General features: G+C 45.1%; 3 protein-coding genes across 4 annotated transcripts; 2 read left to right on the forward strand and 1 right to left on the reverse strand.

The window, feature by feature from the left end:
- Positions 1-16,632: 16,632 nt before the first annotated feature.
- On the forward strand, positions 16,633-28,060 carry LOC308382308 (uncharacterized protein). Of its 2 annotated transcripts, XM_080860024.1 has the most exons (10): positions 16,633-16,732; positions 17,607-17,713; positions 17,929-18,013; positions 18,886-19,081; positions 19,244-19,312; positions 20,594-21,774; positions 23,711-24,353; positions 24,656-24,872; positions 25,756-25,947; positions 26,360-28,060. In XM_080860024.1, the coding sequence occupies exons 1-10, from the start codon at positions 16,641-16,643 to the stop codon at positions 26,605-26,607; spliced, it is 3,030 nt and encodes a 1,009-aa protein (XP_080716150.1). In that variant the 5' UTR covers positions 16,633-16,640; the 3' UTR covers positions 26,608-28,060. The 2 variants fall into 2 exon arrangements, with proteins under 2 accessions (XP_080716150.1, XP_080716151.1); XM_080860025.1 differs by lacking the exon at positions 19,244-19,312.
- Positions 28,061-73,786: 45,726 nt separating this feature from the next.
- On the forward strand, positions 73,787-117,694 carry LOC308382392 (uncharacterized protein; the record flags this gene model as incomplete). The annotated part of the gene is made up of 9 exons (XM_080860112.1): positions 73,787-73,811; positions 75,010-75,202; positions 75,991-76,211; positions 79,213-79,359; positions 80,128-80,175; positions 81,736-82,323; positions 110,815-110,918; positions 111,147-111,270; positions 117,585-117,694. 9 exons carry the CDS (start codon positions 73,787-73,789, stop codon positions 117,692-117,694), a joined length of 1,560 nt encoding a protein of 519 aa, XP_080716238.1.
- Positions 117,695-123,689: 5,995 nt separating this feature from the next.
- On the reverse strand, positions 123,690-131,176 carry LOC308382253 (butyrophilin subfamily 1 member A1-like; the record flags this gene model as incomplete). Its single annotated transcript, XM_080859950.1, has 8 exons — positions 123,690-124,979; positions 125,219-125,260; positions 125,840-125,863; positions 127,387-127,413; positions 127,550-127,660; positions 127,851-128,153; positions 128,395-128,754; positions 131,116-131,176. The coding sequence occupies 8 exons, from the start codon at positions 131,174-131,176 to the stop codon at positions 124,405-124,407; spliced, it is 1,503 nt and encodes a 500-aa protein (XP_080716076.1). The 3' UTR covers positions 123,690-124,404.
- Between the last annotated feature and the right edge of the window lie 3,383 nt (positions 131,177-134,559).

Genomic DNA, 134,559 nt, shown 5'->3' on the forward strand with positions numbered 1-134,559 from the left:
CCCACTGATGCAGTATAAGGAAGGTGATTTGCCTGTCCATTATACAACATTACATTGTCAAGTATAGTTCATTACACTGGTAGTAAAAACTGAGAGAGTTTAAAAAAAAATATATATATATATACAACTGCAAAATGCAAGAGTGTGTGATTACTAGTGATTGATTCACCCTCCTGAACCTTGCGTGTTTTGAAAATCAAATTGTCTGAAAACCATGATGTGTCTGACAATCAAAAGTAGTAGATTTTCTGTTCATTGCCACTGAGGACGGGATGGAGGCTTGGGAGGGCGCAGCTCAGCTTGTCCTGAAGCCTCATGGAGAATGAAAGCTGACTGTATAAAATTTGGGCCATGCAATTCTTAGGGTTAGGGTTTTTGGGGTCAGTAAAAATATCATGATCATATTCTACAGGGCAACAATTGAGTCCATTCTCCGATACGGTATTACCAGCTGGTTTGGGAACCTAACTGTCAAGTCAAAAACACAGATTTTCAACCTAGTTAAGACAGTAGGCAAAATCATTGGAACACCAGTACCTCTCAACCCACAGGAGCTCTTTGAACAAACCACAATAAGACAGGCTCAGACTATCCTATCTGACAGCTCCCATCCTCTGCACTCTGAATATACACTGTTAAACTCAGGTAGGAGGTACAGGGTTTCTCTGTGCAAACACAACAGGTACAAACACGCATTCATCCCTCTCTCAGTCAAGCTCATCCATGTAAAACGGAAAAAATGAATGTATGACAACATGTGAGAAGCAATGTCTTTTTGACAGTTGAATGTATGTTATGAGATGGAGTAATGTATAGGTAGCTAGGACTATATGGGGAGTGGGGGGAGGGAAAACTGTATGCACAGGGAACAAGATCTGGTAGATGAGTATGCAAGGATGAATGAATGAGACCAGAATTAATGTTGATCGTATGCCTGGTTGGATTGCTATTGCTATTGTTGCACAGGTATGGATGTATGAATGGAGGAGCAGTTTTGGTCAGGATCTATGCTGAGTGTTTGGTGTGATTGCTATTTGCACAGGAGTGTGGGAATTTACAGATTGCTATTTTTGCACATGAATGCTTGTTTGCACAATACTATGTACAACAGTTTTGAGCCTGTTTGTCCAATAGTTTTTACTGATCGTTTTCGTATCTGTGATTTGCCAATACTATGTACAACAATTTTGCACTTGCCCATGTGATGAACTGATTGTGTGTTGTATGTTGTATGTTGTTTCGTACTGATGTGATGCAGCTATTGCCCAGATCCAAACAAATTTCTCCCCTGGGAGACAAAATAAATTGACTTTGACTTTGAATTCATTTAAGGTAAAAAAAAAAGAAATCACCATATTCTTGTGGTTATGTTCACAAATAGCATGACCAATAATTTCAACACACTCTTATTTTACCAATTGTAACCTTAAACACAGGTGACTTATTAAGCCTTGCAAAATGATTGCAAAGGGTAACACAATTACACATTCGGTACACTTGGGTACTGTGGACCCACTTGTACATCATTCGCCACTCTATCTGATGGCAAACACTTGTGTCTGAGTGTCGTGACCAGATACACTTGAGAAACTGACGAAGGGTGGTGCCCTTTTTTTTGTTACTTACTTTTCAGGAATGATCGATGGCTACAGCAGATATGACCGATAAGATCGAAATGTCCCAAAATGTCTTCCACCTCCTAGGTATCAAACATTCCCATTTGCCAATCCCACTGAAGACATATAGATATCCATATATCGTGTTTATTTTACGTCCTGATTTACTTTACGTCCAAAAATGAGGCAGGTAAGTCGAACATTTCCTGCTTTGTCAACAGGAAGAAGGCAAACGACAAACCTGCTTGGCAACAATCCTTCACTATTTTTAGCTCCTCATAATTTTATTTGCATGAAACCAGTTCTGTTCTTCACATGTATTCAATATGAATTGAGGTTCAGACTATATACAAATGTGAAACCACCATATATTTGTGAAAAATGTGAGAATAAACTTATGTCATGACGTACGTTGCCAGCCTAGAATCACTGTGCTCCCTGTGTCAAGGTAGCAGACTCATTTCCCTTGTACCTTGTATCATGAGCTAACAGATATTCATGGATCGTGAGTTTTCATGTGCTCACCGACACAACAGCTATCTTTTGCTATCTTAACAGCTATCTTTTGTCAGGAAAAACACATTCCTTAATTTCTACCTAGTTGTCATTGCTGGTAATTGGCCTTCTGGGAGTTATTGCTTTGTTTCAGGTCACAACTCAAAGTAAAATAAACACTGAGTGACCACTACTGTGATGTCACCTCACTATTAAAAGCTGTTGTGGTAGTTGCAGCGGCTATTGTGGTAGTTTCTGGAGATGTTGTGGTAGTTTGGGAAGCTGTTGTGGAGATAATAAACACTATGGAGTCTATGATGTCGCCTACCTCTCAGTTTCGCTTATCAAGAAGGCAATGTTACCCGGATGTGTTATTAAAATAACTTACTAGGACATTGACGTCATTCCTCAATTCCTCATGGGCTGAATGTGAAAATAAATCACATCACGTTGACATTGTGACACAAAAGACATGACAGATTAACCAACAGGATAGGTGCGGCAGTTGTTTGTTATTCATTCCATTCAAGAGAAGATGGGGAAATAAGCAGCCTATGATGAAACAAAAATACTAATATTATAGGATAAAAAACAATGCTTGCCCTTTATAATCAACATATCTTGTGTAAGATTGTCATCAGCTTCAAGAAAGAACCCACTGAACTGCACTTTTAACCCCAGATTGTAGGCATTTTCAACTCACACAGTTAGAAAGATGTCAACATCTGAAGCTGAATCTGCCAATTCATTTAAAATATGTTTATTTTAGTTGATTGGACTACATTTTTGCATTCATGTGTCAAGAGTATGGTTATCAACGGTAAAAGAGGCATTGTTTACGATGTATCCCTCATCTTTGTTTCTTTAGTTCTCAGACCCTCTTTGGACTCCACTCTTCTGGCCTACAGGGTCGTACGCTTGAAGCAACAGGCCGCAGCCTCTCACTAGTGGTGCACCTGGAACTGACTTCTCTGAACCACCCTGCAAAAGTGGATGGAGAGCAGAATCAGCTGCAGCCATTATGAGCCCTCAGGAGGATTGTCCATCAGCAACTGTTGTAGTAGTTCCTGGAGATGTTGTGGTAGTTTTCGAAGCTGTTGTGGGGGCTGTTGGGGTAGTTTGGGAAGCTGTTGTGGTGGCCGTTGCGGTTGTTTAGGAAGCTGTTGTGGGGGTTGTTGTGGAGATAATAATGTCTGTGATGTCGCCTACCTCTCAGTTTCGCTTATCAAGAAGACAATGTTACCCCACTGTGTTGCTATTAAAATAACTTACTAGGACAATGACATCTTCCTCATTTCCTCATGGGCTGAATGTAAAAATAAATCACATCACGTTGACGTTGTGACGCAAAAGACTTGGCAGACTGACCGTCAATGACATGTGTGGCGGGTTTTTGTTGTTCATTCCATTCCAGAGAAGATGGGGAAATAAGATAGGTAAGGGATAATGTATAGAACGCAGGTCCTTATCGGAAAATAAGTCCCGACAGGGTGAACCGGACACCGACGCGAAGCGGAGGTGTCTTGCTTCGCCCTGAAGGGACTTATTTTCCGATAAGGACCTGCGTTCTATACATTATCCCGCTTATTATACGGTTACTTGCCACAACAAAACAAAAACACAAATACACTTAACACAGTGTGTCTTTTTACAATGTATTTGTTACTATACGTAGTGTTAAAAAGCAGAGAAATAGTTCGCCAAAGACGTTGAACTTCAAAGACGTTGAACATTCTTTAGAACACAGCTGCTCAACCGTCTGCTGAAACTCCATTGATAAGTTAGTGTGGAATACTTGGGGAATGATACGAAAGACCTATATCAGAGGCACAAAACCCGTTGCCATCACAGCGGTCATTATATGCAGGTCATTATATGAAAATAAGTACCTGCGAACGTTGGGGATGGCCCATTCAAATCAACGGGGCTTTTTGGAACGTTCTGAAGAGCCGTATAATAAATAACAATATCAAAGGGCAAAAAAACATGCTTGTCCTTTATAGTTAACATATCTTGTGTAAGATTGACATCAGCTTCAAAAAAGAACCCACTGAACTGCACTTTTAACACTAGTTTGTAGGCATTTGCAACTCACACAGTTAGAAAGATGTCAACATCAAGCTGAATCTGCCAATTCATTTAAAATATGGTTAATTTATGTTGATTGGACTACATTTTTGCATTCATGTGTCAAAAGTATGGTTATCAACGGTAAAAGAGGCATTTGCGTTTACGATTCATCCCTCATCTTTGTTTCTTTAGTTCTCAGACCCTCTTTGGACTCCAGATCTCCTCTCTCCTGGCCTACAGGGTCATACGCTCGAAGCAACAGACCGCAGCCTCTCACTAGCGGTGCACCTGGAACTGACTTCTCTGAAACACCCTGCAAAAGTGGATGGAGATCGTAATCAGCCGCAATGGGCCCTCAGGAGGTTCCACCCACACATCTGATAGCTCGGCTGCCATCCAACTCCTTTTGCATGTGTAATCCACGTTCAGGAAATGAAAGTCTGTGTGCGTTTCCATCAGCTCAGGAGGAGTTGCGGTTCAAAAACTTGAGATTGTCAAGAACAACTTTAGCACAAACATTTAATAAAATCACAGCAAACCTCATATTCTCTGCCCAGTATACATATTTTGTAACAGTGCATCGCATCACTGTTCATGTTGTAAGATATAGCATCATTTATGCTGTAATACTTACTTTTCCTGCACTGTAAACAATACTATATTTTACACTTCCGGTTCGATGATAACTCAAGCGTCTTTGAGTATTTAGAAAAGCGCTATAGAAAATTGAATTATTATTATTATTATTATTATTATTATAACTGCATTTCATTGGCTTTGCACCCTTACTACGCACAATGACAATAAAGTTGAATTTAATCTGATCTAGTTTATACAAATAAAACTGTTACCACCCATGAGCATTGTTAGTTGATCCACCCCCTTTCAGCACATGATTCTTTGATATGATGTAAGCTTTTCCACTGAGGGCCTTCCTATTTCAGTTATTATTGTTAACTAACGCTCAAAATTCACGTACAAAATTGGATGGACGCCCAGCTTTTAATTTAAGAGTAAGTTAAAGTGTATTGAGTGTCTGGCTTAATAGCGCCAGGGTGGGGATGTGGCCTTCCTGTAGTTGATGGTGCCGTCAAGGATACGTATTTCCACTGGGATTGGTATTAAAACACCGGAAGTGAGTACGTAAAACTTGTCATCTGACCGGAACTATCATACATATCTTGAGAAAAGCCTGAGAGTGCAAAAACAAGATACAGACTATCAAATACATTTTTACAAATGTAAATAATTATAAAGATTACGTATCAGTGCTATTTAGTACACCACATACCGCAGCAAATTACAAATGCATACATTAAATGGAATTAAGTACTCACTTCCGGTTTTAATACCCATCCCACCGGAAATACGGATCCTTGGCCGACAGATACAACTGCTGTGGAAAAGAGTTTGTTAAGCACGCTACTCTTCTGACTTCACTTCTTACAGACCACATATCCCATTATGCTTAGAGTGGGGTAGACAGTCTTGGATCTGATGACGTGTGAAATTGACCATGCAAAATCTCCAACAACAACAACAAAAACAACTAAATGTATGAGGTATAGGTATGGATCCCATGGATACCGTGCTCTATCTGTAATGTTTCACAGAAGAGGGAAGGCAACCATTCAGTTCAAGTGCTGTAGTCTAGTTTTCTGTGGTGGGTATACTGTCTGTGATGGGTCGGTGCCACAGCTCCCCCCTGGCCTAGGTTTTAGTGGAGACATTGGTTTTAGTGGATATACGCAAACCCACGAACGTTTTAAGTGGTAATACGGCGTATACCTGCGTATCATGTAGACTACAGATCTGCGGCCTTCTAATCCATAACCTTTACATAGAATAGCATAGAATAGAAATCCTTTATTGTTATTGTATAGCCTTTGCATACAACCACATTTGGAGCACTGCTTCTCCTACATTGCGGGTACTTTTCCGTTGTAAACTGAGCTACAAGAATAGCTGTTACGGTATCATGTTATTCTTATGACAACAAGTCACATTGTCAGGGCATAGTTTGATCATGGTGTGAATGTCACTGCGTGGTCCTTCCGCATTTTCACATGTGATGATGTCAGCCTTGCCAAAGTTGATTTTAAACCACCTGAGCCAAGAGAACAAAGGTGCCATTATGTTTTGTGGCAGCTTTGCCTTTGTAGGTATTATAGGTATCATGAGTGTAGACTTAATGCCAAAAGAGCTTCTCAGAAATTAAGTCTAGTCTTGTCTGTTCGGGCGGTAAGTGGTAACCGCCATTTAAATTAAAGTAACACAGAGGAGAAAACTGTCCCCCAACTCTTCCTACTAAGAAGGAGTTTTTTGGGGGCTATTCCAAGTACGTGGTTTAGTGACAAACCTGGGTGAGTTAACTCAGAGTGAATGGTTAACCTCCTCATAGAAGGGCCCTAAACCTTTTGGAAGGTTTTTGGGGGGCTATTCCACGTAAGTGCTATAGAGCTCGTTTGTGAGGTTTAAACACCATGTACTTATTCCCCCTGGTCTAAAACTAGCGACCTAAAAGCCATGCAAAAACAGACCTAGCAAGCCCCCAACAACAGCACAGTAGGCACTGATAAGAGCTTGCTAGCATGCTACCTGATTGGCAACATGGTTGTCATGCTAAGAATGCTATTCTAACATTTCCCTGAGGTCCCCAACAAAAGAAACAAATAGTGCTTAGCCTGAGGGGCTAGTGGGAAGGATAAGAATTTGTATCTGTCCTTCCATACGAGACTTTATGGACTAGTTGCCTATAACAAAACATGCCACGAAAGTTGCCTACTGTTGCTTTAAACTAGATAATAATCATGTCAAGATGTTATCCAGTTACGGTAACACGCAATCACTCTCTGGGAACAAAAGCCTTTTGACACACCCAGCTTTGTCTGAATTATAAGAAACGACACTGAGAAAGAGGAAGTGACAAAAAAGATAAACTCTGTCTGGGCTTTAAAAATGCCCCAGGCAGAGTCACCTGTAGAGTGCACTGGTACGGTTGGCATTTTAAGATGTTTAGGTTTTTGTGTTGATTGGTATAAACAATAAGAAGAACTTCAGCAGATGTGAGTGTTTGTGTCTACACATTGTAAAGCATAGGACTACACCAGCATTTCTCAAAGTGTGGGGCGCAGAGACGTGACTGTTGGGGCACGAATGGACTCGACGAACGGGAGATTGTCCTGTTGAAATGCCTTCCTTTTAGACCATAACAACCATACAGCCCGATTGCACTAAACAACCACACTCAAACAAAGACATATTGTATTAATTAGCCAATTAAGTATTGTATTGTAGGTATTAATTAGCCAGTTGTTAACCTTTCCTGCTAGTCGTAGTCAGAGATTACAGGGTAGACTTTTGTTTACTGCTCCAGGGCCGATGGGTTCTAGGCTATAGGACTATTCTACACTCCGGGGTTATCTCCTTTTCCCTTCGGTCTGTGGTTGACTAGCAAATGAATGGCAACTTGATTTGGCCATAGGATTTATTCTCCTCACTGGTTGTACAAAGTTCAACCTTATGGCAACACAATTTTGCTCTGGTCGCTACATCTGATCTATCCGTGTGCATCACCGGCTCTCTCGCTCTCTCTCTCTCTCTCTCTCTCGCTCTCTCCCCCTCTCGCTCTACCACACCCACCCTGTAGCCTGCATGCGTGTTGCTCCATTATCCATTATACATTACAGGAGAGCACCATTATGTATTTACATCAGATGGGGGACCAGGATGAAATTGTGACCTGGAACCATAGTGCGGAATTTTGATTGACGTCGGCGTATTAATAGCAGCAGAACAATGAAAAAGCATGATCATGTAGTTGGGTGGATAGACTGATATTTACGTTATGGATACATTTGTGATACGAAATAGAAAGGTTGCCGATTCAGTACCAGTGGCGAAAGGGCCAGCTGAATTAACAAAAAAATCAACTTAAAGGAAAATTGGAAATTTCAATATTTGACAATTTTACAATACATATTTATCCAAAGGGGGATATTTTAAGCTTGGCCTACCATTGACAACACAATTGCATTGTAGGCCCTTTTTCTTTATTTTTGGAAGGATTGACACTATTGCACTTTTATTTTCTCTATTTCTGAACTGATGTTATTTGTTATTGATTTTCTGTATGTTTTAACTGATTTGTTATTGATTAAGATTTAGAACGTATCGTTATTTCAATATATTTTAACATTTTAAGGTTGGCATACCATTTTATCCGAGCGATGAGGGACAGGTGTGCCTTGAAAAGGCCCCCTTGTTCAAAGTGGGGAATTACAGAGAAAGTTTGAGAACCACTTGACTACACTGACCTCTATGGCCAGCTAAAGGCTATAGCAGCATTGCAATAAAAAAAAACGAAGTTTTGAGGAGCTCTATAAATTCATTTCTCATAAATCTGTAACTGTGACTGTGTGTGCGCTGAAACATGCTGCACATTTAAAATCAACTTTTTCATTGCAAGAACATTTTCAAATGAGACTGAGTTTTTAAAAATGCATATATTGTAAATCAAGTTTTTAATTTATGATTGCCTACAAACACGTCTACATTCATATTACTCATGCAGAGATAGAGACTGGGACCTGTTGTGTTTTTGCTGACTAAATGTTAAGAAGATGTTATAAATAAAGCAAAAAAGGTGCTTCAAAACTGGCTTCTCTCTTTTTTAGAAGCTCAAGTTCATTATCTAAAAGCGCCATCCTGTGGCTCATTAACTGTTACAGTTAACGGTGTTATTCTCACAGTGCTGCCAGATTTGTCAAGGTGAGAGTGGGCTCGCTGAAGCAGGTAGATGATGGCCAGCCTCAAGGCAGTAGACATACTAGAGCATATGTGTCAAACTCAAATACACAGAGGGCCGAAATAAAAATGGGTGTAAATCGAGGGCCGGACAGTGGGGCAAGCGCTCCCTAAATTGACGTATGCTACCAACGCGGGGACAGTGCACTGTGGGACTTGCAGTATTTGTGGTGCGTTCCACACACCAGCGGCCGCGGCAGACAAGCTCTGATAGATAAATGGATACTTTATTAATCCTGAGGGAAAATTAGGCAAACCAAATAAAATTTCACCGATGCTCATTCAAATCAATGGAACTTTTTGCAACATTCTGAGGAGCTGGCGGCCCAGATTAAATGGCTTGTCGGGCCTGATCAGGCCCCTGGGCCTTGAGTTTGACACATGTGCTGTAGAGGATCTAGACAGGTCAGAGATGAGCCAATGTCTCTCAACAAAAAATATAATCATATGTTGTTTTTGTTTCATGAAGTAAAAATAATAGATATTGTAGTTTATCCATTCTCACATAAAGCTTATTTATCTCTTCATGAATTATATATGGTCATTGAATATCTATTGCCATAGTCATGCAAAATCCATAAATTACTGCCTAATGAATTGGCTTATTTCCTAATACAAACTTCAGCTCAGTAAAAATAGTTGACTGTTTCATGTGGCACTAATGTTTGTTCAGTATAATGTGATCGTGAGATAATTCACAGCCCTTCTACACAGCTCAGGACATCTTACACTTTGGTTTTCCACTTCATGGCATTGCACCCATTTCCCATGTCAGGCTGTGGAATGTCATACTAGAATTCACGAGAACTGAAAAAAAAATACATCTTACAGTAATCAGGTTTCCGTCCTAATTAAACCAAATATGGCCTGAATGCGTTTGCTTGTAAGTAACAGACCTACTGTTTATTTATTTTTGTGTGGATTGTTCTTACATCTACTTTAATTCTTCCTTAAATATCTTATTTGCTATTCTCTTTTACGTTACATGTAAGCCTTTGAGATCGTTTTTTCTTTTCCTTATCTCCAGTTCAGTATGAAACTCGCAGGATTGTATTTTTAGTTCCTATGTCAACTGCTTGCTGGCGGAGTTGTTAACATAGGCTTGTCTGAGAGAAACCTTTAACGACAAATCCCAGTGATAATAGATGGAAGGTTTGGTTGTAGATCATAGGACCCTTCTCTGTGGGCTATTTGCACGTATGTGGGAATAATCACTTCTTCTCGAGACACGAATTCGTCGCTTGCTTGATATACCAGACGTTTAAAAGTCCGTGAGTCCTGGCAGGTTCGGACAGAGATGTGACTATGTGAGCAACTCGGTAGTTACGCAGACAACGGGGGGCCCCTCCTTATTCAGTGTCTGGATCGTTTCCGATTTTTGCCCATCCTGCTTCTCTTGTCTGCCTTGCCAGAGCAGTCTTCACAGCTGCTGCTTATACTTGACGAGCAAATTAGAAAACAAATCTAAGACGGGCCTGACTGGACCAATCAATTAGCAACACAGTGAGAATGACTCACAGACGCACGTACAATAACTACACAAATGGGACACTTAGCGCATTTGAGGTTACAGACAAACTAGCCAAAAGAAAATACCATATTTATAGACAAAAAAATGCTGTGGTATTAAGCCTAACATAGAGCTAACAGTGCATCTGTATACATGAGTGGGCGCGTGTGTTAGTGCCAATCATGGTGACGTTATGGGCAAGTTGTGATCTTCCTAGTAGTCCCACCCCCAGAAACGCCCCGGTTGTCCCATGCAGCCTTCTTGCCTGTCCCCCAGCCCTCCTGTGGTCTGCCTGTCTACTCTCCAAACAAACCCTCATCGTGACCGCTAAACCCGTTACTATATGATTAAACTTAAGCAATTTAAGCATCTAGTCGAGGAAAAAAAAAATAATTAAAGAACGGCATCCGGAAAAAGACATCTTGTTGTGAATTAACCGAGTCGTGTCGTTGAGCGAAAACATAGCCTCGGTGCGTTAATCCTGTGTTGTCGCTGCCATGGAGGGGCTAGAGGACTCACAACCGACCGGTCCAGACAGTTCAGCAACGCGGAGAGCAGTGGATCTGGCCCGTTTGATTAACGATGACTGCAACCGACTTTTGGAGCTGTATGTGAGTGGCTATTATTCTCAAGTTATGTGAAGCTTAACTGTTGCGCGCACCGTTATAGTAGCCTACAGTGCTACCTACCTGCCATTTCACGGTCTGCACATGGTAGCCTATACATTATCAATTCAACGACAGACCGAGAAGGCATTTGACATAGGTATACTATTTACTATACTATGAAAACAATGGATTTAACATTTCAATGTTAACTTTGTACTATTTGCTACAGATGACACCAAACGCCCACAGAGCCTAACATACCTTATTGCAAAAATGTGTGTGAATCATTTATGAGCACACCATTAAAATATCACCATGTGTGTTGTTCAATCAATAACTTTTTAATCGATCAAGCACTTCCTCAAGACTCCATTTAGACGCAGTGCAGGCGGGCTTAACCTGTGGGGATGCTTAAGTGTGTGCATGCCAGCGATGCCAGCTAAAGTGGTGCAGTCTGGTAAAATAAATTGCACTCAAAATTCCAACCATACCATGAAGATGCAGCTGTCTGTTTAAGGGAAGCTGTCTCGTTCACAGATGTGAAATGTGTTTTTTGAGCTGTAAACTGAATTATTTTACTGTACTGTGATGATAATGTGTTAATATTAACATATTAATTACTGGTCTAAATCAGCCCTGAACCTTGCCAGGCCAATGCTGTCATAGTCGACCATGTGGTACATTCACATCAAGACATTTATATGTAAACGCCCCCCTGGAGGCGAAGTTACACTTTAATGATTTATGCACAACTAGCCTGTGTTGCTGTGATGATGATGTAAACAGGATGGTTACCCTACCCATTTTGGCAAGCAGAGCAGAATTTACTCACAGTGATGAGTAAGAGGCTAATTAGGCTCTTCTTCTGTGGATTAAGGGAGTAGAACCCATTTCTGTTGTTAAATAATAGGTATCTGGACCAGCAATAATACAACTGAAGACAACTCTGAGTTAAAACAGCTATTCACAATGTTAGTAGGCGTCTGTATTTATCTGTTTCAGGTATTCATTGATCCTATAAATCTTCAGCAGATGGGAAAACATCTGCCAAAAATAAATAAAAGATGCATTGTGTAGCACAGGAATGTCTTAAATAATCTTCTTTTTACTGTCACTTCACATTTACATTATTATTGTTTGTCTAGAAGCATTGTTATTTTTGGACAACAAAACATACACACTCAACCTTCAGTGTCCCCTGTCTTTTGCTTTTCCACCCTTCCTGACCCTAAATCAAAGCTGAGTGCCTTCTCCTCTTCTCCTCCGCCTAGAAATCGAATTACACTGAAACGCTTTTATTGTACCATCCATCTTTGAGTTTGTGTGTGTGTGTTACCTACATTTAATCAAATCGCTTGTGCTCTTTCTCTTCCCCCCCGCCTCCTTCTGTTGACCCAACCCCTTTTATCTCCCCAGAGGGAGAGAGAGAGCCTCCCGGCCGACAAATCCTCGGAGTGTGGGCCACACCTGGTGTCCGTGGCAGGGTCCACCGACGATGGCGACTCGCTGACCACAGGGGAGAAGGTGTGGCACCACCACTGCGCCCTGAGGCGCTGCCTGGCCCTGCTGGAGCGGCAGATTGGCTGGGAGGAGGAGGAGATGGGAGTGGATGGGGACGGGGAGGGCGATTACGAGGTGGTGAGGCAGGCTGTGAAGGCGCGGCTTGGACACCTGCTACACAGCACCAAGGCTCTGATGGAGGGCGGCCAAGGGTCAGAGCACCTAGGCCCGGATCATGACTGCATCCAGGTATAGCTGGACGTGGGGGGGGAAGGGGTTGGGTGAGGGAGGGAGAGCTGTTCACTGCCAGCAGCTTGCTAGCTTAGTAAAATGATATACTGACGTATCTTGGTGACGTTTATGTTTATATAATGAGGTTCTGACATTAAAGTAGAATTCCGGCTCAATTGCTTATCGCTTACGGCTAAAACTAACAAAATCTCTTGAAATGAGCTGACTTTAACATTATAATAATAATAAATAATAATTCATTTTATTTTTAACGCACTTTTCATTCAAAAGAATCTCAGAGTGCCTTATGACAAGCTATTTAGTCAACAACTGTCCTAACACAGTTAAACATCAAGCAAGTGCAACACAAGACAAAGCAAGACGGCAAATAAGCTTCTTACTAGTTTGGCAGACAGTAAAAAGCTGGGCGGCTTCAGGCAATCCCACATTTAGCAGTAATATGCCTATGGACCCTGGTACGGCAATGGCACGGTGGCGATTCTCCATATTAAAAGTCATTGTAGTGCCCCAATTTTTTCAAGCTGTTATTTAAAGGTAAAACTGCTTATACTAACCCTAATCCTGAAGTACAATTGTTGCATAATGCTTCTTTAAGCCACGGGTCACTGTTCCGTGATCTTACATTTACATTTAGCAGATGCTTTTGTCCAAAGTGACATACAAGGGAGAGAACCGTCAAGCTAAGAGCAATAAATACTGCTTTTTTTTTTTTTTTTCAAGAAATAGAAAACGATATAGAAAGAAAGAAGTGCGGGACTGTCACTGCTTAAGTGCAAGTTAAGCCAAGGTGCTTCAAGACCTTCTTGAAGGTAGAGAGGGACGCCCCTGCTCTGGTAGTGTAAGGCAGCTCGTTCCACCAACGTGGAACTACAACTGAGAATAGTCTGGATTGCCGTGCTTGCACAGTAGATGAGCGCAGCGTCCTGGGTGTAACATTTGCCCTTACAAGAGCATTTAGGTAGGTGGGAGCAGAACCTGCAAGCACTCTGTAAGCAAGCATAAGTGACTTGAACTTAATGCGAGCAGCTACCGGCAACCAGTGGAGCTCAATGAGTAGCGGGGTGACATGTGCCCTCTTTGGTTGGTTGAACACTAGAAGCGCCGCCGCGTTCTGGATCATCTGTAGTGGTTTCACCACGCAGGCCGTCAAGCCTGTAAGGAGGGCGTTGCAGTAGTCAAGGCTGGAACTTACCAAGGTTTGCACCAGCAGCTGGGTGGCATATTGGGTTAGGTACGGCCTGATCTTAGTGTAAATGATAATTTAAGCTTATTAATACATTTAATTTAATTCGCTAAATGCACATGTGTGGATAAAGGAACAGGAAGTCAATGTTGCGTAGTTGCTAGTTTCAGTGTAAAAGTGTAAAGGGAGCAAGTCACTTCAAACTCAAAAGCACACATAGGTAATATGGGTCTCATACATCGAAGGCCTTTTATCCTTGAACAATTTTAGAAAAATTATTCTAGAATTTTAGAATAACTACTGAACCGATGGATCATCTGAGTGTTTGTACCCATGAAGTTATTGCATGAATGCCTTTGTCTCTTCCTACAAGCTCTACAATTACACAATATTGGTATCTTTTTTCCCTCATAATTTCAAATTTTAATCACCAGCAGCACAAAAAGAAAGAAAATCCTTGACAATGTTGTTGTGCTGTTGTAGTCAGGAGAGGTCTTAGACCCAGCACATTTGTACGTGCATTGTAAGTTCTATTTATGTTTTGTGTTGTGTTTTGGCTGAAAGAACTTTAAGCAGTTTTCTTCTCATGCAGTGTTTTCAGTAGCCTCTCAAATTATCCACTGATGTTCCACTGAGGTTTATCACAAGAACATTAGCCATGTCACTTGCTTGACCTCTGCCATGTAAACACAGCAGTAAATAAGTGCATGCTCCTGTCAAACAGTGATTAACCCAAGGAGTCACCTCTGTTTGACCATGGCATTCCCCATCCTGACCTTGTCTTATTTTTCCCTTCTTCCCCCTCTTTCTCCTTTCTCTCTCTCTTTCTCTTTCTATCGGTCTTTATCACGACAGGGAACAGATGAGGTTGACAGCTCCAATAATTATGCCATGAAGATCTGGACCCACCATCTTCTGCAGGATCTGATCCACTGGACCGACTCAGCGAGGAAGACTCTGCACGTTCTCCACATAGAGAGAAGGGGTCAGCAAGAACAACAAGAACTGTAGAACCAAAAAAAAGAAGAAAAAAACAAAGAGTGACCAATAGCCTCGTGCTCAAGTTCATTTTACAATATTGTGAAGCCTCACGTTCGCTGTGAATGTTTGGCCTTATCCAGTGTTGACCATCTATAGAGCTTCACGTAACAAAACATATACACTCCGACATGTATCACTGTATATGGTTAAGCCCCTTTTGTGGATTAATAACTTAAGGAACAATAACTTTATATATGTAGATATTTCTTTTTAATCAGCCACGCCATGACTGACCCAATAAGTGCCCTTTACTGTAAGTATTCCCAGTGCCTGAGCGCATTTCTGGTCAAGCGACTTAGGGTGATTATTTCAGATGGGGGCTGTGCAGATTCATTTGAGTTAACACTAAGTGCTTGTGTTCAATGGCTCTAAGGGCTTAGCTGTGAGAGTTTTAAAGAACTTATACCATGCAGACAACACAGACAACACATTCATTTCGTCCGTGGACATAATTTATTTTTGAATGGGATTATTAACAGTATGATTACACGCCAGTAGTATTGTTTCTTGAGCATTGTCTACCGACAGTGATTTTTAAATATTTGTTTTACTTTGCCATAATTTCAGTCAAAACACACTTCATTCAAGACAAAGGGGGTCTAATCATAAAACAGAGCTTAACAAGGTATGGTATCATCTTAGTGTGACTAACACTGTAGCCTACAATGCACTAACTGCTTAGATGTAGCAAAGTTAACTGTGAAAGTACCAAATAGTGGCGGTGCTGCATATGACATCAGTGTACAATTACTGTGACCTAACAGCAACCCATAATCAGCAAGGTCTGACAAACTGAGATCAATTTTTTCCCTTTTTATCATTTAGACAATATAGACTACAAGCCAACAATACTGTTGCTTATGTGAAGTAAAACACTGTGATGATTGTTTCTGCACTAAATGTGATAGCTAATCGGGTCCGATCTTTACTGACTGAACTGAATGAGCAATGCGATGTTACCAAAACTGATGACTGTTACACTGTGTATTTCATGAGTGAGTCTGCATGTGGTGGTGAACACATGTGGCATTCACAGAATGGCAAAATAAGGAATTATTCATATGTAATCGGGAGTATGACTGCATGTGAAGAAGAAAAACACTCGAAATAGCTGCTTTGAGAATGTATAGATTTGTTAGGGTTTTCAGTGCTTTGGTTGTGTAAATTATTCTGGATCTGTAGACTTACACTAAAATAAAACTAGTGTGCACCTGAGTGTTTTCCTTGTCTTTGTCTTAGACCTCGACATAAAACCACTCACACCAATGACCACAACAGCCCTCTACTACCACTGACACACTGGCAGTTGCTGGTCAGCAAACCAGCTGTAGGCCACTACGAAAATGGTGTGCTTGTCAACCCTAAGGTCAACCTTTCTGTAGCAGTCTTAGAATACAATTTTGATTCTTGAAATGGATCAAGTAGTTTTTCTCTCGAGGATGGTACTATTTCTGATATTGACTTCTTTACCCCCATTTTACTAACCAGAAACCTTATCAAACCCGCACATGCGCACTTAGCTCTCTACCGGAGCGGTAGGTACTGTGGAAGCAGCCCTAATGGCGGAGAACGTACGGTCGCCTTTCGACTACCGGGAGCCCCCGACCCTCGACAGCGACGGAGATGGCAGTAAGCCGCCGCCGCCCAGAGGGTGAGAGAAACCACATTATTCGACCATCTAAGAATCATAGTTTCGGTGTTTAAGTGCCATTGCTCGCAGAGCGACTGTATGTTTTATAGGCTAATGTAACAGCCCATTTTTTTGCGTCCGCGTGCATGTTGGACTGAATAAAAAGAGTGGCCATGGGTAAATGTTTATTTTTTCCCGTAACGAATCTTTGACCGTCGTCTTTACATTCTTTACCCCCCGACTAATTCGAATGGGGCATATTTTCTAGCTGGGTGTGGGATGTATCATTGGTTATCTGGCTAGCTGTGTTTTGCTCTATAACCCAGTAGCTCCCTGTTTGTTTACGTAGCTAACAAGTTAGCTAGCAATGTCTGATGAGCAGCTAACGCTACCGCTAGCTTGGTGCGAAGCTACATCACTAGCCAATTAGCTAGCCTGCTAACTTGTAGGCTAGTTATCAAGTCCGATCAGTCAATTACCCGTATTTAACCCATCCAAGAGCCCTTAATATAAGTGTTATTTCAATGGGGGAAAAAGAACTGTTTGATATATTCGACATTCTGCATTATGTCGAAGTAAATTCATAACCTGCTTAGCTTTTTAGCTTACTTTAGCCTGATCGCTAGCCATCCATGGATTGTTTGTTTTTGTTTGTCTGGATGGTGCTATGTTTTCAACTTCGCGCCTGTAATTAACAATCCCTACATCTCAGTGCTATGGCGTGAACTGCGTGTGAACCGTTCATAATTTAACAGGATTGCTGAATGTCAGTATCTGAGGAAGAACGGCAACATAATTAGCTGATATGAAATGTACGATCTCCACGTCAATCAATACTTATTTTGAAGGATGGGTAACGGTATGTCTAGGTAATGACAACTGCATGTGTTTGCAGGCGGGTATGTGGCAGGAAGAGGAAGGGTACGCCGGTGAAAGTATGTGACCGAGCTTACGTCACGGAGGACGAGGAGGAAAGCATGTCGGAACACAGTTACAGTCCAGGTAATTTGCAGGCCCATTCCCACCCGATCTCGGCCATGAAGGCAGCACCCAGCATCAGTGAAGCACAATGATTTCTTCCTTTACAAATACAATTGTCAGGTTCCCCCTGTGTTTTCTTTTTTTCCTCATCCTGACATACACACCAGAGCCCAGACACAGTGACGTGACATTCATAACAGTGCAGTGTTCATCAGCTTCATCTCCATTCCCTGCAGGTGATGGACAGTATCCAGAAGGAGCGGAAGACCGGTTGCCCCCGCCTGGAAGCCCATACTACCTCGCCGACCCCTCACAGCTATGGTAAGGAGGTAGAGCAGTTGGGGGTGCTTCTTAATGGACTTTTAAAATCGGACCCTAGACCTTATGGTTAACACTGTGATAAACATAGTAGAAAAACAGTTCCCCCCTCACCATTTTGAAAATCATAGCGTGCACATTCAAAGGGCTATGGTATGTCACTTGTGCTTGTGTGCTCATAAACACAAATGCATGCTCCTTCAGTTATTTATGTGTGGATTTGTTGCATTGAGCCTCGTTGCAGAATTCTGCGTTAAGCTGCAGCTCCATTTTTTTTAAAGTTATTTTCTGCTGACCAAGTCTCTCTTCCTCTCTCTCCCTCTCTCACTTTTTCTTTCTCTTTCTCTCTCTATCTCTCTTTCTTTCTCTGTTTCTCTCTCTCTTTCTTTCTCACTCTGTCTTTCTTACTCTCACTCTCTCTCACACTCTCTCTCTCTGTCTTCTCTCTCTCTCTTTGTCTCTCTCTCTCTCCGCTCTCTATTTCTCACTCTCTGTCTCCTCTCTCTCTCTCACACTCTCTCTCTTTCTCACTCTCTGTCTCCTCTCTCTCTCTCACACTCTCTCTCTTTCTCACTCTCTGTCTCCTCTCTCTCTCACACACTCTCTCTCTCTCTCCGCTCTCTCTCTCACTCTCTGTCTCCTCTCTCTCACACTCTCTCTTTCTCTCGCTCCTCCCTCTCTTTCTTTCGCTCTGTCTCCTCTCTCTCTCTGTCTTCTCTCTCTCTCTATGTCTCTCTCTGCTCTCTCTTTTTCTCACTCTCTGTCTCCTCTCTCTCTCATGCTCTCTGTCTCCTCTCTCACATCTCTCTTTCTCTCGCTCCTCTCGCTCTCTCTTTCTTTCTCTGTGTCTCTCTCTCTCTCTCTCTCTCTCGCAGTGTTCCGGAGCTGGGAGAGGAGGGGGCAGGCGGGGTGAGGGGGCCAGTGCTCTTCCACCCCCCACCCAACTGCAGGATCAGAGAGGTGCATTGTGGGAGCCAAGTGCGCCTGGTTGTCATAGCAATCCGAGACATAGCCAAAGGCGAGGAGATCACAGTGGACTACAGTTTAACCGACTGGGGAGACAACACAATGGTGAGTCAGAGTCGCTGCATGTGGCTCTCAGCTCATAGTTAATCTGAGAAGACTTTCTCTGAAAAGGGATTATTTATGAATTGCTTAGGCTCTAATGGTGAAGGATGTGCACTGTGACCCCATGTTGAGATGAATCAAATGTCTTTGTTCTGAATGGTCCAGAGTTTCCATAGTTCGGTGTCTCCAAGAGGATTTGAATGCAGCTTCAACCCTGAAAACAATATCAAGAAGGTACTGAGGAGCCGTGTGCTTCTACTCTTAAGACCTCTCATCTGTATCTACTTTTAGGGATGCTTTGGGTAATTACGGTTATCGGCCAGCAAAACTAAACGTGCAGAATGGTGGATGATTAAGCCTTATGATATGAGTGAGAGTGAGGTTGGTAAAAGATATCCCCACAGCAATTTATCGGTTGTAGGTTATCACAGCTGCGGGGATATCCTTTTTGAAGCACACAAACAATATATTGTTTGACCGGAACTAACTGTTTGACTCATGGTAAGCTAGGCTCGCAGTGTCTTTTTGAGGTAAATGGAGGAATCCGTTTAATTTTAAGAGTACACCAAGTTGCTTATTTCCTACACATACACATACTTGCACAACTTTTGTTTTGAATGATTGAACCTGATCGCTCAGAAGTATCAACGCATGACTTATTAATCTTATTAAACTTTAAAACTGCAAAACACATCAGTATGCGGAGGGTAGCATTTAAAGCTGTGGTAAGGAGATCCACTTTAGCAAAAGTTTACTTATGTTACTGTTCCTAACACTGGACAGATACTATTTCTGAGACCTGACTGGGCCCGCTAATTGGTACCAAATATTTCACATTGTTGCTTAAGTATTAAATAATTAGGAATCTTCCTAAAAAGATGATCGTCTTGACCAGCAAAAGCAGGTGGTCATTCTCATAGATTTGATCAAATCAAACCAAGTACAAAGTGACAGATTTATTTGGCCACATCAGATTGGGCAATATAAAAGATGATGATGATGATATTATTATTATTAGTATTATTTATAATAATAATACAATTTTCTGTCACAAAGCCATTTTCTACTACTGGCTTTACAGGTTAGTGTGTGCTACCATCCTCTGGCGGTGTGGTTTGCTATCACTATTTCTGGGGATTGTGTGTCAAGAATGTTTGTGAGCCGCCTGGCTGTTTACTTAAATATCTCTCCTCCAGTGTTGACTGGTTGTAGTGAGCGGCATCTTCAAAGCTGGGCACTGGTGTAAACTAAGACACCTGTCTACACTTTTCAGGGTTGAACGTGACTATCCAACCGATACACATTACGTCTGCTCCAGCCCTCTGAAGCTGTACATGTATACACAACACAAAAGGTCTTCATCGTGAATGTTGATTTTAGTAATCAAACTTTATGACGGGGGGGGGGGGGGGGGGGTCCTCTCTCTCCCTAAGTAATGGTGAAGAGCGTCAACATCATCCTTATTAACATGGCAAGAAGCAGTTGCAGTCATGTGATTCTCTCTGTGTTCCACAGGAGGAGGAGTCTGGTCCGATGCCCCTCTCTCTGACTGTCTCAGACTACCTCACCCCGTCATGGTCACTCTCACCCTCCTCCTCCCCGCTCTCCCACTCGGAGGCCAGCGACTCAGACCGTGAGGATGAGGAGGATGAGGAAGAGGAGGACGAAGACGAAGATGAGGAAGAAGAAGACGACCTGGAAGAGATGCGGGGGCGCATGATGCGTCGCCGCAAGAAGCGCAAGACATCTGCGTCCGTAGCAACCGCTGCTTCCACTGCTACCACCGCGGCCGCCGCGGCCGCTTCAACCTCCTCCTCCCCGGTGCCCAAAAAGAAGGCATCTGCCGGCCGGCCGCCTGCCCCCCACCGGGGCCCCTCCCTCTCCTTCTCTCGCTCCGCCTCTAGCTCCGCCTCCCCCTCCAAGGCATCCACCAAGGCCTTCCAGGCCCCCTTGGCACCACCCCCCACCACCAACATCAACAACAACATAAACATCAACATCGGGCACCGCGGCAGTCTCGGCAGCGCCCCCCGCAGGCAGCACTGTGTCTACTGCGGCCGCAACTTCCGCTCGTTGGCACGCCACCTGGAGAAATACCACGCCCAGCAGCCAGAAGTGCGTGCAGCCATGGAGCTGGCCCACATGCGCTCCCAGAGCACCACCGCCACCGGCGGACCGCACTCTTCCTCCGCCGCGCCGTCCTCTTCGGCCGCCACGCACTCCACCTTCGCCTCCCCGCAGCCCTCGTCCTCCTCTTCTGCTCCGGCCTCGCTGTTTTCCCGAGAGAACGCTCAAGGTCCTGGAGCGGTGTCGTTCTCCCTCTCTCTGTCACAGCCCTCACGAAAGACCCCTGCGCCCACCCTGGCGCAGAACCGCAAGGGCACCGTCACCATGGCGCCGCTGAACACTCAGCCTGGCAAGAGCGCTCCTGTTGCTGCAGCCTCGACCTCTGCCACTGCTGCAGTGCGGCCGCCTGCCAAGAGGGGGCGCCGGCCGAAGAAGGAAAAGGAGGAGCAGCTGAAGCAGGAAGAGCTGGAGCGTGCGAAAGAGGAGGCGCCGCCCACACCCGGCCGAGAAGAGGCGGAAGAGGAGGAGGAAGCACACCATGAAGAGGAAGAGGAGGGAGACGGAGAGGCGGAGCTCAGCGACGGACGGGAAGAGGAGAGTCTGGACGGGAAGAATGGAGAGATGACCAGGTGAGGAACACACCACATAAGTGGTAACAGAACACATTAAGTAATGTTGAGGAGTATAGGTTGCTGTAGAGCAGGGGTTTTCAATAGGGGGTCAGTGGCCCCCTGGTGGTCTGCGGCGGAATTGCAAGGGGTCCATGGCATGAGCCTATGTTCACCATCAAATTTTTTTTATACATTCTCTTTGATATTTCAAAACATTTCGTGATAACTCTAAAATATCGAAGAAGTTACACTGACGAGTGCTACAGGCAGAATATGTGCGCAGGGGGAGGGGGCGTGGCGGGTAGCGATGTACCCTGATCATTTCACATATTTAAGTGTTATAGGTGCAGGCACATCAGTGGGCCGCATAACACTTTCTAGCCAGAATGGTGGTCCCTGGGACAAAACCAGTTGTAAATCCTTGCTCTAGAGGCATACTGTCGACATTAATTATGCCACAAAGACATGCCAGTGTGTGAATTTTGTGATCTATGATGCTGTAATGCTGTACCACATTTCAATGACAAAACTGGCAGGGACACAATTATTGTTTCATATGGTCCTGGGAAAAACTTGATCAAGTAATCAAGGCTTGGGGTAGTAAGCATCCTATTCGATGAGGAAGGGGGAAATGCTTATAGACGTTAATGTAGAGGTTTTTTTTTCCCTTTTATAATTTTTTTGTTTTAAGTATTAGGGCCTTATCAAAACATGCTCCGGAGGTGTATCTAAAAGTGAGATGGCTATTGAAGGGTTGTGGTGCCAAACTACAGTGTATCTTGATCACCGGTGCTGTCACGTCTGTAGTATCGAACAATAAGCCAAACATTTGATACCAGTGCTTTAACAGAACCCGTCATAGAAAAACATCCTGGTCACATTTCACATTGATCAGGTAACACATGAACAGCTAGTAAACATAAAAATATGTTAAAAATATATACATTTTTTCCCCCAATATAATAAAAACCGGTGTAGTAATACGTGTCCCTCAGATAGAATGAAGCCCTGTAGGTGTTTTGTCTTAGTGTAAAACTGCTACCTTTTTTTTGTGTGTGCACACCGGCATTCTGACATTACTGGTTTACAAGTCTTAGTAGGATTCCCTGTAATATATGTGAAGAAAGCCTGTTGTGTTCTTTGCATTGGTGTTTACTGGTATTGTTAATGTCCTTTTGCTACTGCTGTGCATTATAGGCACGGGTGTCTACTGATGCCTCAGTGAGTGTGAACCGTGTTGGTATAGGGTTTCATCTCGCTGCTCAAAGGCACACAAGGAGCATTTGACCCCAGGGGTCAACAACAATTCCTGGAAAGTGTGTGACAATTAACTCAGAACCAATTTCCTCAATACTCCATTTCACCAATAGGTGGCACTAGTGACTCAATCATGACTCATGTTTATATGCAGGTTTTTAATTTTTTTTCAACTCAGTTAGTTGCAAACCTCTATTGGTCATGCAGTCAGGTGCCTAGGGACAGCAGTGCACACATGAAGGGCAAGCGTCTGGACGGTTTGTGACTGATGCTTTTAGGCAGTGATCACCTTTCCTGCTGTCAGCCGTACCCACGGCTATTCCTGGACTTCCTGGCCTACGTAGATGGTTTCGGTTTACACTTTTTATTGACGAGTTCATTGACCAAGTAAAAGCCTCAGATTGGCATTTCAGTGCCATCATGGACTAAGTTTAGTGATCGGCCAGTAAAAGTATCAACTTTAAGCAACATCTGCATCCATTTTAAATATTTTTCCTGTGTCTCTCTTTCTCTCCAACCCCCTCCATTGGGCTCTTTCTATCCCTCCCTCTAACCTCTTTGTTCCCTCTTTCTTCACATTCTGTCTATTTATCTGTCCCCCCCCCCTACCCTCGTCATTTTATCTTCCATCCCTGCCTTTTCTGTCTCCCCTCTGCTTCCATCTCCTACCCTTTCTGCCCCCTCCCCCCCACCACAGGTCTCACCGAACCCACATGCCCCCGCTGCTCTCGTCCCTGTCCTGCCTGGTGTTGTACCTGCGTCGGCAGCAGCACTCGGCCTTCCTGTCGCTGTCGCGCTCGCCCGGCTCGGCCGAGGCGTGGCGCCTGCTGTGCCACTCCAGCCTGGCGCTGCTCATCCTCTACAACCGTCACCGTGAGTGCGAGGTGGCGAAGCTCACCATCCAGGAGTACCGCAACCGCTTCACCCCGCCGCCACCCCCCATGACCTCGTCCGCCTCGGGCTCATCTGCCACCAACGGCGCCAGCAGCAATGGTACCGGTGGCAGCGCGTCTTCTGGGCCGGCAGCGGCACACCCTCTGGAGGTGTCACTGTCTCCGTTCGAGCGGCACGTGTTGTGCCACCTGCCGCGGGCAGGCGTGGTGGGTAAGCGGGGCCGCATGCAGCCGCTCATCTTGCCTCCGCACTCCGAGGCCTGCCTGGAGCTGCTGCTCAGCACCTGCGCCCAGGTGGGTGTCGACCCGCAGAGCCCCTACGTCTTCTCGCGGCCTTACCACTCGCCCGCCACCCCACTGCGCGGCACCGACCTGCTGCGAGGCCTCGCACGCTCCAGCGGCGCCAAGAACCCGGCCGCCCTGACCGCGCCGCGCGCTCGACGACAGGTGGGCATATATGGATTTCTGTCTGGAGTTTCAATGTTGTTATTAACCTGGATTTGATTTTGATGGAACGTTTTGTGCATATGTATACATCATCAGAAATATTTAAATATTCTACTTCAAAATCTAAGTAGTTTCCACTTGTTGGAAGGACTTATCCATTTATTGTGTGTATTATAGCTGTAACAGGGTTAAAGACGCCAATTATGATTACTTTTTTTTTATTTATTATTATTGTATGCTTAATATGAATCACATCTGTATTGAGTCACTGAGTAATTATATTCAATAATAATATTCGACAGGTGGCCATCCTAACCCAGCTGCTACTGCTGGAAGAGGGCGAGAGGAAGAGGCTTGAGGACTTCCTGCAGCGCGAGTACCATGTGACACAGAGCTGTGCTCGGATTGGCCAGGACCCGGGGCTGATGGGCCGTGTGGGTCGCGTGGTGCTGTACGGGGAGAGAGACGGAGTCCTCTTCAGGGGGATGAGCCTCCAACAGATCTGCCTCGAACTTGATGGTAAAGGGGGGGGACAGTAGAGAGACAGAGGGGGGAGAAGGGGGGATGGATAACAGTTTTGTGAGATGGAGAAAAGTGGGAGATGATAAGAAAATGAATGAGAAGCCTACAGAGGAGGAAAGACATAGAACCTCCTAACAGTGGGATCTTGTGGACAGGGAAAGATAAAACAGAAAGCCAAAGGAATGGTTAAAGGAGGGGCAAAGGGAGTGATGGCATACTGTATACAGGATGGAGGAAACTAATAGAAGAATGGAGGGGGAAAGGGTTGGTGTAGACTTCAGGAAGTTAGGCCTCCAACAGGTCTTCCTGGAACCTGACCAAAGACCAAAGGGGATCAGCCTATAAGGAATAAGCTGATGCCTTGCTGCTCTGCAGGAGACTAGTTGGAGAACTGAAATTAGCCTCCCAACCTGTCGGCTTGCAGTCAGAGGATGGAAATAGTGAGGCAAATTGAGAGATTGACAGGAAAGGAAGGCAGAAGTGACATGTTCAGCTAGAGAGAAAAGGGGAAGAAGGGGAAAGAAAAGTAGCAGGAGATCAAACACTGAAGAGGTTGGGCAAGATAATAAAAAAGGGTCAGGAAGAGGTGTGCCAAAGCGGTACGATTAAGATGTGATGCAATTAAAGTAGAGTATGAAGTGGAGTTGACAGGTTATATTAATTTGCAAGAGGATGGAGGAAAGACTTGATGAATTAGGTCAAACTGATTGGTTTGACAGCATGGTGAGGGAAATGTGAGGGCAGAAAAGACAACAAACAGGGTCATCATAAAAAGATGACAGACGTGAACTTGGTGCTTGGTACAGGATTAATATGGATGTACAGGAAACCTCTGAAATGTATTTATCTCTCTCTCTCTCTCTCTCTCTCGCGCGCTCAGTGATGTCGGGGAACTCTGCCGACTCGTTCTCGGACGACTCAGACGTGGACGCAGAGAAGGGCAAGGAGCTGCCGGCGGAGGCCAAGAAGGGACGGGGCAGTGCCGCCGCCAAGAAGAAAGGGGGCAGCCCACACCCCTCTGCTGCAGTCACCCCCGCGGGGCACAAGAGGAGGAGCGCCCAGCCCAAATCAGGTGAGGAACAGATCTGTCTTCCTGTGGGTTTTTCTTGTTGTCTGAGGAAAGTAGCATTAAAACATTAATATTTACCATCAAATAATGTGCGGTCACAAGTCACAAACAGTGTTTGTCCATAATGGTGAGATATGGTAGGTGAAGCACACTTGCTTGTCTTAGGGCTTATAGTGGTATGAAGTGTTATTTGGCAATTTCGCTGACATTCCTCTGTCCTTTTGGAATTGTATTTCTTATGCCAAGACTGTTGCAACTCTACTCATCAGAAGGCGAAAGTATATTGCATTGAGGATTTTTTAATGTGCTTAAACCTAAATGTCTCCTTTATACGTCTGTGTGTGTGTGTGTGTGTGTGTGTGTGTGTGTGTGTGTGTGTGTGTGTGTTTGTGTGTGTGTGGTATGTTCCTTCTAGGCAAGCGCGGCGTGCTGAAGCGGCCGTGGTCGGAGGCAGAGCGCGTGGCTGTGGAGACGCACCTGAAGCGCAACATCATGGAGCTGCGGGTGCCGGCGAAGGCGGACTGCGAGCGCTGCCTTCAGCTCTGCCCCCTGCTGGTGACCAACCAGCGCGACTGGCGCGCCATCAAGTTCTACTGCCACAACCGCATCCAGCTGCTTAAGAAGCAGGGCCGCCGCGAGTCCAACGGAGCCGCTGTCTGCTAGCTCGCTACCACCACACACACACACACACACACACACACACACACACACACAGTGTGTATTCTTACACTCTGATGGAGACCTATACATACACATCCACACACCGAGCCCTATACATCCATGCAAACATACATAAACATGCTCATGTTGTACACATACACCCAGTTACGAAAGAGTATATATAATATATAGATGTTCATTCTCTCTCACTCTCTTTCTCTCTCTCTCTCAACCACACACATTCACAAATACAAATGTACACAAGTGTGTGTGCATACATGTTTGTATACCTACACACACACACACACACACACACACACGCATACTGAAAGACTATGGCCCTTGTTCCACCACCTGTCTGAGTTCTAGTGTGTTCCATGTGGATGTGTTGGTGTTGGGCAGCATGCTGACATGAGCAACAGCGTATTTTAAGATATGTTAGGAAGGGTCCACATGGAGTCAGACAAATTTAACGTGTCTACACAACCCATCCCACCCACCTCCGCCCACACACACACACACACGCGCACACATGCATATATATACCAAGTCATATCCACAAAGAGACTTCTGATACACCAACACACACTCCCATGCGTGGAGTGTGAGGGTCCATGAACTGACGTGTACAGAGACATTCCTGAGTGTGAACAGACTTTCTAGAAGGAGACGAGTGATTCGGGAGAGTGGGCACAGGACAACGTGGGGGACATAGGTGGACATCTTTGACGTGTCGTGTCCCTTCACCCTGTATCAAAGCATGGGGTCACTACTGGGACATGTTGGAGGAAAAAAAACATGGGCATGGATGACCAGATGTTCTGTTTTTTTTTATTATTATTATTATTATTGATGTTATTGGTATCTTTTTTTTTTTTTTTTTTTTTTTAAGAAACGCAAAACAAGTTATTTCTTTATGAACAGCATTATCTGTCCTGTGACGTAGTGCCTGTAGGAGTGTGAGCTAAACTGAATCGTTTCCCATCGAGTTGTGGACTGTAACTAGCAGTATTTTAAAAGTTCGGGATCATCCCGTTGACTAGGCCTCGAGCTTTCCCTATCCTTTTGGGCCTTTTTCTGTCCGTACATTATGGTCTGTTAGAACGAAACGAGGCACGCATACTTGAATTCATTTCATGCATCTATCCTACTTTTCTGTTATGACTCTGCAGCATTGGACAGTCTTGTTTAGTCATAGTGTAAATTTAATACCTTACTGGCAGATAAAAGTTAGACATAGTAGTCGTACAGGTGTCTCTCTGTTGTGCTATGGTGTACATACTGTAAATATGGACTTATAAAAAGTACTACGTTTTGAAGACTTTGTTTAATTATATGGCATCAGACAGTTCTATCTGGTTTTACACAGTGTTGTTGAAAGACACATTTGAGACATTTTCATTCTGATTTTATTTGTCTTTTCTGGTTAGGGACAATACAAATCCACTATTATGAACATGTTGTCTTACATGGTTTTATTGTGTCTTGAGAAGAAAGGTCACTTTTCACATCACTTTAATACACACAAAAGGTTGTATAAAAAAATACAGAAAAGGTAAAACATTAGGTGAGTTGTAGTTTTTTCCCCCCACAAACCAAACGAGCCACTTTGCATCTACCATGATACTGATTTAATGACAAGATAATTCATTGCATAGCAACAACAAGTAAAGGAACTGCAGCACAACACAAAACATTTACAAATACACGTGTACACTGTCAATTATGGGGTCTCAAAGCATGATTGGCATTTCCGACAGCGGTGTAAAAGTGAGCTACAATCCACAACTTCAGGGGGTAGCTCAGTAGACAAATGTCAATTCTGGGCAGAGTCGCGGTCATGTTGAATGCTCTCCATTTGTACATTATTTATCTTACAGTGGATGGATGATCTTTTGAAGATGGTCTTATAGCTTTCCCCAGACTGATGGGCTGTCAGTACCGTCTTCCTGATGTCCTCAGATATCTCCTTTCCTCTTGGCATTGTTGATATGTGTGGGTACACCTTGGCACTACAGTAGTTTGGTTGGTTTCCTCTCTCTTAATCTGTGTTGCCCAACCCTTTTCCTATGGATGTCTCATTTGAATGGTTTGCTTAATTGACTAATTAAGCACCCAAATATGTTTCGCAGAATCTGTTACCAGCTTGACTTTACCAATGCAGCTGGTGTTCACTTACTTTTGCACATACACTAATACCATGTTTCATGTAGTTTTTTGGCTACTCACACAATTACTTCTAAACAAGTACATGCAATTGATAAACATAAACCTGACATTTCATCTATGGAAAACAGGTGATGAAAAAAATGTAAAAATCATGGTAAAACATAGGGATTCACATACTTTCAAGCGCCACTGTATACTCATTGACGCATGTATAAGGGGCTAGTGTCTACTTCACTTGGCAAGGGTCTACATTTGTTTTAAGGTGTATTAATTTAAATCAGGTTGCGCAGACAGTGTGAGAAGATGAGAGGAAAACACTCATCGGGCCATGCTTAATGTCAAACTCTGCTCTTAAGGGCGTCCAGTTCATAGAAAGCTATTTGTAGTTCACATCTGGAATCAAGGTAAGGGTTCTGTCACTGTCTTTTTCGACAAAGTCATTGAGATTAACACAATTCTATCTGTACGAATCATTAACATGTAGTCAGACACTTATAAATACCCAATAAGCATGTCATTGGCTATCATGATTACAGTTTTACAATGATTGACAAAATTATACAAACAGAAAGTTTATTTTGGTGTGGCGAGTCGAATCAGGCGTTGTTTCACACATGGATTTAGTTGTATTTAGCAGATACACAGTTTCAATGAAGCTTGACTTTAGGGTGACAAGCTGTTGGCCCAATTTTGTATCGTAGAAGGACAGACGGCCCTCGTCTTAATCCAGGAAGCTGCCTAGTACCTCAGGTCTTGGTGCCCTAGAAAGCAGGGAGAAGAGCCTGATTTGGTATGAACTCCACTCTTGTCATCTGAGTAAAGGCACCACAGGCTACTAGTTGGTGTGGATTTCTGTTCCCTCATCATCTTCACTGCTGAGTTTGTATCCAAGCCAGCCCACCAAACTTCTTGACTCTAACGTTTGGCATTTTTAACCCCACCTCGCAATATTGTTTTCCATTTAAGAAACCTGTGTTTCCCAAAGTGCACAGCTCACAGTCAGATTCAAGGGCTTCACCATTGTCCCGCAAGAGTTTACCATTTGGAGCAACTTTCCAACAAGCTGGAGCTTTATCTGCTTCAATGGTGATGTCCACTGTTGAGAAAATGTGGAATAACAATATTACATCATTTTTATGTTCACTGAAATCATAAAAAGATGTGTTGCTGCAAATATGGTTGTTTATGGCAATGCATCCATGGTGGCTTCAAGGTCAAGTAATATCAATGCAGAGTCACATTTCTTTCTTGATTGACAGGTGCACATTTAATAGTCGTATTACAGAAGTTGACTGGAGCTTCAATCCAGTTCACTTACTTCACTGTGACATTCTGAGTCATTCTATTAATTTCCTCAGGGCATTGTGGTTTGCCATTTTTGCATTAGATTACTAACACCTACTGAGATGCATGTCAGGCATACTGTGTATTATGTTTTATCCGCCTGTACGAAGGTTGATTGTCAGGTCCACAAAGGGTGCCTTGGCACGCAAGTCACTGAGTGGCTTGATCTTCCTGTGGGAAGATTGTCAAGAAGAAGAGTTTGCAAATCTCAGCCACATTCATGTGGGTCACACTGTTTGTTTGACCTCTGAGATGAACAATAGAGGCAAAGAATGCAGACAAAACATGATACGCTGTCATGAATGACAGCGGGTATAATAAGTATTGAACACGTCACCATTTTTTTCATTAAATATTTTTTCCAAAGGTGCTATTGAAATTTTCACCAGATGTATGTAACAACTCAGGTAATCCATACAAACCAAAACAAAACAAACAGAAATGAATTCATGTGTAATAATGTGAAATGACACAGGGAGAAAGTATTGAACACGCTTACTGATATTTATTTAATACTTTGTACAAAAGCCTTTGTTGGTAATGACAGCTTCAAGACGCCTCCTATGCATTGCTCAGGTGTGATTTTGACCCATTCTCCCACACAAACAGTCTTCAAATCTTGAAGGTTCCGTGGGCCTCTTCTATCAACTCTGATGCTTGAAAATATTTTCAAATGAATTTCCATGGTATATGTTGGTATATTATTCCCATGCTCATGGGAAGGACAGATAAACACACAGGTAATTCCAACTGGCCAATCAGGCTTTGTATTTAACAGTTCTGCGAAAATGTAAATAAATCTTTCACAGCACAACATCGCCAATGACATCACTAAAAGACATTGTTTAGCATCCAAGCAAGACTTTTATCAGTTCCAACTGTGCTGCTGTTGGTGTCAGAAGTGGTGTAGTGGTCCCTGGAGAAGTGGGTATACTCTTAATTATTTTTTAAGCAGCCCATACACCACAGGATAAACGCCCTGTTTTGAGAAGTGGGTATACTCAATGCTGACAGAAAAATAAGTGGGTATACTCCGTACACCTGCGTATACCCTGGACTACACCACTGGGTGTCAGTGAAGGGTTGGCATGCCTTGTCAGTAGTTGCTAGTTAATTTTGCTAGTTGCTACTGCTTGTTTGTGACCAAAACGTCATACTGCTGCTCTAAGTGAACTTGGCATGAATTCTGCGGAAAAATTAAGGGGTTGGCTATACCATACCATCAAACCACAGGATAAATTAGCCAGATAGGGGGGTTCCTTATGACATGAGGGGTGATCATAACTGAGCATTTGAATCTGGAATTTGGAAGAACTTTATGTTTTCCTTCCCAGTGTACATCAAACATCACCATGTTGCTGATTCATGTTCAATGTCCTCCTCATTAATGTGATGTCTAAATGACAATGCTTTTTGTTTTTTTAGAGACCAACCCATGGCTAGAAATCCCAACAGAACTTCCTTGTTAGTTGTACTCACACAAGGGTTTTTCTTTCTGTGACGTATGACTTTGACAGCCAAAGGTAGGCCACACCTTGATTAACACACTCAGATCGTGTCTCCATGCTTGAATAAACTCTAGAAATCCTAACTACGTCTTCTGGTCCGTTATTTTAGTCTCCAGTGCTCATTAGATTCTATGATTAACAAGAATGGGAGCATTCAGAGAATGCAAACCTCCGCCTTGTGACCTTGACCTTTGACCTTGACATCTGAAAATCGAATCAGTTCTTGCCATTATATGACCCAATCTCCCCACAAAGTTTGATGGAAATCGGTCCATGCGTTTCTGCGTAATCCTGCTGACAAACAGACAAACAAACAAACAAACAAACAAACATACAGGGGCGAAAACATAACCTCCTTGGCGGAGGTAATAAACAAATATGTGAAGGAATGCTGAATACAAGGCTGGGTGGATGACCAGGCAAGAGAAGATAAGGAAGCACCTGCGTAATACTGTATGTCTGATGACAGACCAAACAACCACAATAGAAAATATCAGACGTCAGATAAATAGGAGGGGGAGGTTGGCAACATTCTTATCAACAGTATTAATAACCAGCATCCTCTCATCTTCACTCAGACTCACTCAGGAGAGAGGACAGCAGGGTCACATATAATCAGGATTCACAAAAAGGCTTTTTGCTGAGGACATCACTGAGGTAAGCTTTTAGTTACACATAGAGAACTTGTGTAGAAGACTTTTAGAGTGTAAGACTACATTATTGTCCAATTATCAATATATAATTTGTGTTGAAATGGGGAGAAAATACTTATATAATTATATTTCAGTCATACGGTTTACTCAACTACTGTGACTTAATCAAACATTTGTAGAATGGCACTATAACTCAAATTTGTCAATATTGGAATTTCCTCTTTTTGCCAGAAAAAGCAGTCATAGTGATGCTGGCACCTTCATTTATCATTGTAATGTATATTATATTAATATAGTTAACCAATTGTTATGTTATGTTATGTTATATCCATCTCTTTCTCATTTAAGATAAACTGAAAATCATGTCCATTCATCTGCTGTCCACAGGTCAGTGATATTTATTGATATTTAGCATCAGGGAAGAATCTATTTTCATTCTTTTTATTTTTAAGAAATTGTTTCCTGTTCCTAAAAGAATAAAACTACCTCAGTGTGACAATTCTGATCTTACTTTTTATTTTTAAGAAATTGTTTCCTGTTCCTAAAAGAATAAAGCTACCTCAGTGTGACATCTCTATTCGTGGAAACACAAACATCACTCTCCACATTGCAGCATTAACTTCTAAACCATTTGGTCGATCTTGCTTACATTTTTTTCTCCATTTTTCTACCTTTTAACTTCCACTTTTTAACTCATTGACCCATTTTTTGCCAAATGGTATGTTATGTCTAAAAGAGTGGTGTTAATATCGACTAAAGGGGCAGAGAAATGCACAAGGTTTTTTTCCTTTAAAGGTGAAATTCAATTAAATTCAATTCAATTGTATTTATATAGCGCCATAACAATACTATTGTTTCAAGGCGATTTACAAAGCCCAAAGCCTGGACCCCCTTAGTGCAAGCACAATGGCATAAGGGGCAAGAATTGGGTGCGGGTCTGCCCTGTTCGTGTAGACGAAAGGTCGATCCAGAGGCATTTCTCTCCGAATTCAGGCAAACTAGGCTCCGTGTAAACGACGCCTTAAGCAGAACTACGCCACATGGGGAACCATCAGCTTGAGGGCGGCCGGGTGGAGATAGGAAGGGGGGGATAGGGGAGGGTTGTGTGGCAGAAGGGGAAGGAAAACAAAAAGTGTTGTACACAGCATGCATTTGGTAGATGTACACAATATATATTCAGGTGGTTTATGATACATACAAAACCAGCTAAGTGGGTATACACAAGGCTCATGGGGTTACTGTTACAGGGGTAAGGAGAGTAGGAACAGAAAAACAAATCAGTGGTGGCACTACTATTGTTTATAAATGGTAGCATACGGTATGGGGTAGAGTAAGGCTACATGTGGATGTGGGGATTTGAGTCATAAGCTTTGTAAGGGTGCCCAATTGGCTTGTGACAGCCACAACGCTGTATGCTGTACCCGGGATCAGTAAAGCACACTCCTTCACGGTACAACATACGTTGTCTGTTGCCCAGTTTTTTTGATTTGGGGGTTTTGCATGTGGTTAGATATGTTTAGTTATGCTGGCGGGCTGTCTGGCCCAACAGGTGATTGGTTTTTTTGACGCAATTACTTGTGGCTATAGGATGCGCTAAAGAGGAATGTCTTTAGTCTCGATTTGAATATAGCAAGGGTGTCTGCATCTCGGATGGAGGCAGGGAGATTGTTCTAGAGGAGGGGGCACGGTAGCTGAAGGCTCTGCCTCCTGTTGTGATTCTTTATATTCTTGGAACTACAAGGAGGCCTGCACTCTGGGAACAGAGCGGTCTTGGAGGGCAAAAGGGGACAGCTAATTCCTTAAGGTAGTTTGGAGCCAGGTCGTTTAGAGCTTTGTATTAGCAGGAGTACTTTAAAATCAATTCTAGTTTTGACAGGGAGCCAATGCAGAGAGGCAAGTACAGGTGAAATATGTTCATATGTGTTAGTTCTTGTGAGTGTACATGCAGTAGCATTCTGTATAAGTTGGAGGCTGTTCATTGAGTTGTTGCTGCATCCGGACAGGAGAGCATTTCAGTAATCTAGTCGCGACGTAATAAATGCGTGGATTCGTTTTTCTGCATCTTGGAGGGATAGGACTTTTCTTATTTTGGCAATATTGCATTAATGAAAAAAATGATGTCTTTGAGATCTGTTTTATGTCTGAGTCAAGTAGGAGGTCTTGGTTGGTTGGTTTGATCACTGCTATTTTGAAAATAGTGAATTATTCATTACATTAAGTAATGTCTCACTTAACTTGTGGGGATAGGGTGAAGTAGGCACATTAATGACTTAGATGAGAGGATCAGGGAGAGTATTGCAGGGAAGGATTCAAGGAGAGCACCAGGCTGTGGGGGTGTTGCCATAGCGAATTTTGGAAGTGAGTAGTGTCATAGAGGAGGAGGAGACTGTACATTTGTTTTCTTTTTGTTTTCTTTTTGTTATTTAAAAAGGGCATGAAATAGTTACTGCTAAAGATTTATAGGAACAGACTGTTTGATTGTATTGTCGTTTTGTGAGCCTAGAAATGGTGTTAAATAGGAACCTTTGGTTGTTTAAGACATTATTGGTTATGGCTCTGCTCCATCTCTCGTGGTGTTCAGTCAATGACAAACATGCCAAAGTAGATTTCGCAAATCTAGCATAGCATTGAGCTTCCACAGCGTTTTTACAGTGTGACAAAACCACTTGATTGGGTCGACTATGTGGGTTTTGCAATGCTGTGGGCAACATGGATAGCTGAAAGACCAAATCTTATAGGTTTGAACAAGGATAATGTCATCGGAATGGTTTTGGAGTCATGGCCCATTTAATTGCCAATGGTTTAGGTTCTAACTGTCAAAGATTTAAGTTTTGAGACATATAACTGTACGTGGAAGTACACACTATTGGTCTTAAATTAATTCTGTGTACAGGGATTCATTGCCCCCAAAGGCCATATAAGTGCCAGGCGTTTTCTGTATGTCTTCTGTACAAATAGAAAAGTGATATTTGTGACAGTTTTTCTAGTTGTGAATAGCATAATAAAAATGTGTGTGACAGTGTTGACACTGGGTATCTGTCTAGTGTTGCAGTGCTGGGCAAATCTTGTGTTTTGATGTATCAAATGTGGTCAATGTGTTCAGTGTTTGAGGTTTTACTGTTCTGGCTAGAAGCATCTGAACAAACAAGAAAAAAAACAAAGAAAAGATCAAGGAATCAGGTGATTAAAACTTGGCTCTGCCCAATCTAAAAGTAATATTCCAACCAATTGCTTCTTCCCATTGCCTCTCTCCTGCACAGGTATTCTTCCTCTGCTATTGTGCGTTTCCACCAAGGGTTTCCCAAGACAAGTCGATGACATTGAGTTCTACAGCGACCTAGAGAGGTCGCAACTCCTGCTGAAGGAAAGCAACTCTCAGACCAGTTTTGACTCCAAGGCCAATGCCCAAGCAGATAATGGCCTGTTTGAAGAGAATCCTGAATTCATGTCGATTAATCCAAAGGACAATTCTGGCACCAAACATGGATTGCCTGCCCCTCCCAAGGATGTATCTGTCAAGAAGAAGACTGAAGCTTTAAGAGGGCCTGCACTGAAACGAGCTCGACGGGAAACCAACACAACAGCTGCAGAAACTACCACAACTGCTCCTGCAACTACAACAACGGAAGCCACAACAGAACCCACAACATCTGCCACCACTACCACAAAGGCCCCAACAAGAGCTGCTAAAACTTCCAAAACAGCACCCACAACAGGTTTCCAAACCACCACAACATATGCTGCAGCAATAACCACAACAACTCCCACCACTACCACAACAGCACCCACAACAGCTCCAGAAACTACCACAACAGCTGCTCCAACAACCACAACAGCTGCAGCACCTTCTACAACAGCACCGTCAACAGCTCTCACCACTACCACAACAGCACCCACAACAGCTCCCGAAACTACCACAACAGCTCTAGCAACTACCGCAACAGCCGCTGCAATCACCACAACAGCTCCAGCAATTACCACAACAGCTCCCACCACTACCATAACAGCTCCAAAAACTACCACAACAGCTGAAGCACCTTCCACAACAGCTCTAGCAACTATCACAACAGCTGCCACCACTACCACAACAGCTCCAGAAACTACCACAACAGCTGCTGCAACAACCACAACAGCTGCTGCAACCACAACAACAGCTCCAGCAACCACCACAACAGCACCTACAACAGCTCCAGAAACTACCACAACAGCTCCAGCAGCTACCACAACAGCTCCCACCACTACCACAGCAGAACCCATAACAGCTCCAGAAACCACCACAACAGCACCCATAACAGCTGCAGCAAGTACCACAATAGCTCCCACCACTACCACAATAGCACCCGCAACAGCTCCAGAATCTACCACAATAGCTCCAGCAGCTACCACAAGAGCTGCTGCAACCAACACAACAGCTCCAGCATCTACCACAACAGCTCCCACCACTACCACAACAGCACCCACAACAGCTCCCGAAACTACCAAAACAGCTGCTGTAACCACCACAACAGGTTACCAAACCACCACAACAGATGCTGCAGCAACTACGACAACAGCAGCTGGAACCACCACAAAAGTTCCAGCATTTACCACAACAGCTCCCACAACAGCTCCCATCACTACCACAGCAGCACCCACACCAGCTCCAGTAACTACCACAACAGCTGCTGCAATCACCACAACAGCTCCAGAAACTACCACAACTGCTGCTGCAACCACCACAACAGCACCCACAACCACTCTAGCATCTACCACAAGAGCACCCACAACAACAGCGGCTGCAACTATCACAACAGCTGCTGCAACCACCACATTAGCTGCTGCAACCACGACAACAGCAGCCACAACAGAACCCACAACATCTGCCACCACTACCGCAACAGCCCCCATAACAGCTGCTGCAACCACCACAACAGCCCCCATAACAGCTGCTGCAACCACCAGAACAGCTGCTGCAACTACCACAACAGCTGCGGAACCTTCCACAACAGCACCCACAACAGCTCCCACCACTACCACAACAGCTCCAGCAACCACCACAACAGCAACTGCACCTTCAACAACAGCTGCTGCAACCACAACAACGGAAGCCACCACTGCCACAGAGGCCCCCTTAAGAGCTGCTGCATCTTCCACAACAGGTTCCCAATCCCACACAACAGATGCTGCTGCAACCACCACAACAACACCCGTACCAGCTGTAGTAATTATTCCAACAGCTCCCACCACTACCACAACAGCACCCACAACAGCTGCGGCAACCGCAACAACAGCTCCAGCAACTACAAAAACAGCGGCTTCAACTATCACAACAGCTGCTGCTGGAAACACCACAATAGCTATTGCAAGTACCACAACAGCCACTGCAACCAACACAACAGCACCCACAGCAGCTCCCATCACTACCACAACAGCTGCTGCAACTACAAACACTACCACAAAGGCCCCCACAACAGATGCTGCAACCACCACAACAGCCCCCATAACAGCTGCATCAATTAACACAACAACTACAACCTCCACCACAACAGCACCCATAACAGCTCCAGGAACTACCACAACAGCTGCTGCAACCACCACAACAGCCCCCATAACAATTGCAGCAATTAACACAACAGCTACCACCCCTACCCCAACAGCACCCACAAAAACTCCAGACAATAACACAACAGCTGCTGCAACCACCACAACAGCTGCTGCAACTACCAAAACAGCTGCAACACCGTCCACAACAGCACCTACAACAGCTGCTCAAACTACCACAACAGCTGCTGAAACGATAACAACAGCTCAAGCAACCACCATGACAGTGGCTGCAATTACCCCAGCGTCTGCTGCAGCCACCACAATAGCTATTGCAAGTACCACAACAGCTGCAGCAACTACCACAACAGCTCCCATCACTACCACAATAGCTCCTGCAATTACAACAACGGCAGCCACAACTGAACCCATAACATCTGCCACCACTACCACAACAGCACCCACAACAGCTCCAGAAACTACCACAACAGCTGCTCAAACAACCACAACAGCTGCAGCACGTTCTACAACAGCACCGTCAACAGCTCTCACCACTACCACAACAGCTCCAGAAACTACCACAACAGCTCTAGCAACTACCGCAACAGCCGCTGCAATCACCACAACAGCTCCAGCAATTACCACAACAGCTCCCACCACTACCACAACAGCTCCAAAAACTACCACAACAGCTGAAGCACCTTCCACAACAGCTCTAGCAACTATCACAACAGCTGCCACCACTACCACAACAGCTCCAGAAACTACCACAACAGCTGCTGCAACAACCACAACAGCTGCTGCAACCACAACAACAGCTCCAGCAACCACCACAACAGCACCTACAACAGCTCCAGAAACTACCACAACAGCTCCAGCAGCTACCACAACAGCTCCCACCACTACCACAGCAGAACCCATAACAGCTCCAGAAACCACCACAACAGCACCCATAACAGCTGCAGCAAGTACCACAATAGCTCCCACCACTACCACAATAGCACCCGCAACAGCTCCAGAATCTACCACAATAGCTCCAGCAGCTACCACAAGAGCTGCTGCAACCAACACAACAGCTCCAGCATCTACCACAACAGCTCCCACCACTACCACAACAGCACCCATAACAGCTCCAGGAACTACCACAACAGCTGCTGTAACCACCACAACAGCCCCCATAACAATTGCAGCAATTAACACAACAGCTACCACCCCTACCCCAACAGCACCCACAAAAACTCCAGACAATACCACAGCAGCTGCTGCAACCACCACAACAGCTGCTGCAACTACCACAACAGCTGCAACACCGTCCACAACAGCACCTACAACAGCTGCTCAAACTACCACAACAGCTGCTGAAACGATAACAACAGCTCAAGCAACCACCATGACAGTGGCTGCAATTACCCCAACGTCTGCTGCAGCCACCACAATAACTATTGCAAGTACCACAACAGCTGCAGCAACTACCACAACAGCTCCCATCACTACCACAATAGCTCCTGCAATTACAACAACGGCAGCCACAACTGAACCCATAACATCTGCCACCACTACCACAACAGCACCCACAACAGCTCCAGAAACTACCACAACAGCTGCTCCAACAACCACAACAGCTGCAGCACGTTCTACAACAGCACCATCAACAGCTCTCACCACTACCACAACAGCACCCACAACAGCTCCAGAAACTACCACAACAGCTCTAGCAACTACCACAACAGCTCCAAAAACTACCACAACAGCTGAAGCACCTTCCACAACAGCTCTAGCCACTATCACAACAGCTGCCACCACTACCACAACAGCTCTAGAAACTACCACAACAGCTGCTGCAACAACCACAACAGCTGCTGCAACCACAACAACAGCTCCAGCAACCACCACAACAGCACCTACAACAGCTCCAGAAACTACCACAACAGCTCCAGCAGCTACCACAACAGCTCCCACCACTACCACAGCAGAACCCATAACAGCTCCAGAAACCACCACAACAGCACCCATAACAGCTGCAGCAAGTACCACAATAGCTCCCACCACTACCACAATAGCACCCGCAACAGCTCCAGAATCTACCACAATAGCTCCAGCAGCTACCACAAGAGCTGCTGCAACCAACACAACAGCTCCAGCATCTACCACAACAGCTCCCACCACTACCACAACAGCACCCACAACAGCTCCCGAAACTACCAAAACAGCTGCTGTAACCACCACAACAGCCCCCACAACAGGTTACCAAACCACCACAACAGATGCTGCAGCAACTACGACAACAGCAGCTGCAACCACCACAAAAGTTCCAGCATTTACCACAACAGCTCCCACAACAGCTCTCATCACTACCACAGCAGCACCCACACCAGCTCCGGTAACTACCACAACAGCTGCTGCAACCTCCACAACAGCTCCAGAAACTACCACAACTGCTGCTGCAACCACCACAACAGCACCCACAACCACTCTAGCATCTACCACAAGAGCACCCACAACAACTCCAGCAAAAACCACAACAGCGGCTGCAACTATCACAACAGCTGCTGTAACCACCACATTAGCTGCTGCAACCATGACAACATCAGCCACAACAGAACCCACAACATCTGCCACCACTACCGCAACAGCCCCCATAACAGCTGCTGCAACCAGCACAACAGCCACCATAACAGCTGCTGCAACCACCAGAACAGCTGCTGCAACTACCACAACAGCTGCGGAACCTTCCACAACAGCACCCACAACAGCTCCCACCACTACCACAACAGCTCCAGCAACCACCACAACAGCAACTGCACCTTCAACAACAGCTGCTGCAACCACAGCAACGGAAGCCACCACTGCCACAAAGTCCCCCTTAAGAGCTGCTGCATCTTCCACAACACGTTCCCAATCCCCCACAACAGATGCTGCTGCAACCACCACAACAACACCCATACCAGCTGTAGTAATTATCACAACAGCCCCCACCACTACCACAACAGCACCCACAACAGCTGCTGCAACCGCAACAACAGCTCCAGCAACTACCAAAACAGCGGCTTCAACTATCACAACAGCTGCTGCTGGAAACACCACAATAGCTATTGCAAGTACCACAACAGCCACTGCAACCAACACAACAGCACCCACAGCACCTCCTATCACTACCACAACAGCTGCTGCAACTACAACAATGGCAGCCTCAACAGAACCCACAACATCTACCAACACTACCACAAAGGCCCCCACAACAGATGCTGCAGCCACCACAACAGCCCCCATAACAACTGCATCAATTAACACAACAACTACAACCTCCACCACAACAGCACCCATAACAGCTCCAGGAACTACCAAAACAGCTGCTGCAACCACCACAACAGCCCCCATAACAATTGCAGCAATTAACACAACAGCTACCACCCCTACCCCAACAGCACCCACAAAAACTCCAGACAATACCACAACAGCTGCTGCAACCACCACAACAGCTGCTGCAACTACCACAACAGCTGCAACACCGTCCACAACAGCACCCACAACAGCTCCAGAAACTACCACAACAGCTGCTCAAACTACCACAACAGCTGCTGAAACGATAACAACAGCTCAAGCAACCACCATAACAGTGGCTGCAATTACCCCAACGGCTGCTGCAGCCACCACAATAGCTATTGCAAGTACCACAACAGCTGCAGCAACTACCACAACAGTTCCCATCACTACCACAACAGCCCCCACAACAACCACCACAACCACCACGGCCACCACAACAACCACCATGACCACCACAACAACCCCAACAACAACTACCATGACCACCACAACAACAACGGATGGCGCAGGTGAGTCAAAGACACTTCTATCTAGTGACTTTTTCTTAGCAACTATCTAGATCTCCTCAGTGACAGCTATCTACTTATCCCCTTAAAGTGAAGGCTATCCACATATCATTGGTGACTACTCAGTGACTTCTATCTAGATTTCCTAAGTGACAACACTTCTCCTTAGTGAAACAACACTAACTTGCAGTGTGATCTTAATCTTTAACTTGTGCACCAGTGTGTTACATCAATCTTCAACTTATGCACCAACATTGCCCTGCCTAAAAAGTTAATGGGCGTTGTCAGGTCTTGGTTTAACCTGTTTTGATATGTGTGCTTGAAGAATAATGTTTTGACTTTTTGAGGGTGTCACTCACCTCTGTTGTCTCTCTCTCTTGTCCCACAGCCATCAACGCCAGCAACTCTGGTGACGTCAGCAGCAGGATCAGCCTCTTCACCACCTTTAGCCTCACCCTCCTCTCCGTGCTCATCACACGGCCGTGGTAGCCGTGGTAGCCGTGGTAGCCGTGGTAGCCGTGGTAGCCGTGGTAACCGCTCCACCGTCCTCCACAGATACATGAAGGAAATATGTCCTTCTCGATGTATCTTCAATTTGCGCACCCCTGACGCACTTAAGGCCTGATATATCAAAGGGTTGGACTGGACCCATTTTATAATTACAATAATTTCTTGAAGGAAGTTATAATATGTCAGTGATATATGAGTAATCCAAGTACATGTAATCTAGTTATACCCTTATTTTTCTATATATTAGCCGTATCAAATAACTTTGAGGGGTGTGTGTGGAGGGGTGTGTGTGTGTGGGTTTTTAACTAAAATCACAAAGGTAATCCATATGATATCTATGTTATGAGTAATTTAAAGGAGAATATTTCACAGGATGGATAATTCTGTACTTTTAGTTGTTGCACTTTAACCCGGGACTGGAGTTCACATGTCTCCTAGAGTTTTATTGTGGTGGTTTCAGAAAAAGATGCCTGGAGCAGTCTTAGCCTGTATGCCTCTGAGACAACAGTAATATTTATATGATAAATTAAAGAATTTCGATCAGTCATCCGGTGCTTGTCCCTTTGTATCTTTACCCTGATCTCTCACCTGTGATATTATTTCTCTCACGTCATTTTTTTAACTTATTTATTTAACTAAATCAAAACACATCAATACTTGTCGTTTACACTCATGTCGTTCATTAGAGTGTAAAGTAATAGAATTGTTGAGTGCATTAAAGGTGTTGTCTTAATATCACACCCCTGTCTGTATTCTACCTGAAGGAATGGTAAACAACCTCAAATCAGATAAAGTTTCCCTCTGGATTAATACAAAACCCCAAAATTGCACTGCAAATGACAAAATAAAGAAATAAAGAATTTCTGTCATGCTGTGACCCATTCTATTACATCATAAAAATTCCCCCTGAAGTGCCTCAAAGTCAAAAAAGTGCTTTAAGATAAGGGTCTTTGGTTTCACTCACAAAAGAGCTGGGATCCCAGGAGCTTCTTTCTGGATGTGCTCCAAACAAATAGAAGACAGACATGGTTCCAGGCATAGACATACATATGTAAGGGATAACGGCCGACGAGCTGTGCAGTTCTACAAAGTTAATGGACGCTGCGGGGCAAAGAACTCCACGACGCGCAGCGGAGTGGTGTTGCTCCGCGAAGTCCATTAACTTTGTAGAACTGCACAGCTCGGAGGCCGTTATCCCGCTTCTCTCCCGTTTACAACATCCAAAAATGTTTTTATTATTATTATTATTATTTAGAATTCCCTTATCTTTAGGAAACTTAATATGCATAATAACCTGATGAATTCTTAATTTGAAGCCTAGTGCTCCCGTTGGAGAAAGTAGTGAGAAAGTAGTGCGTGGAACAAACTCTCCCCCCTTCCTGTTAATTTAGCTGTCTTATCATATGACCTTTAGTTTCCCCGGGCATTGCTGCAAAGTGACACTCATGAGCTCTCCTCTGTAAAACGGACACACGGACAAAGGTGTTGTTCATAAGGTTTTACTATTTAAAGTTGAACTCCACGTTTCCGTTGATGGTGAAGTTGGACAGAGCAACAGGGAGGTCAAGTTTGGTGATTTTGGTCGAAGGCTCACAATCGAGCGAGCTAGCCGTGTGAGCTACTATCTGTTTGAATGGGTTTTTGATCTACGCGTTAGCAGCCGCCTACAAATAACATTCGAGACTTTCAGTTAAGACTTACAATACTCTGCAACATTCGTGTAGCACATAAACAACTAACCGAGTCAATTTAGACCTTTAAAAAGTCGTGTAGATAGCTTAATTCACATAAAACATTTCCCACTAACTTCTCCCAACACGCCGCCATCTTTGTTCGAATTATCCTAGCTGTCAAAAAATAAACGTTACGTTGGTTGTCAATGGTAACCATTCAAGAGCATTGATATGGAACGGCGATTTAACTTTTCTTCTGGGACTACGTCCAAGGTGTGCGGTTCCACAAACTTAATGTACACCCCATTAGCCAATCAGAAAACAGTATTTCGTTCCAGAGGGAGATAAGGTAGATATAATTCTGTTTACAATTTGTTCCCATGGCTACACTACATTCTAAAGACAAACACTAACAGTGATATCATAATGAATTACTACGTGACATGCGTTGGAATCTGTACAGCCCACAGTAAATCAGTGACATCTTGTGGTTGTAAGGATGAACAGAAAAACGTCCTCATTCATCATTTTGATTGAAGACGTTTGGAGATAAGGGCAAGATGTTCTTCACTTGCACATTTCTTTGCAAGTAAATGTTTCATTTCAGATTTGACAAATGTGCATATAACAAATCTTACAACAGAATAAGTGCAGTTTGACTCAGGCATCAGATTCAACGACCAAACCTACTGACTGTCAAACCACAGGACTTTGCAACAGAGGACCGTCACTCTGTCACACTCTGATAGGCAGAGGCAAGGACAGCAGGGGGCGCCAAAGACCAAACAAACTGCCTCTGGGGAAGAGCTCTGTCATGTCAACCTCATTTGATATCCATCACTGTTAAACACATGTACTTTCTTTTTTCTTACAAATGTATTGAAAATATATATAATTTTACTCAATACGAATATATGTATTTAACATGACTTTTTATTGGCACTGTGCTTTTGACTCTTTATGAAATACTTTACAAGACCAACTATCATTGGTTGGAGTATTTATACACGTTTGCTCCACATGTTGGTCAGTGTGTAAGAGCAAAAAACGATGCCTAAATGAGACCTGGTATCCTTATTTTAGGTTAAACTAATTTGCTTCTCTCTACGTGGGGTTGCTTGTAAGGAACATATTTCTCCCAGTAATCTCTAGAAGATGCCCTACAGCTACTTACCATCCTGAACTTAGATTTCAAACCTCTAACAAATTAGTGAAGACTTCTGTGAAAAGGCCAAAAAGACATAAACCCTCTCCAACCCTAACAATCAGTTATCAATCTGCTAAATAGTGTTTCGTACCTGGGATATTTCTATTAATTTCCTCAGGGCATTTCGGTTTGCCATATTTGCATTCGATTACTAACACCTACTGAGATGCATACCAGGCATACTGTGGTGACTTTTGGTATGCTGTTTCATCAGGTTTATTGTCAGGTCTACAAAGGGTGCTTTGAGAGGCTCGACCTTCCTGTTGGAAGATTCTCAGCCACATTCACTGTTTGTTTGACCTTTGACATGAACAATAGAGGCAAAGAATGCAGACAAAACATGACACATTGTCATAAATCACAGCGGGTATAATACGTATTGAACACGTCACTTTTTTTCACAGGAATGATATTTCCAAAGGTGCTACTGACATGAAATGTATACTCGATGTATGTTACAACCAAGGTAATCAATAAGGTTATGCGTAATAATGTGAGAATGAAACAGGGAAAAAGTATTGAACACACTCACTGATATTTATTTAATACTTTGTACAAAAGCCTTTGTTGGTAATGACAGCTTCAAGACGCCTCCGGTATGGAGAAACTAGTGGTATGCATTGCTCAGGTGTGATTTGACCTATTCTTCCACACAAACAGTCTTCAAATCTTGAAGGTTCCGTTAGCCTCTTCTATGAACTCTGCTTTTCAGTTCTTTCCATAGATTTTCAATTGGATCCAAAAAGGGGGCGGGCACTGCATGAACTGTGGGATTTACGACAGTCGCCGACTGTGTGTATTGCCGTGGTAGCCCAAATCGGTGTGAAAGCCCCCCCCCCCCCCCCCAAGCCTCAGATGACCTAATGGCTGTATGTTCAGATAAATGGATGCTCCTGTGACTGGCAGAGCTAAACTGAGCGAGCTAGGTGCTAACAAAACCAAGTTCATGGGTTTAATACCCAGGGAGCACGTATACTGATGAAATGTATATCTGTACAGTACAGTGAGTGTAGTGCGTACTGTGGATGAAAGCATCTGCTAGCTAAATGGATGTATGGGCATGCACACCACTGTGAAGTGAACACCACTTCATCTGGATATGAAGACCCAGTGTCGGCTGTGTGTGTGTGTGTGTGTGTGTGTGTGTGTGTTGCTGTCTGTGTCTGTGTGTGTGTGTTCGTGCATGCCTGCGTGCAAGCCTGTGTGAGTGTGTGTTTGAACACTTTTTGAGGTATGGTTTTATAGGCAGGTAGCTTTGGTACCATACAGTATGTATGTTCACAATGAGTTTGTATCACAATGATACGTGCAATGTTGCATGTTGTGTTTGAGACAAGTGAGGAAATTAAAATGGTAACATGGTACATTTTAATTGGCTCATAAAATTAGAACTAGAAAGATGCACAAACTCTGCTTTGGTCTGGCTGGTTATTTTCTGTCTTCACTAATTCATGCTAACTGATGCCTTTTTCATTCAGATGGCAACTTTTCGTCCACATTCCTTTCCCACCTACTCTTTCTAGGTCAGCGGCTTTCCTATGTGGTTATGAATATTTTCCCTCTTACACAGACCCACGTTTTGTGCTGTATGTGCGAATTTTCATATCTTTTGAAACAAGTTGATGTTACTGTTCCTCCTGCTGAATAAAAAAAAAGAGAAATGACGCACACCCAAAAGATAGTGGTGCCGGATAGAATCGTGAATATGTGTAAAACATTTTTTTTTTTAAATAAATAAAAAAAGTGAATAGCCACACACTCCTATAACTGGTGAACTTCGGTTGTTGCTCCTGCCATCATTACTAACATGCCTTCTATAATGAGCTTTGTGGTCTCCATTTCTCTCTCAAAGGTTATACAATGATCTGTAGATCACCCCACTCTCCCAAACAGACAGTGGGCAGGGTTCTCCTGCTGGCAATCCGTCAGACCCTCGGACACTTCCAGAAGGGGGAACTCCTCAAGTAACGAAATCTCTTCACATGGACCTGAAGACTGGCTCTGCCTCAAAAGAGGGTCCGGCTCAAATAGACAGTTCCACTTCTAGAACTTCCAGAGAACGTTCCAAACAGTCTGTCGGTTCCAGAGAGCAGGCTTGAGAAACACAAGGAGATCCCACGTTTCCTAGTACTGCTGCCTTGTAGCCCACTACATGTGATGCATGAACCATAACATGTCTAAGCCACTCTTTGCCCTGACGTATACAGTATATCCTACATATGAGCTGAATGCCAGAATTGTGTAACATGTGATCAATCATATATGCATGAGTTACACAACTTCTGTTGCATGCATTTTTGCATAATGCTTCACAGTGCTTCCTTATATAATATATACATATACATACACTACTGTTCAAAAGTTTGGGGTCACTTAGAAATGTCCTTATTTTTCAAAAGAAGATGACATTAAATTAATCAGAAATACACTCTATACATTATTAATGTGGTAAATTACTATTCTAGGCGGAAATATCTGGTTTTTAATTAAATATCTACAAAGGTGTATAGAGGCCCATTTCCAGCAACTATCACTCCGGCGTTCTAATGGTACATTGTGTTTGCTAATCGCCTAAGAAGACTCATGGATGACTAGAAAACCCTTGAAAACCCTTGTGCAATTATGTTAGCACAGCTGAAAACTCTTTTGCTGGTGAGAGAAGCTATAAAACTGGCCTTCATTTGAGAACACACAGAACTTCATTTGAGAAACTGAACTTTTCCTACAACGGTGTGTATTAATCCCTTCAGAGAACAGCACAAACGGGCTCTAACCAGAGAAGAAAGAAAAGTGGGAGGCCCCGGTGCACAACTCAGCAAGAAGACAAGTTTATTAGAGTGTCTAGTTTAGGAAATAGACCCCTCACAGGTCCTCAACTGGCAGCTTTATAAATGGTACCCGCAAAACGCCAGTGTCACCTTCTACAGTGAAGAGGCGACTCTGGGATGCTGGCCTTATAGGCAGAGTGGCAAAGAAAAAGCCATATCTGAGACTGGCCAATAAAAAGAAAAGATTGATATGGGCAAAAGAACACAGACATTGGACAGAAGAAGATTGGAAAAAAGTGTTCTGGACGAATTTGAAGTTTCAGGTGTCATACAGAAGAACATTTGTGAGACGCAGAACAGGTGAAAAGATGCTGGAAGCCATCTGTCAAGCATGGTGGAGGTAATGTGATGGTCTGGGGCTGCTTTGGTGATGGTAAAGTGAGAGATTTGTACAAGGTAAAAGGGATTTTAAATAGGGAAGGCTATCACTCCATTTTGCAACGCCATGCCATACCCTGTGTTGAGCGCTTGATTGGAGCCAATTTCCTCCTATAACAGGACAATGACCCAAAGCACACCTCCAAATTATGCAAGAACTATATAGGGAAGAAGCAGGCAGCTGGTATGCTGTCTGTAATGGAGTGGCCAGCGCAGTCACCAGATCTCAACCCCATTGAGCTGTTGTGGGAGCAGCTTGACCGTATGGTGCGCAAGAAGTGCCCATCAACCCAATCCAACTTGTGGGAGGTGCTTCAGGAAGCGTGGGGTGACATTTCTACAGATTACCTCAACAAATTAACAGCTAGAATTAAGGTCTCCAATGCTGTAATTGCTGCAAATTGACCATTTTTTGACGAAAGCAAGAACAAAGAACAAATTAATATTTCAAATAAAAATCATTATTTCCAACCTTGTCAATGTCTTACCTATATTTCTATTAATTTGGCAACTCATTTGATAAATACAAGTGTGAGTTTTAATGGAAAACATGAAATTGTCTGGGTGACCCCAAACTTTTGAACGGTAGTGTACATATATGTGTGTGTATATACAGTGGTGGCCAAAATTATTAGAACACTAGGCATATTTAAGAGGTTTCAGTTGTTTTTGTTGAATTGGCCATTAAAATACCCTTAAAACTAATGAAAAACCTACAAAGTCATTATTATGCTCTATAAACCATAGAATAGAGCTATCATAAGTAGATTTAGGTCATCAATTTCCGTACAAAAACAAACTAGGCCTATTTCACTGTCAATGTCATACAATCATGTTCCTTCACAGAAGAAGCCAATTACTTGTTTAATCATTGTCAGGTCTGGTCGTGGTTAAATTGATGGTGATGCAAGAGTCTCAGGACACAGCTCCGTGATTCTTTTGAATGTACAAGGCCTATCTTCCGCATTAAGTTATTGGTAACATAAGGCAGGTTTTGTCACTGAGGCCACACCACCAATTGGTATAGATTCAAAGCCTCTAGAGGCAGTGTTGAAGCACATGTTGCTCTTTGAACATGGCTAAGGTGAAGAATGAGCTAATGAGTGAGCAACAGGTTTGAATAAAGGCACTTTTTAATGCCGGCTGTAGTTACCGCCGCATAGCCAAGAACTTGACATGCAGTCCAAGCACTGTAAAATACAATTTAGACCGCCATGCCACCAGAACCGAAAGGGGAGAGGCTAAAAAAATGTGAAGTATCTCAGAATTCTCAGTCTTAAGGAGTGAAGAAAGACTTCATGAGAATTGGTGATGAGATCAACACCATGGTTCAATAGTGTTCCCAAGAACTGTGTGTCGGAAGCTGTGAGAAAAAAAAGTTGGAAAAAAACTGAAGAGATCTATTGTACATTCAAAGGAAAGCCTTTGGCTTGAGTTGCAAAAGGCATCGGATAACATTAGTGTTGAAGTTCTCAAGAAATACGTTGACTCTATGCCAGAGAGATGTGCTGCTGTAATTGCTGCCAAAGGTGGGCGTACCAAATATTAGAGTTAAAAGTGGATAAAAACAGTAGGAATCACTTCATCTGATATTTGTTGTGCTCAGAACAACCATCTGCATGTTTCATTTACATTATGAAATTAAATAATGTTTTGGAGACAAAAAAAAGGTCAATATTCTCAGATCTGTAAGGTGTTCTAATAATTTTGGCCACCACTGTACATATGTGTGTGTGTGTGTGTGTGTGTGTGTGTGTGTGTGTGTGTGTGTGTGTGTGTGTGTGTGTGTGTGTGTGTGTGTGTGTGTGTGTGTGCATGATTTTGACAATGAGAATGTAGTCTCGCTGTAACTGTGTGTCACTGTACCACAGTGATGCTCAAGTGAGTCACCCGTGAAAAATTTAGAATTTAGAATACAATCACTTGGAATAAAGCACAGTGACGACAGAAAGGTGGGTTGTAATTCCTGATTCATTTACATAAACCCTGGTGGAAGACTGCCGTGCACAGTTTAGCGTTTAGTAGGGTGTTAAATTAGTATGGGATTTGCCAGACTTGACTGATAAGTTGATATGATACAAGATGACCTGAATGTTGTGACAGTTGGAGATAATTTTAGTATTGTCTCGTTCAAAATAAAAACGTCCTTGGAAACAAAACAAAAAAAGAAATTATTTTCAAATGAATTTCCACGGTAAAAGATCGTTTATTATTCCCATTGTCATGTGAAGGACAGATAAACACACAGGTAATTCAAACTGGCCAATCAGGCTCTGCACTAGACAGGTCTGCGAAAATGTAAAAAAAAAACACATTGCCAATGACATCACTTAAAGACATTGTTTAGCATCCAAGCAAGCCTTTTTTCAGAGCCAACTGTGCTGCTGTTGGTGTCTGTGAGGGGTTGGCATGCCTTGTCAGTAGTTGCTAGTTACTTTTACTAGTTGCTGCGTGTTTTTAACTAAAACGCCGTACTTCTGCTGTAAGTGAATTTAGGCATGAATGGGGTTGGCTATACCATACCAATAAACCACAAAATAATTTAGCCAGATTTTTTAAAGATCAACCCATGGCTAGAAATCCCAACAGAACATCCTTGTTATTTGTACTCACACAAGGTTTGTTTTTCTTTCTGTGACGTATGACTTTGACAGCCATTCTTTGGTCTGTTATTATAGTTTCCCTTCCGCATTAGAATCTATGATTAATAAACACATGATGTGAATGAATGCTGAATACTAGTCTGGGTGGATGACCAGGCGAGAGGAGATAAGGAATCACCTGCGTAATACTGTGCGTTTCATGACAGACAGAACAACCAGAATAGAGAATGTCAGACGTCAGATGAACAGGAGTGGCAGGTTGGCAGCATTCTTATCAACAGTATTAATAACCAGCATCCTCTCATCTTCACTCAGACTCACTCAGGAGAGAGGACAGAAGTGTCAAATATAATCAGGATTCACAAAAAGGCTCTTCACCGAGGACATCACACTTTAGATGTAAGCTATTAGTTGTGGCTTCTTAGAGACACATACAGGACTTTTGTAGAAGACTTTAAGACTGTAATACTTTACATTATTGTCCAATTATCAATATACAATGTGTATTGAAATATGGAAAAAATACTTACATATAATTACATTAATTACATAATTATATTTCAGTCATATGGTTTACTCAACTACTGTGTATTAATTATACATTTGTAGAAAATGTCATGGCACTAAAACTCAAATTGGCCAATTCTGGAACTTCTGCCAGAAAAAGCAGTCATAGTGGTGGTGGCACCTTAATTTACCATTGTAACGTATATAATATTAATACAGTAAACCGATTGTTATGTTATGCTATGTTATGCTATGTAATATCCATCTCTTTCTCATTTCAGATAAACTGATAAGCATGTCCATTCATCTGCTGCCCACAGGTTAGTGATATTTTTTCATATTTAGCATCAGGGAAGAATCTATTCTCATTCTGATCTTAGTTTTTTTTTTTAAAGAAATTGTTTCCTGTTCTAAAGAATAAAACTGCCTCAGTGTGAAATCTCTATTCAATGAAACACAAACATCACCCCCCACATTGCAGCATTAACTTCTAAACCATTTGGTCGAATGTGTCTTGTATTATTACTTTTTTTAAATTTTTCTACCTTTTAACTTCAACTTTTTAACTAATTGACCCATTTTTTGCCAATTGGCATGTTATGTCTAAAAGACTGGTGTTAATATCGACTCAAGGGGCAAAGAAATGCACAAGATTTTTTTCATAATTTTTTCCTCCCATGAAGTTAAAGTTTTAATTAAATTAAATTAAATTTTATTTATATAGTGCCATAACAATGAAATTGTCTTAAGTCGTTTACTAGGGTATGGGGTAGAGTAAGTGTACGGCAGTAAGGTGGCGGTGGGTGCAGTGGGCTGAGGGTTTCTACAGGTAGATCGGCAGGAGAGACTACAGCAGCGTCCCGTGGTGAAGATAGTCTAGATTAAGAGAGAAAGAAAAAAGGTGAGGAGCAATTTTCCACATCCATCAGCAATTGGATCATGCTTTAAGGGACAGAGAAGATTTTTGTTAGTAGACATCAATTTGGGAAACTTATAAGGACATACTTTCAGGTAGTTAATTAACAGTAGGCAATATTGCCTTAGTTTAGGGAAGTATTCAAGGAAAGCACCGGGCTATGGGGGTGTTGCCATAGCGCATTTTGGGAGGGATGTAGGGTCATAGAGGGGGAGGAGACTGTGAATTTGTTCTCTTATTGTTAGAATTTTGTTATTTACAAAAAAATCGCGAAATTATTACTTCTAAAGATTATAGGAACAGACTGTTCAATTGTATTGTGTTTTTTTGTTAGCCTAGAAATGGTGTTAAATAGGAACCTAGGGTTGTTTAAGACATTGGATATGGTTGTACTTCATCTCTTGTGGTGATCAGTTAATGACAAACTCGCCAAAGTAGATTTTGCTAATCTAATTGCCAACAGTTCAGGTTTTAACGGTCAAAGATTTAGGTTTGACACATATAACTGTGTGTTGAGTATTAACTTGAGAAGTACACACTGTTGGTCTTAAATTAATTCTGTGTACATGGGTTCATTGCTTGTTATGTTCCCTCACAGGCCATAGAAGTGCTAAGCGATTTCTGTATGTCTTCTTTACAAATAGAAAAGTGATATTTGTGAGAGTGATAGAGAGAGATAGTTTTGATGAGCATAATAAGAAATGTGTGTGTCAGTGTTGACACTGGGTATATGTCTAGTGTTGCAGTGCTCTGCAAATCTTGGGTTTTGATGTATCAAATGTGGTCAGTGTGTTCACTGTTTGATGTTTTACTGTTCTGGCCAGAAGCATCTGAACAAAAAAACAACAAAGAAAGGCTCAAGTAATCAGCTGATTACAACTGGGCTCTACCCAATCTAGAACTCTTGCATCACCCCCAGGGGAAAGGGCACCATTTGATCCTTATTCAAAATAATGTAGTTGCTTGGTCTCATTATCACTTTTTAAATGAGCAATATTCCAACCAATTGCTTCTTCCCATTGCCTCTCTCCTGCACAGGTCTTCTTGCGCTGCTATTGTGCCTTTCCACCAAAGGTTTCCCAAGACAAGTCGATGGCATTGAGTTCTACAGAGACCTAGAGAGGTCGCAACTCCTGCTGAAGGAAATCAACTCTCAGACCAGTTATGACTCCAAGGCCAATGCCCAAGCAGATAATGGCCTGTTTGAAGAGAATCCTGAATTCATGTTGCTTGATCCAAAGGACAATTCTGGCACCAAACATGGATTGCCTGCCCCTCCAAAGGAGGTATCTGTCAAGAAGAAGACTGAAGCTTTTAGAGGGCCTGCACTGAAACGAGCTCGACGGGAAACCAACACAACAGCTGCAACCACCACAACAGCACCCATAACATCTGCATCAAGTACCACAACAATTCCCACCACTACCACTACAGCTCCAGAAACTACCACAACAGCTGCTGCAACCACCACAACAGCTGCTCCTACTGCCACAACAGCTCCAGAAAGTACCACAACAGCTGCTGCAACCACCACAACAGCTGCTCCTACTGCCACAACAGCTCCAGAAAGTACCACAACAGATGCTGCAACATCTGCCACCACAACCACAGCAGCTCCCACAACAACCACCACGACCGCCACAGCAGCCCCCACAACAACACGTGAGTCAATGAGACTGCTATCTAGCGGTGACAGCTATCTACTTATCTCCTTAGTAAAGGCTATCCACATATCATTGGTGACTACTTAGTCAGTGCGTTCACATGATGGCAGTACTCCGATTTCGGCCAAGTATATGTCTATGGGCAGGATCTCAAGCATGTGCAAAAGTTGATGTTGTCCTGTTGAAATCTAGATTCGAGAGTCACATGCGTGCGTTGTCCTATTTCCAGCGTAATCCGATCACTTATCTGGGGGTGTACATCGGATTTCAGTAGGACACAGGAAATCTAGATTTGGGGAGTTACATGAATTGGATCTTCGATTGAAATCGGACTACGCCCGGAACTGGACACATGTGTCCGCACTGAGTGACTCCTATCTAGATGTCCTAAATCATAAATCAAATCCTAAGTGACAGCACTTTGTCTTAGTGAAACAACACTACCTTGCAGTCAATGAAACGGTGCAATGTGTGAACTAAATCTTCTACTTATGCACCAGTGTGTGACGTAAATCTTCAACTTATGCACCAACATTGCCCTGCTTATAAAGTTAATGGGTGTTGCCAGGTCTTGGTTTTTACCTATTTTGATACGTGTGCTCGAAGAATAGTTTTGACTTTTTGAGGGAGTCACTCACCTCTGTTGTGTCTCTCTTTTGTCCCGCAGCCATCATCAACACCAACTCTGGTGACGTCAGCAGCAGGATCAGCCTCTTCACCACCTTCGGCCTCACCCTCCTCTCCGTTCTCATCACACGGCGTGGGCAGCCGTGGTAACCGCTCCACCATCCTCCACAGATACATGAAGGGAATATATCCTTCTCGATGTGCATTCAATTTGCACACCCCTGATGCACTTAAGGCTGACATACAAAAGCACATGTGTCAAACTCAAGGCCCTGATCAGGCCCGACAAGCCATTTTATCTGGCCCGCCAGCTCCTCAGAATGTTGCAAAAAGTTCCATTGATTTGAATGAGCAACGGTGAAATTTCATTTGGCTCTCCTAATTTTCCCTCAGGATTAATAAAGTATCCATCTATCTCCTATTAATCTATCTATCAGAGCTCGCCTGCCGCGGCCGCTGGTATGTCGAACGCACCACAAATACTGCGAGTCGCACAATGCACTGTCCCCGCGTTGGTAGCATACGTCAATTAGGCCCGCAAGCGCGAGTGCTTGCCCCACTGTCCGGCCCTCGAATTCGAAAAATTTTCGGCCCTCTGTGTATTTGAGTTTGACACCCCTGTACTAATGGGTTGGACTGGACCCATTTTAAAATTGCAATGCTTGTTATAACGTGTCAGTGATCCATGAGTAATCTACATATGTAATCTATTTATACCCTTCATTTTCTATATATTGGCTGTTTTAAATAACTTGTGAGTTTACATGTCTCCTAGAGTCTTATTGTGGTGGTTTAAGAAAAGATGCCTGGAGCAGTCTGAGCCTGTATGCCTCTGAGACGTCAGCAATATGACAAATTAAAGAATACTGTTCAGTCATCCAGTGCTTGTCCCTTTTTCTCTCTACACAGATATCTCACCTGTGATATTATTTCTCACACATATGTGATTTATTTTACTCCATGTGTCACTAGGAACTCAAAACAAGAACAATCAACTATGCAAAGATATGCAAACAGCAACTAATTCAAAACACAACAATACTCACCTGAACACATCAAGTTAACAAAGGTGACTAAAATCACCTTGTCTATCTATCTATTTCCCTGAATTGGTAGAGTACATAAATGGACAAAGACACACTCATGTCGTTCATTAGAGTTTAAAGTAATAGTATTTTGAGTGCATTAAGGGTGTTGTCTTAATATCACAGCCCTGTATTCTACCTGAAGGAACGGTGTACAACCCCAAATCAGAAAATGTTGTAACAAACGTCTGCTTACACTATGCCTAAACAATGAAAGGTAAAGGTCTCACAGTGAAGACATCTTGCTATGTTGCTTTAGCCTGCACCATTTAAGATGAGATAGACTAGCATTATTATAGCCAAAACCGTCTATCAAATATTCTTGTGTAGGGTACATGTCTATTTTTCTACACCTACTAATGATAATTACTGCGGCCACTGCATAGTGAGATCTATTTCAAAATGTTCAGCACATTCAGGCTCACAAGGAAACAAAAAAAAATACATACCAGCCATTTAGGCAAACAAGGAAACAAAAACAAATTCCTTGTTTGCCTGAATGTGCTGAACATTCAAAAATAGATCTCACTATGCAGTGACCGCAATATTATCATTCGTATAGGTGTAGAGAGTTAGACTGTTTCTTTTCTGACCACGTGGGCCTGGAATACAACCTTTATCAAACGCACTTTTATGAACACAGTGAGGCTGTGGTTGTGTCACACGCAGAAAGCTTTGGGGTGCGGGAGCAGGAAAAACAAGCCAAAGTTTAAGAATGCTCTTGATCAATTTAATATGAGTCCCACACTAACCAGTTGAAGTGGAGCAGGCAGGTGCACAGATAGACCCCTAATGGTGCTCAAGCACCAGCCCTTGTGCCCTGGTTGGAAAAAAGTGCCAAATAGAGTTCATTCATCAATATAATTAGAATACAAATTAGTCTCTCTGTCATCAAATGTGTTTTGATATCTGAGGGGGCATTTATTTGAGTTCTTGTGAGAATTTCGCCCTGACATGCATAGACATAGAATACATATTCTATGCCTATGCTCCGCGGTGCACACAAGCCCCCGCTGCGCCCCTCCCTCCTCATACCCCACATCAGTGCTGAGCACCAGGCCAAACCGGTGCAGCCTACTTCTTCACTGACCTGCAGCATCAGACAAACAGGTAATGACGGTGTTTGTGCAATCGCCCAACCTTGTTTGTTATAAATTAACAAGGTAACACTTAATAATGAGTGCCACAATGACTTAACTAGTTTTTAAAGGTATTATGAATGTTCTTATAGTGCTTCATATATGCAGGCTTCATAGGATTCATGATTACCCACACAAACCTATGATCACATATTTATAATGCATCATTTTATCTTAGATTATAACCATTTATAATTAACTGACATAACGTTTCAGAGCAGCGGATATGAGTCATTGTGGAGATGCTAAACATAGTTATAAAGAGTGCTACAATGACTTATAGCTACTTTTAAACGTCATCATTAATGTCCTTATAGGACCTTATAAAGGCAGGCTTCATAGCAAGTGTTACCCGACAGTCACATATTTCTAATGCATTATTCCGTCTTTAATTATAACCATTCATAATGAACTGATATAATGTATCATAAAGGTGATTATGAGTCATCATGAAGACATTATACGTAGTTATAAAGTAGCTATAAGTCATTGTAGCAATCGCTATAAGTCATTATTAAGGCCCTTATAATGTCCTTATAGGGCCTTATAACGCTGGGCTTCATAGAAAGTGTTACCAGAATTTCTGTCATGCTGTGACCCATTCTATGACATCATACAATTTCTCCCTGGAGTGCCTTAAAGTCAAAAAAGCCCTTAAAGATAAGGGTCTTTGGTTTCAAAGCACTTGAATAACTATGTGTCATGCGTTGGAGTCTGTAAATCAGTGACATCTTGTGGTTGTAAGGATGAACAGAAAAACTTCCTCATTTATCAGTTTGAATGAAGACGTTTGGAGATTAGGACAAGATTTTCTTCACTTGCATGTTTCTTTGAAAGTAAATGTTTAATTTCAGATTTGACAAATGTCCCTATTACAAAACTAACAACAGAATAAGTGCAGTTTGACGCAGGTATCAGATTCAACAACTAAACCTACTGCCTGTCAGAGCAGCACGACTTTGCACTGTCACACGCTGCTAGGTAGTGTCAGGGACAGCAGGGGGCGCCAAAGGCCAAACAGACTGCCTCTGGGGAAAAGCCTTGTCTTAGCAGTCGTGTCAACTTTATTTGATATCCATCAGTGTTAAACACATGTATATTCTTATTTCTTACATATGTATTGAAAATATATATATAGTTGAACTCAATATGAATATATGTATTTAACATTACTTTATATTGGCACTGTGCTTGTTTCTCTCTGTATGAAATGCTTTACGAGCCGTAATATCATTGGTTGGAGTATTTATACACGTTGGCTTCTCATGTTGGTCAGTGTGTAAGAGCAAAAACAGATGCCTAAATGAGACCTGGTACCCTTATTTTAAACTAATGTGCTTCTGTCTACGTGGGGTTGTTTTAGGGAACCTATTTCTCCCAGTATTCTGTATAAGGTGCCCTAGGTGCCCTATTAGGGTGACCAGAAGTCTTATTTACTTGGACATGTGCCATATGTGGGTGTTTTGTGACTGTATGTGTGTTATGATGTTGCTTTGTGGCTTTTTTTTTGCTTTGTTTGTACTTTGTGTACTGTACTAGCCTGGATACCAGACTGAACTTAGCCCCGCCCACCACATTTGTGGTCTGGGAAGTTCGGTCTGGCACTGCTCCGTTTGGGAGAAATTATCAGTTTTCAGAAAAATAATCTTACCAATCAAATTGTAAGGGCGGGCTTTATACGATGATAGAAAGATGATCAACCAACGTTTGAGTTGAATTAACAGTAGATTCGAAATCGTACCAAGATGGCGGCGCCTCGGGAGCCTGTTAGTGGGAAATATTTTATGTGAATTAAGCTATCTACATGACTTTTTTTATGTCTACATTGACTTGGTTAGTTGTGAACGAATGTTGCAGAGTATTGAAGTGGCGGTTCTACACGGAGGCCTGGGGTGGCCCGTGCCCCCGTAGACATGTCCCTGGCCACCCCTGCGGCCACCCCATGCTGACCAAATAAAAAAAAATATGAATTTATTATGATTTTACACCCAAACGCCAAAAGCGGTACTAGCAACGCAGCGTTTTACACGGGTAAATTAAAGCGGTGCACCCAATCACTGTAGTTTGCCATGTGTGGTGCTTGTTGGAGAGAGGAGCTACGATTGTAATGTTTGGCTCACTCTCTTTCATTAATGGATCGCTGGTTCTTATAGTCTGGTTTAGGATAACTTCTTCACTGATATATGTGAACAAGATGCAATATTTGTGTTGACTAGTTCGATAACGAGTTAATGAGGAGCTGGTAGTCTGCCTGTGCCTGTCGTGGTAACCATAGTAATCATATACAACTGTCTACCGGCTGAGCTGGTGATTTTTCTGCCACATATGAAGGCAGAGAAGAAGGAAAAATAACCACAGCGTTATTTTCAAGAACCAAAAGATGGAAATATCCTATGCCTGTTGACTTTCCCAGATGTTATGTCAGAGAAGAAATGAACAAATTTGATTTCACAATTCACGATGACAAGAATGTGTTTGGGTCATACAGGCTTTCACGATAAGGTGACCATATTACTGAGACAAAATCCGGGGACATTATCAGTTCAGACACGTAAACACCCGCAAAACACTTATTTCACGATCACTTCATTAATTCCAAAATAAAAAAAGTCAGTTCTCGTGACAAAGTTGCTGTTATCTGCCAGTAGGTTCGTCAAATATTAGTCTTCACCATACAAAGACATGTAGCTACTTAACGGAGTTTTGGTAAACGGTTGTCGTGAATATCAGAGAAGAGCCTGTCCTGCTTTGGTTCCCACTCACACAATGTCAAAAGTTGAATTGACGCTCTGTATTTATTTGCACCCTGTAGGCCTACTGTATTTTTCATTTTCATTTTGTGTGGCCCTACCTCTCTTGCACCTGCACTCATTGTTATAATGTTAAGTTATACGTATGTTGTTAAAGTAATTCAAGTTTATAATCTTTAAATATAATCTTTATTCAAGTTTATAATCTTTAAATATCATTTGTTGCGTTTTTTTTATGTGCCCCCCTGGTTAAACCCTGGCCCCTCCTTGGCCCCCCTAGTAAAAATGGTCTAGAACCGCCACTGATTGAAGGTCTTAACTGAAGCTGTAGACCATTATTGTTAGGTTATTGCTAACGCTTAGACCAAAAATCCATTGAAACACATAGTAGCTAGCTAGCCTACGCTGCTAATAAGTAAAACGTGAGCATGCATATCTCACAGATATTTACAGCGCATTCATTTTGAAAGAGGAACAGAGAAACGCGATCAAGGCATTTGTCGATCGAAAAGATGTTTTTTTGCCATCCTTCCTACGGGACCCGGTAGTATCAGTTGGTCATACTACGTTGCTCTGATTGGTGCTAGGTATCTAATTGAGCGAAGAGGCATTTTTTCCCCTGGTTCGTTGAAACACGCCCCATAATCACAGCTCAATTGAGCAGTATCAGACTCATATTCTGACTAGAATTATGAGTAGGCTATGACATCGTCAGGCTAGTACTGTAGCCTACAGCTCACTGTTAGAACTCTGCTGGGCACCGCCCCCTTAACTGGTGCGCCTCACGAATGTCGATGGCATGGTGCCTGCTTATAATTATGTCTCTGCTTGACATCCTTTTTAAAATGAGCACTGAACAGTCTGTGCATGCTGGACATCACACAAGGATTGCTAGAGTGACGGAGGAACCAAGTCTGTGACACAGCATTTGTTAGTTGTTGGCGTTTGCGGGTTACCCAGACGTCTGTTGTTCGAGATCCGAAGTTGGCTATTTCCCTACTGCGATGGAGTGGAGGCTGTGTTGGATCCCCCGCATCTGCGTTCGTGGGTTGACCTGATCTGAGTTGTCCGTTGACTGATAGAAGCGTCATTGAACACTTTTGGTTGACATTATTATTTAGTGTGACGGTTATTTACTTTCTGTTTGCTGTGAGTGTTCATTGCCACTTGTGGAGATACTGGCGACTCTCTCTCTCTCTCTCTCTCTCTCTCTCTCTCTCTGTGCGTGCTTTGCAGACCAACGTAAGCAGCTGCGGTGGGTTGGTGGATGTTGACGGACTTGGCTTGCGGACTTTTGGATACTGCGTACTCTTGGACATTGTGGACTGTGCTTCCTTCGGCAGTGGCCCACGGCCTGATTCACATGGACTTAGATATCTTGTGGTGTTTTATATTTAGAGCAAGCTTGTAATAAATTTGATATTTTTGTATCAGAAACTGAAGTCTGGATGAATCCGTGGTGTTGCTCCCACTAAACAAACAACCTAAACAGTTAAAAGTAAAACTAGAGTCCAATCTCTGTAATATGAAATAAAGTGTGTTACACATGGCGCCTCACTCCAAATTTCGTTGTATGCAAATACAATTACAAAGGCTTTTCTATTTCTATTTGCACCTCGCTAGCACACCTGCATCCCATGTCTAAGGTTGCGAGTTTAAGTCCGGTGCAGGATCGAACTGTCACACAACACAGGTTGCGCTACCTCTCTAGCTAAGGCTCAGCGCTGCTCCTCTAACCAATACATGTTTGCCAACATAGTTTGAACTATTAGGGATTATACATGTTCAGCTTTATGCTTTACTGTTTACATTTTAAATATTATTACCTCAGAATCGATTTCTCCCATTGATAAGAAGGCCGTCTCTGTTTATCCTGGTGAGATGGCGCAGGTACACTGGCTAATAATAAAGTGTAATCTTGGCAAAGGTGCTTATGTTCCAGAGACCTGTGACTGTATATGGATTACATTCTTGAAACCATATTTACCAGGTTAATATCAGTCTCGGGGTATGTTGCTTTTTTTCTCTATCCATATTGATATAATTAATTTCAAAATTGTAGAATGTACAAATCAAGTGCTTTGGAATAATAATTACCTTTTAACTTTTTTGTATTTCTCTGGGTGTGTAACCTAGATTATTAGGTGCTGACACCACTTAGTCTGCATTTGTTTGGGTGAGCTCAGAGGTGATAAGAAGGGTCGAATTGTGCTTGTTCGACCGTGTGTAAAACTGACATCCTTGCATTAGAGAAAGCGGAGTTGGGATGATACAAAATGACTTTTAGTCGAACGTGGCTATTCTTTCTGACATTTGAAACATTTGAAACATTTTTGGCGTCAGAGTTAGATCAATCTTAAATATATAAATCCTCTGCGATGTTTGTCTTCACTTTCATCTTTGTGCTGTGAGTGAGCCTGACAATTGTTGCTAAATAAATATAGGCTACTGATCTACAACTTCGGAGTCCTGAGATAACTTGAGTGAATTTTGACCTAACATAAATGCCACAGAATTATGCTTTTGTACTGGACTTTACGATTCAGATAGATTATGCTAAAATTTGACTGTTCAGGTGTGTATGATGAAGAACATGGCCTAACGTTTAGGATTGTATTGACTTTTAAACAGCCAGAGGAAGGAGGGGTCTTCATTTTAGTCTCGCTTGGGGCACTAGTGAAGGTATTCTTGACAAATGTTTGTGTTTCGTACCTGGGATATTTCTATTAATTTCCTTAGGGCATTGTGGTTTGCCATATTTACATTAGATTACTAACACTTATTGAGATGCATGCCAGGCATTCTGTGGTGGCTTTTGGTATTGTGTTTCATCCGCTTGTACGAAGGTTGAATGTCAGGTCCACAAAGGGTGCTTTGGCGCGCAAGTCCCTGAGAGGCTTGATCTTCCTATGGGAAGATTCTCAGGAGGAAAATTATGCAAATCTCAGCCACATTCATGTGGGTCACACTGTTTGTTTGACGTCTGAGATGAACAATAGAGGCAAAGTATGCAGACAAAACATGGCACGCTGTCATAAATTACAGCGGGCATAATTAGCCTAAGTATAACCTAAATAAGTATTGAACACGTCACCATTTTTCTCAGTAAATATATTTCCAAAGGTGCTATTGACATGAAAGTTTCACCAGATGTTTGTTAGAACCTAGGTAATCCATGCATGCAAAGGAAACAAAACAAATACATTCAGAAATTAAGTTATGTGAAATGACACTGAGAAAAAGAATTGAACACGCTTACTGATATTTATTTAACACTTTGTACACAAGCCTTTGTTGGTAATGAAAGCTTCAAGATGCCTCCTGTATGGAGAAACTAGTGGTATGCATTGCTCAGGTGTGATTTTGACCCATTCTTCCACACAAACAATCTTCAAATCTTGAAGGTTCCGTGGGCCTTTTCTATGAACTGTAATCTTCAGTTCTTTCAATAGATTTTCAATTGGATCCAAAAGTCAGGTGATTTGGCTTGGCCATTTATTTTCCTTTATTTCACCTTTATTTTCTTTCTCTGAAACCAATTGAGAGTTTCCTTGGCTGTTCATTGTCTTGCTGAAATGTCCACCCTTGTTTCATCTTCATCATCCTGGTAGATGGCAGCAGATTTTTATCAAGGATGTCCCTGTACATTTTTCCATTCATCCTTCCTTCAATTAAGTGAAGTTTGCCAGTACCGAATGCTGAAAAGCAGCCCCACACCATGATGTTCCCACCTCCAAACTTCACTGTTGGGGTGATTTGCAGTGCCATTTGTCCTCCAAACAGGGTGTGCATTATTGCATCCAAAGAGTTCAATTTTGCTCTCATCTGACCTGACTTTATTCTCCCAGTATTTCACAGACTTGTCCAAATGTTGTGCTGCAAACTTTAAACGAGCTTCAACATGTTGTTTTTTTTCAGCAATAGAGTCTTATGTGGTGAGCATGCATACAGGCCATGGCGGTTGAGTGCATTACTTATTGTTTTCTTTGTAACAACTGTACGTGTACATTCTAGGTCTTTCTGAAGCTCTCAACAAGTGGTCCTTGGCTTTTGGACAACATTTCTGATAATTATTTATCAAATTGTGCTTGTTTGACTGTCATCCTTGCATCACATAAAGCGGAGTTTGGATGACACAAAAGGACTCTTAGTCGAGAGTGGCTATTCTTGCTGACATTTAAAACATTTATGATGAGTTAGATAAATCTCAAATATATAAATTCTGTGTGATGTTTGTGAAATAGTTTCACTAACATCTTTGTGCTGTGAGTGAGCCCGACAATTGTTGCTGAATAAATATAGGCTACGGATCTCTGGAGTCCTGATATAACTTAAGTACATTTTGACCTAACATAAATGATAGGGTTTTATGCTTTTGTACTGGACTTGACAATACAGATAGGTTATGCTAAAATTGGACTGTTCAGGTGTGCATGATGAAGAACATGGCCCAATATTTAGGATTGTATTGATTTTTAAACAGCCAGAGGAAGCAGGGGTCCTAATTTTAGCCTCGCTTGGGGCACTAGTGAAGGTATTTTTGACAAATGTTTATGTTTCGTACCTGGGATATTTCTATTCATTTCCTCAGGGCATCGTGGTTTGCCATTTTTGCATTAGATTACTAACACCTACTGAGATGCATGTCAGGCATACTGTGTATTATGTTTCATCCGCTTGCAAGAAGCTTGAATGTCAGGTCTACAAAGGGTGCATTGGCGCGCAAGTAACTGAGAGGCAGTTACAAACACTTGTTAAGTGACACAGATTGTCCAGAGGCAAGTAAACAGATAAAAGTGAACTTAAGAGGTATGTCTTAAGTGCATGTTTAAAGGTCCTATGTATAATGACAGATTCAATAAAAGGTTAATGTGAATATGCACACATTGGACACTGACAAATGGGTTGGAAGCAAAAACCTGTCCCTAATTTTGACCTTGACAAGAAAGATGTGATTGTCCTTCAGTTGGGAACACCATTAGACACATACAAACACCATCAGACACATATAAACTCCTTTATAAAACAATTGGGTTCTATCGCGTTATTGTATCGTAGCTGTTTCTGATTGGATGAGAGACGTTCCATGAGTTGGATTATCCGTCAACATACCAACTGTTTGGGACTTTTCACAGCTAATAATAAATCACTCCGCGATGAAATGGAAACTTGTGGATAGCGTGTTGATGATAACTGTTAATTCAAAGTTCTTAAAATTCCAAACCAAGACGTTGACAATGGAACTTTTTTTTGTTGCGGAGAAACAATGGCGAAATAAACCATTTTTAATCAATAACTCTATGTTCAAATGTTAATTTCAACACAAAAAAAAAAATCAATTTATTACCTCTGCCACACCCACCCACACACATTTTGCCACATGAAAGCACAGAGGAGCAGCAATAACGAAGGTGTTGAAAGCCATGATTTGCTGTGCAGATTGACATGACAAGGATTTACCTGGATTAACCTTAAATTGGATAATGAAAGAAAAGCAGTCAGCCTTACAAGGACAAACATGGGAAATGAAAAAAATAAATCATGTTTTAATGTATTATGTAACAATAGTGGCGCCAACCAGCCCCACACACACACGCGAACATTTTGCCACATGAAGCAGCAATGACGAAGGTGTTGAAAGATGTGCACAGTGACATGACAAGGATTAACCTGGTAAAACACTGCACTTCTCCGTCACCCATCGCACATGAGAACATTGAGTAACTTTATTTTTGTAATCAGAAAACAGAGAGGATCAAATCTACTACCAAAATCTACTTTTAAGAACTAACTCAAAAAAAAACAACAGCATCTGCTAAATAGATATGAACAGGCACACCACTGTGAAGTAAACCCCAATGATATGAGGACCCAGTGACAGCTGTGTGTGTGTGTGTGTCTGTGTGTGTGTGCATGCGTGCGTGCGTGTATGTGTGCGTGCGTTTGAACAAGCCTGGATTCAGATGAATTTGTCATATCTGGGTTCCACATTTGCTGGTTTGTTCACCACATCTCTCTGATAAGAGACGGAGTCAAAAGGGCTGGAAGGGAATCAGAGCAAAGCCTTAGAACTGTTCTCTCAGTTTTCCATCAGGCCACACATTCCTCCCTATTCGAGTAGGCCAATCTTCTCTATTCGAGTAGGCTATTCTTCCCTATTCGAGTAGGCCAATCTTCTCTATTCGAGTAGGCTATTCTTCCCTATTTGAGTAGGCTATTCTTCCCTATTTGAGTAGGCCATACTTCTCTATTCGATAAGGCCATTCTTCCCTATTTCTAGCTCAGTTTAAAAGGTGAGTTATTCAGGATTAATTGCTTACAATGTTTCAGTATGCATACGTTTTGTGCGTATTTGTGCGTTTTTTCATTTTGTTTTGAACGGGGTTGATGTTACTGTTCCTCGTGCTGGATAGAAAAAAGAGAGAAATTACGCATACGCTCCAGCCATCATTACTGCCATGCTGTCTCTATTTCTCTCTTTCAGGCCTGTTAACCCTGTCTTTGAGTATCTCTCAGCATTCATTCAACAAAGGTCAAAGGTTACACAATGACCCAGAGAGCACCCCACTCTCCCAGACAGACCGTGGGCAGGGTTCCCCTTCTGGCAATACGTCAGACCCTCAGGCACTTCCAGAAGTGGGAACTCCTTCGGTAACGAAATCTCTTCACATGGACCTGAAGACTGGCTCTGCCTCAAAAGGGTCCGGCTCCAGAAGACGTACTGCTGCCTTGTAGTCCACTACATGTGATGCATGAACCATAACTTGTCTGGGTCGAATGTCAGAATTGTCTAACGTGTGATGAAGCATATATGCATAAGTTGCATTAGTTACGTGTGATGAAGCATATATGCATAAGTTACACAAATTCTGTTCCATGCATTATGCATAACCCTGTAAGCAAAATGACGTCCCCTAGACGTCCCGTAATGGTCTCTCTGAACGTTCTAAAAACGTAAATGTGTATGGTTCCCGTGACAACTTTAGGACGTTTTGCACGACGTTCCAAGACCGTCCCGAGGACGTTGCGGTGACAACTGGGAAACGTTTTCTATAGGTCCTGGGGACGTTATGCAGGACGTTGCAAGCACCTCCCGAGGGCATTGTGGTTACGTCTGGGGAACGTGTTTCTATAGGTCCTGGGGACGTTCTGCAGGAAGTTGCAAGAACGTCCTGAGGGCATTGTGGTGACATCTACAAAACCTATTTTAGACGTCCTGGGTACGTTATTCAAGGATGCACCGCGGACGTAGCAGGCACGACCGTTTTTGCTGAGCTAAATGAAGAAAATAAAATAATAATAGATCGCGGAGCCGTCATTTTGCTTACAGTGCGCACACACACACAAGTTCAAGTTCATTTATATTACACATTTCATATGATATGCATAGACACAGACACACACGATTACAAACTTGATTGCGGGCATGGGAATTGAACCGTAAACCTTCCTATTACTAAACGAGATCGCTACCTACTGTCCTAACACTGTCTGATTACTATAGTGCCACTTTAACAGGTTTATCACAGTGTGAGACAGCCAACAAACTTAGTCTTTTTTTCCGAGGGTTTGAGGAAAAGCATATTGTAGCAATCTCAGTCACTACGCATTGAGGGTTTTCCGTAATGATTCCTTTTTTAATTAACATCCATGGCACATCACGGACGTGCGGGCAGGGAGGCAGAATAACTAGCCAAACTAAGAATGATGAAATAAAATAAATATGAATGCCTCTGTACTGATCTGTGCTATAAATGTAATGTCTGCATGATTCCAATACAATGCATACATAGGAAGGTGACCAAGTGTCTAGCTTTAACATATTGAGCTTTCCACAGGCCTTCAAAGATGGTGCAACAGAACGAAGAGCTCACCGGTCAAATTGTCTGATTGGAATTTCTTTAAAAATCCCGTCTCGCAAACACAATTTTGACAACAATCCTAATATTACGTAAGGCCTATAAAGCAAACGTGCACTGCCCTTATTATGTTTAAAAGGAACAGGCTAATCTGCCGTTAGAAAGTTATTTAACAACACGCATATGCTGCATTTTAAAGCGCAAACCCTCGGTTTCAAACGAGGAGCGAACTGAGTGAGGGCTCAGATACACATACGCGTTTTTGTAAAAACGCGACGCTAGGAAATGCATTGATTCCTATGGTACGGGGCGCTTTGCGTGAAAGCGCGCCGTACCATAGGAATCAATGTATTTCCTAGCGTCGCGTTTTTACAAAAACGCGTATGTGTATCTGAGCCCTGAGAATGATCCAACATGGCCAAGCAGACTAGCCTTAAAAGCTTTTTTTCAGAGGCCAAAAACATCTGATGAGGGTAAACCTTCTGACGAGGATGAACCTGTAATACCTGCAGTGTTGCGCGTTTCCTTTTATTACCGTGCGTGAGCGCGCGGAAGAGCCGAGAGCGGTATTGCAGACAGAGATTTTGAAAAATTATAGCACTCGCCTCATATTGAAAATTGGAGCTGTGAACGTAGTTCAAAATTATGAATTATCAACAATGAACTGAGCAAATTCATGTAGAAAGTGAACTTTCCAAACACTGAATACCTGAAGCCCTAGATGTTCGAACAGCATCACCAAAGAAAAAGCTGAAATGTCGGGCGTTTATGTCGTTATGGAGTGACAAGTTCTCTTGGCTCAGGTGCGAGGTAATTGATAGTCACAGTAAAATGTGCAAAGGATTCACAAGAGGGTCGAATAATTTAAGAATCTCTGCTCTCATTGAACAGAGCAATGACCATGTTGCGGCGCTCATTTTAACGCCACAGCAGGTTGCTTAAAGGCCACTTATTGACGCGCATCAGACATAAATGTTTTTGTTTCCCATTGTAAACTTAGGAAAATAAACATGTTGCATTCTAAACTACCTGATTATGTTATTATTTAAGCTATGCAGGCCGTCAGTTTTCTTCAATGGGCTAATTTAGAAGCAGAAATAGGCTAGATATTTGGCCGGCTTATCATTAAAATGTCGGGCAAATGAAAATCATTTTTCTCTAGCGGAACTTCTGGTTCAGAGAGGACCATCAGAGGACCAAATAAGAACGGTCCCTAAAAGTCCGTTTTAAGGCTCATGCGAACGTCACGCAGAGGACCTGCAGGTAAAGGTTACGGGACGTTTTTAAATGACGTCCTGGGGATGTGTGCTGAGTTACCAAATTATAACGTTCCTTAATAGTCCGTTTTAAGGCTCATGCGAACGTCACGCAGAGGACCTGCAGGTAAAGGTTACGGGACGTTTTTAAATGACGTCCTGGGGACGTGTGCTGAGTGACCAAATTATAACGTTCCTTAATAGTCCGTTTTAAGGCTCATGCGAACGTCACGCAGAGGACCTGCAGGTAAAGGTAATGGGGACGTTTTTAAATGACGTCCTGGGGACGTGTGCTGAGTGACCAAATTATAACGTTCCTTAATAGTCCGTTTTAAGGCTCATGCGAACGTTACGCAGAGGACCTGCAGGTAAAGGTTATGGGGACGTTTTTAAATGACGTCCTGGGGAGGTATGCTGACAGACCAATTTATAAGGTTCCCTAAAAGTCCGATTTAAGACTCATGCGAACGTCACAGAAGGACCAAACGTAGACTTGCTACGAACGTCAAAAACGTTCTGGTAACGTCCTCTAGCGAACGTTGTGGCGGGGACCAATTGGGGACGATTGGGGACCTTGCGAATGTCCTGTTAACGTCCTGGGGACGTTCCCTGTTTGCGGGGAATGCTTCTCAGTGCTTCTTAAGCGTGCGTGTGTCTGTGTGTGCGTGTGGGTTTGGATTCAAATCAATCTATATGAATACTTTTCTGACAAATGTTTTGCAATTTGCTATGGACAAAAGGGGCTGCCAAGTGCTTTAAACTTGTGAACTTTTCATATTATTTAAAGCAGACCGCTGAGGGTTTGCATCATTAATGTCCCCGTGAAGTATCAGTCATGGGGAAAGAAGCAATACGGAAAATACCACTGTTTGTTGATCTTGTTGTTATAAGTTGTGAGTTATACATTTGTGGTTTTTGCAGGATTGTCTATGTCTGAGACTACCAACCATCATTCTGCACTTGCAGAGCATACCACTGGCATGTATCACCTGACAGGTATGATTGACATTTAATTATGTGTGTCAGTTAAACCATTTAAAGACTGAATGACACTGAGACTAAAGCGCCTAGAGGCAATTGTATTGTTATGGCACTATATAAACAAAATTGAATTGAAATTGAATTGAATGCCATCAGGACACATTCTGAAAAAAATGAAAGTCTACCAACGCAGATGTTGATATTTTATCTAACCGGTTTATCACTGGGACAAGAAAACACTGAAATTGTAAATAAATCACTGAAATACAAAGAAAGCTTGTTGGATGTTTAACATGTCTCTTAACAATGCTGGGGTACTGACACTCTATCTCCTGTATTGTGTTATGTACAGGATATTTGTTCTGTCCAGGATATTTGTTTTGTCCACGATAAATGTTCTGTCCAGGATATAAGTTTTGTGAATTGTAAGCCTATATCGAATTGTCGGTTGTGGGCTGTATCAGTGTTGTGTGTTTATCTGTGCAAACCCTTTTCAGGCTCTTTGTCCATGTCCTGCTTTCTTTAAGCAATCTGGCTCTGGATGTTTAGTGTCTGTGCCCAGTGATGGTTGGATTTTTGCATTTGTCACAGAGTTAGGCATTAAGTGCTGATGTGCGTATCTTCCCCATAATGAGAAACAAATGGAAAATTAACATTGTTTCTAAATTAAGATGTTTTCTTTGAAGGTAAGCCCTGAAAAATATGTGATTTTGCTCAAAAACAGTGTGTGTAATAATATTGCCCTAAACATTTTTTTCATTGTAGGCTGTTAAGGTGGTGATACTTTGGTCACTTTATGAGCATCGCTGACCAATTCCGAGTGTTCTTATTGGATGATCGCGACAATTTGCCCACTGACGATTTAAGTCCTCCAGTTCTCTCATTTGCTGCCCAATATCAATGGAAACGTGCCTGAACAACATCGCTCAGCAATGCCTGGCAAAATTGATACAAATGTATCGGAGGTATCATCACCTTAATATAATGTTATTGAGACGTCACCGTGACAACCTTTGACCTTCATGATGAAGATATATTATCTACCACATCACGTCTAACGCTTGTAATCAAATGTTCAAGTGAACTGTTAAAGAGTTACCTAGAAGCTTATCCTATATGTTTCCAGTTTATACATTGCATTAGAGGAAAGGCTTCTACCCCTTAACAGTACATAGCTTTTCTTCCAAGGATGGCCATTTTCTTACCAGCTAACTTTCTGCAATGCACCCAGTGCAATATACCGCTATTTTTCTTTTAGAAAAATGTTGCCGAACAGGCTTTCATTTAGTCTAAGAATAGCAGCACTGCAATTTCGGATGCTTTTGACAGTACGAATCTAGTTAGGATGTGTGGATATATCTATGCGCCTTAGTGTGTGTGTGTGTGTGTGTGCGTGTGTGTGATTTTGACAGGAAGAATGTAGCTGTGACTGTGCTTCACTGTGCCATAGAGATGCTCAAGTAGGTCACCCGTGAAAAATTAAGAATTCAGAATACAATCACTGGGAATAAAGCACAGTGACGACAGAAAGGTGGGGTGTAATTCCTGACGTCAGAAGCCACCCAAACCCATTAATTTACTTAATTTGTTTCTAATGAATTACACAATAAAAACACACCCTGGTGGAAGACTGACTTTTACTGTTCAGAGTTTAAAGGAGTGTTTAATTAGTTATGGGATTTGCCAGACTGGGCTCTACTGATAAGTTGATATGATACAATATTACCTGAATGTTGTGACAGTTGGAGATATTTTTAAGAGCCTACAAAATATCCCCTTAGTATTGTAAAAATGTTCAAAATTAAAAAAAAATATTTCCAAATTAATATCCATGGTATATGTTGGTATATTATCCCCATGGTCATGTGAAGGACAGATAAACACACAGGTAATTCCAACTGGCCAATCAGGCTCTGCACTAGACAGTTCGTATTTACAAATGTAAAAATATCTTTCACAGCACAAAATTGCCAATAACATAAATGAAAAAACAGTTTAGCATTCAAGCAAGCCTTTTATCAACTGTGCTGCTGTGGATGTCGATGAAGGGTTGGCATGCCTTGTCAGTAGTTGCTAGTTACTTTTGCTAGTTGCTACTGCTTGTTTTTGACTAAAATGCTGTACTGCTGCATTTGGATTTAGGCATGAATTCTGTGGGAAAATAAGGGGTTGGCTATATCATACCATTAAACCACAGAATAAATTAGCCAGATGGGGGGCTCCTTATGACATGAGGGGTGATCATAACTGAACATTTGAATCTGGAATTTGGAAGAACTTTATGTTTTCCTTCCCAGTGTACATCAAACTTCACCATGTTGCTGATTCATGTACAATGTCCTCCTTACAGTTTTTTACAATTGCTAAAACACTAAAACCCACTGGCTGAACAAAGTTCTCAGTTGCCTGAACCCATGAAGCTAATTGTGCAGTCTGTTGTCAATACCTTAAACTATTTCTCATGGTAAAACACAATTTGCAGGTCTCACTTAGACTTTTCAGCAAAACCCTAAACACATTATCAGTCTTAAAACACATTATGCACTCTAATTCACATGTCATCCATACTGGTAAACACAAGTGGCAACAATCAAATACAAATAGAGAACAAATGTCATTGACTGAATACAACCATTCAAAATTGATTTAACTTGTATCAATTGATGTGACACAACCAATATGAGCCAGTTTAGGGAGCAAACAGGTTGTTGAAGGTGGTAAGGAGAAAGTCTGAGAATGAATAGAAGAAACAATGTGAGGGGAGAAGGACAAGTAAACACCACGTTGACTCCTTTGATTTGTGTCCCTTTTACTGTGGTAGTGTATACTGTAGTAGGCCTACAGTGCATTGTAGGCTGTATAAGGACAATACATAAACAAGTTGTATGGCCCTGAACATTGTGCTTTCTATTTGGTACAGTAACAGTACTGATTGCTCAATAGATTTTGATTGGTTGCAGGTTTATATCAACAAAGAACAAGAGTGAGTTGTGAGTAGTGAGATGCAGGGTACAGTACTATAGGGGTACAAGAAGGAGAAAGAACCAACACAAATTAGAACAAAGCAAAGTAGCAATTTCTGATACATTTGTATAGCTACTATGAGAGAGCATGTTTTCATTCATCAAAAGTCAATGATAGATAAATAAATATGAAATTTGTTTTGAGGTAAAAAAAAAAATGTACTTCTCCCTGAGAACCATATGTTTTGAACAATGTGTTTTCAATTTTTTTGGTGTATTGTTTACTGACTGCTTGAAAGTGTATATAATTTTGAACACGTTGTTTATGATTTGACAGCAGTGTTTGATTTTGAGCACAGGTTAAACTGTTTTGAGGCGAAAGTTTCATTTTGCAAGAGGATTCAGAGGTTTTGTAAATAGTGCTTGAAGATGAGGTTTTGTGCTTAGAGTTTTGAGAAAATGAGTGACTGTTTCAAGAAATGTGTTTTAGCAATTGTAAAAAAAACTGTATTAATGTGACGTCAAGATGACAATGTGTTTTGTTTTTTTAGAGATCCACCCATGGCTATAAATCCCAACAGAACATCCTTGTTATTTGTACTCACACTCACACAAGGGTTGTTTTTCTTTCTGTGACGTATGACAGCCAATCTCACCTAATTAGAAAATGAACAGGAATGGCGGGTTTGCAGCAAGCATTATTAAGATTACATCCTCTCATCTTCACTCAGATTCACTCAGGAGAGAGGACAGCAGTGTCACGTATAATCAGGATTCACAAAAAGGATATCACACTTTACAGGTAAGCTATTAGTTGTGACTTCTTATAGACACATACAGAACTTGTGTAGAAGACTTTAAAACTGTAAGACTTTACATTATCCAATTACATTGTCCAATTATCAATATATAATTTGTGTTGAAATGTGAAAAAAAGACTTACATATAACTACATTCATTACATAATTATATTTTAGTCATATAGTTTACTCAACTATTGTGTATTAATCATACATTTGTAGAATTCAATTTGTAGAAAATTCCATGGCACAATAACTAAAATAGACCAATACTGGAAGTTCCTCTTTTTGCCAAAAGCAGTCACAGTGGTGCTGGCACCTTAATTTATCATTGTAATGTACATTAGATTAATACAGTTATGTTGTGTTATTTTATATCAATCTTGTTCTCATTTCAGATACACTGATAGGCATGTCTATTCATCTGCTGTCCACAGGTCAGTGATATTTTTTTTATGTTCATTTAGCACCAGGGAAGAATCTATTTTCATTCTGATTTCACTTTCTTTTAAATAAATTGTTTCCAGTTCCTAAAAGAATAAAGCTACCCCAGTGTGAAATCTCTATTTGTGGAAACACAAACATCACTCTCCACGTTGCAGCATTAACTTCTAAACCATTTGGTCGAGTGTGTCTTGTATTATTACATTTTTTCCATTTTCCTACATTTTAACTTCCACTTTTTAACTTATTGACCCATTTTTTGCCAATTGGTATGTTATGTCCAAAAGAGTGGTGTTAATATCAACTCAAGGGACAAAGAAATGCACAAGGTTTTTCTATTTTTTTCCTGTTCAGTTAATAACAGACATGCCAAAGTAGATTTCACAAATGTTTCTACACATTTAGCATAGTATTGAGCTTCCTCAGAATTTTTACAGTGTGGCCAAACCATTTCATTGGGTCCACTATGTGTATTGTACACTGCTGTTGATAACACTGGGTTTGAACAAGGATAATGTCATCTGAATGATTCTGGAGTCATGGCCCATTTAATTGCCAATGGTTCAGGTTTCAACTGTCAAATATTTAGGCTTTAAGACATATAACTGTACGTGGAGTATTAGCTTGAGAAGTACACACTATTGAGAAGTACACACTTAAATGAATTCTGTGAACATGGGTTCATTGCTGGTTTTGTTCACCCAAAGGTCATATAAGTGCTTTTCTGTATTTCTTCTGTACAAATAGAAAAATTATATTTGTGACAGTTTGTCTAGTTTTGATGAGCATTATACGAAATGTGTTTGTCAGTGTTGAGACTGGGTATGTGTCTAGTGTTGCAGTGCTGGGCAAATCTTCGTGTTTTGATGTATCAAATGTGGCCAATGTGTTCAGTGTTTGAGGTTTTACTGTTCTGGCTAGAAGCATCTGAAAAAACATGAAAAAAACAAAGAAAGGCTCAAGGAATCAGCTGATTAAAACGTGGCTCTGCCCAATCTAGAACTCTTGCAGCACCACCAGGGGAAAGGGCACCATTTGATCCTAATTTAAAAGAATGCAAATGCTTGGTGTCATTATCACTTTTTAAATTAGCAATATTTCCAACCAATTGCTTCTTCCCATTACCTCTATCCTGCACAGGTCTTCTTGCTCTGCTTTTGTGCCTTTCCGCCAAGTGTTTCCCAATACAAGTTGATGACATTGAGATCTACAGTGACCGAGAGAGGTTGCACCTCCTACTGAACAGAAGCAACTCTCAGGCCAGTTTTGACTCCAAGGCCGATGCTCGAGCAGATAATGGCCTGTATGAAGAGGATCCAGAATTAATGACGGTTAATCCAAAAGACAATTCTGGCACCAAACATGGATTGCCTGCCCCTCCCAAGTGGGTATTTGTCAAGAAGAAAACTGAAGCTTTAAGAGGGCCTGCACTGAAACGAGCCAGAAGGGAAATCATAGAGGAAGGTTCAGGAATATTTGAAGGTAAGCGAGCAATTATTTCTATTCCTGTATTGAACCATGTGTTTGTTTAAAGGAGGGCAATGTCGGCACAAATTTACTGAAATTACCCCCTTGATTCCTCAGAGATCACAACAACAACTTCAGTGGAACCCACAACAGCAACTACAACTACCACAACAGCTCCCACAACAGCAACTACAACTACCACAACAGCAGCTAAAACAACCACAACACCCCCCACAACAGCAACTACAACTACCACAACAGCCCCCAATACAGCAACTACCATTACCACTACAGCACCCACAACAGCTCCAGAAACTACCACAACAGCAGCTGCAACTTCCACAACAGCTGAAGAACCTACCACAACAGCAACCAGAACACCTGCTGTATTTGCCACAACACATGCTTCAACTACCACAACAGCTGCTGCAGCCACAACAAAAGCTCCAGCAAGCAGCACCACAACAGCTGCTACAACCACCACAACAACTCCAGCAACTACTACAACAGCTGCTGCAACCACCACAACAGCACCCACAACAGGTTCCCAAACCACAACAACAAATGCTCCTGCAACCACCACAACATCACCCAAAACAGCTGCAGAAATTACTACAACAGCTCCCACCACTACCACAACAGGTCCAGAAACTACCACAACAGCTAGTGCAACCACCACAAGAGCTCCAGCAACTTCCACAACAGCTGCCACAACCACCACAACAGCTCCAGCATCTACCACAACAGCTCCCAAAGCAGCTCTCCCCACAACCAAAACAGCACCCACAACAGCTCCAGAAACTACCACAACCCCTGCTGCAACCACACCAGCAGCTGCAGGACTTTCCACAAAATCTTCTACCACTACCACTACAGCATCCACAACAGCTCCAGAAACTACCACAACAGCAACCAGAACACCTGCTGTATTTACCACAACACATGCTTCAACTACCACAACAGCTGGTGCAGCCACAACAAAAGCTCCAGCAAGCACCACAACAGCGGCTACAACTACCACAACAGCTGCTACAACCACCACAACAACTCCAGCAACTACTACAACAGCTGCTGCAACCACCACAACAGCACCCACAACAGGTTCCCAAACCACAACAACAAATGATCCTGCAACCACCACAACATCACCCAAAACAGCTGCAGAAATTACTACAACAGCTCCCACCACTACCATAACAGAACCAGAAACTACCACAACAGCTGATGAAACCACCACAACAGCTCCAGCAACACCCACTACACCAGATGCAGCAACTACCACAACACCTGCTGCAACCACACCAACAGCTGCAGGACTTTCCACAACATCTTCTACCACTACCACTACAGCACCCACAACAGCTCCAGAAACTACCACAACAGCAGCTGCAACTACCACAACAGCAACCAGAACACCTGCTGTATTTACCACAACACATGCTTCAACTACCACAACAGCTGCTGCAGCCACAACAAAAGCTCCAGCATCTTCCACAACAGCTCCCACCACTACAAAAACAGCAACCACAAAAGCTCCTGCAACTACCACAACAGCTGCTGCAACCACCACAACAGCTCCCACTAATACAAAAACAGCACCCGCAACAGCTCATGAAACTACCACAACAGCTGCTGAAACCACCACAACAGCTCCAGCAACCACCACCAAAACAGCTGCTCCAACCACTACAACAGGGTCTCCAACTACCACAACAGCTCCTGCAGCTACCACAAAAGCTGCACCACCTTCCACAACAGCACCCACAACAGCTCCAGAAACTACGACAACAGCTGCTGCAACAACCGCAACAGCTGCTGAAACCAGAACAGCAGCTGCTGCAACCACCACAACAGATCCTGCACCCACAATAGCTGCCAGCACTACAACAACAGCACCCATAACAGCTCTAAAAACTACAACAACAGCTACAGCAACAACCACAACAGCTGATGAAACCACCACAACACCTGCTGCAACTACCACAACAGATGCTCCAACTACCACAACAGCTGATGCAACCATAACAACAGCTCCAGCAACCACCACAACTGGGGCTGCAACCACCACAACAGCTGCTGCAACCACCACAAAAGCTCCTGCAACTACCACAACAGCTGCACCACCTTCCACAACAGCTCCAGAAACTACGACAACAGCTGCTGCAACAACCACAACAGCTGCTGAAACCACCACAACAGCTGCTGCTGCAACCACCACAACGGGGACTGCAACTACCACAACAGATGCAGCAACCACCACAACAGCTGCAGCAACTACCAAAACAATACCCACAACATCTGCCACTAGTACCACAAAGGCCCACACAGCTTCTGCAATTTCCACAACAGCAACCACAACAAGTTCGCAAACAACTACAACAGATGATGCTGCAACCACCACAACAGCACCCATAACAGCTGCAGCAATTATCGAAACAGCTCCCACCACCACCACAACAGCCCCCACAACAGCTCAAGAAAATACCACAAAAGCTGCTGCAACCAAAACCACAACAACTCAAGCATCTACCAAAACAGCTCCCAGAACAGCTCCCACAACAGCTCAAGAAAATACCACAACAGCTGCTGCAACCAAACCCACAACAACTCAAGCATCTACCAAAACAGCTCCCAGAACAGCTCCCACAACAGCTCAAGAAAATACCACAACAACTGCTGCAATCACACCAGCTGCTGCAACCACAACCACAACAACAGCTCCAGCAACCACCACAACAGCTGCAACAACTACCACAACACCTTCTGCAACTACCATAACAGCTGCTGCAACCACAACCTCAACATCAGCTCCAGCAACCACCACAATAGCTGCAGCAACTACCACAACACCTGCTGCAACTACCACAACAGCTGCTCCAACTACCACAACAGCTGCTGCAACCACAACAACAGTGGCTGCAACCACCACAACAGCTGCTGCAACCACCACAACAGCTGCTGCAACTACCACAACAGCTGCATCAACTACCACAACAGCTCCAGCAACCACCACAACAGCCGCAGTAACTACCACAAAACCTACAGCAACTACCACAACACCTGCTACAACCACCACAACACCTGCTGTAACCACAACAACAGGGGCTGCAACTACCACAGCAGCGGCTGCAACCACCACAACAGCTCCTGCTACTACCACAACACCTGCTGCAACCATCACAACAGCTCCTGCAACCACAACAGCTGCCAGCACTACAACAACAGCACCCAAAACAGCTCCAGAAACTACCACAACAGCTGCTGCAACCAAAACCACAACAACTCAAGCATCTACCAAAACAGCTCCCAGAAAAGTTCCCACAACAGCTCAAGAAAATACCACAACAGCTCCCACAACAGCTCAAAAAAATACCACAACAGCCGCTGCAACCACTGCAACAGCTGCTAAAATCACAACCACAACAACAGCTCCAGCAACTACCACAACACCTTCTGCAACAACCACAACAGCTGCTGCACCCACAACCACAGCATCAACTCCAGCAACCACCACAACAGCTGCAGCAACCACCACAACACCTGCTGCAACTACCACAAAACCTACAGCAACTACCACAACACCTGCAACAACCACCACAACACCTGCTGCAACCACAACAACAGGGGCTGCAACCACCACAACAGCTGCAGCAACCACCACAACACCTGCTGCAACTACCACAACAGCTGCTCCAACTACCACAACAGCTGCTGCAACCACAACAACAGGGGCTGCAACTTCCACAACAACAGCTGCAACCACCACAACAGCTCCTGCAACTACCACAACTGCTCCTGCACCCACAACAGGTGCCAGCACTACCACAACAGCAGCCATAACAGCTGCTGCAACTACCACAACAGCTGCTGCAACCACCACAACAGCTGCTGCAACCACCACAACAGCTGCTGCAACTACCACAACAGCTGCAGCAACTACCACAACAGGTGCTGCAACTACCACAACAGCAGCTCCAACTACCACAACAGCTGCTGCAACTACCACAACAGGTGCTGCAACTACCACAACAGCTGCTCCAACTACCACAACAGCTGCTGCAACAACAACAACAACAGCTCCAGCAACCACCACAACAGCCGCAGTAACTACCACAAAACCTACAGCAACTACCACAACACCTGCAGCAACCACAACAACAGGGGCTGCAACTACCACAGCAGCTGCTGCAACCACCACAACAGCTCCTGCTACTACCACAACAGCTGCTGCAACCACCACAACAGCTCCTGCACCCACAACAGCTGCCAGCACTACAACAACAGCACCCAAAACAGCTCCAGAAACTACCACAACAGCTGCTGCAACCAAAACCAAAACAACTCAAGCATCTACCAAAACAGCTCCCAGAAAGGCTCCCACAACAGCTCAAGAAAATACCACAACAGCTCAAAAAAATACCACAACAGCCACTGCAACCACAACAGCTGCTAAATTCACAACCACAACAACAGCTCCAACAACCACAATAGCTGCTGCACCCACAACCACAACATCAGCTCCAGCAACCACCACAACAGCTGCAGCAACTACCACAACACCTGCTGCAACTACCAAAACAGCTGATCAAACTATAACAACAGCTGCTGCAACCACAACAACAGGGGCTGCAACTTCCACAACAGCAGCTGCAACCACCACAACAGCTCCTGCAACTACCACAACTGCTCCTGCACCTAAAACAGCTGCCAGCACTACCACAACAGCACCCATAACAGCTGCTGCAACTACCACAACAGCTGCTGCAACTACCACAACAGCTGTAGCAACTACCACAACAGCTGCTGCAACTACCACAACAGGTCCTGCAACTACCACATCAGCTGCTCCAACTACCACAACAGCTGCTGCAACAACAACAACAACAACAGCTCCAGCAACCACCACAACAGCCGCAGCAACTACCACAAAACCTACAGCAACTACCACAACACCTGCTACAACTACCACAACAGCTGCTGCAACCACAGCAAGAGGGGCTGCAACTACCACAGCAGCTGCTTCAACCACCACAACAGCTCCTGCAACTACCGAAACAGCTGCTGCAACCACCAAAACAGCTCCTGCACCGACAACAGCTGCCAGCACTACAACAACAGCACCTATAACAGCTCCAGAAACTACAACAACAGGTACAGCAACAACCACAACAGCTGATGAAACCACCACAATAGCTCCAGAACCACCCACCACAACAGATTCAACAACTACCACAACACCTGCTGCACCTACCACAACAGCTTCCACCACTACCACAACAGCTGCTGCAACCACAAAAACGGCTCCAGCAACCACTGCATTAGGGGCTGCAACTACCACAACAGCTGCTGCAACAAACACAACAGCTCCTGCAACTACCACGACAGCTGCACCACCTTCCACAACAGCTCCAGAAACTACGACAACAGCTGCTGCAACAACCACAACAGCTGCTGAAACCAGAACAGCAGCTGCAGCAACCACCACAACAGCTCCTGCACCCACAACAGCTGCCAGCACTACAACAACAGCACCCAAAACAGCTCCAGAAACTACAACAACACCTGATAAAACCATAACAACAGCTGATGCAACCATAACAACAGCTCCAGCAACCACCACAACAGGGGCTGCAACCACCACAACAGCTGCTGCAACCACCACAAAAGCTCCTGCAACTACCACAACAGCTCTTGCAACTACCACAACAGCTGCCCCAACTTCCACAACAGCTCCAGAAACTACGACAACAGCTGCTGCAACAACCACAACAACTGCTGAAATCACCACAACAGGGACTGCAACTTCCACAACAGATGCAGCAACCACTACAACAGCTGCAGCAACTACCAAAACAATACCCACAACATCTGCCACTAGTACCACAAAGGCCCACACAGCTTCTACAATTTCCACAACAGCAACCACAACAAGTTCGCAAACAACTACAACAGATGATGCTGCAACCACCACAACAGCACCCATAACAGCTGAAACAATTATCGAAACAGCTCCCACCACCACCACAACAGCTCCCAAAACAGCTCAAGAAAATACCAAAACAGCTCCAACAACAGCTCAAGAAAATACTACAACAGCTGCTGCAACTACAACAGCTGCTGCTACCACAACCACAGCAACAGCTCCAGCAACCACCACAAGAGCTGCAACAACTACAACAACACCTGCTGCAACTACCATAACAGCTGCTGCAACCACAACCACAACATCAGCTCCAGCAACCACCACAACAGCTGCAGCAACTACCACAACACCTGCTGCAACAACCACAACAGCTGCTCCAACTACCACAACAGCAGTTGCAACCAAAACAACAGGGGCTGCAACTACCACAACAGCAGCTGCAACCACCACAACAGCTCCTGCAACTACCACAACTGCTCCTGCACCCACAACAGCTGCCAGCAATACCACAACAGCATCCATAACAGCAGCTGCAACTACCACAACAGCTGCTGCAACCACCACAACAGCTGCTGCAACTATCACAACAGCTGCTGCAACTACCACAACAGGTGCTGCAACTACCACAACAGCTGCTCCAACTACCACAACAGCTGCTGCAACCACAACAACAGTGGCTGCAACCACCACAACAGCTGCTGCAACTACCACAGCAGCTGCATCAACTACCACAACAGCTGCTGCAACTACCACAACAGGTGCTGCAACCACCACAACAGCTGCTGCAACCACCACAACAGCTGCTTCAACTACCACAACAGCTGCATCAACTACCACAACAGCTGCTGCAACTACCACAACAGCTGCTGCAACTACCACAACAGCTGCATCAACTACCACAACAGCTACTGCAACTACCACAACAGCTGCTCCAACTACCACAACAGCTGCTGCAACAACAACAACAACAGCTCCAGCAACCACCACAACAGCCGCAGTAACTACCACAAAACCTACAGCAACTACCACAACACCTTCTACAACCACCACAACACCTGCTGCAACCACAACAACAGGGGCTGCAACTACCACAGCAGCTGCTGCAACCACCACAACAGCTCCTGCTACTACCACAACAGCTCCTGCACCCACAACAGCTGCCAGCACTACAACAACAGCACCCAAAACAGCTCCAGAAACTACCACAACAGCTGCTGCAACCACAACAACAGGGGCTGCAACTTCCACAACAACAGCTGCAACCACAACAACAGCTGCTGCAACCACCACAACAGCTCCTGCACCCACAACAGCTGCCAGCACTACAACAACAGAACCCACAACAGCTGCTCTAACTACTACAACAGCTGGTGCAACCACAACATCAGCTCCTGCAACCACCACAACACCTGCTGCAACTACCACAACAGCTCCAGCAACAACCAAAACAATTGCTGCAACTACCACAACAGCTGCTCCAACTACCACAACAGCTGCGGCAACCACAACAACAGCTCCAGCAACCACCACAACAGCTACAACAACCACCACAGCAGCTGCAGCAACCATCACAAAATCTCCAGCAACTACCACAACAGCTGCTGCAACCACAACAACAGCTGCTGCAACCACCACAACAGCTCCTGCACCCACAACAGCTGCCAGCACTACCACAACAGTACCCACAACAGCTGCTCCAACTACTACAACAGCTGCTGCAACCACAACAACAGCTCCAGCAACCACCAACACAGTTGCTGCAACTACCACAACAGCTGCAGCAACCAGCACAACAGATGGAGCAACTACCACAACAGCTGCTGCAACTACCACAACAGCTGCTGCAACCACAACAATAGCTCCAGCAACAGCTGCCAGCACTACCACAACAGCTGCTGCAACCACAACAACAGCTCTAGCAACCCCCACAACAACTGCAGCAACCAGCACAACAGATGGAGCAACTACCACAACACCTGCTGCAACTACCACAACAGCTGCTGCAACCACAACAACAGCTCCAGCATCCACCACAACAGCTGCAGCAACCACCTCAACAGATGCAGCAACTTCCACAATACCTGCTGCAACTACCAATACAGCTGCTCCAACTACCACAACAGCTGCTGCAACCACAACAACAGCTCCAGCAACCACCACAACAGCTGCAGCACCCACCACAACAGATGCAGAAACCACCACATCAGCTCCAGAAACTACCACAACAGCTGCTGCAACCACCACAAAAGATCCAGCATCTACCACAACAGCTGCTCCAACTACCACCACAAAAGCTCCAGAAACTACCACAACAGCTACTGCAACCACCACAACAGCTCCAAAAACTACCACAACAGCTGCTGAAACCACCACAACAGCTCCAGCAACCACCACAACAGCTGCTGCATCTACCACAACAGCTGCTGCATCTACCACAACAGCTGCAGCATCTACCACAACAGCACCAGCAGCATTTCCCACCACTACCACAAAAGCTGCTGAACCTACAACAACAGCAGCCAAAACTGGACCCACAACATCTGCCACCACTACTACAAAGGCCCCCACTACAGCTGGTCCAACTACTACAACAGCTGATGCAACCATAAGATCAGCTCCAGCAACCACCACAACAGCTGCTGCAACTACCACAACAGCTGCTCCAACTACCACAACAACAGCTCCAGCAACCACCACAACAGCTCCAGCAACCACCACAACAGATGCAGCAACTACCACAACAGCTGCTGCAACTACCACAACAGCTGCTGCAACCACCACAACAGATGCAGCAATTACCACAACACCTGCTGCAACTACCACAACAGCTCCTGCACCCACAAAAGCTGCCAGCACTACCACAACAGTACCCTCAACAGCTCCAGAAACTACCACAACAGCTGCTGCAACTACCACAACAGCTGCTGCAACCACCACAACAGAAGCAGCAACTACCACAACACCTGCTGCAACTACCACAACAGCTGCTGCACCCACAACAGCTGCCAGCACTACAACAACAGTACCCACAACAGCTGCTCTAACTACTACAACAGCTGGTGCAACCACAACATCAGCTCCTGCAACCACCACAACACCTGCTGCACCCACAACAGCTGCCAGCACTACAACAACAGAACCCACAACAGCTGCTCTAACTACTACAACAGCTGGTGCAACCACAACATCAGCTCCTGCAACCACCACAACACCTGCTGCAACTACCACAACAGCTCCAGCAACAACCAAAACAGTTGCTGCAACTACCACAACAGCTGCTCCAACTACCAAAACAGCTGCGGCAACCACAACAACGGCTCCAGCAACCACCACAAAAGCTACAACAACCACCACAGCAGCTGCAGCAACCATCACAAAATCTCCAGCAACTACCACAACAGCTGCTGCAACCACAACAACAGCTGCTGCAACCACCACAACAGCTCCTGCACCCACAACAGCTGCCAGCACTACCACAACAGTACCCACAACAGCTGCTCCAACTACTACAACAGCTGCTGCAACCACAACAACAGCTCCAGCAACCACCAACACAGTTGCTGCAACTACCACAACAGCTGCAGCAACCAGCACAACAGATGGAGCAACTACCACAACAGCTGCTGCAACTACCACAACAGCTGCTGCAACCACAACAACAGCTCCAGCAACAGCTGCCAGCACTACCACAACAGCTATTGCAACCACAACAACAGCTCTAGCAACCCCCACAACAACTGCAGCAACCAGCACAACAGATGGAGCAACTACCACAACACCTGCTGCAACTACCACAACAGCTGCTGCAACCACAACAACAGCTCCAGCAACCACCACAACAGCTGCAGCAACCACCTCAACAGATGCAGCAACTACCACAATACCTGCTGCAACTACCAATACAGCTGCTCCAACTACCACAACAGCTGCTGCAACCACAACAACAGCTCCAGCAACCACCACAACAGCTGCAGCACCCACCACAACAGATGCAGAAACTACCACAACACCTGCTGCAACTACCACAACAGCTGCTCCAACCACCACAACAGCTCCAGCAACCACCACATCAGCTCCAGAAACTACCACAACAGCTGCTGCAACCACCACAAAAGATCCAGCATCTACCACAGCTGCTCCAACTACCACCACAACAGCTCCAGAAACAACCACAACAGCTACTGCAACCACCACAACAGCTCCAAAAACTACCACAACAGCTGCTGAAACCACCACAACAGCTCCAGCAACCACCACAACAGCTACTGCATCTACCACAACAGCTGCTGCATCTACCACAACAGCTGCAGCATCTACCACAACAGCACCAGCAGCAATTCCCACCACTACCACAAAAGCTGCTGAACCTACAACAACAGCAGCCAAAACAGGACCCACAACATCTGCCACCACTACTACAAAGGCCCCCACTACAGCTGGTCCAACTACTACAACAGCTGATGCAACCATAAGATCAGCTCCAGCAACCACCACAACAGCTGCTGCAACTACCACAACAGCTGCTCCAACTACCACAACAACAGCTCCAGCAACCACCACAACAGCTCCAGCAACCACCACAACGGATGCAGCAACAACCACAACAGCTGCTGCAACTACCACAACAGCTGCTGCAACCACCACAACAGATGCAGCAACTACCACAACACCTGCTGCAACTACCACAACAGCTCCTGCACCCACAAAAGCTGCCAGCACTACCACAACAGTACCCTCAACAGCTCCAGAAACTACCACAACAGCTGCTGCACCCACAACAGCTGCCAGCACTACAACAACAGTACCCACAACAGCTGCTCTAACTACTACAACAGCTGGTGCAACTACAACATCAGCTCCTGCAACCACCACAACACCTGCTGCACCCACAACAGCTGCCAGCACTACAACAACAGAACCCACAACAGCTGCTCTAACTACTACAACAGCTGGTGCAACCACAACATCAGCTCCTGCAACCACCACAACACCTGCTGCAACTACCACAACAGCTCCAGCAACAACCAAAACAGTTGCTGCAACTACCAAAACAGCTGCTCCAACTACCAAAACAGCTGCGGCAACCACAACAACAGCTCCAGCAACCACCACAACAGCTACAACAACTACCACAGCAGCTGCAGCAACCATCACAAAATCTCCAGCAACTACCACAACAGCTGCTGCAACCACAACAACAGCTGCTGCAACCACCACAACAGCTCCTGCACCCACAACAGCTGCCAGCACTACCACAACAGTACCCACAACAGCTGCTCCAACTACTACAACAGCTGCTGCAACCACAACAACAGCTCCAGCAACCACCAACACAGTTGCTGCAACTACCACAACAGCTGCAGCAACCAGCACAACAGATGGAGCAACTACCACAACAGCTGCTGCAACTACCACAACAGCTGCTGCAACCACAACAACAGCTCCAGCAACAGCTGCCAGCACTACCACAACAGCTGCTGCAACCACAACAACAGCTCTAGCAACCCCCACAACAACTGCAGCAACCAGCACAACAGATGGAGCAACTACCACAACACCTGCTGCAACTACCACAACAGCTGCTGCAACCACAACAACAGCTCCAGCAACCACCACAACAGCTGCAGCAACCACCTCAACAGATGCAGCAAATACCACAATACCTGCTGCAACTACCAATACAGCTGCTCCAACTACCACAACAGCTGCTGCAACCACAACAACAGCTCCAGCAACCACCACAACAGCTGCAGCACCCACCACAACAGATGCAGAAACTACCACAACACCTGCTGCAACTACCACAACAGCTGCTCCAACCACCACAACAGCTCCAGCAACCACCACATCAGCTCCAGAAACTACCACAACAGCTGCTGCAACCACCACAAAAGATCCAAAATCTACCACAACAGCTGCTCCAACTACCACCACAACAGCTCCAGAAACTACCACAACAGCTACTGCAACCACCACAACAGCTCCAAAAACTACCACAACAGCTGCTGAAACCACCACAACAGCTCCAGCAACCACCACAACAGCTGCTGCATCTACCACAACAGCTGCTGCATCTACCACAACAGCTGCAGCATCTACCACAACAGCACCAGCAGCATTTCCCACCACTACCACAAAAGCTGCTGAACCTACAACAACAGCAGCCAAAACAGGACCCACAACATCTGCCACCACTACTACAAAGGCCCCCACTACAGCTGGTCCAACTACTACAACAGCTGATGCAACCATAAGATCAGCTCCAGCAACCACCACAACAGCTGCTGCAACTACCACAACAGCTGCTCCAACTACCACAACAACAGCTCCAGCAACCACCACAACAGCTCCAGCAACCACCACAACAGATGCAGCAACTACCACAACAGCTGCTGCAACTACCACAACAGCTGCTGCAACCACCACAACAGATGCAGCAACTACCACAACACCTGCTGCAACTACCACAACAGCTCCTGCACCCACAAAAGCTGCCAGCACTACCACAACAGTACCCTCAACAGCTCCAGAAACTACCACAACAGCTGCTGCACCCACAACAGCTGCCAGCACTACAACAACAGTACCCACAACAGCTGCTCTAACTACTACAACAGCTGGTGCAACCACAACATCAGCTCCTGCAACCACCACAACACCTGCTGCACCCACAACGGCTGCCAGCACTACAACAACAGAACCCACAACAGCTGCTCTAACTACTACAACAGCTGGTGCAACCACAACATCAGCTCCTGCAACCACCACAACACCTGCTGCAACTACCACAACAGCTCCAGCAACAACCAAAACAGTTGCTGCAACTACCACAACAGCTGCTCCAACTACCAAAACAGCTGCGGCAACCACAACAACAGCTCCAGCAACCACCACAACAGCTACAACAACCACCACAGCAGCTGCAGCAACCATCACAAAATCTCCAGCAACTACCACAACAGCTGCTGCAACCACAACAACAGCTGCTGCAACCACCACAACAGCTCCTGCACCCACAACAGCTGCCAGCACTACCACAACAGTACCCACAACAGCTGCTCCAACTACTACAACAGCTGCTGCAACCACAACAACAGCTCCAGCAACCACCAACACAGTTGCTGCAACTACCACAACAGCTGCAGCAACCAGCACAACAGATGGAGCAACTACCACAACAGCTGCTGCAACTACCACAACAGCTGCTGCAACCACAACAACAGCTCCAGCAACAGCTGCCAGCACTACCACAACAACAGCTCTAGCAACCCCCACAACAACTGCAGCAACCAGCACAACAGATGGAGCAACTACCACAACACCTGCTGCAACTACCACAACAGCTGCTGCAACCACAACAACAGCTCCAGCAACCACCACAACAGCTGCAGCAACCACCTCAACAGATGCAGCAACTACCACAATACCTGCTGCAACTACCAATACAGCTGCTCCAACTACCACAACAGCTGCTGCAACCACAACAACAGCTCCAGCAACCACCACAACAGCTGCAGCACCCACCACAACAGATGCAGAAACTACCACAACACCTGCTGCAACTACCACAACAGCTGCTCCAACCACCACAACAGCTCCAGCAACCACCACATCAGCTCCAGAAACTACCACAACAGCTGCTGCAACCACCACAACAGATCCAGCATCTACCACAACAGCTGCTCCAACTACCACCGCAACAGCTCCAGAAACTACCACAACAGCTACTGCAACCACCACAACAACTCCAAAAACTACCACAACAGCTGCTGAAACCACCACAACAGCTCCAGCAACCACCACGACAGCTGCTGCATCTACCACAACAGCTGCTGCATCTACCACAACAGCTGCAGCATCTACCACAACAGCACCAGCAGCATTTCCCACCACTACCACAAAAGCTGCTGAACCTACAACAACAGCAGCCAAAACAGGACCCACAGCATCTGCCACCACTACTACAAAGGCCCCCACTACAGCTGGTCCAACTACTACAACAGCTGATGCAACCATAAGATCATCTCCAGCAACCACCACAACAGCTGCTGCAACTACCACAACAGCTGCTCCAACTACCACAACAACAGCTCCAGCAACCACCACAACAGCTCCAGCAACCACCACAACAGATGCAGCAACTACCACAACAGCTGCTGCAACTACCACAACAGCTCCTGCACCCACAAAAGCTGCCAGCACTACCACAACAGTACCCACAACAGCTCCAGAAACGACCACAACAGCTCCTGCACCCACAACAGCTGCCAGCACTACAACAACAGTACCCACAACAGCTGCTCTAACTACTACAACAGCTGGTGCAACCACAACATCAGCTCCTGCAACCACCACAACACCTGCTGCACCCACAACAGCTGCCAGCACTACAACAACAGAACCCACAACAGCTGCTCTAACTACTACAACAGCTGGTGCAACCACAACATCAGCTCCTGCAACCACCACAACACCTGCTGCAACTACCACAACAGCTCCAGCAACAACCAAAACAGTTGCTGCAACTACCACAACAGCTGCTCCAACTACCAAAACAGCTGCGGCAACCACAACAACAGCTCCAGCAACCACCACAACAGCTACAACAACCACCACAGCAGCTGCAGCAACCATCACAAAATCTCCAGCAACTACCACAACAGCTGCTGCAACCACAACAACAGCTGCTGCAACCACCACAACAGCTCCTGCACCCACAACAGCTGCCAGCACTACCACAACAGTACCCACAACAGCTGCTCCAACTACTACAACAGCTGCTGCAACCACAACAACAGCTCCAGCAACCACCAACACAGTTGCTGCAACTACCACAACAATTGCAGCAACCAGCACAACAGATGGAGCAACTACCACAACAGCTGCTGCAACTACCACAACAGCTGCTGCAACCACAACAACAGCTCCAGCAACAGCTGCCAGCACTACCACAACAGCTGCTGCAACCACAACAACAGCTCTAGCAACCCCCACAACAACTGCAGCAACCAGCACAACAGATGGAGCAACTACCACAACACCTGCTGCAACTACCACAACAGCTGCTGCAACCACAACAACAGCTCCAGCAACCACCACAACAGCTGCAGCAACCACCTCAACAGATGCAGCAACTACCACAATACCTGCTGCAACTACCAATACAGCTGCTCCAACTACCACAACAGCTGCTGCAACCACAACAACAGCTCCAGCAACCACCACAACAGCTGCAGCGCCCACCACAACAGATGCAGAAACTACCACAACACCTGCTGCAACTACCACAACAGCTGCTCCAACCACCACAACAGCTCCAGCAACCACCACATCAGCTCCAGAAACTACCACAACAGCTGCTGCAACCACCACAACAGATCCAGCATCTACCACAACAGCTGCTCCAACTACCACCACAACAGCTCCAGAAACTACCACAACAGCTACTGCAACCACCACAACAGCTCCAAAAACTACCACAACAGCTGCTGAAACCACCACAACAGCTCCAGCAACCACCACGACAGCTGCTGCATCTACCACAACAGCTGCTGCATCTACCACAACAGCTGCAGCATCTACCACAACAGCACCAGCAGCATTTCCCACCACTACCACAAAAGCTGCTGAACCTACAACAACAGCAGCCAAAACAGGACCCACAACATCTGCCACCACAACTACAAAGGCCCCCACTACAGCTGGTCCAACTACTACAACAGCTGATGCAACCATAAGATCAGCTCCAGCAACCACCACAACAGCTGCTGCAACTACCACAACAGCTGCTCCAATTACCACAACAACAGCTCCAGCAACCACCACAACAGCTCCAGCAACCACCACAACAGATGCAGCAACTACCACAACAGCTGCTGCAACTACCACAACAGCTGCTGCAACCACCACAACAGATGCAGCAACTACCACAACACCTGCTGCAACTACCACAACAGCTCCTGCACCCACAAAAGCTGCCAGCACTACCACAACAGTACCGACAACAGCTCCAGAAACTACCACAACAGCTCCTGCACCCACAACAGCTGCCAGCACTACAACAACAGTACCCACAACAGCTGCTCTAACTACTACAACAGCTGGTGCAACCACAACATCAGCTCCTGCAACCACCACAACACCTGCTGCACCCACAACAGCTGCCAGCACTACAACAACAGAACCCACAACAGCTGCTCTAACTACTACAACAGCTGGTGCAACCACAACATCAGCTCCTGCAACCACCACAACACCTGCTGCAACTACCACAACAGCTCCAGCAACAACCAAAACAGCTGCTGCAACCAAAACCACAACAACTCAAGCATCTACCAAAACAGCTCCCAGAAAAGTTCCCACAACAGCTCAAGAAAATACCACAACAGCTCCCACAACAGCTCAAAAAAATACCACAACAGCCGCTGCAACCACTGCAACAGCTGCTAAAATCACAACCACAACAACAGCTCCAGCAACTACCACAACACCTTCTGCAACAACCACAACAGCTGCTGCACCCACAACCACAGCATCAACTCCAGCAACCACCACAACAGCTGCAGCAACCACCACAACACCTGCTGCAACTACCACAAAACCTACAGCAACTACCACAACACCTGCAACAACCACCACAACACCTGCTGCAACCACAACAACAGGGGCTGCAACCACCACAACAGCTGCAGCAACCACCACAACACCTGCTGCAACTACCACAACAGCTGCTCCAACTACCACAACAGCTGCTGCAACCACAACAACAGGGGCTGCAACTTCCACAACAACAGCTGCAACCACCACAACAGCTCCTGCAACTACCACAACTGCTCCTGCACCCACAACAGGTGCCAGCACTACCACAACAGCAGCCATAACAGCTGCTGCAACTACCACAACAGCTGCTGCAACCACCACAACAGCTGCTGCAACCACCACAACAGCTGCTGCAACTACCACAACAGCTGCAGCAACTACCACAACAGGTGCTGCAACTACCACAACAGCAGCTCCAACTACCACAACAGCTGCTGCAACTACCACAACAGGTGCTGCAACTACCACAACAGCTGCTCCAACTACCACAACAGCTGCTGCAACAACAACAACAACAGCTCCAGCAACCACCACAACAGCCGCAGTAACTACCACAAAACCTACAGCAACTACCACAACACCTGCAGCAACCACAACAACAGGGGCTGCAACTACCACAGCAGCTGCTGCAACCACCACAACAGCTCCTGCTACTACCACAACAGCTGCTGCAACCACCACAACAGCTCCTGCACCCACAACAGCTGCCAGCACTACAACAACAGCACCCAAAACAGCTCCAGAAACTACCACAACAGCTGCTGCAACCAAAACCAAAACAACTCAAGCATCTACCAAAACAGCTCCCAGAAAGGCTCCCACAACAGCTCAAGAAAATACCACAACAGCTCAAAAAAATACCACAACAGCCACTGCAACCACAACAGCTGCTAAATTCACAACCACAACAACAGCTCCAACAACCACAATAGCTGCTGCACCCACAACCACAACATCAGCTCCAGCAACCACCACAACAGCTGCAGCAACTACCACAACACCTGCTGCAACTACCAAAACAGCTGATCAAACTATAACAACAGCTGCTGCAACCACAACAACAGGGGCTGCAACTTCCACAACAGCAGCTGCAACCACCACAACAGCTCCTGCAACTACCACAACTGCTCCTGCACCTAAAACAGCTGCCAGCACTACCACAACAGCACCCATAACAGCTGCTGCAACTACCACAACAGCTGCTGCAACTACCACAACAGCTGTAGCAACTACCACAACAGCTGCTGCAACTACCACAACAGGTCCTGCAACTACCACATCAGCTGCTCCAACTACCACAACAGCTGCTGCAACAACAACAACAACAACAGCTCCAGCAACCACCACAACAGCCGCAGCAACTACCACAAAACCTACAGCAACTACCACAACACCTGCTACAACTACCACAACAGCTGCTGCAACCACAGCAAGAGGGGCTGCAACTACCACAGCAGCTGCTTCAACCACCACAACAGCTCCTGCAACTACCGAAACAGCTGCTGCAACCACCACAACAGCTCCTGCACCGACAACAGCTGCCAGCACTACAACAACAGCACCTATAACAGCTCCAGAAACTACAACAACAGGTACAGCAACAACCACAACAGCTGATGAAACCACCACAATAGCTCCAGAACCACCCACCACAACAGATTCAACAACTACCACAACACCTGCTGCACCTACCACAACAGCTTCCACCACTACCACAACAGCTGCTGCAACCACAAAAACGGCTCCAGCAACCACTGCATTAGGGGCTGCAACTACCACAACAGCTGCTGCAACAAACACAACAGCTCCTGCAACTACCACGACAGCTGCACCACCTTCCACAACAGCTCCAGAAACTACGACAACAGCTGCTGCAACAACCACAACAGCTGCTGAAACCAGAACAGCAGCTGCAGCAACCACCACAACAGCTCCTGCACCCACAACAGCTGCCAGCACTACAACAACAGCACCCAAAACAGCTCCAGAAACTACAACAACACCTGATAAAACCATAACAACAGCTGATGCAACCATAACAACAGCTCCAGCAACCACCACAACAGGGGCTGCAACCACCACAACAGCTGCTGCAACCACCACAAAAGCTCCTGCAACTACCACAACAGCTCTTGCAACTACCACAACAGCTGCCCCAACTTCCACAACAGCTCCAGAAACTACGACAACAGCTGCTGCAACAACCACAACAACTGCTGAAATCACCACAACAGGGACTGCAACTTCCACAACAGATGCAGCAACCACTACAACAGCTGCAGCAACTACCAAAACAATACCCACAACATCTGCCACTAGTACCACAAAGGCCCACACAGCTTCTACAATTTCCACAACAGCAACCACAACAAGTTCGCAAACAACTACAACAGATGATGCTGCAACCACCACAACAGCACCCATAACAGCTGAAACAATTATCGAAACAGCTCCCACCACCACCACAACAGCTCCCAAAACAGCTCAAGAAAATACCAAAACAGCTCCAACAACAGCTCAAGAAAATACTACAACAGCTGCTGCAACTACAACAGCTGCTGCTACCACAACCACAGCAACAGCTCCAGCAACCACCACAAGAGCTGCAACAACTACAACAACACCTGCTGCAACTACCATAACAGCTGCTGCAACCACAACCACAACATCAGCTCCAGCAACCACCACAACAGCTGCAGCAACTACCACAACACCTGCTGCAACAACCACAACAGCTGCTCCAACTACCACAACAGCAGTTGCAACCAAAACAACAGGGGCTGCAACTACCACAACAGCAGCTGCAACCACCACAACAGCTCCTGCAACTACCACAACTGCTCCTGCACCCACAACAGCTGCCAGCAATACCACAACAGCATCCATAACAGCAGCTGCAACTACCACAACAGCTGCTGCAACCACCACAACAGCTGCTGCAACTATCACAACAGCTGCTGCAACTACCACAACAGGTGCTGCAACTACCACAACAGCTGCTCCAACTACCACAACAGCTGCTGCAACCACAACAACAGTGGCTGCAACCACCACAACAGCTGCTGCAACTACCACAGCAGCTGCATCAACTACCACAACAGCTGCTGCAACTACCACAACAGGTGCTGCAACCACCACAACAGCTGCTGCAACCACCACAACAGCTGCTTCAACTACCACAACAGCTGCATCAACTACCACAACAGCTGCTGCAACTACCACAACAGCTGCTGCAACTACCACAACAGCTGCATCAACTACCACAACAGCTACTGCAACTACCACAACAGCTGCTCCAACTACCACAACAGCTGCTGCAACAACAACAACAACAGCTCCAGCAACCACCACAACAGCCGCAGTAACTACCACAAAACCTACAGCAACTACCACAACACCTTCTACAACCACCACAACACCTGCTGCAACCACAACAAGAGGGGCTGCAACTACCACAGCAGCTGCTGCAACCACCACAACAGCTCCTGCTACTACCACAACAGCTCCTGCACCCACAACAGCTGCCAGCACTACAACAACAGCACCCAAAACAGCTCCAGAAACTACCACAACAGCTGCTGCAACCACAACAACAGGGGCTGCAACTTCCACAACAACAGCTGCAACCACAACAACAGCTGCTGCAACCACCACAACAGCTCCTGCACCCACAACAGCTGCCAGCACTACAACAACAGAACCCACAACAGCTGCTCTAACTACTACAACAGCTGGTGCAACCACAACATCAGCTCCTGCAACCACCACAACACCTGCTGCAACTACCACAACAGCTCCAGCAACAACCAAAACAATTGCTGCAACTACCACAACAGCTGCTCCAACTACCACAACAGCTGCGGCAACCACAACAACAGCTCCAGCAACCACCACAACAGCTACAACAACCACCACAGCAGCTGCAGCAACCATCACAAAATCTCCAGCAACTACCACAACAGCTGCTGCAACCACAACAACAGCTGCTGCAACCACCACAACAGCTCCTGCACCCACAACAGCTGCCAGCACTACCACAACAGTACCCACAACAGCTGCTCCAACTACTACAACAGCTGCTGCAACCACAACAACAGCTCCAGCAACCACCAACACAGTTGCTGCAACTACCACAACAGCTGCAGCAACCAGCACAACAGATGGAGCAACTACCACAACAGCTGCTGCAACTACCACAACAGCTGCTGCAACCACAACAATAGCTCCAGCAACAGCTGCCAGCACTACCACAACAGCTGCTGCAACCACAACAACAGCTCTAGCAACCCCCACAACAACTGCAGCAACCAGCACAACAGATGGAGCAACTACCACAACACCTGCTGCAACTACCACAACAGCTGCTGCAACCACAACAACAGCTCCAGCATCCACCACAACAGCTGCAGCAACCACCTCAACAGATGCAGCAACTTCCACAATACCTGCTGCAACTACCAATACAGCTGCTCCAACTACCACAACAGCTGCTGCAACCACAACAACAGCTCCAGCAACCACCACAACAGCTGCAGCACCCACCACAACAGATGCAGAAACCACCACATCAGCTCCAGAAACTACCACAACAGCTGCTGCAACCACCACAAAAGATCCAGCATCTACCACAACAGCTGCTCCAACTACCACCACAAAAGCTCCAGAAACTACCACAACAGCTACTGCAACCACCACAACAGCTCCAAAAACTACCACAACAGCTGCTGAAACCACCACAACAGCTCCAGCAACCACCACAACAGCTGCTGCATCTACCACAACAGCTGCTGCATCTACCACAACAGCTGCAGCATCTACCACAACAGCACCAGCAGCATTTCCCACCACTACCACAAAAGCTGCTGAACCTACAACAACAGCAGCCAAAACTGGACCCACAACATCTGCCACCACTACTACAAAGGCCCCCACTACAGCTGGTCCAACTACTACAACAGCTGATGCAACCATAAGATCAGCTCCAGCAACCACCACAACAGCTGCTGCAACTACCACAACAGCTGCTCCAACTACCACAACAACAGCTCCAGCAACCACCACAACAGCTCCAGCAACCACCACAACAGATGCAGCAACTACCACAACAGCTGCTGCAACTACCACAACAGCTGCTGCAACCACCACAACAGATGCAGCAACTACCACAACACCTGCTGCAACTACCACAACAGCTCCTGCACCCACAAAAGCTGCCAGCACTACCACAACAGTACCCTCAACAGCTCCAGAAACTACCACAACAGCTGCTGCAACTACCACAACAGCTGCTGCAACCACCACAACAGAAGCAGCAACTACCACAACACCTGCTGCAACTACCACAACAGCTGCTGCACCCACAACAGCTGCCAGCACTACAACAACAGTACCCACAACAGCTGCTCTAACTACTACAACAGCTGGTGCAACCACAACATCAGCTCCTGCAACCACCACAACACCTGCTGCACCCACAACAGCTGCCAGCACTACAACAACAGAACCCACAACAGCTGCTCTAACTACTACAACAGCTGGTGCAACCACAACATCAGCTCCTGCAACCACCACAACACCTGCTGCAACTACCACAACAGCTCCAGCAACAACCAAAACAGTTGCTGCAACTACCACAACAGCTGCTCCAACTACCAAAACAGCTGCGGCAACCACAACAACGGCTCCAGCAACCACCACAAAAGCTACAACAACCACCACAGCAGCTGCAGCAACCATCACAAAATCTCCAGCAACTACCACAACAGCTGCTGCAACCACAACAACAGCTGCTGCAACCACCACAACAGCTCCTGCACCCACAACAGCTGCCAGCACTACCACAACAGTACCCACAACAGCTGCTCCAACTACTACAACAGCTGCTGCAACCACAACAACAGCTCCAGCAACCACCAACACAGTTGCTGCAACTACCACAACAGCTGCAGCAACCAGCACAACAGATGGAGCAACTACCACAACAGCTGCTGCAACTACCACAACAGCTGCTGCAACCACAACAACAGCTCCAGCAACAGCTGCCAGCACTACCACAACAGCTATTGCAACCACAACAACAGCTCTAGCAACCCCCACAACAACTGCAGCAACCAGCACAACAGATGGAGCAACTACCACAACACCTGCTGCAACTACCACAACAGCTGCTGCAACCACAACAACAGCTCCAGCAACCACCACAACAGCTGCAGCAACCACCTCAACAGATGCAGCAACTACCACAATACCTGCTGCAACTACCAATACAGCTGCTCCAACTACCACAACAGCTGCTGCAACCACAACAACAGCTCCAGCAACCACCACAACAGCTGCAGCACCCACCACAACAGATGCAGAAACTACCACAACACCTGCTGCAACTACCACAACAGCTGCTCCAACCACCACAACAGCTCCAGCAACCACCACATCAGCTCCAGAAACTACCACAACAGCTGCTGCAACCACCACAAAAGATCCAGCATCTACCACAGCTGCTCCAACTACCACCACAACAGCTCCAGAAACAACCACAACAGCTACTGCAACCACCACAACAGCTCCAAAAACTACCACAACAGCTGCTGAAACCACCACAACAGCTCCAGCAACCACCACAACAGCTGCTGCATCTACCACAACAGCTGCTGCATCTACCACAACAGCTGCAGCATCTACCACAACAGCACCAGCAGCAATTCCCACCACTACCACAAAAGCTGCTGAACCTACAACAACAGCAGCCAAAACAGGACCCACAACATCTGCCACCACTACTACAAAGGCCCCCACTACAGCTGGTCCAACTACTACAACAGCTGATGCAACCATAAGATCAGCTCCAGCAACCACCACAACAGCTGCTGCAACTACCACAACAGCTGCTCCAACTACCACAACAACAGCTCCAGCAACCACCACAACAGCTCCAGCAACCACCACAACGGATGCAGCAACAACCACAACAGCTGCTGCAACTACCACAACAGCTGCTGCAACCACCACAACAGATGCAGCAACTACCACAACACCTGCTGCAACTACCACAACAGCTCCTGCACCCACAAAAGCTGCCAGCACTACCACAACAGTACCCTCAACAGCTCCAGAAACTACCACAACAGCTGCTGCACCCACAACAGCTGCCAGCACTACAACAACAGTACCCACAACAGCTGCTCTAACTACTACAACAGCTGGTGCAACCACAACATCAGCTCCTGCAACCACCACAACACCTGCTGCACCCACAACAGCTGCCAGCACTACAACAACAGAACCCACAACAGCTGCTCTAACTACTACAACAGCTGGTGCAACCACAACATCAGCTCCTGCAACCACCACAACACCTGCTGCAACTACCACAACAGCTCCAGCAACAACCAAAACAGTTGCTGCAACTACCAAAACAGCTGCTCCAACTACCAAAACAGCTGCGGCAACCACAACAACAGCTCCAGCAACCACCACAACAGCTACAACAACTACCACAGCAGCTGCAGCAACCATCACAAAATCTCCAGCAACTACCACAACAGCTGCTTCAACCACAACAACAGCTGCTGCAACCACCACAACAGCTCCTGCACCCACAACAGCTGCCAGCACTACCACAACAGTACCCACAACAGCTGCTCCAACTACTACAACAGCTGCTGCAACCACAACAACAGCTCCAGCAACCACCAACACAGTTGCTGCAACTACCACAACAGCTGCAGCAACCAGCACAACAGATGGAGCAACTACCACAACAGCTGCTGCAACTACCACAACAGCTGCTGCAACCACAACAACAGCTCCAGCAACAGCTGCCAGCACTACCACAACAGCTGCTGCAACCACAACAACAGCTCTAGCAACCCCCACAACAACTGCAGCAACCAGCACAACAGATGGAGCAACTACCACAACACCTGCTGCAACTACCACAACAGCTGCTGCAACCACAACAACAGCTCCAGCAACCACCACAACAGCTGCAGCAACCACCTCAACAGATGCAGCAAATACCACAATACCTGCTGCAACTACCAATACAGCTGCTCCAACTACCACAACAGCTGCTGCAACCACAACAACAGCTCCAGCAACCACCACAACAGCTGCAGCACCCACCACAACAGATGCAGAAACTACCACAACACCTGCTGCAACTACCACAACAGCTGCTCCAACCACCACAACAGCTCCAGCAACCACCACATCAGCTCCAGAAACTACCACAACAGCTGCTGCAACCACCACAAAAGATCCAGCATCTACCACAACAGCTGCTCCAACTACCACCACAACAGCTCCAGAAACTACCACAACAGCTACTGCAACCACCACAACAGCTCCAAAAACTACCACAACAGCTGCTGAAACCACCACAACAGCTCCAGCAACCACCACAACAGCTGCTGCATCTACCACAACAGCTGCTGCATCTACCACAACAGCTGCAGCATCTACCACAACAGCACCAGCAGCATTTCCCACCACTACCACAAAAGCTGCTGAACCTACAACAACAGCAGCCAAAACAGGACCCACAACATCTGCCACCACTACTACAAAGGCCCCCACTACAGCTGGTCCAACTACTACAACAGCTGATGCAACCATAAGATCAGCTCCAGCAACCACCACAACAGCTGCTGCAACTACCACAACAGCTGCTCCAACTACCACAACAACAGCTCCAGCAACCACCACAACAGCTCCAGCAACCACCACAACGGATGCAGCAACAACCACAACAGCTGCTGCAACTACCACAACAGCTGCTGCAACCACCACAACAGATGCAGCAACTACCACAACACCTGCTGCAACTACCACAACAGCTCCTGCACCCACAAAAGCTGCCAGCACTACCACAACAGTACCCTCAACAGCTCCAGAAACTACCACAACAGCTGCTGCACCCACAACAGCTGCCAGCACTACAACAACAGTACCCACAACAGCTGCTCTAACTACTACAACAGCTGGTGCAACCACAACATCAGCTCCTGCAACCACCACAACACCTGCTGCACCCACAACAGCTGCCAGCACTACAACAACAGAACCCACAACAGCTGCTCTAACTACTACAACAGCTGGTGCAACCACAACATCAGCTCCTGCAACCACCACAACACCTGCTGCAACTACCACAACAGCTCCAGCAACAACCAAAACAGTTGCTGCAACTACCAAAACAGCTGCTCCAACTACCAAAACAGCTGCGGCAACCACAACAACAGCTCCAGCAACCACCACAACAGCTACAACAACTACCACAGCAGCTGCAGCAACCATCACAAAATCTCCAGCAACTACCACAACAGCTGCTGCAACCACAACAACAGCTGCTGCAACCACCACAACAGCTCCTGCACCCACAACAGCTGCCAGCACTACCACAACAGTACCCACAACAGCTGCTCCAACTACTACAACAGCTGCTGCAACCACAACAACAGCTCCAGCAACCACCAACACAGTTGCTGCAACTACCACAACAGCTGCAGCAACCAGCACAACAGATGGAGCAACTACCACAACAGCTGCTGCAACTACCACAACAGCTGCTGCAACCACAACAACAGCTCCAGCAACAGCTGCCAGCACTACCACAACAGCTGCTGCAACCACAACAACAGCTCTAGCAACCCCCACAACAACTGCAGCAACCAGCACAACAGATGGAGCAACTACCACAACACCTGCTGCAACTACCACAACAGCTGCTGCAACCACAACAACAGCTCCAGCAACCACCACAACAGCTGCAGCAACCACCTCAACAGATGCAGCAAATACCACAATACCTGCTGCAACTACCAATACAGCTGCTCCAACTACCACAACAGCTGCTGCAACCACAACAACAGCTCCAGCAACCACCACAACAGCTGCAGCACCCACCACAACAGATGCAGAAACTACCACAACACCTGCTGCAACTACCACAACAGCTGCTCCAACCACCACAACAGCTCCAGCAACCACCACATCAGCTCCAGAAACTACCACAACAGCTGCTGCAACCACCACAAAAGATCCAGCATCTACCACAACAGCTGCTCCAACTACCACCACAACAGCTCCAGAAACTACCACAACAGCTACTGCAACCACCACAACAGCTCCAAAAACTACCACAACAGCTGCTGAAACCACCACAACAGCTCCAGCAACCACCACAACAGCTGCTGCATCTACCACAACAGCTGCTGCATCTACCACAACAGCTGCAGCATCTACCACAACAGCACCAGCAGCATTTCCCACCACTACCACAAAAGCTGCTGAACCTACAACAACAGCAGCCAAAACAGGACCCACAACATCTGCCACCACTACTACAAAGGCCCCCACTACAGCTGGTCCAACTACTACAACAGCTGATGCAACCATAAGATCAGCTCCAGCAACCACCACAACAGCTGCTGCAACTACCACAACAGCTGCTCCAACTACCACAACAACAGCTCCAGCAACCACCACAACAGCTCCAGCAACCACCACAACAGATGCAGCAACTACCACAACAGCTGCTGCAACTACCACAACAGCTGCTGCAACCACCACAACAGATGCAGCAACTACCACAACACCTGCTGCAACTACCACAACAGCTCCTGCACCCACAAAAGCTGCCAGCACTACCACAACAGTACCCTCAACAGCTCCAGAAACTACCACAACAGCTGCTGCACCCACAACAGCTGCCAGCACTACAACAACAGTACCCACAACAGCTGCTCTAACTACTACAACAGCTGGTGCAACCACAACATCAGCTCCTGCAACCACCACAACACCTGCTGCACCCACAACGGCTGCCAGCACTACAACAACAGAACCCACAACAGCTGCTCTAACTACTACAACAGCTGGTGCAACCACAACATCAGCTCCTGCAACCACCACAACACCTGCTGCAACTACCACAACAGCTCCAGCAACAACCAAAACAGTTGCTGCAACTACCACAACAGCTGCTCCAACTACCAAAACAGCTGCGGCAACCACAACAACAGCTCCAGCAACCACCACAACAGCTACAACAACCACCACAGCAGCTGCAGCAACCATCACAAAATCTCCAGCAACTACCACAACAGCTGCTGCAACCACAACAACAGCTGCTGCAACCACCACAACAGCTCCTGCACCCACAACAGCTGCCAGCACTACCACAACAGTACCCACAACAGCTGCTCCAACTACTACAACAGCTGCTGCAACCACAACAACAGCTCCAGCAACCACCAACACAGTTGCTGCAACTACCACAACAGCTGCAGCAACCAGCACAACAGATGGAGCAACTACCACAACAGCTGCTGCAACTACCACAACAGCTGCTGCAACCACAACAACAGCTCCAGCAACAGCTGCCAGCACTACCACAACAACAGCTCTAGCAACCCCCACAACAACTGCAGCAACCAGCACAACAGATGGAGCAACTACCACAACACCTGCTGCAACTACCACAACAGCTGCTGCAACCACAACAACAGCTCCAGCAACCACCACAACAGCTGCAGCAACCACCTCAACAGATGCAGCAACTACCACAATACCTGCTGCAACTACCAATACAGCTGCTCCAACTACCACAACAGCTGCTGCAACCACAACAACAGCTCCAGCAACCACCACAACAGCTGCAGCACCCACCACAACAGATGCAGAAACTACCACAACACCTGCTGCAACTACCACAACAGCTGCTCCAACCACCACAACAGCTCCAGCAACCACCACATCAGCTCCAGAAACTACCACAACAGCTGCTGCAACCACCACAACAGATCCAGCATCTACCACAACAGCTGCTCCAACTACCACCGCAACAGCTCCAGAAACTACCACAACAGCTACTGCAACCACCACAACAACTCCAAAAACTACCACAACAGCTGCTGAAACCACCACAACAGCTCCAGCAACCACCACGACAGCTGCTGCATCTACCACAACAGCTGCTGCATCTACCACAACAGCTGCAGCATCTACCACAACAGCACCAGCAGCATTTCCCACCACTACCACAAAAGCTGCTGAACCTACAACAACAGCAGCCAAAACAGGACCCACAGCATCTGCCACCACTACTACAAAGGCCCCCACTACAGCTGGTCCAACTACTACAACAGCTGATGCAACCATAAGATCATCTCCAGCAACCACCACAACAGCTGCTGCAACTACCACAACAGCTGCTCCAACTACCACAACAACAGCTCCAGCAACCACCACAACAGCTCCAGCAACCACCACAACAGATGCAGCAACTACCACAACAGCTGCTGCAACTACCACAACAGCTCCTGCACCCACAAAAGCTGCCAGCACTACCACAACAGTACCCACAACAGCTCCAGAAACGACCACAACAGCTCCTGCACCCACAACAGCTGCCAGCACTACAACAACAGTACCCACAACAGCTGCTCTAACTACTACAACAGCTGGTGCAACCACAACATCAGCTCCTGCAACCACCACAACACCTGCTGCACCCACAACAGCTGCCAGCACTACAACAACAGAACCCACAACAGCTGCTCTAACTACTACAACAGCTGGTGCAACCACAACATCAGCTCCTGCAACCACCACAACACCTGCTGCAACTACCACAACAGCTCCAGCAACAACCAAAACCGTTGCTGCAACTACCACAACAGCTGCTCCAACTACCAAAACAGCTGCGGCAACCACAACAACAGCTCCAGCAACCACCACAACAGCTACAACAACCACCACAGCAGCTGCAGCAACCATCACAAAATCTCCAGCAACTACCACAACAGCTGCTGCAACCACAACAACAGCTGCTGCAACCACCACAACAGCTCCTGCACCCACAACAGCTGCCAGCACTACCACAACAGTACCCACAACAGCTGCTCCAACTACTACAACAGCTGCTGCAACCACAACAACAGCTCCAGCAACCACCAACACAGTTGCTGCAACTACCACAACAGCTGCAGCAACCAGCACAACAGATGGAGCAACTACCACAACAGCTGCTGCAACTACCACAACAGCTGCTGCAACCACAACAACAGCTCCAGCAACAGCTGCCAGCACTACCACAACAGCTGCTGCAACCACAACAACAGCTCTAGCAACCCCCACAACAACTGCAGCAACCAGCACAACAGATGGAGCAACTACCACAACACCTGCTGCAACTACCACAACAGCTGCTGCAACCACAACAACAGCTCCAGCAACCACCACAACAGCTGCAGCAACCACCTCAACAGATGCAGCAACTACCACAATACCTGCTGCAACTACCAATACAGCTGCTCCAACTACCACAACAGCTGCTGCAACCACAACAACAGCTCCAGCAACCACCACAACAGCTGCAGCGCCCACCACAACAGATGCAGAAACAACCACAACACCTGCTGCAACTACCACAACAGCTGCTCCAACCACCACAACAGCTCCAGCAACCACCACATCAGCTCCAGAAACTACCACAACAGCTGCTGCAACCACCACAACAGATCCAGCATCTACCACAACAGCTGCTCCAACTACCACCACAACAGCTCCAGAAACTACCACAACAGCTACTGCAACCACCACAACAGCTCCAAAAACTACCACAACAGCTGCTGAAACCACCACAACAGCTCCAGCAACCACCACGACAGCTGCTGCATCTACCACAACAGCTGCAGCATCTACCACAACAGCACCAGCAGCATTTCCCACCACTACCACAAAAGCTGCTGAACCTACAACAACAGCAGCCAAAACAGGACCCACAACATCTGCCACCACAACTACAAAGGCCCCCACTACAGCTGGTCCAACTACTACAACAGCTGATGCAACCATAAGATCAGCTCCAGCAACCACCACAACAGCTGCTGCAACTACCACAACAGCTGCTCCAATTACCACAACAACAGCTCCAGCAACCACCACAACAGCTCCAGCAACCACCACAACAGATGCAGCAACTACCACAACAGCTGCTGCAACTACCACAACAGCTGCTGCAACCACCACAACAGATGCAGCAACTACCACAACACCTGCTGCAACTACCACAACAGCTCCTGCACCCACAAAAGCTGCCAGCACTACCACAACAGTACCGACAACAGCTCCAGAAACTACCACAACAGCTCCTGCACCCACAACAGCTGCCAGCACTACAACAACAGTACCCACAACAGCTGCTCTAACTACTACAACAGCTGGTGCAACCACAACATCAGCTCCTGCAACCACCACAACACCTGCTGCACCCACAACAGCTGCCAGCACTACAACAACAGAACCCACAACAGCTGCTCTAACTACTACAACAGCTGGTGCAACCACAACATCAGCTCCTGCAACCACCACAACACCTGCTGCAACTACCACAACAGCTCCAGCAACAACCAAAACAGTTGCTGCAACTACCACAACAGCTGCTCCAACTACCACAACAGCTGCGGCAACCACAACAACAGCTCCAGCAACCACCACAACAGCTACAACAACCACCACAGCAGCTGCAGCAACCATCACAAAATCTCCAGCAACTACCACAACAGCTGCTGCAACCACAACAACAGCTGCTGCAACCACCACAACAGCTCCTGCACCCACAACAGCTGCCAGCACTACCACAACAGTACCCACAACAGCTGCTCCAACTACTACAACAGCTGCTGCAACCACAACAACAGCTCCAGCAACCACCAACACAGTTGCTGCAACTACCACAACAGCTGCAGCAACCAGCACAAAAGATGGAGCAACTACCACAACAGCTGCTGCAACTACCACAACAGCTGCTGCAACAACAGCTCCAGCAACAGCTGCCAGCACTACCACAACAGCTGCTGCAACCACAACAACAGCTCTAGCAACCCCCACAACAACTGCAGCAACCAGCACAACAGATGGAGCAACTACCACAACACCTGCTGCAACTACCACAACAGCTGCTGCAACCACAACAACAGCTCCAGCAACCACCACAACAGCTGCAGCACCCACCACAACAGATGCAGAAACTACCACAACACCTGCTGCAACTACCACAACAGCTGCTCCAACCACCACAACAGCTCCAGCAACCACCACATCAGCTCCAGAAACTACCACAACAGCTGCTGCAACCACAACAACAGCTCCAGCAACCACCACAACAGCTGCAGCACCCACCACAACAGATGCAGAAACTACCACAACACCTGCTGCAACTACCACAACAGCTGCTCCAACCACCACAACAGCTCCAGCAACCACCACATCAGCTCCAGAAACTACCACAACAGCTGCTGCAACCACCACAACAGATCCAGCATCTACCACAACAGCTGCTCCAACTACCACCACAACAGCTCCAGAAACTACCACAACAGCTACTGCAACCACCACAACAGCTCCAAAAACTACCACAACAGCTGCTGAAACCACCACATCAGCTCCAGCAACCACCACGACAGCTGCTGCATCTACCACAACAGCTGCTGCATCTACCACAACAGCTGCAGCATCTACCACAACAGCACCAGCAGCATTTCCCACCACTACCACAAAAGCTGCTGAACCTACAACAACAGCAGCCAAAACAGGACCCACAACATCTGCCACCACTACTACAAAGGCCCCCACTACAGCTGGTCCAACTACTACAACAGCTGATGCAACCATAAGATCATCTCCAGCAACCACCACAACAGCTGCTGCAACTACCACAACAGCTGCTCCAACTACCACAACAACAGCTCCAGCAACCACCACAACAGCTCCAGCAACCACCACAACAGATGCAGCAACTACCACAACAGCTGCTGCAACTACCACAACAGCTCCTGCACCCACAAAAGCTGCCAGCACTACCACAACAGTACCCACAACAGCTCCAGAAACTACCACAACAGCTCCTGCACCCACAACAGCTGCCAGCACTACAACAACAGTACCCACAACAGCTGCTCTAACTACCACAACAGCTGCTGCAACCACAACAACAGCTGCTGCAACCACCACAACAGCTCCTGCACCCACAACAGCTGCCAGCACTACCACAACAGTACCCACAACAGCTGCTCCAACTACTACAACAGCTGCTGCAACCACAACAACAGCTCCAGCAACCACCAACACAGTTGCTGTAACTACCACAACAGCTGCAGCAAACAGCACAACAGATGGAGCAACTACCACAACAGCTGCTGAAACTACCACAACAGCTGCTGCAACCACAACAACAGCTCCAGCAACCACCACAACAGCTGCAGCACCCACCACAACAGATGCAGAAACTACCACAACAGCTGCTGCAACTACCACAACAGCTGCTCCAACCACCACAACAGCTCCAGCAACCACCACATCAGCTCCAGAAACTACCACAACAGCTCCAGCAACCACCACAACAGATGCAGCAACTACCACAACAGCTGCTGCAACCACCACAACAGATGCAGCAACTACCACAACAGCTGCTGCAACCACCACAACAGCTCCTGCACCCACAACAGCTGCCAGCACTACAACAACAGTGCCCACAACAGCTGCTCTAACTAGTACAAAAGCTGGTGCAACCACAACATCAGCTCCTGCAACCACCACAACACCTGCTGCAACTACCACAACAGCTCCAGCAACAACCAAAACAGTTGCTGCAACTACCACAACAGCTGCTGCAACTACCACAACAGCTGCTGCAACCACCACAACAGATGCAGCAACTACCACAACACCTGCTGCAACTACCACAACAGCTCCTGCACCCACAACAGCTGCCAGCACTACCACAACAGTACCGACAACAGCTCCAGAAACTACCACAACAGCTCCTGCACCCACAACAGCTGCCAGCACTACAACAACAGTACCCACAACAGCTGCTCTAACTACTACAACAGCTGGTGCAACCACAACATCAGCTCCTGCAACCACCACAACACCTGCTGCACCCACAACAGCTGCCAGCACTACAACAACAGAACCCACAACAGCTGCTCTAACTACTACAACAGCTGGTGCAACCACAACATCAGCTCCTGCAACCACCACAACACCTGCTGCAACTACCACAACAGCTCCAGCAACAACCAAAACAGTTGCTGCAACTACCACAACAGCTGCTCCAACTACCACAACAGCTGCGGCAACCACAACAACAGCTCCAGCAACCACCACAACAGCTACAACAACCACCACAGCAGCTGCAGCAACCATCACAAAATCTCCAGCAACTACCACAACAGCTGCTGCAACCACAACAACAGCTGCTGCAACCACCACAACAGCTCCTGCACCCACAACAGCTGCCAGCACTACCACAACAGTACCCACAACAGCTACTCCAACTACTACAACAGCTGCTGCAACCACAACAACAGCTCCAGCAACCACCAACACAGTTGCTGCAACTACCACAACAGCTGCAGCAACCAGCACAACAGATGGAGCAACTACCACAACAGCTGCTGCAACTACCACAACAGCTGCTGCAACCACAACAACAGCTCCAGCAACAGCTGCCAACACTACCACAACAACAGCTCTAGCAACCCCCACAACAACTGCAGCAACCAGCACAACAGATGGAGCAACTACCACAACACCTGCTGCAACTACCACAACAGCTGCTGCAACCACAACAACAGCTCCAGCAACCACCACAACAGCTGCAGCAACCACCTCAACAGATGCAGCAACTACCACAATACCTGCTGCAACTACCAATACAGCTGCTCCAACTACCACAACAGCTGCTGCAACCACAACAACAGCTCCAGCAACCACCACAACAGCTGCAGCACCCACCACAACAGATGCAGAAACTACCACAACACCTGCTGCAACTACCACAACAGCTGCTCCAACCACCACAACAGCTCCAGCAACCACCACATCAGCTCCAGAAACTACCACAACAGCTGCTGCAACCACCACAACAGATCCAGCATCTACCACAACAGCTGCTCCAACTACCACCACAACAGCTCCAGAAACTACCACAACAGCTACTGCAACCACCACAACAACTCCAAAAACTACCACAACAGCTGCTGAAACCACCACAACAGCTCCAGCAACCACCACGACAGCTGCTGCATCTACCACAACAGCTGCTGCATCTACCACAACAGCTGCAGCATCTACCACAACAGCACCAGCAGCATTTCCCACCACTACCACAAAAGCTGCTGAACCTACAACAACAGCAGCCAAAACAGGACCCACAACATCTGCCACCACTACTACAAAGGCCCCCACTACAGCTGGTCCAACTACTACAACAGCTGATGCAACCATAAGATCATCTCCAGCAACCACCACAACAGCTGCTGCAACTACCACAACAGCTGCTCCAACTACCACAACAACAGCTCCAGCAACCACCACAACAGCTCCAGCAACCACCACAACAGATGCAGCAACTACCACAACAGCTGCTGCAACTACCACAACAGCTCCTGCACCCACAAAAGCTGCCAGCACTACCACAACAGTACCCACAACAGCTCCAGAAACGACCACAACAGCTCCTGCACCCACAACAGCTGCCAGCACTACAACAACAGTACCCACAACAGCTGCTCTAACTACTACAACAGCTGGTGCAACCACAACATCAGCTCCTGCAACCACCACAACACCTGCTGCAACTACCACAACAGCTCCAGCAACAACCAAAACAGTTGCTGCAATTGCCACAACAGCTGCTCCAACTACCACAACAGCTGCGGCAACCACAACAACAGCTCCGGCAACCACCACAACAGCTACAACAACCACCACAGCAGCTGCAGCAACCATCACAAAATCTCCAGCAACTACCACAACAGCTGCTGCAACCACAACAACAGCTGCTGCAACCACCACAACAGCTCCTGCACCCACAACAGCTGCCAGCACTACCACAACAGTACCCACAACAGCTGCTCCAACTACTACAACAGCTGCTGCAACCACAACAACAGCTCCAGCAACCACCAACACAGTTGCTGCAACTACCACAACAGCTGCAGCAACCAGCACAACAGATGGAGCAACTACCACAACAGCTGCTGAAACTACCACAACAGCTGCTGCAACCACAACAACAGCTCCAGCAACCACCACAACAGCTGCAGCACCCACCACAACAGATGCAGAAACTACCACAACAGCTGCTGCAACTACCACAACAGCTGCTCCAACCACCACAACAGCTCCAGCAACCACCACATCAGCTCCAGAAACTACCACAACAGCTGCTGCAACCACCACAACAGATCCAGCATCTACCAACACAGCTGCTCCAACTACCACCACAACATCTCCAGAAACTACCACAACAGCTACTGCAACCACCACAACAGCTCCAAAAACTACCACAACAGCTGCTGCATCTACCACAACAGCTGCTGCATCTACCACAACAGCTGCAGCATCTACCACAACAGCACCAGCAGCATTTCCCACCACTACCACAAAAGGTGCTGAACCTACAACAACAGCAGCCAAAACAGGACCCACAAAATCTGCCACCACTACTACAAAGGCCCCCACTACAGCTGGTCCAACTACTACAACAGCTGATGCAACCACAACATCAGCTCCAGCAACCACCACAACAGCTGCTGCAACTACCACAACAGCTGCTCCAACTACCACAACAACAGCTACTGCAACCACCACAACAGCTCCAGCAACCACCACAACAGATGCAGCAACTACCACAACAGCTGCTGCAACCACCACAACAGATGCAGCAACTACCACAACAGCTGCTGCAACCACCACAACAGCTCCTGCACCCACAACAGCTGCCAGCACTACAACAACAGTGCCCACAACAGCTGCTCTAACTAGTACAAAAGCTGGTGCAACCACAACATCAGCTCCTGCAACCACCACAACACCTGCTGCAACTACCACAACAGCTCCAGCAACAACCAAAACAGTTGCTGCAACTACCACAACAGCTGCTCCAACTACCAAAACAGCTGCGGCAACCACAACAACAGCTCCGGCAACCACCACAACAGCTACAACAACCACCACAGCAGCTGCAGCAACCATCACAAAATCTCCAGCAACTACCACAACAGCTGCTGCAACCACAACAACAGCTGCTGCAACCACCACAACAGCTCCTGCACCCACAACAGCTGCCAGAACTACCACAACAGTACCCACAACAGCTGCTCCAACTACTACAACAGCTGCTGCAACCACAACAACAGCTCCAGCAACCACCAACACAGGTGCTGCAACTACCACAACAACAGCTCCAGCAACCCCCACAACAGCTGCAGCAACCAGCACAACAGATGGAGCAACTACCACAACACCTGCTGCAACTACCACAACAGCTGCTGCAACCACAACAACAGCTCCAGCAACCACCAAAACAGCTGCAGCAACCACCTCAACAGATGCAGCAACTTCCACAATACCTGCTGCAACTACCAATACAGCTGCTCCAACTACCACAACAGCTGCTGCAACCACAACAACAGCTCCAGCAACCACCACAACAGCTGCAGCACCCACCACAACAGATGCAGAAACTACCACAACAACAGCTCCAGCAACCACCACAACAGCTCCAGCAACCACCACAACAGATGCAGCAACCACAACATCAGCTCCAGCAACCACCACAACAGCTGCTGCAACTACGACAACAGCTGCTCAAACTACCACAACAACAGCTCCAGCAACCACCACAACAGCTCCAGCAACCACCACAACAGATGCAGAAACTACCACAACAGCTGCTGCACCCACAACAGCTGCCAGCACTACCACAACAGTACCCAAAACAGCTCCAGAAACTACAACAACAGCTGAAGCAAATACCACAACAGCTGCTAGGACCACCACAACAGCTCCTGCACCAACAACAGCTGCCATCACTACCACAACAGTACCCACAACAGCTGGTCCAACTACTACAACAGCTGGTGCAACCACAACATCAGCTCCTGCAACCACCACAACACCTGCTGCAACTACCACAACAGCTCCAGCAACCACCAACACAGTTGCTGCAACTACCACAAAAGCTGCAGCAACCACCACAACAGATGCAGCAACCGCCACAACACCTGCTGCAACTACCACAACAGCTGCTCCAACTATCACAACAGCTCCTGCAACCACCACAACAGGGGCTGCAACTACCAAAACAGATGCTGCAACCACCACAACAGCTCCAGCAACCACCACAATTGCTCCAGCAACCACCACAACAGCTGCAGCAACCACCACAACAGGGGCTGAAACCACCAAAACAAATGCTTCAACCACCACAATATATATGGCAAGTACCACAACAGCTGCAACAAACACCACAAGAGCTCCCACCACTATCACAACAGCTCCTGCAACTGCAACAATGGAAGCCGCAACAGAACCCACAACATCTGTCACCACTACCACAAAGGCCCCCACAACAGCTGCTGCAATTTCCACAACAGCAACCACAACAGGTTCCAGAACCACCACAACATATGCTGCTGAAACCACCACAACAGCACCTATAAATGCTGCAGCAGTTATCATAACAGCTCCTACCACCACCACAACAGCACCCACAACAGCTCCAGAAACTACCACAACAGCTGCTGCAACCATCACAAAATCTACAGCAACTACCACAACAGCTGCTGCAACCACCACAACAGCTCCTGTACCCACAACAGCTCCTGTACCCACAACAGCTGCCAGCACTACCACAACAGTACCCACAACAGCTGCTCCAACTACTATAACAGCTGCTGCAACCACAACAACAGCTCCAGCAACCACCAACACAGTTGCTGCAACTACCACAACAGCTGCTGCAACCACAACATCAGCTGCTGCAACCACAACAACAGCTGCTGCAATCACCACAACAGCTCCTGCACCCACAACAGCTGCCAGCACTACCACAACAGTACCCACAACAGCTGCTCTAACTTTTTCAACAGCTGCTGCAACCACAACATCAGCTCCTGCAACCACCACAACACCTGCTGCAACTACCACAACAGCTCCAGCAACAACCAAAACAGTTGCTGCAACTACCACAACAGCTGCTCCAACTACCACAACAGCTGCGGCAACCACAACAACAGCTCCGGCAACCACCACAACAGCTACAGCAACCACCACAGCAGCTGCAGCAACTACCACAACAGCTTCTCCAACCACCTTAACAGGGGCTGCAACTACCAAAACAGCTGCTGCAACCACCATAATATCTATGGCAAGCACCAAAACAGCTCTAGCAACCACCACAAGAGCTCTCACCACTATCACAACAGCTCCAGAAACAACGACAGCTACAGCAACGACCACAACAACTGCTACGACCACCACAACAGCTCCTGCACTCACAACAGCTGCCAGCACTACCACAACAGTACCCACAACAGCTGCTCCAACTACTACAACCGCTGCTGCAACCACAACAACAGCTCCAGCAACCACCAACACAGTTGCTGCAACTACCACAACAGCTGCTCCAACTACCACAACAACAGCTCCAGCAACCACCACAACAGCTGCAGCAACCAGCACAACAGATGGAGCAACTACCACAACACCTGCTGCAACTACCAGAACAGCTGCTGCAACCACAACAACAGCTCCAGCAACCACCACAACAGCTGCAGCAACCACCTCAACAGATGCAGCAACTACCACAATACCTGCTGCAACTACCAAGACAGCTGCTCCAACTACCACAACAGCTGCTGCAACCACAACAACAGCTTTAGCAACCACCACAACAGCTGCAGCACCCACCACAACAGATGCAGAAACTACCACAACAGCTGCTCCAACCACCACAACAGCTCCAACAACCACCTCATCAGCTCGAGAAACTACCACAACAGCTGCTGCAACCACCACAACAGATCCAGCATCTACCACAACAGCTGCTCCAAATACCACAACAACAGCTCCATCAACCACCACAACAGCTCCAGCAACCACCACAACAGATGCAGCAACTACCACAACACCTGCTGCAACTACCACAACAGTTGCTGCAACTACCACAAAATCTCCAGCAACTACCACAACAGCTGCTGCAACCACAACAACAGCTGCTGCAACCACCACAACAGCTCCTGCACCAACAACAGCTGCCAGCACTACCACAACAGTACCCACAACAGCTGGTCCAACTACTACAACAGCTGATGCAACCACAACATCAGCTCCAGCAACCACCACAATTGCTCCATTAAGTACCACAAAAGCTGCAGCAACCACCACAACAGATGCAGCAACCGCCACAACACCTGCTGCAAGTACCACAACAGCTGCTCCAACTATCACAACAGCTCCTGCAACCACCACAACAGGGGCTGAAACTACCAAAACAGATGCTGCAACCACCACAATATATATGGCAAGTACCAAAACAGCTGCAACAAACACCACAAGAGCTCCCACCACTATCACAACAGCTCCTGCAACTGCAACAATGGAAGCCGCAACAGAACCCACAACATCTGTCACCACTACCACAAAGGCCCCCACAACAGCTGCTGCAATTTCCACAACAGCAACCACAACAGGTTCCAGAACCACCACAACATATGCTGATGAAACCACCACAACAGCACCTATAAATGCTGCAGCAGTTACCATAACAGCTCCTACCACCACCACAACAGCTCCAGAAACTACCACAACAGCTGCTGCAACCATCACAAAATCTCCAGCAACTACCACAACAGCTGCTGCAACCACAACAACAGCTGCTGCAACCACCACAACAGTACCCACAACAGCTGCTCTAACTACTACAACAGCTGCTGCAACCACAACATCAGCTGCTGCAACCACCACAACAGCTCCTGCACCAACAACAGCTGCCAGCACTACAACAACAGTACCCACAACACCTGCTCTAACTACTACAACAGCTGGTGCAACCACAACATCAGCTCCTGCAACCACCACAACACCTGCTGCACCCACAACAGCTGCCAGCACTACAACAACAGAACCCAGAACAGCTGCTCTAACTACTACAACAGCTGGTGCAACCACAACATCAGCTCCTGCAACCACCACAACACCTGCTGCAACTACCACAACAGCTCCAGCAACAACCAAAACAGTTGCTGCAACTACCACAACAGCTGCTCCAACTACCACAATAGCTGCAGCAACCACAACAACAGCTCCGGCAACCACCACAATAGCTACAGCAACCACCACAGCAGCTGCAGCAACTACCACAACAGCTTCTCCAACCACCTCAACAGGGGCTGCAACTACCAAAACAGCTGCTGCAACCACCATAATATCTATGGCAAGCACCACAACAGCTGCAGCAACCACCACAAGAGCTCTCACCACTATCACAACAGCTCCAGAAACTACAGCGACAGCTACAGCAACGACCACAACAACTGCTACGACCACCACAACAGCTCCTGCACTCACAACAGCTGCCAGCACTACCACAACAGTACCCACAACAGCTGCTCCAACTACTACAACAGCTGCTGCAACCACAACAACAGCTCCAACAACCACCAACACAGTTGCTGCAACTACCACAACAGCTGCTCCAACTATTACAACAACAGCTCCAGCAACCACCACAACAGCTGCAGCAACCAGCACAACAGATGGAGCAACTACCACAACACCTGCTGCAACTACCAGAACAGCTGCTGCAACCACAACAACAGCTCCAGCAACCACCACAACAGCTGCAGCAACCACCTCAACAGATGCAGCAACTACCACAATACCTGCTGCAACTACCAAGACAGCTGCTCCAACTACCACAACAGCTGCTGCAACCACAACAACAGCTCCAGCAACCACCACAACAGTTGCAGCACCCTCCACAACAGATGCAGAAACTACCACAACACCTGCTGCAATTACCACAACAGCTGCTCCAACCACCACAACAGCTCCAGCAACCACCACATCAGCTCCAGAAACTACCACAACAGCTGCTGCAACCACCACAACAGATCCAGCATCTACCACAACAGCTGCTCCAACTACCATCACAACAGCTCCAGAAACTACCACAACAGCTACTGCAACCACCACAACAGCTCCAGAAACTACCACAACAGCTGCTGAAACCACCACAACAGCTCCAGCAACCACCACAACAGCTGCTGCATCTACCACAACAGCTGCAGCATCTACCACAGCAGCAGCAGCATTTCCCACCACTACCACAAAAGCTGCTGAACCTACAACAACGGCAGCCAAAACAGGACCCACAACATCTGCCACCACTACTACAAAGGCTACAGCTGCTGCAACTACCACAACAGCTGCTGCAACTACCACAACAGCCCCCACAACAACCACCACAACAACCACAACAGCCCCCACAACAACCACAACAGCCCCCACAACAAACACCACGACCACCACAACAGCCCCCACAACAACCACCACGACCACCACAACAGCCCCAACAACAACCACCACAACAGCCCCCACAACATCAACGAATGGCACAGGTGAGTCAATGACACTGCTATCTAGCGTCTTTTTCTTAGCGACTTTATAGATCTCCTTAGTGAAACAACACTAACTTGCAGTCAATGAAACGGTGCAATGTGTGAACTAAATCTTCTACTTATGCACCAGTGTGTGACGTAAATCTTCAACTTATGCACCAACATTGCCCTGCTTATAAAGTTAATGGGTGTTGCCAGGTCTTGGTTTAACCTGTTTTGATATGTGTGCTTGAAGAATAGTGTTTTGACTTTTTTGAGGGTGTCACTCACCTCTGTTGTCTCTCTCTTTTGTCCCACAGCCATCATCGCCAGCAACTCTGGTGACGTCAGCAGCAGGATCAGCCTCTTCACCACCTTCAGCCTCACCCTCCTCTCCGTGCTCGTCACACGGCCGTGGTTGCCGTGGTAACACCTCCGCAGATACATGAAGGAAATATGTCGTCCTCGATGTCCATTTAATTTGCACACCCCTGATGCACTTAAGGCCTGACATACTAAAGGGTTGGACTGGACCCATTTTATATTTGCAATAAATTCTTGTAGGAAGTTATAATATGTCAGTGATATATGTGTAATCTATGCATATTATGTAATCTATTTATACCCTTATTTTTCTATATATTGGCCGTATCAAATAACTTGGGAAGAATGTTGATGTTGAAATGATAGAGAATGTGTATTTTTTTTAACTCAAATCACAAAGGTAGTCCATATTCTGTGATATTTATGTTATGAGTAATTTGAAGGAGAATATTTCACAGGATGGATATTTCTGTACTTTTAGTTGTTGCACTTTAACCAGGGACTCAAGTTCACATGTTTCCTATAGTCTTATTGTGTTGGTTTAAGAAAAAGATGCCTGGAGCAGTCTTAGCCTGTATGCCTCTGAGACGACAGCAATATTTATATGATAAATAAAAGAATACTGATCAGGCATCCAGTGTCCATTTGTCTCTTTACACAGATCTCTCACACATGTGTAAATAACTCACTAGGAACTCAAAACAAGAACAATCAACAATGCAAAGATATGCAAACAGCAACTAATTCAAAACACAACTATTATTACCTGAACACATCAAGGTAACAAAGCTGACAAAAATCACCTAAAATAAACACAACATTAAATTTCGATTCTCACAACATATTTAAAAAAAAGTTGGAACAGTAAAGTATTTGCCACCTTGTTAGTATCCTTAAGACAACCTATTGTACGATAGGGTTCACTTTCAGTTAAACCAGCCAATCTGGAGCTGTGTTCGGAAACTCCGTGGTAGGGAGGAGGAGGGGTAAAAGAACAGTAGAGATAAGGAGGGATGGAGCACAGTTTCGTGAGATGGAGAAAAAGTGTGGGATGTTAAGAGAATGAATGCTGCACGGGGAATAAATGAGAAGCCTACAGAGGAGGAAAGATATTGAACATCCTAACAGTGAGGAATGGAGAGAGCAAACATGAATGACAAAGGAAGGGTTAAAGGAGGGGGGAGCGATGGCATACTGTATACAGGATGGCTAAAAGGAAGAGAAGAATGAAGCGGAAAGGAATAGTGTAGACTTTAGGAAGTTAAGCCTCATCAGTTGAGGAAAAGACCTATGCATGTGTCTGTGGGGTTTCTTGTTCTCTGCATAAGGTATCATGAATACTTAAATATCTGCCGTCATATAATGTGCTTTCACATTGTTTGTCCATAATGGTGAGATATGGGACGTTCAGCACACTTGCTTGTCTGAGGGCTTATAGTCGTATGAAGTGGTATTTGGCAATTTCACTGACATTCCGCTGTCCTTTTGGAATTTGACATCTTATGCCAAGACTTGCAACTCTACTCATCATCAGTATAGTATATGCAGTATAATGCAGTTAGGATGCTATTATGTGCTAAAACCTTCATGTCTCCTTCATACCTTTGTTTTTGTGTCGTGTTCCTTCAAGGCAAGCGTGGCGTGCTGAAGCGACCGTCGTCGGTGGCTGTGGAGACTGACCTGAAGCGAAACATCAAGGAGCTGCGGGTCTATCCTACTTTTACTGTTATGGCCTCTGCAGCATTGGACAGTCTTGTTTAGTCATAGTGTACATTTAATACCTTACTGACAGATAAAAGCTAGACATAGTACTACATTTTGAAGACTTTGTTTAATTATATGGCATCAGACAGTTCTATCTGGTTTTACACAGTGCTGTTAAAAGAAACATTTGAGACATTTTCATTCTGATTTTTTTTTTTATATTTTCTGGTTAGGGAAAATACAAATCCATGATTATAAACATGTTGTCTTACATGGTTTTATTGTGTCTTGAGGAGAAAAGTCACAGATCACTTTTCACATCACTTGAATACACACAAAAGGATATATAAAAAAATACAGAAAAAGTTGGAATGAGTTGTGGCTTTTCCCCCCACTAACCAAATGAGCTACTTTGTATCTACCATGATACTGAGTTAATGACAAGATAATTAATCATATGAATCAATAATTAAAGGAACTGTAGCACAACGTAAAATATTTACAAATACACGTGTACACTGTCCATTACGGGGTCTCAGAGCACGATTTGCATTTACGACAGTGGTGTAAAAGTGAGCTACAATCCACAACTTCAGAATCAGCTCAGTAGTAAAAAATATCAATTATCAAGTAATGGGGTTTTAAGGCCAACGTATGTGTAATCTGTTTCATTACGGTGCAGAGTTTGAAGAGATAAACTTAAGCTAGCATAATTAACATTTAACATTGTATGGTTAATAATGTTCCAAATAATCATGAACAAACAGGTCCAGTGGACAAATCAAATCAATAAATTAATACTTTAATACATTAATTAACATTGCCATAACAAACGTTAAGGAGTTCTTTGCTTAGCCATCTTGTAAGATTATCTTGTCTACCATGTTGGGGACATCAGGCTACAGTAACAGTAATTGATTGGAGGAGAGGCCTTGAGTTCCTGATTAAATCACACAATGAACAAATTCCAGGTGTACCTTTAAAAAGCTAAAACCATGCCTGATTAAGAATATAATAATGTACCAATTTTACCTTAAAATAAGAGCTTCAAAATCATTTTGGTGGTACACTGAATTGCAATACAGAGATTGGCGTCTATGCCACTGCCACAGCATTCCTGGTACACCTGATATTGCACTATGAAACTTTGGTGGACAGAGCGAGACACCTCTTGCAAGAACTACGTATTGCTTTATGGCACCACCCCACACAGCTACTACACCCTTCTGCTAGCTATAAGAGGAAGCTAGCTCAGTATTCTGACATCATGGCAGAGGTGATGAAGAACCGAGGACTTTTAGCTGGCCTTCTTTCTGTTGGACTAATCACTTAAAACGTATTAGCTGTCCTGCTAGGTCTTGTGTTGTGCTTGCTTGATGTTTGGCTGTTAGGAAATTTGTTGACTCACTAGTTTTTAATCATCAACATCCCTGCCAATGCTATCAATGAAAGAATGCAACATAGGCTTTAACCTTAAGGTACATTAAGACGGTCCGTTGAATTCTTCAACAGCGACGCATCCTAATTCACTTTGAATGGGATGATGTCATGAGTTGCCAAACTGAATTGTGGTTCCGTTGTGTTGAAAGATGAGAAGTTCAACCTTTCGAGAGGCAGCGCATGCCAGCCAATTAAATCGCATTCATACAAATTTGCCAGCGCAGGCACTAGCCAATCAAATTGCATTTATGCTAAAATCCAAAGAGAGTGACTGGAAATAAAAAAGATGGCTGCCAAACTTCATTGATGGTCATATTTGTACATAAAAGTAGTTTGTTTGACTTAGTTTGCTTAGATTTTTTAAATGTTACGGAGAATAGTCACGGTTCAATGTAAAATCCCTGTTATTGTATCTGAAGAATACGTCTGAGGTGATTTGCGAGACCTCTGAGCCAGCTATGTCAGGTTAGCAGGGTAACTACCCACAGGGTAAACAGCTCTCTAGCAGCGTGATTGGTTGTTGACCTATCAATATCACTCAAATGTCTCAGTTACCAGCACAACACAATGAGCCAGACATGCCACTGTCATCTGTCAACGCATACCGTCTGAATCCACTGTTATCTATGTCATCCCTGTCTCACAGACATTTGTAGTTGTTTCAGATGCCCAAAGTCATCGACCTCAGTCCTATCCAGAAATAAATTAATCTCACGCCAAAAATGTGATCAGTCTATCTCTCGCCAAATAAGCCTTGGAAGTTTGCAATCTTGAAAACCTAACTCCGTTATCTTGTAATAAATTACACTGTCGAATGTATATTATGACCAATATGTGCCTTTATCATGTCGCCAACAACATTTTATTAGATTAAATATACTACAGTTTTAAACGCTTAGAAACTGTATATACGTTGAAAACTAGAATTTGGACAGTGAAAGTGAACTACACACCGCGACTTTAGGGGGAGCTCAGTAGCAGAAAATGCCAATTCTTGCATAATGGGGCTTTAACGGAACAGGCTGTGTATTTGTTATGTCTGTCGACCGCATAATATGACATTTTTGCTGCGAAACAGCAATGATTCTAATATGTCCTTAAGTGTTGGGCCACACACTGTATGACATCTGACTGCCACCTAATAGCTAATTTGTGCCAAACAACGGCAGTAATGCAACAAACCATTATCGGACGAAGTAAAATGTAAGGAACTCAGACCGACTACAGCATGTCAGACACGGTTCGTTCAAAAGACACAGTGCTTCAGTGGACTAGGCCTTGGCCGAAAGTGCCATCACTCAGCCTAAAACCGGGCACACTGTGCTTGCTATCTGGGCACGTTCTTATATTGGTCTCTAGCAGAGGTAACACGTGAACATTTCTCAGAATAGTTATATAGATACATACACTCAGGGCCTGATTTACTAACATTGCGACCGCAGCTTAATCTGCGCCTTAGCCAAGGCGCACAATACCGCACAGTGTTTTTCCACATTTTCGGTGGTATTTATCAAACAAGATCCGCGCTGGGCACTCTGTGCTTACTCCGCCCTTTAGGGCCTGATTTACTAACATTGCGACCGCAACTTAATCTGCGCCTTTGCCTAAGCCCAATATACCGCACGGTGTTATTCCGCATTTTTCGTGGTATTTATCAAACCAGATCCGCGCTGGGCAATCATTATTTAGCGCACCGTTAAAAGACGGGAGAAATCGCATGCAAGTTATTGCCACCATGGAGATTCGAGGAAGAGAAAAGTAAGGTTCAGAGAAGAGATAGATATATTGGTTAACGTTCGCTCAATCACTGAACCTGATTCAATGTGCGCGCTGCTATATTGTTGTTCTGCCCGCCATCACCTACAGCGAGATGTTTAAAAGAACACGATTATAAAGAATATGCTATTGGTGGCATTAATGCATAAACTGTCTATTATAACAATGTAGATGTGTACATGGCGAGATTAATAATTTCTACAAGGGACATGGGTTCACTACAATATATCCCCACTGAAACAAATACAGTTACCAAGTAGCCAGGCCTCTCCAAAATCCCCGTTGCTCAATCTTGGATAGATGGCACTATTCCGGAAGATAAAACTGTCATGGACAGATCCAGGGTATTTGGCTACCATGTTAGTAATGGTCATGTTGGCATCACATATGACCTGGACATTCATTGAATATGTGTGCTTTCTGTTTCGGTAAATGTGTTTGTGGATTGAAGGGACTGTTTGGATGTGGGTGCAATCAATGGCTCCAATTACGTTCGGAAAGTTTGCAATTTCAAAAAAAGTCCTGTTTGATGTCTCTAATTTCAGCTATGGCAGTGGGAAAATGTATTGACCAGTGCGCCGTAGCAATGCGTCGAGTACCTGGGTGAATATTTGGCTGAGTGAAGGCTGAGATATACCAACTGCTGATGCTATAACTGTTTGAAATGATCCGGATGCGAATATTTGCAAATGTTGCCAGGAGTTTAACAACTGATGGAATGGAATGTGATCGCCGGGTGGAGGGTTCGATGTTGTCTCTGATCTGGTCCAGTAATTGAAGTATTACGTGGCTGGTTAACCTGTACCATCTAATGATTTGTGGTTCACTTAACTGAAAAAGTGTTATACGAGTTGAAAAAATTATTTCTGTGCGCTGTCTCTGTCTTCTTTCTTCGCCTTGCTCTTATAACTGCTGCCATATCAACGTTTTCAGACTCAATGGAAATGCGCTTCCTGGTTAAGACGTGCTTTTATGAGGCGGAGAATTAGCCTGCAAATTAGAGACGCGCGCTGCCAGGCAGTTTTAGTAAATACCACACAATACTTCATTAGGCGCACTTAACCTCTCTCCTCCCATATATTAGCACAACACACCCACGTTCCTTATACCCTCCCACCTTGTTGCGGCTTACACCCACAAAGCGTAAAAATGCGCCTCTATTCAAATGCGTCTCCTTTGTAAATACCGTTTTATGTTTACGACCGCTATTTTACGCCTGAAATTGGCGCAATCCTGTTAGTAAATCAGGCCCTCAGTGTCTACTGACTTCATTGAAAAGGGTCTTAATTAGTTTTAAGGTGTATATATTTGAGTTGCACAGAGAGTGTGAGAGAAGATGAGAGGAAAACACTCTTATCATGGTTAATGTCGAACATTGCTCTTTAGGACGTCCAGTTTATAGAAAGCTTTTTGTAGTGCACAATTCTCGTCAGGAATCAAGGTTAGGGTCCTGGTTCAACAGTTTCAGTACTTTAAGTGTCTTTTTCTGTAGAAAATCACTGTAGAAACAAACATTTTCTACAATTTCTTTACAGTTATTGAGGTTAATAGACACAGTTCTATCTCTGTAGGGATCTTTTCCATGTAGTGAGACACTTATACAGTAATTACCCTATGAGCCTGTCAGTAGCAGAAAAAAGGCGTGGATGCATGCCCCATAGGATTCCATATTAAAGTAATTTAGTGGTTGCTGGTTATGGTGATTTTGACCGGTTTTGTAAATATTTCAACCCCAAAAGATGGGAAAATAGGGCCGAGGTTTAAAAAAAAAAATAATAATAATAATTCATGTCACGAGGCTCCATTTACATGAACCAAATAATGTACATGATTAAAGTTCTACAAAGATTGAGAGAATTATACAAACAAAAGTATATTTTGGCTTTGAGAGTTGAATCAGGCGTTATTTAACTCGGCATCGTTGGGTTTGGGTGTAGTTTGAGCCAAAGACAAAATCTTAAGTGGTGTTGTCTCACCTGGGCCCGGATTGAAAAGTGGATACACAGTTTCATTGAATCTAGACTTCAGGGTGACAAGATGTTGGCCTGATGTTGGACTGATGTCGTAGAAGGACAGACGGCCCTCGTCGTAATCCAGGAATATGCCTAGTACCTCAGGCCTAGGTACCCTATAAATGTAGTCAGAAGACCCTGATTTGGTATGAACTCCACTCTTGTCATCTGAGTAGAGGCACCACAGGCCACTAGTTGGTGCGGATTTCTGCTCCCTCATCGTCTTCACTGCTGAGTCTGTTGCCACTCCAGCCCACCAGAACTTCTTCACTGGAACATTTGGCATTAGTAACCCCACCTCCCAATAGTGTTTTCCATTTGAGAAACCTGTGTTTCCCAAAGCGCACAGCTCACAGTCAGATTCAAGGGCTTTCAAGGGACCATTGTCCCGCATGGTTTTACCATCTGGAGCAACTTTCAAACAAGCTGGAGCTGTATCTTTTTCAACGGTGATGTCCACTGTTGCGAAAATGTGGAATAACAGTTATTGACTGAAATCATAAAAGGTTGTGTCGCTGCAAATATTGTAGTTTATGACAACGCATCAACCTACAGCTGATCCATGGTGGCTTCATGGTCAAATAACAGTGCATATGTATGTATGTAAAGACATGCAATAGTATGTAAAGACATGCAGTAGTATGTAAAGACATGCAGTAGTATGTAAAGACATGCCGTAGAATAATGATGTGTAATACCTGCATGTATTTTCATGTCCTCAGAGTACGCTAGCTCAGGAGCTAATCAAAAAAGCAAAACAGTGTAAGTCATGACAGTCATGGGTTGTTGATACACACACACTCACACACTAATAAATGGTACTTTTTTAGAGAACTGGCTCATGATCCCCATTTACCACCACATCATTATGTGTGTGTGTGTGTGTGTGTGTGTGTGTCTTTAGTTGCCACACCATACAAGGGTTAATGTTAGCTTCCCAGAGACATAGGGTTTGCATGCATTACATGAAGGGAACACTTAAACTTTCCGCTTCACATAGACTCATCCTTTTTTCATATCACATGAATGTTCGTGGACCTGCACACACATGCACACGGAACTACGGTAACTGAACAAAGGAACAGGCACACACCTTCTTTCACACACAGTCTAGCACACAAGCTCGCACACACACACACACTCCTTCAATAGTTAGTTACATTTAGTTAGATTACATATTGTGTGTTATTTCTGGTCTTTGTTTGAATAAATGCTTTGATTTATATACGCTGGTCTATTCAATGTTACACAAGAATGAATGCTGCCAACCAACAATTGTAAGTGTTATAAAAGGAACTGAGCTGTGGACCGAATCTCACCTTGTAACAGGCAAGTCCTTTCCTCTGCAAAAGAAACAGTGGACAACAGTTTATGTCCCCAGAACATAAATCGTGAAGCACAAACTTTAACCTACAGTACTACCAAGTACTACTGTGACTGTACTATAATTTGATCTATAAAATACTTACATTAGGGTGAGTACATGAAAGTACATATTTAATTAGGATTGAATTAGTATTTAGTAGGGCTGAAACAATTACTTGAGTAACTCGATTAATTCGATTGCAAACAATGTTCAAGGCAAATTATTTACATCGAGGCTTCGTTTAATTTATATCATGCTCCAGTATATTGTTTTAAACGGACTGTTATGTTCAAAGATTTAGGGTGGCGCGATGGCGGAGAATCAAGAGAACAGCCGTAAAATGCCTTCCCCCACGTTAACTGTATGAAAAACTCTCTGTTGATAGTTGCCCAGCAACGCTGTCTGCTCAGTTAAGTTTTCAGTGGATAGTGACAAGTTCAGTTCGTCGCCAATTCAGTGGCAAAGTAGTTGACTATACTATGTGCCTAATGCATTTCCAATGCTTAAATCATCATAGTTCGACATGTATGTGAGGCATTGTGTGCGTACATAATGAAAGTAAGGGGTTTCATGAAGTTACGACTGTGATAGATAGTGTATTATGAGTGCACGTTGCTATTAGTAACGATTAGCATGCTAAACAAAGATTTAATTATGTTCTGATGTTGATTCGCTGTAATAAAGATGGGTTCATCCTGTTAAGATTTCAACTGGATGAGATATGAATGAGATTCATGTTGTCTAGTGTAATGTCCACTATTATATGTATGGAGTAATATTAGTTGTGTAATAGTTATTGTGTAGCAATAACTCATGTTAAAGTAATTCAGTGCAGTGCTAATTAGTCCCCATTCTCATTGCAGACCACACACATATGTACGATCACATGCATCGTCATGTAATGGAAATTGATGAATGCACATTAAAGGGAGATAAAGAATACTGCTTTGGTAATCGTGGGTCTTTTAACAGACTAGAACCAGCAAATACATTAACAGGTCACCATGATGAGCCTCTACAATGTAACGTAACAGTTGACGCTAGCGGATGTATGATTGCTAACTAATATGAACACTAGCGCTAGTTAGAACGTACATTATTTGTGATTATTTTTAGCCTATGTTATGAATTTATAGTGATGAATAGACATGATGTTAAGTAGCAAATTAGCAAAAAATGCACCAAGATCTCATGTCATGCATTCCTCATTTCTCCCTCTTGCACGTGTGGTCACACACAGGGGTTGGGCTTTGAACCTGGTTGCGGGATGCACTATAGGTATTGTTGTTTAAAAACGCAAAAGTACTTTTTATCCGATTACTTGATTAATCGATGGAATACTCGATAGAATACTCGATTCCAAAATTATTCGATAGTTTCAGCCCTAGTATTTAGTGTGTACTTTAAGGAAAATGATAACGTGACAAACTGTCTATTGGAGAATTTCACAACAATATATGGTGTATCAGCACAAGACAGAGTAGCATGGAAGGACTTTACCTTGTGTTCCCAGGGGCATTCTTTCTACTGTTGACAAAAAAAGATTATTGCTTTAAATGTTTGTGAGTTTTTGCCCAACCTTACCAAGATTCATTTTATTCACTTAAATGACAATGGCATATTTGGAGAAATAATAATTAGGAAAAAATAACAGATTTCCGACCTTTCTTCATCTTGGTCTTCCTGAGGTGTAGTAATACCATGGTAGTTACCAGTGCTATTATAGCCAGCAGGGCTATGATGAAGGCTGTCATCCAAGGGGATGCACTTGAATCTGGTGACACACACACACACACACACACACACACACAGACACACACACACACACACACACACACACACACACACACAAGCCCACACACACACAAACATACACACACACATTCCCCCTTACATTACTTAACCGTACTTTCAGATGGATTACCCTTTTTTTATCAGCAAATTTCTGTGCCTTTTATCCTGACCTGTAGTGAAGGAATCCATCTGCAAGACCACCCTGGCCTCTTTCATGTCCTCCTTCATGCTGGGCAAAAACACGGAGCAGGAGATCCACTGGGACTCCGAGGAGGAGCAGACCACCCAGCTCTGCACGGAGAACCGACCATCGCCCCCCCGGGAATGAGTAAGGCCCCGAGGCTGGAGCGTCTCTTGGGCCCCCAGGGACCAATGCAGCTTGGGAGTCGGTAGCCACCCAGTGGAGACGCAGCTCACCTTCACCTGGTCATCTTCGGCCCTTGATAAAGACAGGATGGGAGGGGCCCCGATCACTGAGAGTGTGTGTGGTGTGTTTGTGAGAGAGAGAGAAAGACAGGGAAGAATGTTGTAAAATGTGAAAGCATTACGAGACAGGGAAAATCTTCTCCATCTCCAGCAGCCTGATAGATTTTACTGTTGTGATGTGATAATAGACTCAGAGGTGTTTCAATGTTAATCCGATTGAGTCATAGAATACACAAAACACTACACTATAAACGTGTACTTGTACACTTAAATGTCAGATAAACTCACCCTCTACTTTGAGATACATGGCCTCGCTTTCATAGTGCTGGCTGCTGCTGACATAGCAAACATACTTCCCTGCGTCTTGCAAGTTGACACGGTCGATCCTTATGGACACATCTCCTTGCTTAAGGCCGCTGGATGTAGGCTCACGGGGCATAAGCGCTGAGCGGTTTTGATATTGCTCCATTTGAGGAGAGCTCTGGACTTTGTGGTCACGGTAGAGCAGCAGTGGCTTGTTGTAATCGCTTCTGTACCAGCGCACATCCATCCCCTCTGCATCCATAGCGGGGGAAAGCCAGCATGGCAGCGTGACCGAGCCCCCCAGCAACACTGTAGCATTATCGACCGAAACAGAGAAGGTCCCAGCTAAAATACAAAACAGAGTAAGTTATGGTTTTAGTGCATGTTATTTGAGACAGAAAGCCTGTCAGCTGGTGGCTTAAAGGGAAGATTTATTATGGGATGTTTTACCGGCCTGGAGACCGCCCCGTATTCCCGTTTGCTCGACAAGGCAGTGCACCTGTGTCTTATTTGCTAATGGGGGAATGGATGTATGGGGCTTGTCTTTGCTGTTCGGTAAGGAGAAGGACAGAGAGGATGGCCGCTCAGTTCTGAGCTAAGAGCTGCCGTGCCAGGATGTGGGCGATTCTTTCCGCTGCAGATGCATCTGGCATATGGTTTTGTGTACTGTGGATGAACATAAGATTTTCTACTTGTGTATTTATTATTAGTCAATACGTGACTGTGATGAAATATGTGTTTATGGAATTATTTAGTGTCTTTCCACACGTGTGGAATTGCTGTGTCTAACTTACGTGTTGACTTACTTATTACGGCTATATATAAACCTGTCTATGTGTGGTAGAAACCAAGCAGAAGTCCCTAAAAATGAAAAATGTATTAAAAATGGAATTATATCTGCATTTGCTAATAATTTGGTTTAGTGAGAAATATTTGTGAGGTACATATTATTGCATTATTAAGTTATGGTGTTCCCACAAGGCTTGCACCCTTGCTCTACCCTCTGCCTTACATTAGGTACTGTCATAAGGAAGCATGGCATTAACTTCCATTGCTATACTGATGACAGCCTACTTTACCTATCCATGATACTTGATGAAATTGTACAGCTACCCAAGATAGAAGCTTGTCTGCAAGATGTGGTTATGCTATAGCCTGACGATGTCATACTCATAATTCTAGTCAGAATATGAGTCTGAGACCGGACCACTGGGCTGTGATTATGGGGCGTGTTTCAACGAACCAGGAAAGAAAATTCCTCTTCGCTGAATTGGATACCTAGAACCAATCAGAGCAACGTAGTATTATTACCATCTGATAGATTAAACTTTTACCTGATCCCGTAGGAAGGACGGCAAAAACATCTTTTCAATCGACAAATGCCTTGATCGCGTTTCTCTGTTCCTCTTTCAAAATGAATGCGCTGTCAATATCTGTTGAGATATGCCTGCTCACGTTACTTAATTAGCACTCAAGGCTAGAAGCTACCATTAGTTTCAATGTTTTTTTTGTCTACGCTGTTAGCATAACCTTTCAATAATGGTCTAGAGTGCATAAGTTAAGACCTACAATCCTAGGCAACATTGGTGTTGCGTATACACAACTAACCGAGTCAATGTAGACATAAAAAAAGTCGTGTAGATACCTTAAATCATATCAAATATGTCCCACTAAGCTCCCGAGACGGCGCCATCTTTGTTCGATGTATACCGGTATTCTATCTATGTCTGTCCATCAACGTATAAAGCCCGCCCTTACAATTTGAATGGTCAGATCCCTTTTCGGGGCCATTTAAACCCTCCCAACTAGCTCGACTCCAGACTGAATCTCCCAGACCAAAAATTTTGTGGGCGGAGTTCAGGCTGGTATCCAGGCTAGTTATGCTATCCTTGTATGACTAAAATCCCTGTGCACCAAGTCAGCCAACATAACTCATCACAACTAAACAGAAAATAAAATCCCCTGTCGTCTTTATGGCAGTCCCATGCCATTTTCAATCAGCCATTCAAATAAAGGAAGTGCTGCTCTCACATATTTATTGTAGGATTTAAGTCACAAAAAAGAGATGAATACCGGAAAGATCTGCAGACTATATTCGTTCTGAGGTATTTAAAAGGTTTTCTAACGCCACCCACCTATGCCCTGTTTGTGTGAGACCTACAACCAATTAGGTTTGACCTCCCATCTGACCCCACTCGAATCAGAATGTTTTCCCTTATCTATTACCACACCTATTATTCTCCCTTGGTTCAACTGGAGCCACGCCCTCTTATTTCAACCTCCAACGGTCAATTCTAACAGCGTCTAATCTAAATCAATGGGTATTCTGTAAATCCATTCCTTATTCATTTCATACATTGTTGTACCGTGAAGGAGGGCCTATACAGAGCGTGGCGGCTGTCGCCAAGCACGTGTGCACTGTTGTGTGTCATGCCATCCTTGCTATCTTAACTAGAATGTGCATGCACCATAGCCAACCATAACTAATACAAATATGATAATTCATATGTGGAGAAGTAGACTACTTCTTGTTTGACCACTTGAGCCTTATAAACGCGGCTAAAATACAATCTTAATCAAACGCATTTTTTATGAACACAGTGGGGCTGAGGTCGTGACACACAAAGCATGAATTTGCGGAAGCAGGAAAAGCAAGCCAAGTTTTGAGAATGGCCCTGATCAATTTAACTTGAGTTCCACACTTACCAGCTGTAGTGAAGCATAGTAGGTGTGCAAAAACAGTTATTAGTAGCCCAAGGCGATACATTTCTGAAAGAGAGAATGCAAAGGCTTAAGACTCGTTGCCGACAGGACAAATGCCTAAGAGCGCGACCTTGAAGCAATAGGACTATCAAGTCACAGCACATGTTATTATCGTTACACTGTAAACATAAATAGCATAAGCTACTGCGAACATACACTTAGGTTTTAAATTTAGCTCAATTTTTACAGCAACTTACCAAGCTGTGTCCAGGAAATGCTCGTGGCTTAGCCAACCCGCTGCTCTGTGGTTCGAATTTCGAAACAGGGATTCACTGTCTGGGGTCTTATCTATCGAGGAAAAAAATCGAATGTTGAGTCAAATTAGCTTACAAGTCTTCTGTTCTAAATAAGAACTTAATAAGTATCTTAGCCTAGTTTAGGAAATGTTCTTTAATTTAGCCTACAAAAGGTGGAAAATAAGACCATTGAAACAGAGTAATCATGCAAAATCCATACGAGAAACTAGGGTAAGCTCAGTTTCACTTTCGCTTAAAACAGCCAATCTGGAGCTGTGTTTGGAATTTCCGTCCACCCTTCCTTTCCATACATGGAGAGGGAGATAGCGGAAAAAGCGGGAGGGAGAGAGGGGGGGGCTCGCTTCCTGTCACAATTTTTGGATGGGAGACGGTCAAAATTCAAAATGTCAGCGATTTGTAGTGCCTACAGTTTTGCCAGATTAGCAACTCACATCTCCATGACTTTTTCCAAGTCATTGAAATATGAACACAAAGATACAAATTTCAATGCGTTTGTCCATCATCATTTGCACTCTTCTGTGGAACCACGCCTTCATGCTTATGTCAAATGAGGTTACATGCCCTGCCAAACCTCACGTTTTATCAATGAGACTGACGGGTTTTCAACATTTCACATGTTTCACGTGTGTGGCACTTGAATCTCACGGATGTCACGGAATTCCACTCCCAATAACACAGAATAATAATTACAAGCCCAATATGCTGCTGCGCTTATGGCGTCAGTTTAGTGCCAAACCTCACACCCGCAATAAACGTCCATTCGAGCAACTTTCAGATTATCGCAAGCGTGAATTTCGTCTGCTCATTTCATTTTAGCATCTGCGAGCAGAAATTCAACCACTGCGAGCGCGGAGACTGACATACTTGGTCTGCTCGCTCGAATTTATCATACGCTCTCTCGAAATCTGCTCGGGCGAATCTATGTCTTTTGGCAGTGTGTGGGCGGGAACCAAAGGTGGACGGGCTCTTCTCTGATTGGTCCTGATCGTTAAGGCTTTGACAGAGTTGTCACGTCACTCACTTCAGTAGCTGCACATAGGTGAAAACTGATATTTAATGACTCACCGAAGTAACGGTACCCATTAAACCTGTTTTGATTAAATACTAGTGGTGATTGAGGCATTTGACCCACGATCACCCACGATATTTATTCCATTTGAAAATAGTTTCTGCATATTTGTGCAAGTAAGTGTATCCTACTCATAGCCTTCTCTAGCTCTATCATTCATGAAGAAATCATCATTTGTATCTAATATTACCCAATTTGAAATCTGACACACATCAATTGAGAACTGAAAGAGCTAAAATGTTCTTTTTGCTTCTGTCTTTCAAGAAAGAAGGCTAACCATTTAAATGGGATGAACTGATTCAGTGACACCTGAAAAGGCAGAATGGGGGAAATGACACTGCTTCAATATGACAGGTACGTGGATTGTGAAATATGATTGTTTCAAGGTCTAAAACAAGATTATCAAATAAAAAAGTGCACTGATGCTACAAAAGTTGTTAGGCTTGGAGAACAGCAAAGCTGTAGGGGTAAAATATGATTTTTATAAAGATGTAGAACAAGATTCTGAAATGAAAGCTGGTGAATTGTTATCCGCGTTGTGTTCGAATGCTTTCAAGTGTGTGGCCTATTGACCTAAAAAGGCAGAATTTACAAAATACACTGATCCTACAGAAGTTGTTAGGCTGAGAAAACTAAAATGCACCCCCTCAATACATTGGTAAAATCTCTTAATAAGAAGGGGTAGAAAAATATTCTAAAATAAAAAAGTGGGGAATTATCGTCCTCGTTGTGTCAGAGACCTTTCAAGGCTGTGACCTATTGAGAACAGGATTTTATCCTCCTAGCAGCACATTCAGTGAGACTGACTGAATGTTGCTGCCGTCTGCTGCTATTTTTGTGTCACCATATGGTCAAAGGAGGTCGTCTTTTTGTCTCCTCTGTGTACTGTACTGGCTGGCAATTAAGCTTTGATGACTGATTTGGGGCGCTTTCAATTCAAACAGTAATGTACAAACACTTTGTAACATATGTTAATGTGTGATACCTCATTTTGAAGCTTAAAGTATGGAGTACAACACAGCACCACGTTCAAATATTTATAAAAAAAATTCAACTACAGCCATATCTTCCTAAAAATTCAGCTTGATCTGAGCACAGCCTCAAATATTACAGCCCTTCATTGTCCATATTATGTACATTTCATTGTGATAAAATATGTTATTCTAGTATAAAGATGTGAAATTAGTCCAATCAGCACCTTATTATCCTACATAGCTAGAATTCTAGTTAGGACTACTTTTAATTAATCGGGGGTTGAAGCAGTGCACTAAGCTAAAGCCTCTGTGATCTTCAATACTGTAATTAGGCATCATCTCCTTCCTCTCCAGGGCTGTTTGCAGGTTTGCTTGATGTACATTGCTACCGGTAGCTTTCAAGCTTTCGTTGAGTCTGCACACTTGTTGTGATGGCACTTTAAAGATGTTTATGTTGTTGGTATTAAAAACTATCTGACTTTGTGACTTCTCTTAATATACTTTGTAAAGAATATTACTGTCTGCCGACCGTATTTCCTTTTTCTTAATATCGAAATAGGCCTAGGCCTGGACTGCCATGATCCGACATGAATTTCTTTCCTTTCCATTGACAGAAGGCTTTGCTGCCTATTTTGACAACTCTTTATTTGTCTGAAAAAACACGTTGGATAGTTTACACACACCCAGACAGACAGACAGACAGACAGACAGACAGACAGACAGACAGACACACACACACACACACACACACACACACACACACACACACACACACACAAACACTGAGCCTATTATGTCTCACACAACAACACAAACACTGTGCAAGTATTTACAGCCAAGTAAATCGATGGATGAATACATAGTCATATCAGGGGTAGAGATGGCAGCGCCTTCCCCATATATGCAGACACACAGACACACAGACACACAGACACACAGACACATAGACACACACACACACACACACACACACACACACACACACACACACACACACACACACACACACACACACACACACACACACACACACACACACTCGTACCCAAAAAACCACACGTCTGTATTCATGTGCATGACATGCACT

This window comes from Sprattus sprattus, assembly GCF_963457725.1.
Source record: "Sprattus sprattus genome assembly, chromosome: 21".
NCBI classification, from domain to species: Eukaryota; Metazoa; Chordata; class Actinopteri; order Clupeiformes; family Clupeidae; genus Sprattus; species Sprattus sprattus.

Bases quoted from the DNA above. Each gene is read 5' to 3' on its own strand.
- LOC308382308 (XM_080860024.1), top strand. From the start codon at position 16,641: ATGGCGGAGAACGTACGGTCGCCTTTCGACTACCGGGAGCCCCCGACC. The intron at 16,733-17,606 runs GTGAGAGAAACC...ATGTGTTTGCAG, and splicing joins AAGCCGCCGCCGCCCAGAGG to GCGGGTATGTGGCAGGAAGA. The intron at 24,354-24,655 runs GTGGGCATATAT...AATATTCGACAG, and splicing joins CGCCGCGCGCTCGACGACAG to GTGGCCATCCTAACCCAGCT.